Here is a 144179-nt window from a genome sequence, read left to right as displayed (position 1 = left end):
TTTCAACTACACTATTTTAGTCTTGTGTTCTGAAGCTGAAGCACGCTACCATGCAAAAGAGGTGTTTCCAGGTGTTGAGGTGACGGAAAGGTTGTTGCTGTACTAATGCTGCAGCGTGGATGTACTGATCACTGTCTGTAAAAGTTTTCAGACTGCTCTATTAGGACAAACAGTATAACTTTGGTCAAAGTTGTTCAAATCAGAATCTGACTTTTGGACACCTCATATTAGAAATTAGTACATCATCAAAATTTTAATTTTAGGCAGAAATGCATTAAATTTACAGTCTACAGTTTGATTCCTCAAAGTCTTTGGAGAAATTGAGTTTTCATGTAATTTAAATAATGGAAAAGTTCAAGCTTACATCACAGTAAAGAGAAAAAGAAGCACCTTAAAAACTGCTATGGCGAAATGCATACCTACCTAGCTATGAGACTAGCAGAATGTCCTTTGATTTCACTAAAATTCCTATGATTTGATGTAGTCTGAGTACCTTGTAATCCGATATTTAGCTAAATGTTGTTGTAGTTAAGAGATGAGTTGTTTGTCCAAACATTACCTAAATATTTAAGGTTTCATATAAGGTCTATCACAATAATTAAACATCACAAACAAAGGCATAAAGTTAGGATTTTAGAGAATATATATAATCCTATCTATCTGAAACACTCACCTTTTTTCGTGCCAACATCAGACCATAATTTTCAAAGGTAACTTGCTCTGGAGTATTTTACAATCATGTAACACATCTCAGAGTGTGAATGCAAGACCAAAAAAGACTGAGAAAGATGAATTTCCAAACATGTCCCATTAACTGGTCATGATCTAAAACACAAAATAATCTGTAGAAATAGCAGCACTCTCCATTGTCAGTTCCTTTCAAGTCTAAACTTGGCTTCTAAAGTGTGTGTGATGAACGCCTCAGAGCATCTAAATATGGCTTGGAACTGTGTTGAATCCAGCAGTGTTAAATATGCACAGTGAAATCCATCTTACACTGTTGATGTAGATGTAGTCTTCACCAACATCACCCTGTCCACCCAACCTGGCAGAACACAAGTGTGAGCCACATCGCCAAAGCCTCAACCTGGCAGCACAAAAGTGTGATCTTCACTTCAGGGTCTATAAATTATTCAGGTCAGACGGTGATGACTAACCCATCAAATTCCTTGCTTGATAGCAGCACGTGATGCCAGGTGGCCAGCAGCAGAATGGAATTCTGCAGGCCAAACAATCATCACTGGTGTTTCACAGGTTGTAGAATGTTGTTCCTGTGTCAGTGTGAGTTGCTTATGTTATTTAGTTGTAACTCCATCTTCAACTTGCAGTCACCACCTGTGAGGCAATAATAAAGTGAGGACATAAGAATCACAGGCCTCCAGATTCATGAAAAGGAAGTGTTTAATCATAGTTTGAACTGAACATCAAATATTACTTGAACAAAACTTTACTGGATTTATTAGTCCATCCATCCATTATACAGTCATGGAAAAAATTATTTTGACCACCCTTGTTTTCTTCAATTTCTTGTTCATTTTAATGCCTGGTACCACTAAAGATATATTACCTGAAGAATACAATGAACACGACAAAGAAAATAAGCTAATTACATAATACTTTATGTCCTTGACTTAGGTTAAAGGCAGGAGACACCTGGACAGGTCACCAGTCTATCATAGGGCTACACATAGAGACAAACAGTCACACTCACATTCACACCTACGGACAGTTTAGAATCACTAATTAACCTCAGCATGTCTTTGGACTGTAGGAGGAAGCCAGAGAACCCAGAGAAAACATGGGAGAAAGATCCCAGATCGGGACACGAACTGGGGATCTTCTAGCTGCAAGGCAAGAGTGCTAACCATGGAGCCACTGTACAGTACCATTGGTACATGGTAAATGTTTGGACTTGTATCATGCTTTTCTATCTTAGTTGTACTCAACCATTGGGAGCAGTTTTGGGTTCAGTGGCTTGCCCATGCAAAGACACATGTGTAGGGGTGGGAGGTTGAACCACCAACCTTGTAGTTAGTGGACAACCCACTCTCCTACCTTCAACTTTGATGCAGTTTATTTACAATTTTTGCAGAATGTGGAATATCTATAATGCACATTGCCAGGTAGCTGGAATGGTGATGATGCTGTATACATTAGCTATGTCATATATCCTATCATTGTGGTTTTAACAGTGCTTAGGCACAACTTTGTCAGATATGTCAACCAGAAGAAAATGGTTGCCACATGTCCTGGAAACACAACAAATTCACTGTGGCCAACGCTAGTACATCTCAGCCTTCAACACAATCAGAGGTGACTGAATATGCAGCATGTAAGAGAACTAAAATCACACTTCAGACTCTTTGACGAACAGTCTAAGAGTTGCTTATTAACCAAACTAAAAAAAAAATGTGTAGATTGGAGTCCCGTGTGAAATTAAAGTGCTTACAGCTGTCTGATAATAAACCTATTTCCAAAAACATTTTCTTTCACTTCTATCATAGCAACATTAAAAGCTTTTACTTAGCAATTATGTTTCAATCAATCAGTATTTGCAATTACACATTATCAAACATTTATTAGAAGTTACAATATTATATGTGTATGAATACAAATACTGTTATCTCATGGCACAATAGGTCACTACCTATTTCAATAGCATCAACATTTTTACATTGCATTGCCACAATGACTTCACAAGATTTATTAAAGACTACTAAGTACTAATTCTTAAGTATAACAGCAGCAAATGAGTGTGGTCGGATTCATAGGACGACATGCTACATGCTAGCCGACCACACTTCCAGTCTAACAGCAGATCTTTGGGGGGCAGGATAAAAACACTACGGTAGTCTGTGCAACGTACAGTTCACACTGTCTTTTTCAGTTTTTGAACTCATTCCAACAGCATCTTGTTTATGTCTCTGCTGTGACACACAACATGCCCGACTTTTATTCACTGTATTTCATTGCATGTGAATATCCTCCTCATATTTCACTGATATTTTACTCGTCTACTGGGTGTCTTTGGAATATGAATGGCTCTAGCCATCATCCAAAAGACATCACCAGAAAGAATTTGGGGATTACTCATGAAATAAAAATTTAGTGACAAGAGATGATTGCAATGTGTGTTCATGTGTGTGTCTTTGTGTGTGCATATGTGCTTTGAATTTTCTTTCATTTCCTAGTGTGTGTTCATGTTTAAAACTCCATACACGTGTTGCTGAACACGTGATAGCATGCATGTGTCTTAGTGTGTGTGTGTGTGTGTGTGTGTGTGTGTGTGTGTGTGTGTGTCACGTACGCCGCTGGTCACAGGTGAGTGTCATATGTGATGATCATTATTGCCATACACCTGCTCCGCTCCCGCAATTAACTTTGCCGATGCAAATGAGCCTTATTGCATCACCGAGGCCTAGCCTCCTCCCCAGCAGACTAGACGATGTTCATCTGCTGGATCTAATTAAGGTAATGAGAGAGGGAGTGAGAGATGGAAGGATGGATGGAGGAGTAGAGGAGCAAAAGAGAGAGATGGAGAGGCAGTGGGGATGAAAGACATTGAGACATTGACACGAAGAAAAGGTGTGTGTGTGTGTGTGTCTTTCAGGATGTGACAGTGTATGGATATATAGAGCGTAGGGTGTGCTGAATCTGTTTCACTACATACAGTAGTGACATGTCTTATACTACAGGGGAAGTCTTGTGCGGTTTGTGTGCGTGTTGCCTGTGCATAACTGTGTGTGCTTGTTGTGTATAGGACCTCTTTATAGGGTGTGTGTGTGTGTGTGTGTGTGTGTGTGTGTGTGTGTGTGAAATGATGGAGTGTCACAAGAATGGAAGGAATAGAGAAAGGAGGGGAGGAGACAGCAGGTGTTCTGACAAGGACAACAGCAGTCTCTCTCTCTCTCTCTCTCTCTCTCTCTCATACACACACACACATACACACACACACACACACACACACAAACACAGCATATAATAAGATTCGGCACAAAACTACACAAACACACACAAGGAAAACATGCAGGGATCCACATGCAGAAACACACTTTTGCACACAGCTCTACTCTTTCACACTCCTCTACAAACACACACGCTCACACATACATCCTCCATACCGCAGCTTTCAGGTGTGTGTTGTTCACACACACACCTGAATGCTGCACAGTCTCACCATCGCTCTCAAAATACCCTCCTTTCACATACATCCTGCACCTTTAGTCTTCGCCTGCACAGAAACCAGTGATGATAAAGAGACACAGTAATTCTGAAATGCTAAAGGTAACACTTACTTTCAGAAAATCCATTTAATCACCAAGGTACCAAGTAGCTTTTGAAAAAGAAAAGAGCTTTCCCCAAAGTATTGACACTAAGCTGACTGGCCACTGTTTTCTAAATATCATCATAAAATATGCTGCAATAGTCATATTTGCTTTCATCTGAACTAGGGGACTGTGAATTTAGCCCTTTTCCTTATGCTCTGTTTCTCAACATTAACAGTTTGACCACTGTAATTCAACCTTGTGTTTATTACTGCCATTAATAAATGGTTAAGGAACAACTACTCAAAATTAAGTGAAAACAAAATTAAGATTTTACTCCAGAGACGACGGTATAATATATAATAACACACAGTAATCTGACTGTGAGTTACTGTAAGCCCTGAACTGACACATAAAGATCACCAAAACTGCTTTTAATCATCTTAAAATTGCTGCCAGGTTGCACAGCATTTTAACTTCCCATGATGCACTCTTCCCTGCTTTGAAAACACGTCAATTCAATTATTGTGATGTCCTTTAAACAGGTCATCCTAGTGCAAAAGTTAACAGGTTGTAGATGATTCAGAACTCTGCTGTTGAGGTTTTAAATCCAGAAAATGCTTCTAGTTAAATGCCTAAAATGTGGAACAGGTGACCACCAGATACCAAACATCAAAAACACCTGTAGGATTATTTTAAAAATACATAGTTTCCAAAGTAGCTTTATTTTTCTTGAATTATGTATTCTATTGATTCTGTTATGTTTTTGTGCTTTTTTTCTTAATTGTTAATTTCTTACTGCATTTTATTAGTGTAATAATCTGTTTTTATGTGAGGCAATTTGAATTACTTCAACTGCATGAGTTATGCAGTATAAATTTTGAAAGAAATTACTGATTTATTTTAACTGTGGTGGCTTAAGTCTCCTAAACAGCCAACAGCAAAGATAAAACCACCGTTGAAGTTCAATTTAAATTAAATAAAAATTCATATTACTTGCAATAATATCTATCTATCTATCTATCTATCTATCTATCTATCTATCTATCTATCTATCTATCTATCTATCTATCTATCTATCTATCTATCTATCTATCTATCTATCTGTCTATCTATCTATCTATCTATCTATCTATCTAGAAATTCCAGTTAGCAGTCCACCAGCTTAGTGAAGAAGCATTTAGTAATCTGAGTATTTGTGAACTGTGTGCAGTAAATGTATATGTTCAGAGGCACCAGTTTTGTTTAGTTAGCTTTGTGCACTGTTGTATTAGTTTGTGTTACTTGTGGTGGGTGTTGCTTCTGTGTTTTAAGTTTGGCTAGGGAGTTTAGTTGTGTTGTTTGTGTTTAGCTCAGTTACAAACTCTGTTAGCCTTCTTTTTGCTATATTCTGTTCTTTGATTTGGCCACATCCACCAGTCTTGTGTTCTTTGTTATCATTTTTATGTTCAATTAGCTAGTGAGCAATAAATTCCTTTACCTGAACCAAAAAACATCTGGATATTTTGTTGCATCCAGCCAACCCTAGAGGTTGGATCGTAACATGGTCCTCCAGATGTTTGCTAAAAGGATCCAAGTTATCCGATGACTGAACTTCTCCTCAGACAGTGAAGTGGTTTAATGAAGAACGGAGTGAATCAGATTCTGCATGAGTGGCTGCTGTGGAGAGAACAGGTAGCTGAAAGACTCTTGTATTACTGCAGGACAGAGTCACATACATACTGTGTGTGTGTGTGTGTGTGTGTGTGTGTGTGTGTGCGTGTGTGTGTGTGTGTGTGTGTGTGTGTGTGTGTGTGTGTGTGTGTGCGTGTGTGTGAGAAGCAAACAGAGCCTTTTCCCCTAATCTCGTGATAGACAAGACCAACATCTGTAACCATGGTAACTGTACACAACAAAGATGGCGACAGCTGTAACCTCAAAATGCTGAGAAGATATGAAAATTGAAAATGCAGAACATTCATTAGACTAAAATATGCCTGGCGAAATTTAAAATGCCTTTAATTTATGTTGCTGACTAAAACTCACAAAAATAAAATGACTAAAACATATGTTTTTTTTTCTTGACTCAGACCTCATTAACTGCCATATGGATATTTTCTGATAAAAAGTGTCTCAACATTTGATCCTCTAATGCAAACAGTGTTTCAGATCAATTAAATGGACTCTTTTCTTGAATAACTTCCAAAGTGTAGATATTTAAAATCTTTGTATCTGTGCGGACATGTAAATAGAGGGTTTGGGAAACAATTACTTTTATTTGCATTTGCCCTTTGTGGCAATACAGGCTTATTGGTGCAGTAATGCGGGTTTTACAATAACTTCACTCATTATGTTGCTTATATACAGCATATATGTAAATAAATAACTTACCTCTAATTTGCAGCAACAAGAAGTACAAGACCATATGTATTGCATAGCTCATTTATAGACTGACTCTTTTTTTAAGGTTATATAATCTCCCAGAGGTTTAATGCTTTGTTGCATGTTTTTGTACTTGAAAATTCCTCTCTGTTGTAAAGTTAAACAAATGCTAAAGGACAAGGTATTGTAAAACTGAAAAATGTTCTGCCTGTAATTCATATCTTTGTTGTTGTAAACGTTAAGGTACCACAAAGGAAGGTATTTTGTTCATTATATATTTTTAAAATTATTTGTCCAATTAGTCAGTTATCAGAATTTTTTTCTGCCAAATATTGGAATTGGCCTCAAAAAAATCCATATTGGTCAGGCCCTACTAAACAGCACGCTGGCCCTCTCGGTGGGAAATTTGAATACAAAAAAACCTCAAAACGAAACAGCCGACTGACATACGGTAACATGCACACTCTGCAGGAAGGAGTTTTCTTTTCACCAAAGCACTTCCAGCTTAAAGTATAACATTAACACTAAGCATGTGTTAGTATTCTGACATGAACATTTAAAGGTGTTTAACATTTAAGTGCATATATATTCTTTTCTTTCCTGAGTCTGTTTGCGCATGCAAAATGAAATGCAATTAATTTAGATTAAAAATTAATGATATTTAATCTTAATTAATCGAAATTAATCCACAGCAACCCCGTGATTAATCTGATTAAAACATGTACTCGTTTGACAGCACTAGTTTGAATATAACTCTTTCACCACGTTTGATGCTTCTCAACCATTTCCTGTGTTACCAAGGTGACAAGCCCTGCCCCATTCTGTATATGATGAGTTGGCTGAAACAGAGCGACAGCAAAGCAATAAAATAAATGGAAAATATATTTTGTTTAGTGACATATTTGTGATATTTCACAAACAAACCCATTCCCTCAAAATGCAATAGAGATGCAGTTTGGTTGTATAAGAACTTAATTTTGGAGAGACAGGGCATCATGACAATGTGGCTTTTTAGTCCACATTGGTGTGAAATAGTAATATTAATGTCAAACAGACAGAGTGACTGACACTTCTATCCTTTTCTCCTGAGTTACTGGAGTGGATCACTTAAATTTCTACAAATAATGTAGATAAACAGCTGCTGCACAGTGATTCTAATCTGCGTATAGTCCTGATCACCTACTGTTTTCCCTTTCTGTAAAGAAATTAGTCCCCACTGAATGTAATAGACTCTTTTACAAATCTGACAGATTTACTAGTCTATCATTTCAGATCATTCTTCCCTCAGGGCTCCTACAACTGTTCTCATTTTAAATGGTGTTGTGAGGTGTTCGTATGAAACACTACAGCGTATGATCCACCAGGTGGTGTTCTCATCACTCATCTAGTAAACAGGACCAATCTCCAAAAGCTTCTGTGGACACTGAAGACATCACTGAGCAGCTGATGTGTATTCATGTTCAAAGAGTGGTATTTTGCCATTGGTTCTTTGCCCCAGCTGTCCTCTCCCCTGTTTCTCTTTTCTTTCTGTCAACCTCCGCTGGGTTTAATCTGACTAGCCGCTGCGGTGACTGATTGACCAGTGAATGAGCTGTTTATTGGATGCAAGGGAAACAAATTGCGGTTTGACGCGTTCCCCGAGTTGTCTAATGAGAGCCAGGATGAAGTATATCACCCTCTGCTTCTGCTCTCCTCTCTCAGCATGGGCTAAACCCAAAACAAGGTTTGGATCTCTGCCAGGGCAATCTCAGTCATTCAGATGCACCAACCAGAAGCCAAAGACTGTGTGTGTGTGCATACATGTGTGAAAATGGAAACACAGTGCTGTCTAAATCCTGCACATACACTCAGAATTAGCTGCACACTCACAATCACTTCTTAGCACTTTACTACTTAATGCCCACACATACATTGTGCAGCCTTTTATTATTTAAAATATGTACGTCAAACAGCCATCTGTCTCTGATATAATGAATCTGTCTTCCTCATTTCAGCGTTAATATGCAGTTGGAAATATTTTTACCATGTCTGAAGGAGATAAAACACGTAATGCTTGCAATTCCTTGAGTTTTCTCTATCTGCTAGTGAACAGAGATTTTCAGCAATTACAAGCTATCAGCTACAAACAGAAACATTTCTCTATCTGAATGATCTGTAATCATTTAGATGAGTGGCAAAACGTGTTGCACTCCGTTTCCCTCCACACTGCAGGTATTAAACTGTGTGAGTGAGCTAAGGTGCTCAGGTGTTCAGGTGATCATACCACGGACGAAAGTAATCAAATTAATGTCATTCTCATTTTAAAGTGACAGTTGAGTCAAATTGGGAGGCAAGAAAACTGTATTTTACTTAAAGACCAGCAAAAACAACTTTGAAATGTGTAAATGTGCTAGCAAACAGCTGTGAGTTTACACACCCAGTAGACACACAACAAATACAGCACTCATTTGGTGGCCATGTTTCTGGCAACCAGTCAGATTAGCTCTGCTTTGGTCTCCACCAACGCTGGAGAAGAATATCTTTCACTGGCTAGCTGCTAATTGCTGTTAGGTGCTGGATGAGGAGTGAAACAGTGGGCTTCTGAAAGCGGTTTGTTGTGTGTTGCTGCTAGACACTGGGTTGATGATTGCATTAGTTTTGTGATGAGTCCAGCAAGCTGTGACCCTCTACAGGATAAAACAGGTATAGCTGAACAAAAAGATGTTAAAATGATCAGAGGAGCACTGACAGTGTTTGAGACAACAGAGGCCTGAGCACAAACATGTCATAGACCCCCTCACCTTCCTATATAGAAGTGATACACCCAGAGTAGTTGTTTTTGGTGTCTTTGTCAAATTTGCATGTCTTTTTTCTTTTGAAGTTTTTTTTTTTTTGCACTTCTGGTTAGTTTGCATCTCTTTGTGTTGATTTTGCATATGTTTGTAGTCATTTTGCATCTGTTTCTGGACCTTCCAAGTCTCTTTCTGGTCACTTCGTGATTTTTGTCACCAATTTGTGTTTCTTTTTGTTCATTCTGCAACTTTTTTGGGTTGTTTTGTGTCTCTTTCTTGTCATTTGTCTGTTTTTATCATCATTTTGTGTCTTTTTATGGTTGTTTTGCTGCCTGTCCTATGGTGCCTCTTTCTGGTGATTTCATGTTCTCTCTTTTTTGGGGGCAGATTGTTTTGTGTCTCTGTGATTGCTTTACATCTGTTGTGGTCATTTGTTTGCTGTTGTTATGTGTCCTTTTGTGCTCATCTCTTTGTGATTGCTTTACAGTTTTTTTGGAGCGGTGCATTTCATTCCTCACTTCAAACCTATGTCCAATAGTTTGGCCCCTGGACCTGTGCCAATTCAAAAGTCCATTATTATAACAGCAATGCTTGGCAGTTTTGAACAGGAATGGATCCATTCAGTGGCACTGCTGTCTCTGTTTCTACTGTTTGGTCACGGCATCTCAAAAGTTACGTGTTATATTAAAAGTAATTTTTACGCTATGCAAAATCTGACACCCTTAAGGAAGACACTCTGGTTTGGCATGTTTTCCAGCTGACTGGCTTCTGCTGGATGCACCTTTAAGTCCTTCAGGTACAAAGGCAGGCTTAAGAACAATGTTGCTCTACATCACAGCTGCTTGTTTGAGCTTACTTACTTGTTGGTGAAAAAGCAAATCTATCATGACCCTTATGCTTAATGGAATCCTCTCCAACTGCTTCCTACCAGGGAACATTATGTTCTGTTGATTATCTAGAGGAACAAGGACATTATGTTTTTTGTTTTATAGGGGTTGATGCGGTTCTTCAGAAAGGAGACTGAAGATCATGAAGTTATGTTGCTAAAAAGGTTTATTTTCATCATAGCTTTGATATTTTCAAACAGACTCTTTTCAGCATCAGTTACATATACAGTTACATATTCCATGTACACAACATTTTCCCCAAACAGTAACAGAAAAGACATAATGACTTCTTTGCCTATAAAATATAACTCATACTTCAGTAGCATAAAAATATGGTGAACATGTTTAACTATTCAGCAACTACTATACAAACTATATTTTACAGTAAAATTTAAAGAATCAGCTCTTAAACAAAATAATCAACCGTTTGTGCTCTAAATGTACTCTGAATATTTTTATTTTATTTGTAATTTGGGTAAACTGACCCATTATTCATTTTGCACACCTGATTATTTTTTCCTGTGCTCTGTGAGCTTGCTTCAGCCTCATCCCGTCATGGTGACCGTGTCGAGCGTGGCTATTTAACAGTAAAGATTTAGTATTCATGCAGCGTGCTGCAGCATCGCAGCACACTCATAAAAGCTCAGCCTGAGTCCATCACCAAACAAACGGGAGCTGCGTGTTTTTCTGATTTATTAGAGGAGCCCTCCCTTCTTGTTCTCCTTCTCCTCCTCTTAATCTTTCATTATTGTCTTTTCCCGACTCTCTCTCCCCTCCTCTCCTTGTGTGCTACAGTGTGAGGGCATCGCACTTCCACTACCCTGCGTGTGTGCTGCTGTCATTGTGATTGTGTGCGCATCGTGTGGGGCGCAAACATGACAAGCGTGCGCAAGTGTGTCACATAACGTCCTTAATGACAATCTGTCTATGATCTCACATTTCTCCCCTTAGCTTCTCCTGTTGATGAAGCATGATGCTTTCCTTTTGTTGCCCTTAATGGAGGCTTAACGTCTCTACTCTCAGATCAATATGACTTTATGAATTATTTGCTCCGCGGCTGTTTTTTCTTTTTCTTTCAGTATTTTTTTTTTTTTTGAGGGGTTACACTTGCTCATTAGCATGCCATCTTTATTAGCCAGGGCCACCAGTGTTGTCTACTTCTGCTTACATGTGTGTGTGTGCGTGTGCGTGTGTGTGGATTGTGTGCTTTAGATGTTGTGTGTGTAGAAGTCGTGGTGTAATTAATCTGCTGGCCCTCAGCTCTGATTAAGCTCAGATTCTTCCACACAGCTGAACACTCTCCACCTCCCGTCCTTTTGGCTTCTGCTCCTCAACACGCTGCAAAACACACAGTCAAATATGATGATTTATGTTGTTGTGTGGCAGAAAACACAAAGATTGACAAATGAAAAGAAGAGTGGAAGCATGTTGGTGTTGAATTAGATGATTTTTAATTTCATTTGAAAACATTATCTTCCCAAAATTGTCCCTGTTTTGTGTCTGAAAAGCCGCACCAGTGAAAATATTGCTGTAAAAAGTGGTAAGAAATTAAAGGCTAATTCATTTTCTGGAGCATCTTATATAAAATTGTGTTTAAAATTAGCAACAGCAGCTGAAAAGGGAGGGAAACAATTCCCACATGCATACTCAATAAAAAACAACAGAAATATAATTCCGCTATTTCATGGGTGTTGCCCTTTAGGTGATATGAGAAGTCAATAAGCGCCATTGTATAGATCTAATAAAAAGCTGCCTTATGCGAGTGTGTAAGTGTGTGTGTTTAAGTGCACACACTAGAACACACTCCTCTTCTTGCCTTGGCGTAATCTGCAGTAATTGTAGCCTTAATAATCTTGCGAACAGAGGAAAAGGTCAAGTCTGGGAGGTGAATACAGGAGGAATGTGCCAAAAAAAAGAGAAGAAACAACAGGAGAGTGATTGTGAAGGAGAGGAGAGGTAAACAAAGATGACTAGAACGAAAGGAAAATGGAAACAGAGGAGAGAAGTCTGTGTACGTTGCTGCCTTTCACCACTAGTCTCTGCTGTTGCATCAAGGATGAATGATGGTCTCCATCATTGGATTAGACACCACACACTTTTCCTCCCTCTCTTGCCTTTATTTCTGCCTTTCTTGAAAGCCCAAGGTCTCTCAGGCGGTGTTGAATTCCTGTCTAACTACACATACAGCGCTGCTACTGACAGCTGTATTGTTCCTTTGCAGGGGAAACAGCACATTGTTCACAACAGTTGAGCTCCACTAACTAATGGAGAACAAAGGTGACACTCTACTTAAAACATTATGTGGTGTGTTATGCATTATAGAGTATTGCATAATGTTTACAGTGTGCTTGTTATGTTCTCATTGTGGAACCAATAAGGATGGGGTGGAAGGATAAGTAAAGATTCTATTCCCATCACAAATACATGATTAGTTAATGCAGTTAATGTTGTATTGTTACATTTGCAAAATCATACAGAAAATTATTATATCACTTCAGCTTGTTGGACCCTGATCTTTTGCAGTCTTAAATAATATATTCACACCTTTTTGAAAATGATAATTCCTCCTGTTTAGCATGCAGTATATAAGCAGAGTATAAAGAGATAATGAATGCTACATAAACACATACATCTCACACAGAAGGTACGATATTGTATCTGCAAGAAAGAAGGACTTTTTAAATGTTCATTAAAGTATTCGTAAGCAACTGCAGCTCCTCCTGTGAAGCAGAAAACAGATGACACAATATAATACAGCTCTCTTATTCTATACAAATGTGATATATTTCATAATGAAATGTGTATTTAAGACTTCAGACTCCACCTGCAGATGAAGCCCATGAGATAATGGAAAGAATAATCTAAAAAGCCCATCATCATTTTTATGATGTCACAAATGATCCTTAGAGCTCAATATGACTTCATGAATTTTAGACAGACACTTTTAGACATGTGTACTAATAATTTGTTTAATGTTGCCACAAAAAATAACTTAGTATTTTCAATACTTTATGGTTGTAGAGAATTATCTCACTTTGAAAGCTAAATAAATCATTTAAAATCCAGTGAATTTTCTGAATTGAAGTTGCAACAAAACAAGGCGGTTGCTGAGTCTGTGGTGTGTGGCATCAGCTTTGTGATATGTTTTAGCATTTATCAATAAACATAATTACAACTTCAGTATGATATATTATTTATAAAGCGATACAGATGTTACATTTTTGACAGATGCCTTATTAAAGACTTAATGCGTCATTATCTGTGCTATGAACAACATTATAGTATGTTGAAAAGAAAACTATTTTAATTAATGCTTTTAAATGGTAGCTAGAGGGGAATTAGTAAAGTGTTCCCAGTCAGCCCACACTGACTTTTATGATAAGAAGAAAATGTTTTTGCAGCAACGATAAAGAATCCAAAACATAGTGTCAAAAACTAAAAGAATCTGAGGCAAAGATTATACCTGAGACTTCAGTCCTCCACAGTGAGACAATTAAACCTAAATATTACACTGAAACATGTTTAGAATAATAACAAATGAGTTTAAAATATATTTTTGTGTCACAAATCAATGCAAAATGTAACAGGATAATTGCATTCTGTCTTTCTTTGTATTGTGATTCTGACATATGTAAACTACCATCTGGGACTATTATATACAGTTATATTCATGTGCTTCTTAGCATGACTCAAAATTCATCTTAACAGAGAATAGGGAATGTTGCATTAATGCAGACATTTTCACAAAACCTTTTTTTCTGTTTCTCTCTCTCAGATATTGATGATGGGTGCTCTGAGATTCCGCTTTCTTTCCATTGTGTTAAGTTATTTCCCCACAGAGCAGCACATAAATGGGTCATCACAGATTAGCAGCAGGGACAGACTCTTTAAATCTCTAGGTACAGATGCTGACAGGAGTGAATATTCAGAAACACTTTTTAAAAAAAAAAAAAAAAAATACACACAGTGTTCAGTGGGTGCTGCCAAAAGTAATGCTATTTTGTTGTATATTTTGGAAGGACGGGGTAATCTCCCTTTAAGGACTGCTCCACCAGTAAATCCATGTCATTTAGTGAAGCTGGAGTCTGTCATGCAGATGGCATCGTGTTCCTGCTGAACTAACAGCATTTGGATGTCTCTGACGCACGGTGCAATCCATTTCACCCCGATTATTATTTGGAACTCAGATCAGAGAAGAGAAAGAGAAGTTTGGATCACCTGTTCCTGCAGGTTTAACAGTTTAGAGGTTTGGCTGAAGTGCATAGACTGAACTTTGACTCTGGTTTATTCCACCTGTTTGGAGCTGAAGCATGTGCAGTAAGTATCTACTGACAGAGCTGGCAAATACACTTCTGTTGAGAGCTTTTCTAACAAACACAACAGAGACAATCCCACATTTCATATACAAAAACACACTGCTGAAATTAGATACTACAACTGCATTGTGGTTGTTGACCATGTTCCTCTACATTTGTGTTCTTTCTTATTGAAGTAAACATTTTTAAATTGTTGGGAAAAAAAGAGATTAATCTATTCTTATTCCATAATGTACTTTCTAGCACTACTGGTTGGTTAATATGGGGTGATTTAGAAAAATATGGGAATGTTGTGCAGATGCTTCAATCTACTGATGACCTTAGAGCACCGTCACATTAACCTGCTAAAGGGCACCTGGGCAAATATATGATGAGGGCACCTTAATAACCCCACCCAGCTCCACCGCACTATATCTATAGCTATTTACATACAAAAGATCTACTTTGCTCTGATCAAGGTCTCTTAAGTCCTGCAGCCAGAGTTCTTGTCATTAAGGCAATCTATATCTCTGTGGTAATTTGATTAAAAATAACTGTATTTATTAAACTTGTGTTTGATTTCTCTGGATTTTTTGGTAAATGCCATCTGGGGATGGGTGTAACAAAGTAGTTCATGTTATAAATACTGTGATGTGTGGCATCGGTTCATGCTATACACTTGTGCCTGTAAAAATAAAAAAAACTACATAAAAATAAATAATGTGGTTTAAAGTTCTTCAGACTATTTTGACACAGGGCTCCTCCCCTATACGTGACAGGATCAGATCATTAGCAAACAATGCAGGATCCACCTTAGTTGATGTTGTGCTTTGGCGGTGCAAATAAATCAACAAATTTATAACTAATCAACCTAACAAATGCAGTGAAGACAGATGAACCTGGCTGTTGGAGCACCTCAGTATCTGAGCTTTGCCCTCTTTGCCTTTTAACGGCTGAAAAATGCAAAAGCTGAATCCATTTTTTTTGTCCTAAAGTTTTCCTAATGTGCCAAAAAAATCTGAAACTCATTAAATAATCCACAAAATAAAGAAATGTAAAGCAACAATTTAAGAAATACAAGCACATATTTGTACAAATCTTATACAGTAGGGGCTATTTGCATTAACATCACTACTATTTGTTGAACTGCTGCTAGTTCTGCAGCATAAATTACAATAATATCTTTTATAACTAGGAAAATGTGGGAAATTGGATTTCACAGGATTCAATTATAAAGCATGGGGATAGGGACAAGAACTTTCATGTTGCTTTTTAAAAATGTCTTTTTATATATTTAAATTATTCAGTGTTTCTTTCTGCGAGTCGGTTTTTAGGTAGCAAATGTTCACAACTTGATGCCCTCTGCGAACTTTCCATCTGACATGCGCCTGCAAGAACAGACCGAACTGTGAGATGCATATCAGCATCTCAAAACATCTATTTCACACACGCACACACACACACACACACACATTTTTATACCTTATCCAGTCAAAATACAAAAGCATCTTTTCACAGATATCAGTGTCACGTGACTCTTCTTCCAAAAGAGACAGACAGAAACTGATAATTTTTTTTTTTGGAAAGTAAACTTTTGTGGCTTAAAAAGAAGGAAAAGAAAAAGGAAAAGTCTTGCAAGGCAAATATCACACAGCGCTGATTCACTGTGTGACCAAACACTGAGCCCAAGTTGAGACTAATGAAGTCTTTAATTTGGTTATAGTTTATTAATGTCAGAGACACTCCGCCATTAATCATATTATAACGCCCCTGAGTGTGCGTGTGCTTGCACTAATGTGTGTATAGCATGTGTGTGTGTGGATGTGTTTCTCTTCGCGAGTGTGTTTGAGCATATGCCTGTGTGTTTGTATGGGCAAGTGCATATGTGCACGCGTATGTGCGTACATGTGTGTGCGAGACAAGTGTGCGGCTCTCCACCAGCAATAATATCGCATACATTTTAAAGGACCGTCATTATCGCCGTGGGTTACCCTGCAGCCCCCCATCACAAACCCCACAAACCATTTTCATTCCAAACTCATTAATATGCAAACTTATTCAAATGAGATTGTAATTAAGCATCTACTGAGTGGGAACCCTTTTCATGATAATTTATGATAAACTCCTCGCCACCTTTGATTGAGATTGATTTTTGGCGCAGGCAAGCCGACCTGAATACAAAGCTACACCTGAGAGACCTGGAGGGAGAATAACACTTTTAAAACAGCAAACTTATTTCATGGCTGATTGTGCCACAATCATCTTGGAGGAGTAACAAAGATCCATTTGAATAATGCATTCCCACTGTGCTGGTGATGTGCTCAGCCTAAAAGAAAAAAGCAAAAAAAAAAAACTGGGCATATCTGTTCTTGGCATCAAGGTGACAAAGTGATGTGTGTGAATGTGTGTCTGTGTTTTATAATGGAAGGTAAACCAAGCATAACTCAGTTCACCCAGTGTTTTATTGGAAGGATTACAACCTTGCCTGACTAAAAGTGACACTTTGCAGAAGCATTATTAGTTTTATGTTCACATAGATGGTCTGTTGTCTCTATTGTGATCAGCTGATGCTCAAATTTTATTTACCAGGACATCACTATTCATAATTCAATGTATGTAAGACTGTGCATATTGCCTTTAAGTTCAGCACAAAAGTAAAGTGGTGCTGAATCAACCATACTTTTGCCTGTTTTAACTTCATAAAGGTGCACTCCAGCAGTTTATTATTATATTTCCATAAAGTTAAGGCAATCACAGAAGATCAGACAGAACTGATGTGACAGTAGCTGGAATCCTGACTGTCTTATGTCCACATGCCCCATCATTTAATGCTTCCCATTCACTGTTTATGGAAGTGGCTGGGCAATGATTCACATTACCTGCTCCTCATTTTCAGAAAGTTGAAGTGTAGGCTGTTTTGGCAAATCAGGGATGTCTGGCCGAAAGATACCTTTGGAAACTCTGGAAAATCTTTTAATCTAGACAGATTCAGCAACTGCGCGGCTTATTTCTCATGTCAGCATTTCTTACAAATGTTTTAACACGTTTGGTGAATTTTCTTAAAAATACAATTCACAGTTTGCAAAATTCAATGTATGTAAGACTGTGGATATTACATTTATGCACAGTCTTACATAGAGCAGCCAAGTTGAAATCCAGGAGCAGACACTTAGGAGCAAAGCATCTGTCCAATCAGGTGCAGCCAATGTTTATGTGGTTGTAGCAGGATGTAGTCTGTAATGGTTTCCTGTTGGACAGCATCTTTCAGTTATCTATCAGGACACTGCCTAGTGCTACCACCTACCTGTGGACTTGTTCTATCAGTCTTAAAAAACACTAGATCCTACACATCCCATAATACTATTTTTTTCTGTCAAACTCCATGCCAGATGCATGTCTTAGAGTCTCCATGATAAACCCAATGAGATCGCTATTCTGTGTCCTCATCTACAAACAACAACAAAAAAACAGTCTTATATGCTTTACATTATTAGATTTTTGGATGTCTATTTCCTTCTTTTTCAGTCATCTGCTTTCCATTCTTTTCCCTACACTATCCACATTATTTACTCTTTCTGGAATTGTGTAACCCATTATTGCAAATGTAATGTTTAAATAATGCTATATTATCAGATAATTGTGATGAATTTTAAAGGACACAATGTTAATAATTTCTTCACTTTTTCATGTCATAAAATGATAGGTACCGATATGGAAATTAAAGTAGGTTCTTTCTGCTTTCTGTTGATGGCCATTGCGAGGTCTCTTCTTATTCTCACCCGATTGTTGTTTCAAGACTGACCTGAAACATGGTGAACTTGTCCTTCAAGTGTAGCTTAAGTAGAAAAATGTTCACCATATTGCATTTGAACAGTGATATAACATTTACGTTAAAGTAATACCTACTTGAGCGAGAAGCCGGGGCCTGTGACCTTTCTGTGTGCAGTTTGCAAGTGCTCCCTTCGTGGGTTCTCTGGCTTCCTCCCATGGTCCAAAAACATGCTGAGGTTAACTGGTTATTGTCTGTAGCTGTGATTACTTGTCTCTATGTGTAGACCTGTGATAGACTGGTCACCTGTCCAGGATGTCCCCTGCCTTCACTCTAAGTCAGCTGGGAAAGACTCCAGCACTATTCACTATTCCGTGAACGATCAATAAAATGTTGAGCATGCCTTGCTTGGTTGCACTCCTGACCTGTCATGACCTCTTTGGTCTTAGGGACTGTGGACTCATCCACTGAAGACTGCCTGAACTGCTCCAAATGACATGTTCACCATGTCAGTAATTTTACTGATGGTTATCCAATAGTCTTGATGGTTTTGGTCATCGAGGGTTGACTGATCTCTCATTATCAACCTGTCCTATATTGAAACTGAGAATTCTATTCATATAGTGCTTGTTACTCTTTTAACATAATAAACAGGTATACATTTTTGAAATATGATCAATGCTTGTTCAGTGATCATAAGTAGAAACAGTTAAATCACGTGACATCATAATCCACTTTCTGCCTAACTTAAAGTCGCCAGAAATGTGTGCAACCCGAATCAGGATCCAAGGCCACCATTTGGGAAACTGGTTTGGATGCAGATGGCAATCACCATGGTAATTAACACTCTGCAGCTACCTGGGGGGATGAAGAGAAGGAAAGCATTGTTGTTTGAGGAACAACATCAAAGACAAAAGGTAGTCTCCAGCAAATGATAGTTGTGTAATTGCCCTGCAATACCTGCGAGCCATATGACCGTACTCTCAGAGCTAGTTAGGAGCCCCAGGTGAGGGAACAGTGGGGCCAGATCTCTGCATCCCCTGTAGTCTACACAAACTCTCACACACATGCTTAAATTGGATAGCAACTTTGGGATCAACATCAGAGATTCTTTTGCATTTCAAAAGTATATTGTTTATTGGGGTCACAATGATTTAGGGGTGGGACTTGGGATGAAACAAAAGAAAAGCAAAGTGTTGTTTGTGCAACTACAAACTCTAGTTAGCATAGAGAATAAATCAATACATTTTTCTCTGCCAGCAGTGCTCCTTTGTTGTTATTTATTTTGAATTTTTTCTTTCAAAGGCAGGTTTATGTTGGACGCTTAGTGGAGGTAAAGTGGGTGAGTCTTGTTAGTGTGAATGGCTTGCAGGCCAGCAGCTCCTCTCCTGAGTCTGAGGTGTGTGTGAAGCAGCTTCAGGTGTTGACAGAAGCAGTGCAGCCAAGTCAATAGGAATTTTCAAAATCTGCATGTGTGCTATAATTTTGTTTCATGCTTTAAGTTCTTCCACAACTTAAATTTCATTCTCACCTCATATGTCCATAGTGAGCATACTTGTAAAATATTTCCATCAAAGCATCAACAACTTTCATATTTCATCCACAGTACATATCTTGCATTATATGACTGATTTTTTTTAATGTGAGTGTATATTTAGTATTTGTGTATGTGCATGCATGTATATGCACGTATGTATATATGTGTATGTTGTAAATGTGTGTATGTGTATACGTGTGTGTGTGTGTATAGATATATACAAATAGGTACGATCATAATTGCATATATTTGTATTGTATCTTACATGTATAGACAGAAATTGTATATTATATAAAGATTGCATAATATACAGGAAGCTGGAAAGGGGTGGAATTAAACAAGTGTATTTAATTCTTCTCACTCCTTTCGGATATGTAGACCTAGTCCAGAATTGTGATTGTGAAATATTTCTTTTGCTTCAGGATTTTGTCTTGTATGTATGTGTGAGCGTGTGTATGTATTTATATATATATATATATATATATATATATATATATATATATATATATATATATATATATGTGTGTATATATATATATATATATATATATATATATATATATATATATATATATATATATATATATATATATATATATATATATATATATATATATATATATATATATATATATATATATATATAAAAATATAAAAGGTGTTTATTAAACACCTTTAAAGGTTCATGTTATAATCCTCAACTAACACATGCTTGGTCTTAATGTGGTACTTTAAACTAGAAGTGCTTTGGTGAAAAGAAAACTCCTTGCAGAGTGTGCATATTACTGTATGTCGGTCGACTGTTCCGTCTTGTTTTTTTGTATTCAAAATTTCACACCAAGAGAGCCAACCTGCTGTTTAGTAGGGCAAGCCAGAACCTGTCAGCATATGGTGATGAAAACTGTAATTGTACAAAACATATTCCAAAATTAAAACTAAGCCATGAAAGCTAAGAAGATTCACTGTGATCTTTTAATATCGTACAAGAGATTCATCACCACATATTCCAACATACATAGAAGAAAATCTAATGGGTGCCATGTCTGATGAGAAAGGATGATGTGTAGAGTTGGAGGGTACTAAGAGTAAAGTGATGGCTGCTTTGTTAAGTGAAATACTGACCACAGTGCATGAAATGTAGCACAAAGTCACATACGAGAATAAAGAGAGAATGGGGTCATGGTCAAGCCCTGGTTTTATTCAGTCAATGTGGAACAAAGTGAGTCCTGGTGGAAATCAAAGTGTCTCAAAGTTTATTCCATTTTTTTTCGATCCATCTGTCTGTCTGTCTTTTTTTTTCTTTAACTCCTGGTTAACACTGGACCTGGTGCTGCCTTGGCCAAGGCCACCTGAGTGCATGTATCAAGCTGAGAAGCGCTACAGCAATTTGTATCAGGAATGTTGCTTTTTATGGCACACAACAAAGGTAGCTGGACTATTGCTCTGACCTTCCATGCTCCCGATGAGACAATTGATTTTATTCAACTTTCTGTTTTCACTTTTTGTGCATGTGAGCGAGAAAACATAGCTGCTGCAGACTGGTGAGAAATGTTTGACAGAAGAGCCTCCAGTGGTATTGAATCAACAATTGTCCGAAGAAGTACTTGATATTTGGTGTTTAGCTGTTGAAGGCTGTGGCTACTGTCGATAAGACCTTGAACAAATAGACAGAGGCCGTGCAGGCAAAATAGTCTCAAAGCTGATGTTCCTGCATACAAGCTTACAGTTGGGTTTCATTTCTATAATCTCTTAAAACATTTATTTATTTAAGCTTTTGAGAGATGTCATAGAATAAGTGAGAAATCTGACGTGATGGCTCCAGAGCAAATGTGAGAGAATGTTTAGAGTCAATCAAATATGTTCTCTGGGAACCATGAGTTTCTCTGGGAATCGTGAGTGTCTACCTGTCTCTCACTCAATTTCCAGCAGTGCAAAGATGGCTGCCTTTGTGGCTTCACATAATTCTTTTGTTTTAGGCGTCATGTGAGAGCTGACAACTTCTGAGTTGTGCTACGGCTTGAATGTAAGCAGGAAACCACTCCAGGCCTTTACATGTGCAGTGCTGCTGATGACATGAAATGGCCTCTTATATATCCTGGGAATACAATTAAGCTTAAGCATGTCAGATAGGACATAAAGTATTATGTAATCAGCTGCATTTTTTTGGTTGTGTTCATTGTATTCTTAAGGTAATATATCTTTAGTGGTACCAGGCATGAAAATGAACAAGAAATTGAAGAAAACAGCTGTGGTCTAATAATTTTTTCCATGACTGTAAATGCTTGTTTCTCGTAAACTGCCAGATCAGCCCACATACGTCACACTAGCGCAACATCTCAAACATGCAGAAGACCATTTCTGGGCTCTGAACCTTCATGTCACATTGACATTGTTTGCAGGTTGCAAAAGAAAACGCTTTTTGTCCACAAAGGGATTTTTTTTAGTGGCAGCACTGTGGTTAGCAAGTAGGGCAGACTGACCGTTCGTTAAACCTGTGCTTCTCAACCTGGGGAGTGGAGAGTGGACTAGGATGGGGGGGGATGTTAAACAGACCTAACATTGCATGAATAGGAGTCATGTGGTGACACAAACAACAAAGCAAAGCAAAGTGCTCTTGCGCCTTTGATTTCAGAAAGGCGATAACAAAGACACAGTGTAGCCCCTTAGACCTCCATGCACACAACTTTAGCACCAAATATAATCCTGCAGTACCATTGGTGCTGCAGTTCCCCACTGGACTGGGTGGCACTCATCACAGTGTTATGTGATCTGTGTTGACCAGTGTATTGATTAGCTGATCTGTGAGACCGAAACTGGTCTGTTCTGCAGTCCAGTCTGCACTGTTCACCTCTGATGTGATGGATATGATGCATTATGATTTTATTGCAGAACTGATCTAGACTGGTTGTTTTTTTTACAAGCGTCTAAGCTGAATTGAGTGCAATGCAAAATTTCAATTGATCTTCATATATTCCTAAAACTGCTAGTACATATAGAAAAAGATAATAATAAAACATCAAGTTAATTAAGCTAGAAATTATTAGCTGTGTGGAAGCTTCAGCTCAAGTGGTGCTTAAAAATGTTTTATTTGAAAATGTTCCTCAGCACATTCAAATGACTGTTTGCTGTGATTGTCTTGCTAATATACACATGGGGAAAAACTCATAAGTGCTTAAACAGTTGAATTCATAGGGAAGAAGCTGCTGAGTGGACACAGATTAAGAGAAACGAACATTTATAGCATCACCAATGCAAATCCAGACGTGCATCTTTGCATCTTTGGGTGCAGCCTCTTCACTGCACTTTGATGTTTGCATGGAAGAAAGCAAATTACAGTTTAACAGCTACATGTCTCCAATTTCCACTTGCTGGGCCACATCAAGAACTAAATGATGTTTGGTTTGGGGTTTTACATTTCAATTTAGCCTCAGGCCTGGAAGCCATTAGGACCTAATCTGAATCATGGTCAGTGTATGCTCCCTGGAGCAGAAAGTATGGTTTTATTAGCATCAAATCATACACAGTATTGAGAATGCACACACATAGACACACACACACACACACACACACACACGCACGCACACACACACACTCGCACAGACACAGCCCACACCCAATAATGGCGAAACAGCATCTCATTACTGGCCATTAGATTTGTATTACTTTCATTTGGACTGACAATACATCTCATATTCATAAAGGGAACAAAGTCACAACATGAAATAGTGACACAGCTGCATGATGGGAGCTGAGAGTCAAGGCCAGGAACAAATGATTCATAAAATGAAAGAGTTTGAAAATGTCGTTTATGATACGGGGGCAGGATGTCCGTAATTACTGACAAAATGTAACACCCACTAATGTGCTGACAGGTATGACTACTGTAGGTAATTAAGCACATAAATACATCAGAGAATTCACTCCAAATTTTTTTTTTTTTTATTGGAGCCAAAATGTAAATTTATGTGTGTATGAGTGAGTGAGAGAGGAAATAGAAAAGAGGGCAAAGAGAGTAAAACCTCCTCCATCTCCTTGGCATAGCGTCCATACTGAGTACCTCTTACTGATGGACACAGCACATTAACTGGCTCATTATCAGCCTCCCACCATATGGACTCGGGCCGGGGTGGGTCAGAGCTGCGGCCGCCCCGATCCACGCACCCCTTCCTAATTAGGACAATTATGCTATCTCCATCACGAGGGCCAGTTACACAAAATGGTGTCACGCCCTCGCAGAGATTGGTGTCACTGAGCCCAGACTATGAGAGGCGGTGAGAGGAAACTGCAGTGTTGTTCGGCAGGCGCCGCCGAGCCCACAGAGCAATTACCCCGGGCGAGAGGTGGCAGAGTCGGAGGAAGGAAAAAGAGAGGAGGGACTAAGAGAGGTGGAGGTCAAGTGAAAAGAGAGAAGACAACAGAGAAGAAATGGAAGAGAGATGGAGGGAGGTGAGGGTCAACACCCAGGCCACAGTGAGAGGTTACAGTATCAATGAAGTTAACACCGGTGGCTTTTGGATTGATTCGATGTGAAACTGTACAACTGCATCCTACTGGAGAAGGACAAAGATTTAATCCAGTCGCTTCACCTCTGCTAGTCCCACTGAAGTTAACAGCCTCTTTCTGTGGAGAACCTGTTCGAGGAACAGTTCAGCACTTTTTTGAAAATGTGCTTATTCACAGAGCAACACACCTGCTCAATTCAAAATATACCGACCATCAACGTTTTGTGAAAAAAAAAAAAACTGTTCATCTGTCCATTTAGCATTTCTGTGCAGCGAGTTGCCAGCTACAGTCAGCAAGCAAAGGTTAATGAATGTCTAGCAGGCCAAAATAAAACTCCGCCATTTTCTGGTTTGTGTCTCTATGAAAGCTGTGGGGAAAAGACTAAAGAGGGGTCTGTGTCTATGTCAGCAACACTGACTGATCTAGCAAGTAGCCGGTGAGAGTAAATGGGTGTAAGTGTACCAGTAGAGTATTGTTATAGAAGTAGTTATAGAAAATCGGAACCTTTCCTTTCAAAATGAGTAAGACAGGGATTTAATGAAGCTAGAAGACTCACAGGAGACAATAATAGGACATTTTCCACTGCAGAAACTTAGATTTCTTGTGATCTCAGGAACTGCCTCTGTAGAACCTCTTTTAGAGCTGCTTTAGTGAGACAGAAAAAAACACCTGCTGTAGGGTTGAGACTTTTGAGCAGCTCTAAAAAAAACTCAGTCCTAATTGGTTAACCTCAGAGATTACATCAAGCACCATTTTTCTGCTATCTTGATATCCTCATCTTCTCCTTTCAAACATTGTCATCAACAATGTAAAACTCCCTAAATAGGATAATATAACAAATCCTCCATTGGTCTAGTTCCTATGTGCTCATTGAACTAGAGTCACATCCGGTAACGGTGATTCAATCTGTCAGATTCTACACCACAACAGACATAGAAAGACTGAAAGGCCTCCTGCAGTGGAAAGATGCAAAAAATATCAGAAGTTTTAGGCCCCATTCTGCATCTGGATACATTACCTGGATAATGACATATAAATCCTTGGCCTGTGTATTTATGCCTGTTAATAGAATATATTCTCAGTATCTCAATCATGTCTAGATCTCAATACAGATTAGTTAACTGTGGCTGGCTGACTTGGTTAACATTGCTGCTATCTGTAAATTTGTCTGACTTTCCAGGAAGAGATGGAGTTCAATGAGCTTTCAACTTCCTGCATGTTTTTTTAAAGAATGTGGCCACATTGTTCTGATAGCATTTACTCCTGCTAAGATCCCGATAATAATGCAAGACTGACCACCTCCACATGTGGTCTAACTAATCAGACTTCATTCTGATCTGCATGTAGCACTGTCAGCTCACAGCTCCAAGGTGCTGGGTTCAAATCGTGACCATGGGTCTTTCTTTGTGGAGTTTGCATGTTTTCCCTGTTTCTGCATGGGTTTTCACCAGGTTCTCCGGTTTCCTCTCACAGTCCAAAGACATGCTGAGGTTAACTGGTAAATTGCTTGTAGGTGTGAATGTAAGTGTGTTGTGTGTCTCTCTGTGTGGCCCTGTGATAGACTGGTAACCTGTCCAGGGTGAACCCTGCCTTCACCCTAAGTCACCCTACAGACTCTACAGAGGATAAAGTGTTGTATAGAAACTGTATAGATGTATTCTATGTGCTCTTTCACCTGCTTTCTGTGAGGGTTTTCCTTATGCAAAACCAGATTACAGTTTAAAATCGGCTGTGAATTAGATATCAGTTGCTATTATGCTGCAAGTTCCAGCACTTTTGAAACACAATATCTGGTGTGTCTCAGCCTTTTTTTAAGCCACAGAAAACATCCTGCAACAAGTTGTAATGTATAAAACCATGGGAGTACATCTTTCAGTGTTTGCTGTGCAGATTGGACAGTCACTAACAAGAAACATGAAACACTTGTTAAAATAAGAAACAAGTGGCACACAGCTTAAATTCTGTTCTTAAGGACCGCTTGCATGGGCGTATTAGCAAATGCATTAGGACGACACTGAATTGATGATGCACTCATTTGTAAAAAGCTGTTTGGGAAGGACTATGCAATTAAAAGCATTCCTCAGCCAATTTGATATAAGCTGAGCTAATAGCAGGTATTTAGACACACCATAGGCTCTGTGGTGCAATAATTAGGCCATATTCATTATAAGTGTTCTGCCATTGATCTGTAGACAAGCAGCGCATATGACTTCTAGCTGATCTTCAATCCAAAGCAGACCCAGTTTCCCCCCAGTTTTCCCTATGACTACCTGATGTTCAACCAGTGATGTTTTATTTTTCTTCCTTTCAAAGCAGAATCCTTGAGACTTAAATTAGGCCCTAAGGGTGCCGGCAGATCGATAGGCTCACTGCAGGTGCACGCCAACAGGAACAACAAGAGTAGGCATTTTGCCTCTCCTTTCATTGGAAAAAAAACACGCTTGATTGAGAGCGATGAGTGAAGAGAAATGTGTGAGTTCGTGTCCACCACCACCACCACCAGTTTCCAGTGTTGCATTTTGTTCCTGCAGCCTGTGTTCATTAGCTGACTGTGGTATTGACCATGTTGTACAGCAAAACGGAGATCAAGCTGGGTTACAACAGGGACACTTGAATTCCCGAAAACAAACTGTTATTGATTTGTGTAACTAAGTTGAATAAGCAGTATACAAAAGGCTGCATTGAAGGCCCAATACCATGTCAGAATCCAGTAACACCTCTGCTTCCATTTTACTGCATGCTGCTGTTAACACCGGCTGCCCTTATTGACTATTTGGAGTATTTATGCATAAGTGAATCCGCTTTAAGTGTAACAAAGGTGTACTAGGCTGTGTGTGAGACTGGGATTTATGGATAACACCCTGAACAAATGCCATACTGGAACACGCAATATTTTTACAGGGCTAATACACAGTAGGATCTTTTTTAGCCGAAGTTACCTATTACATTAATAACAACACAACTCAGGTGCATAAGGAAAGCTCAGAAATGTATTCCTAGGAGGGAGGAAAGTACTTTGAAATGGTATTTTTGGTACATCATTAGATGCTCTCAATCTAGACTGGTGAATTTATTTTGTGGCAATTATCTGCTCTGTAAAACAGGGCAACCCACAGCTATTCGATTTCATAATTGGGCATTTAAAAGAAAAAAAACATACTGAATCATTAAAATGTTTGACAACGTGCATCATGTTCCAAAGGAAGGACACCATCTAGGTATACAGAGCATTTATTGTATTGAAAAAATAAAATGAAACTGATTAATGGAAGCACACTCACTGCAGCATCTATATAGCTCAGATGATATTCAAATGGTAAAAGGAAGATGTTTTCTGATTTATTTGTGACTATTTGTTTTCATATTTTTTAAAATGAAAATGATTTCACAGGAATAAGTTAAATTATCTTAACTTCTTTTCACAGTGGCCTTTATGCTTTCTGAATTTTGAAGAATAGAATGCTAAATAAATCTCTATACACACCACACGGGGGTCCGTGTATTTATCTGGCAATTGGATATTCCGTTCTGAAACGGGTATTGAAAAACAAAAAACGAGTGGTTATTTGATTTTCGTTTTAAAATACAACAATTAAAATACAAGGCGTTTTTCCTTTTCATGATCAAAAAGGGATGAACGAAATTTTGAAAATGCTTTGATTTTCATTTTATATTTAGAATAACAAAAAAATAAAATCAGTAAGAGACAGAAACGAAAAAAGGTCAGTTTTTTTCATTTTCTGAGACCGGAAGTGGTCATCAGCAAGTGTGGAGCCAAACGACAACAAGATTCTCAGAGGGCGGAGCCAGAGAGCAGTGATTGGTCAGATCATAGATAATATAGAAGACAGCGAGCTAGCGTCTCTAGTCTGCTATATGTATCTATGGTTAGCACGTCTGGTAGCATCTCTGGCTGCTGTTGACCTTGTTTTTGGAGTAAAACACGGTAAGAAGATAAGTACTTCTAACCTGTAGCGTTGTCTTGTTGTACGTTAAGTCAGCGACTTGTGAAGAGTTGTGTTTTGTCGTGTTTGAGCAGTTGGTCCGGACGCGTTAGCTAGCTAAGCGGCTAAGTTAGCTAGCGGGCTAATTAACACAGGTGGCTAACTTACCGCTGAACACCTGTGTTAGTTGCTGCCACAGCTGTCCTCATTATTAGAATGACCTTCTCAACCTGTATTTCTCTGCTGTGTATTTTAGCTTTTAAAAAGTTATTTTACTTTAAGGTTAACTGAAACCCGTTGAGCTGCACTGAAGTTTAACATTCAGCTGGTTTGAATTAAACCGCGCTTAACTTAACATTGCGCAACATTACCTCTCTGAATCTCCATAATTTCATTAAATTCCTTCTCTCTTCCACTGCTCAAGTTCAATCCAGTATATAAAATGACATTAATAGTGAATAAACTAACAACCAGCCATTGTATTTATTTATTACTGCATGTATTTGTAGTAAAACATGAGTTGAAACATCCTACTTTTGCATCTAGAACTGCACAAGCCGTTCATTTTCAGTCACCTGACGAGTTAAACTCCCCTTTTTATGTGAGGTTGAAGCAGAAAGTCTGAGTTAACAAAGAAAGTTCTTTATAATTTGCGATACCTGTTATCTCTGACTGAGGCTTTAGTTTTTGTTGAGCTGATTTACACGTAGAAACTTTGTTCAGGAAAATTTCTCAGTAGCTCAGAGGACAGGCTGCTTTTTACACAACCTTGTAAGAGAATGTCTGTCAATGCTTTCAGCAGAATTTAGAAACACAACACTTCCTAAACAGATATTTTGAGGCTGTGAGGTTGAACGTTTGAGAGTATATCAGTGTGTTTGTTTGTGGTCTTTCTGTTTCTAGGTGGAAGCTGAATTAGTGAGGATGACTCCTGCTCCTGTCATCTCTAAGCTCCTCACACATCTTTACCTGCACATGAGGAAAATCACTCCTGTAGAATGCAGGTATGTTTGTCATTATTATAAAAAGATGTTGCCTGGTGACCTGTCAGAAACCCATTATACAGAGTCAGCCAAAATAATGTTTACACACATCAGGAAAAGAAAAACTTGCATAAATATTTCAATACCAAATTTATTCAGACATCACAAGATTAATGAAAGTTATCTTTGGCCTCTACAATTACAAGAGGTGCTCAAAGTGGTGGCCACTGGCTTCCAGACATTTCTGTTGTGTTGTAGATGTCACTTGTTGATGCTCCATTCATGAGGGTAGCGCCATCTGTTGGGAAAACATCGTACAACAGGACACAGAGTTATCGTGATTTGATCAAACTTAGAAAGAGGAATCTATATGTATAGAAGTACTTATACAAATGAAATATTTATAAAAGTTTTTCTTTTCCTGATGTGTGTACATTATTTTGGCTGACTCTGAACTTAATGAGAACAAAACTGTCATTTAATTGTTGCTTTGAAAGCTTCTTTAGTGAAAACTGGCTGGTGTTCTGCTTTGAAACAAACTGCTGTTGAGGTCTGTGTTTTTAGGTTTAACCCCACAGTTTCTGAATGAACTGATAGTTTGTTTTTTTCCTGATCAATGTGGATGTTATAATTGATGGTAACATTTACTGATCATATAATCAGCATGACAATATAACAGTATAACATTCTGACCACCTGACTAATACTGTGTTGGTCCCTTTATGCTGCTAAAACTCCTCTGACCCAGTGGTTCATCAGAACCTCTGGGGATGTCCTGTGGATTCTGTGGATCCTGTGGGTTGCAGGGTGGGTCCTACCTAGACCAGGCTGATCCTGGACCATCCCACAGATGCTCAATCAGATCTGGATGTGGGGAGTGTGGAACCCAGGTGAACAGCTTTGCTCTGTCGTGTTCCTCGGACCACTCCTGAGCAGTTTCAGTTTGTCCTGCTGAGGGAGGCAGCTGGCATCAAGGACTGCTGTTGCCATGGAGACTAGAGGGTTGTTTGTCCTGCAGTGTTTAGGTGGTGGTACATGTCAAACATCCACATGAACGTCAAGGTTTCCCAGCAGAACGTTGCATTAGAACAAGATGATGGATGTTGTTCTCTTCAGCTGTCAGTGGTCAGAATGTTGTGGCTGATTGGTGGATCTGTCTGCCTTTACTCTGACATCCAGAGTTCTACAAAAGTGTAGTATGTGTGAAGTGCAGAAGAGATTTACTTTATTGTATGCAATTTTTTTTTTTTTTTTTAAGGGAGAGCATTTTTTTATCCACCTGAAGAAGACCTAATCTTTCCCTTCAAAGGATAGTTAATTGTTGCTACAGCTTCCACAGTGGTCCCATCAGAGAAAATCATATCCATATACAGATTTTTATTAATTCCAGGGCTGGTTCAGTAAAGATTAGAATAATAACTACATCAGATAATTCTTGGTCGCAGTTGGAATTTTGCAGACTGAGAGATGGTTGAGAAGGTTTGCAGTTCTTGTTTTAGCAAAATATGTTATAATAGAAGATCTTTATTGTCATTGTACATGAAATTATCTGCAAACCAGCAAAGTGCATCAGTCTGAGGTATCTAAAAATAAATAAAGAAAAATGCTTCTAAAGCCAATAATAAACAGAATATTTTGAGGGAATATTCTAAAAAGGAAAGAAAAGCTCCATTCTCACTCCTCTCAGGATAAACTGTCATTAAAATTGACTTTAAATTTAGCTTCAACACGAGATAAAAACATTTACTTTCATTACTGATATTGTCAAGTTTTAATAAAGTTCATGCTACTTTTATAAAATGATGAAAGTGAATAAATTGTATTTCTGTGATCTGTGTTTGATTTCTGTCTTTTCTCCTGTCATCCAGATGTTCAGAGGGAGATGATGCCACATCTGGTCCAGCTGATGGAAGGTCTTGAAGTTCTCTGACTGGCCTCGACTGAAGATGGTCGTCTCACTGGATTTAAGGTTCAGATGCTCAGTAACAAACTCCACCAATGAGCCAACAGGGAAGCTTTAGGTTTATTAAATGTTGCTATGAAGGTATCACTGTTTTTCTTTGTGAATGCAATGTGCTCCAACTGAAACTTGAATTAGAACTTAGAAGTAAATCCTTCCATCTGAAAGGATCTAGTTGCATTAATAACCTCATAACATTCTAATTTTTATTCCAGTCTTGGTTGGAAATAGAATCTCTGTATTGATTCAGGTAAAAACTGAACTTCACAGCATGTTGGAGCAAAACAACCAGATGAAAACTGTGATGGTGTTGGATTGTCAGACCGTAATGTTGCAGCTCAAAGCAGCTTTTCTATCTCAGTTCATTCTGACATTCAGCTATGAATCAACACAGCAGATGGTGATCCATGCTGTGGAAGTCTCACATCTCCTGATTTAATGGAGCTGCTTTGCACTTTTTACACTGTTTATTCACCAACACTTTATTTAATAAAAGTCCCATCTAGTTTTTATGAGGAATGTGATGTTTTAATTTCTCTGTGAATAACTGCAGTCTAATGCAACAGCTGGAGTTGTAACATCTGTCCTGATATTGATCATGAAGTATTGATCAGAATACTTATGGTTAGCAGTCATCCCTGAAGTTTTACATTAAAATCTTTACTTGTGTTGTGAACTTTGGTAAGAAGCAGAAATGTTAGCGTTGCCATGGATACATGAGTGTTAAATTCTGTCCATGTTTCCATTTTGGGAAATGCAGTCCAGTTCCAGAATGTGGAGGAATTTAGTCTCACAATCACAGACAACAAATATTATCTGAAAGTCGGGTTATTGTTGTTTATCAGCACAATACAAAAAGATTAATGTTAGAAATATTCCAGTTAAGACTCTAGAATATCATGATTTATGTAAATTTACCTCAATAATATGAATGTTCAGGTTAAGATTGTACAGTGATATTTATTATGTAAGTTTAGCTGATTAAAGTTTATGACTGCACTAAAATATTATTTAAATTGACATCATTATTATAATATTTAGGGTCAGACCCTACAGTATTGAGATTAAGAAATCAAATATTCTATAAAATGTAAATACACTGAACTCATTTGGATATATTTAAGTGAGACTCTACAATATTATTTGACACAAATCTATCTAAATCAAAATTTTAATAATTTTCACACCAAACATTTACTGGACTGATTTAAATATTAAAATCACTCCTTTCTAATCCTCTGCTGTACGTTCAAACCTGAGGCCTTAAATAGAAACACACAAGTATCTGATTGAAGGAACTTCTGCAGAGTCCTGGTTCCAGAACATGATGATAGAATTATAGACAAACTTTAACAAAAGCTGCCTGAGAGTTTACAGGTTTTTATGTTAGATTTCTTCAGTAATTTAATGAGAGTTATCAGCAATAATCAAGTGTTCATTTGATGAACTTCATTTCCTAAAACATCCAGAATTGGAGCTCATATCTTTGGCAGCTGTAAAGTTTCTGCTCCTTCAAAGTTCACAACACAATGAATGAATTCCTAAAACACTCTCAATGCTGGAGAGCGTTTGTGATGCTGAAGCAGTGAGCAGTTTTTCTGTTTCTTCTCTGGAGATGCACAATGAGGGACGTCTGCAGAGACTGAGAAAGAGTCTCACCACATCCTGACATGAGGAAAAAGACTTTATTGAAGACTACAATGAGAAAAACTATCAGACAGCAGACGGCTGCATTCAAGGTGAACTCTGAACATTTGATCTGGAACAGGAATTCAATAACGGCAGCATGAGCTTCATTTCAGTCTGTAGCTGCTGAATTCATGGATGAATCATCTGGCACTAGAGAGGAAGACCATCAAACATCCACGTCAGCTGATGGAGGTCCAAGAGTCTCACCAAACAAACAACCTACAGAGTGAAGACCTCCAATCTGATTGGACGGCCTCCTATTCAGCCACATGTGTGAACAAATGCCTCTAAGCTGATTTGTTTTCTAAAATAAATCTAGTTTGAGTCCTAATCTATGCCTGTGTGTTTGCTTCTTTACACCGCTGTTAACAGTTTAGGCTGTTAGATTGTTCCAGATAAGACAAGTACAAGATACTTCAGAGCCGTTCTACCACGAGCCTGACAGGAAGAACTCCAACAGCTACTGAATGTTCCTGTGGTTCCCTCAAGGCTACAGGAGGAGCCCTACGAGGACGAGCCGGTCCACCTGATGGCGGCCAGTCGCTGCGGTTCAAAGCCAACACCGACTACGTGGACTTCTACTGGACCACACGGAGGCCTTCAAACCGGACCAACAAGTTCAGCGACTCCCCGACTCGTGGGTCTGAGGACGCCGCCGAGCCTCGGTCCAGCCGGCCTCCTGTCTGTGGGTGTTTGAGTGCTGAGAGGTTTGTGGATGCATGTGAACGTTCTGTGTTGAAACAGCAGCTTTGGACTCAGTAACGCCGGGAAAAACCAAGAGCTCCTTTATTTGTGACTTCCACTAAAAAAACTGATGAAAATAAGTTTGCCAGGGTTCTGACTGATAACAGATTATTAAATAATGAAAATAATCAGTTTAAATATTCCTTTAAACAATCCTTTTAGGTCTACATTTCCTTTACACTGACTTCTTGGTATATGTACAAGTATTTTGGGTGGAATATACCATTAAGCCTGATGTTCAAGGGTTCTTCTGGGAATATACCATTAAACCAACCTTTTAGGTAAATGTTCCAGGATGTTGGGTAGAATATACCATCAGATCAACCTTTTAGGTCTACATTGGAAGATTTTAGAGTAGAATATTACTCCAAACCATCCTTTAGGTCTACATTTAAGGTGGAATACTCCTTTACACCAAGATTTTTTGGTCTACATTGAAGGATTTTAGGTGGAATATTCCTTTGAACGAACTTTTTAAGTTTATGTTCAAGGATGTTGGGTGGAATATACCATCAGACCAACCTCCAAGGTCTACAGTAGTGAATTTTAGGTGGAATATACCATTAAACTCACCTTTTAGGTCTACATTGGAGGATTTTAGGTGGAATTTTCTTCCAAACCGTCTTTTAGTCTACATTTAAGGATGTTTAGGATGGTATATTCTTCCAAACCAACTTCTCAGGTCTACATTTCAGGTGGAATATTCCTCCATACTAACTTTTTTGGTCTACATTGAAGGATTTTTTCTAAACCACCCTTTCGGGTCTATATTTGAGGTTTTAGGTGGAATATTCCTTTTAACCAGCCCCTCAGGTCTCTTTGAGGATTTTGGATGGAATACTCGGTTAAACCAACATTTTAGGTGCATGTCCAAGGATTTTTGGTGGAATGTTCCTTTAAGGTGGATGTTTGAGGACCTTGTAGGTGGAATACTTCCTGAAACCAACCTTTTAGGTCAACATTCAAAGATTTAAGGTGGAATATTCCTTTAAACCAACCTAAATTTCATGTTTTGATCATTATCAAGTGAGAAACCTCAATCCAGACTCCTCATAATGACGTTTGAGATTTATGCTGCTGTTATTTGTTTAGTCCAGACTAAATGACAGAAATCCACAACTGTAATTTTATTTCAGGACTCGGTTATTAAATGTCAAAACAATCCATGTGACTCTAAAAACTCAACAGCTTTACAAACTCTAAGATTAAACTCTCCACAAGGATCCAAAATAAGTTGGACTTCTACATGAGAGCTTTAATTATTCTTCATCTACTTCCTGAAAAGTTTGGTCAATAAAAAAGACAAAAACTAATATTTTCAGCTGAACTAAAGACAGACTTTGTGATTTTTCTGCTCACATGTTGTGTTGTTGTAAACTTCCTCTTTCAAATAAATATCCTCCTAACCCCCTGGAAACCAGCGTTTGTCCTGTTTTTGTGTTGCTCCTCGGCGACCCTAGACAGCCGGGTCGTAATGTTTTTTGAGCAACACACCATACTATGACGTTTTTACAATGATGGTTCTACTATGGAACCAGTTTGACATGTTCAGGTGTTCTTTGTGTGAAAACTCAGAGATTTCAGGTATCAGAAGGTGGTTTTCAACTTTCTTTGTTAACTTTCTGCCTCAACTTTAAACTAAATTTCCTTCACTAACCCAGCCCTCTGGACTTCCAGTAAGCTGTGTTCCTATTGGCTGTCCAGGTGGCTGCTTGGTGTTATCAGGAACACCTGAGCAGCTCAGTGTCTTCCTGCTTTATTTAGCTGCAGACAAACATTTCCTCTGCTTCTCTTCACCACTGAACCGGGTTTGGCTTCATTGCTTTAGTTTGTTCTTTAGGCGTTGGCTTGCAGCTTCCAGCAGTAAAATCGTCTTTAATGTGTTTCTTGGTGTGTTTTAGGGCTTTGTACTGGATAGTTGTCTTGGTAAATGTGGTTCTTTAGCCACAGTTAGCACATGGTGCTAATGTGTGCAGTGATTAGTGGATTTGGTGCAGCTGAGTTGTGTCTTTATCTTGGCTGTAGTGAGTCTTTAGAGGTTTTTGGTCAGACACATTCTGTATTCTTGTTTGAGAACCAACGTTGGTTGTCCAGAAGGTAAGAGTTCCTGTCCTGATTCTCTGTTCTCAGAGGTTCTCTGGTAGGCTGCAGGAGACTTTAGCGTTTGGGTTGTGCTAGTTTGGTTTTTGTATGGTTTCATTTGGACGACTATCTTGAGGCCCCTCCATGTGGTTTAGTGAGGTTTTCTGGAACAGTTCTACAAAGCAACCTGCAGCAGAAGAGACTTTGAGAGTTTTTAGGAAGTTCTGGAGACCAGACTTTAGAGCAGCAGAAACATTTGTCAGCAGTTTGAGCAGGAGAAGGTGAGCTTCAGAGTAGAAATGAGAAGGAAACCTTCTTGACCCGTGTGGTGAGGTCCTGTACCAAGAGTTTGAGCAGGTTGTGAAGAGTCTGTAGTTCTTTGGTCTGAAAGCACAAGAAGTCGACTCATTAAAGGAGAAAACAGGAGATATTGTTGGTTCTTCTGTCGCTCTGCAGTTTCCAGTTTCCTTAGACTGAATATCAAGTTTATATTTTAAATGATTTCCATGTGAGCCCAAGAAGACTTCAATAAACTCCCTCCATCCCCTGGACACATATTTTATTACCATGTTAAGTCTTTTTTTTTTTTTTGGTATGTTTTTGAGTGTTAATCATAGTTTTTTCTCTTTGCTTGTTTAGTTTTGTCATCTGTGTGAAAGGTGCTAAACAAATAAAGTTGAATTGATAAACTGAATAATTGACTAACTCATGATTGTGACAACAGAAGTATTTTCATTGTGATTTAAGGGTTTGTTTAATTTTTAAGGTTGGGGTTAAAATCTTGACAGAAAAAAAGATTAAAGAAATAAACTACATTAAAAAAGCAATTAAATCAAAGGAAAAACATTTAATACAATAAGACTTTTAAAAACAGAATTAAAAATTAAATATATTTTATATTAAACAGATAAAATATTTAATTAGATGATTGAACAGAAGATACAAAACATGTAATTATGAAATTAAACAAAATTTTTAAACAAAAATATTAAACATTAAAGATGTGATATTTTAGATAATTAAACATTTAAAAAATACAATTAAACAAGAAGAATATTAAACATTTTAAAAAATACAAAACATTTAATTAGATTATTAAACCTTTAAAAAGACAAAACATTTAATAAAAAAATTAAATGTTTAATTAGAAAATTAAATCTTAAAGACAATAAAACTTTAAATAGGAATTAAACGGAAAATACAATGAAGCATTTAAAAAGAAAATTAAACATTAAAAGGTGGTAAAACATTTAAAAAGAAAAACCTTAAAGATTTAATTGAAAAATTGGGAAAGAAATTTTTCAAACAAGCCGATAAAACATTTGAAAAACAACAATTAAACATTAAAAAGACAAAACATTTGGAAATCAAATCAGACATTAGAAAAGAATAAAAGGTGAGAAAAGAGCAAAACTAAACATTTAAGAAGAATCAAACTAAAGACAAAACATTTGAAAAGACACCAGTTAAACTTTAGAAGATCAAATTAAACAGAAGAGACAATAAAACGATCAAAAAGAGCAAAAACAGATAAAGGTCTTAAAGTGTTTTCTAGTCTGAAATGAAAACATCAAGTTGTTTCTTCAAACATTTCCTCTTTCTATGTTCTTGGTTTGATTGTGGACAGATTTACTAAGAACTCATTTCAGAAAACTGCTTTCCAGATAAAGTCTACTAGTAGTTGAAGGCATTGATCAAACTAATGTTACCTTCTGATCTCCACAAACTTTACTGTTCAGTGAAGAGAATCAAAGTTTGTTGAGGATTTCTAAAAAACCCACAGGTGAAGGTCTGAGAAGAACTCAGATGGATGGTCTAAATGTGAAATCAAGACTCATGGTCACAAGTTTTAAGGCTTCTGTTAACCAGAAAGTTCAAACTAACAGAGAAGTACTGAGAAACTTTTAAAATTTCAGTCCTCAGACTGTCTGAAGGTTCAAACTAACAGAGAAGTACTGAGAAACTTCTACGATTTCAGTCCTCAGACTGTCTGAAGGTTCAAACTAACAGAGAACTACTCAGGAACTGAGAAGATTTCAGTCCTTGGACTGTCTGAAAGTTCAATCTAACAGAGAACTACTGTGGGACTTAGAAAATTTCAGCCCTCAGACTGTGTGAAAGCTCAGGTCCTGAGGACTCGGGAGGTGTGGAGGCTTTGGAAAGTCTTGGAACTGAGGGTTCCACCCTCCAGCACAAAGGCTGAAGTCCAACCTCCTGAGAAAAACGGTCGAGTCGAGACTCGAGTTAAAAAAAAACTCGAAAACGACAAAAAATAGATGATAAATGCGCAAAAAAAAGAAGAATTAGTATCTGAGCGAGTAGCTCAGGGGGATAAGAAGAAGACTACCAAGTGGAAGGTCGCAGGTTCAAGACCCGCCACCGGCCTTTTTCTTTCTTTGTCTTTGTCAGGATTTTGAGAAAATTTAAGAAGTGTCTGGTCTTGAACCAGCGACCTGCAGCTCCATAGGCAAATCCTTAACTCACTGAGCTACAGATCAGATAAAAAGAAATAAATTCGTCGTCCCTTTGGCATCGTAGTTCCTGAAGTGACCACATGGGTGGAGCCAAGGCGGAGTCTGGGTGGAGTCAGGGCGGAGAGTAGGCGGGGAGGTGGGTGGCGGCCTCCCCCCTCTACTCCCCCACCTCCCCCCACCACCCACCACACCTTCCCCCGCCCGACGAGTTCTTCGAGTCTCCACGAGTTCTTCGAGTCTCCACAGGTTTTCCCGAGTTTCTGGAGTTTCCACCAGGTCGGAGGCAGAACAAGTTGTCATGAAGAGGTGTTGAAGTCGGCCAGGATGGACTGACTTTTTACAGCGACTAGAAGGAAGACCACTAGAAGAGCAGGTCTTTAACCACCATCCATAAAATCCATGGAGTCGCTCCAGAGAAATGAAGGGAGGTCAACTTTTATCAACCTCCATCCAGATGTTCAACTTGATATCTTTACTTTGACATTTTTAGCACCACAAACCTTTAGTATCACACTTTATTATCATTTATTAGGACTTTAATGGAATCCACCAGCAGATTTAGTTTTTGTTGACAAACTTTATTCTTGTCATCGTGGGACTGCAGTATTTAAAACTGTTCCTTCTATTTGACCTCATGTTTATTAGTTTTAGTGGAGAAAGTTATTTTAGTTGTCGATTAGTCTCTTAAAAACCAAATAATAAATTGGATTAGTCAAGAGGTTTAAATTTCTTACTTTGTCATATTTTAAATATGACAAAAAAATATAAAAATAAAGCGTCTTGAGACAATTTGACCTGTAATTGGCGTTATATAAATAAAATTGAATTAAAATTGTATGTATCTTGTAATGTTGGAGTAATTCAGCCATATATGTTGGAAAACACATTTTCTTTGTCCATTAATCTGTTGATTGTTTTCTCCAGTAATTCATTTCTTGTTTTGGTTTATAAAATGTCAAACCCAAATATATTCAGTTTACTGTCATAAAAACCAAAAAGATTTACATTCATGATGCAGGAATCAGGCAGTTTTTCACTTTTTATCTTAGTTTAGTCAGAAAGATAGTTGATAATGTGTGAATTGTTGCAGCTTGTGAGCCGTAGAAGGTTTTAATCTTTGGGGCCGAGTGTCAAAAAACATTTAGAAACCAACATCAACAAAACACTCAAAGATTTGAACATCATTAAAGGGAAATCCAACTTTTGCATGACAATGTCTAATTAAAGGACATTTATTTCCAACGTAAATGTGTGATATTCATCCTCTGGAGCTTTCTCTTCACATCGTCTTCCACCTGGACTGGTTTGGTCGGGAGCATGTGCAACAAACATTTGAAAAACTGCACTTTAACATCAATGAATGACACTGAAGTTTAATCTCTACATAAATGAGACTGAGTCTGGATGTGCTGCTCTGTCATTAACTCCTAAGTTTAGGGAAAGTTCAAACAAAAGAGGACAGTTCAGATAAGACTTGAGAATGAGCTTATTTTGAACAAACATCTCAGACTTTCTGAGCTTCAGCACCTCTAGCAAGATATTTTAACAACAAGCAACTCAAGAGATCCAGAAGTTGGAGAGAGTTAGCTTTAGCTGAGCCAAAGAACATGTGGGACGCTAACCTAGCAAACATTTCAGACTTTTCTCTGTGAATTCTGAGAAATAATTTCCTATTTAATGACAGAGCTACACATCTTAACTCAGTCTCATTAAAACAGACTCTAATTCAGTGTCATCCATCCATATTAAAGTGCAGTTACCCAAAATGTTTGTTGCATGAGCTCCAACAAAACCTGTCCAGGTAGAAGGCCACTTTGACAAACAGGAAGTGGAAGATTCCAAGCAGATTTATAGAAGGGGGAACCGGACTGTACTAAGTGTGGTCGAGTATAGAGGGGTGTTTTGTGGGTTTTTAAGGCTGATAATGATTATTAGTGAGACATTTGGAGTAGATATTCATTTGCAGTAAATGAAAGTATTTAAAATCTTGGAGTTAAACTTAGAAGAACACAAACTCTAACAGAAAACTTTGTTGATACGTTTTTGTTTTGTTTACAGATGTTAAGTTAAAGGAGTTTTATTCGTGACGTATAACCAATCAAATCACTCCAGAAGACAGAGCGACCACAGGTAGATAAAGGTTCAGAGCCAAAGTAGCGCCATTTTTAAATGTATTTATTACCGTAAATCAGTAAAAAATAAAATACTGATAATCAGTAAATCAGTCAGCCCACAATTACTACAATTCTACAATGTATGTCTCTTTCCTTTGACTTGTTATTTGTACAATATACGATGTATATGATGGCGTTTTTTCATACCAAAGGCTATACTATGATGTTTTCTAAGAGACATACAATGCTACTCTGTTTGTTCTGGTCCTGGGCTGCTGCACTCCTCCTCTGTTGTTTTCTGGATTGTACTCAGCTGCATGCCTTCGTCCACCCGGCCTCCGTTGACTCGTCCCGCCTGCCGTCTCTGGAGCTGAAGCTGGATTGGAACAGACCAAAGTACAGTCCAATCACGATGCCAGCTGCCTCTCAAAAGGCTCCTTCATCTGGTGGAACTTCTTCTGAGGGGAAGCTGAGCTGGCCCGGCAGAACTTTGGAGATGTGTTCCAGTGGTTGGTGGATGTGTGGGGAGATAGAGAGGGACCTTTGAATTGTTCAGAAAGGAAAACAGGAAACCCATTGGTAGTTTTAGTTTAGGGTGCTACTGCGGTGTGTTTTTGGGCTTGAAGAGGTGAACAGGAAGAGTTTTTTTTTTTGTATTGATTATCTTTTACTTTGTTCCTGGTTGGAATGCCCATCAATGTCAACATGAAGTTCACTTTTAGTTCTGTTTATTTATTTATATTTTACTAACACCCATTTGCTTTTAACCCCCTCACATGTTGTGTTGTTGTAAACTTCCTCTTTCAAATAAACACTCGTCTAACCCTCTGGAATCCAGCGTTTGGACTGTTTTGGTGTTGCTCCTCACCTACTTCAGACAGCTGGGACAAAACAACGTTTTGTGGACCAAAGGCTATGCTATGACGTTTTTAGGGTGACATGCTATACAATGACGTTTTTAGAGTGACATGCTATACTGTGACGTTTTTGGGCGACATGCTATACTATGACGTTTTTAGATCAACATGCTATACTATGACGTTTTTAGAGCGACATGCTATACTATGACGTTTTTAGATCGACATGCTATACTATGACGTTTTTAGAGCAACATGCTATACTATGACGTTTTTAGATCGACATGCTATAGCATGACGTTTTTAGAGCGACATGTTATGCTATGACGTTTTTAGAGCGACATGCTATACTCGGACGTTTTTTGGACCAAAGGCCATACTATGACATTTTTAGAGCGACATGCTATACTATGACATTTGTTGGGCGACACTCTATACTATAGGCTTTTTAAATTGACATATTACTATGACGTTGTTTTTTGTTTTAGTTTTCTTTGTTTTTTAGCAACATACAAGAAATTGAACAGTTTTAAAAATTACTATACTTTTACTTGTGCAATGAAATATTATTCTATGGCATTTTTTAGACGTCATATACCCTGATGTTTTCTTGAAAAACATACTATTTTGACAATATACTGCACTATGACATTTTTTGAACCACATATCATACATGACAATTTTAGGCAACATCCTATCATTTTGCACTTTTTGAACCACATAATAATCAGTTGGGTTTTTTTGCCGACATACTATACTATTAACTACAGGCCATACTATGTTATTCTTGAAAAGTATACTATACTTTGACATTTTCTGAACTACATCCTATACTATGGCGTTATACACAGAGTGCTTTGGTTACATGTTGATTTATAATCTAGATTTTTTTTCTGTTTTGTTTTTTGACGGGATTACCACAGACCTGACCGTGAACACCGTTGACACCCACCCAAGGGAGAGCTGACGCTCTCAAGGCTGCTTGGTCGTGGTCTTTCTGGTCCTGCTCCAGAACGCCTTCATCAACTACGTCTTCTTTTGAAGAGGCCCTCAGATGCTGCAATCTCTGACCTTAAGGAGGAACTGCTACTTTCACTCTGTAACGAGACGGCGGTTATTTTAAAGACCCAGCTCCTGTCGGCTTTGAAAGAAAGTTTAATACCCATCAAAACAGAACTACAGACAGTTAAATCTCAGCTGTCGGTCAGTATTTCAAACATCAAGTCCGACCCGGCTGCCCTAAAGCACGCTGTGGGTGAAACGGAAACTTCACTCTCCACATCACCAACGACATCGTCACACTCCAAAGCAGAGCACCTGTCTGCTGAACTTTTAAAAGTGGACTATAAATGTGAAGAATGTGAGCAGCAGCAGACAGTGAGCAGTGAAACAGATGTGATCAGAAAGAAGTCATTTTCTTTTTTCTTTTCTTTCTGGTTGACTTGATGCTGTCAGATGCAGATGTTGGAGCTGATTCTGATCTTTCAGGATAAAAAGCTGCTTTTCCTTCACAGACTTTTCAGGAAATTATTCTCTCAGGTTTTCTCTGCTATTTATATTATTATTATCTGTGATTATTTCATTATTTCTCTATTGTAAAAATAAAGTTTGAGGTATAAAGACTCATTTAGTTATTTTAATCCTGAAATCTTTGCTGTAGCAGAACTAAACTTCCATTTTCCTTCTTGTATTTCTGATACTAGAACTAAACGGATCTTCAACACGGATCATCTGCTTTTAATGAATCAGCAGCAACATCACAACAAATAAGACAATTTTCAACAAATTAATGAAACTGATGTCATTTAAAACTATCAGAGTCTGTTTTAGTGTCAAATTAAAGCTGATTAGTGACAACTAGAACATTAACGTTACTGTTTTAATCACATTTAAGTTTCCTGAACGTTACATTAATGTCAACCAGCCACAGTTTTATGAACTTAATGAACCACATTACAGGAACACAACACACTTCAGCTGTTTACATGAAACTCAACACATTCGCTTGATGCTACGTTAGCTTTAATCAGGCTACCACTGAGCAGCTAGCTCGGTTAGCATCGCTAACATTAAAGCTAATATTTACTATGCTAACTTTCTTCTCTGGTCAACACACACTGAAACAAACTCCACCAACATCTGGAGTGCATGGCACACATTATATCTGACACTAAAGCTACATATGAAGTGCATTAAAAGCGGCATCGATACGAAAATAAACATTTACTTACCAAACTATCAGAGTCCTTTCAGTGTCTGCTGGTAGAATCAGCTGAAGGTAGAAAACTGATTAAAACAAGCCAACGGGCAGGAAAACTGTCTGTGGAAAATGTTCTTCTGCTCCACCGATAAATAAACCAACAGTTATTATATCAGAATTAATCCAAACGAGGAGAGCAGAGTCTCTGCTGCCTCCTCCATAGGACCTGTCAATCATTCCGGACCGGACTGTTAATCAAGTAGTCCCGCCCCCTGGCTTGGCAAAACTTTAACGCTCTATTAAAAAATCAGTATTGATTTATTTTAAGATCGGCCACCTGATCTCTCATTTTCACCATGAAAACTCACGAAAAAAAATGTATGTACAGTCTATGCACTGTACTCTGTTTGGTTCCACACTTGCTGATGACCACTTCCGGTCTCAGAAAATGAAAAAACGGACCTTTTTTCGTTTCTGTCTCTTACTGATTTTACTTTCTTGGTATTCTAAATATAAAACGAAAATCAAAGCATTAAAAAAAAAAAATCGTATATCCCTTTTTGATCATGAAAAGGAAAAACGCCTTGTATTTCCATTTTAATTTTTGTATTTTAGAACGAAAATCAAATAACCACTCGTTTTTTGTTTTTCAATACCCGTTTCAGAACGGAAAATCCAATTACCAGATCCGTACACGGACCCCACGGGGATCACCTGATTGAATAAAATAACTATGAAGGTCAAAAACAGTTTTGCAGAGAGTTGTCATAGTAATGTTGGTGCTCAAAATGATTTTAAACATTTGATCATTGGGAAGCAAATGTGGACACATCCCATCACAAATATTTGCTACTTGCATTCTGCTTTCTGACCTTGCTGGTTTCATACTAAAGATCACAAGTTGTTTCATCATTCATTCTGTGAAATCATCAATAGGATTAATCAATCAGATAAACAGCTCATACAGTGTTAGAGTTGGAAGGCGGCTGCAAATTCCATACACCATGGTCACAAATAAGATAGAACTGTCTTGAGGAAATACAAATCATGTGAATCAATAGATGACTTGTGCCCACCAGAAATATCTACAGTACACAAAGAAGTGAATACACCCCTGTGATATATTATCCGCATTTAAACATTATTTCTGAGTAGAACAGTAGAGTGCACCATCAATTGTGAGGCTTTGAACTTGTTTGTCAGTGTTGCTTTGATTCACAATGGGCCTACGCCATTCAAAAATACATTCACTCAGCCTATACAACAGACAGTGAGAGCTAAAAGGTTATGTTTAAAAGCAAATGTCAAACAGGGATTTCAATATGCTTTTTGTTATAACCTCAAGTAATAATGTATGCACACTTGATAAGAGTTTCAGAACTTTTTAGTAAATGCTCATTCATTTACAGCACATGCAGTCGGGAATCCACAGGTGCGTTCTTCATCATAACAGTCCCGGGTGAGAACACGTAGCCAATACTGAGGTTCCGGGGTACATTCCAAACCGTGACACAATCACTCTCTATCACACTTCTCCCCCCTAAAGTTGAAACATATAACATGGCTCAAATTGCACAAACATATGGCATTTTAGTCTCTGTTTCAAAAGTGCTAAATACAACTTTGTCACTTAGCTACAGTTTGACACTTCACCACAAACACGTATAACCAGAATATATAGCATTTAAACTGACCCTGTTGTATACATTTTTTTAAAACCCTGAACAAACTCTGATTTTTCTTCCTACACATTAATCCCTGCATTCTGTCTGTTTTAGCTGAGCTGCTTTTATCAGTTGCTTACCAGACTGTCTTCATTTTTCTGATCTTAATGATAAAGAATAATATTTCACTTCATTTATCTGGCAGGGACAGCACTGATCAAAATAAAAAGGGATTGTAAATGAGCTGGAGCTAGCCCAAAAAGATGGTATATATTTTGTGTTGTCCTTGACCAGCTGCTAAAAAAGGCAGCTTAAAATTAAAATTAAATTGCATATCATCTAAAATTCGTGGCATGTACACAACATAAATATGATACTGACAAGGCATACAAACTAATGTCCTCAGACTAATACTGTACAGATTTAGCAACAAGATGACATAATCGTAAACAACAAATCATAGAATTTTAAAAAAAGCTGAAAATAATTGTATGTTTAACAAAAGAACAACAACAAGAATTAATTTTGGAAAGTCTTTAGTTTATACAAATTTAAGAAGAAAATGAACGTCAGGTTTTAAGTGACGTTCGTGATTTCAGCTTCATAATCCTGTTTCCAGCTTGTTGATTTGTCAGCTGAGTCCATAATACCGCTTGTTCCCGCCTTCTCTGTCTCCCTATTGGCTATTGGTTGTTGAGAAACTTTTCCTTGCCTGCTATTGGCTGTACGGCGTAGCGGGAGGGACAATTTTCAGGAAGTGAAGCGGTGTTGTTTCTGTTTCACTGTGGAGGATCACCGAGGAAGAAGGGTGGCAATTCAAGAACACTGCGATATTAAATACAAAAGCTTATCGATGTGTTTCTGAACAAAGGACCCGACGACGTACGGCTTCTACTCTGTTCAGAAGTCGTTGTGTATTTTAGCATGTAAGTGATACTTCAGACCGCCTTACTAGCTATGTTAGCTGCTTATTAGCCAGCTCGTTGATACTGGGCCGTTAACTGTCGCAAAACATCTCTCATTTCCATTTATAATCTTTGAGCCACGTCTGTATTGTCTGTGGTGTTGTTTTAGAAGAATGACCCCTGCAGCTCTGGTTAGATGTACTATAGCTCGTTCTATACCTCCAGATTACTGCTGCAACTCTGTTTCTACTGATTATAAGCGGTCACTGATATTTCTGTGCCCTTTGTAATTTTTGTGAAGTCTCACAATCAGAATTTTTACTTCTGGAAATTCTTTTTCATGTGGAGCCATGATATAGACATGCATATAGACACAGTGTATAGATTCAAAACTGACAAAGTTCTGCTGTCCGCAGGTCATTTCATAAGCATGTTCAAACATTATTTTCAAGCATTCTTGCTTGTTTGTCAGTGATCACGGGTGTATTCACTTTTGTTGCATCCACTTTGTGACCTGGGTTTCTGGTATGGAATTAGTTTTTGATTGTTCAGGCTGTCACAATTTAAATCTGAAATTTAAAAGATGACTAAAAATATCGCAATCCAAAGTGGGCAAGAACTGTGCTTTAATTCCTAAAAGCTCATACAATTCAATCACACATCAAATTTTTAAAGCTGACATTTTTTAAAAAATTAAGTTTGTGGATGTTGTCTCTCATTTATACATGAGATAACTCATAATAATAGTAGCACATGGCAGCTTTGTGCCAGGGAGACTGGGTGTTGTTTCAGTTTTGTTTTCATATAAGACAGAATCGAAAGAAGAAATTGCACAATCGCTGTTACTTCATCTATTACATTGTTATCTCCCTAACATTTTATTTCAAGAATACAGCTTTGTTCTGATGTTTGTGACCACTGCCAGGGCACATCATGTAATTTCTCTTTTGCCTTTTGTCTCAGTGTATAGATGGATTTTTATAATATTTTCTCACATTTTCTGAAACATTCTTAGTTTTAATGGCTCCTCCAAGAAAGAATGCATTACCCAAACCACTCCCAGATGGCTTCATACTGACAGACACCGAGAAGAAGAAATGGAAGCTGGGGACAATCATCGGTCAAGGTGGATTTGGACTGATCTATCTTGGTAATGAGCACATTGTGTGTAATGACATGCTGGGACACACACGCCCTGTACATTCACACTTCATCACTTAGCTATGTACATGTAGCAGACTGGTTTTAAGAAGTCCCTGTGTTTTTCTTCCACATAGACAGATTGTTTCTGGGAGACACTCTGATTGATCTGTTTTTTTCTTTGTTGTGAAAGCCGTTTGCCCCGATTGCTAGAAAAATGTCAGTGCTTGTCATGTGCTGCAAAAGTTCCCTACCCCATTAATTAACATTTGTTGTCCAATCAGCTATAGTTCCCCAGATTTACAAATCTATTAGTGCCAAGTACAGTATTTTGTAAATGTCTTTCTAGTCTTGGATACATTTGAAAACTCCAAGTGACTTGACATAGTCCAAAATTTAGGATTTAACATAACATATATATGCTTTGTAGCCTGCATGTTGTCTCATTTTCCCTGTCTGTCTTCTGCCATCTTTAAGCCTCACAGGACATAGACAGACCTGTTGCAATGGACACTGACTTTGTCATAAAAGTGGTGAGTACATTTGTGCAGCAGATGGCCTATCCATCTTCAGAGCTTTTTGAAATTTTAATGTAACGCAGGATGTCCTTACCGCGCTTCTCTGTTGGAAGCAGAAAACAGTTGTTACCATGGGTACAGACAATAATGGATGGGTAAATTGTTTACAGAAAAATGATGTTTCCCCTTTTTTTTAGTTTCAACTTCACAGAACATCACATGACTTACCCACTGTGAGAAATCATGTAAGAAATTTTCACAAATGATGACCAGAAGTAACATTTGACAGTGGAGCTGACTGGAACCTTAGTTGATGTGATTGTTCCTCTAACCTTTGCACTTCAATTTGTAGGCAGTAAAGGGTCCTCAGCTGGAATATATGTATTGCATGCTGACTGGTTGCTAGGTTTTGTTGTCCATTTCTACTTGCCATAACTATTTGTGGTAGTCGTAGATTTTAAATTTAGTTTAGTCAATTTTATATTCAGATTCAAAGTAGTAAATTTTCATCACTTGTCGGGCTGAAACAATTCCTTGAGTTATCTGAGTAATTTGATTACTGAAATTCCTCAAGGAAAAATTCTCTGAATTGAGGCTTCATTTAATCCACTACATACTAGACACCAGGTCACTAACTATAGGACCGCGGTCTGAGTCCGGACCCAGACTTCATCCTATACGGACCTGGACTTATACTCCATAAATTGTAAGGGGATTTTAAATTTGTCGGGACGCTTCTATTTTAACTGGCACAGCTTTTCTAGTGTTCATGGCGTTTAGCAGATCAGAGGACTGAACTACAAAGGCAGTATGAGTGAACTCACTTTAGTTTGCTTTCCTGCTCAACTATTCTTGAATTCAATTTTATTTATATAACGCCAGTTACAGGTCAAATTGTCTCAAGACGATTTACAGAACCCATATGTCTGAACCCCCAGAGCAGCCCTAAGGTGACAGTGGCAAGAAAAATACCCTTTTAACAGGGAAGAAACCTTGAGCAGAACCAGGCTCTTTATGTGGGGGGACCCATCTGCTGCTGGCCGGCTGGTTGAGATGGACAAAAGAGGTAGAGAGGTAGAGATAGAGGGATAGAGAGGTAGAGGTAGAGGGATGGAGGGGTAGAGAGGTAGAGGGGGGAGAAGAGAAGGGTGGGGAACAAGGAACATATAACACACAGTTCAGTACATGCATGATAAGCTGGATGATACATACAAAGTACAAGCTAACATTGAAATTGATTCATAGTTTACTGTTATGGTGTATGGCTCTGGCATTAAATATACTAAATATATAGCTGGTAGTAAAATTCAAGCAGTATGTAGATGAAAATATCAAGTACAGTGAGGGCGATGCAGAGTAGATTGGTGGAAATGAGCAGCTGGAAGCAGTGGGATGGAGGAAGGTCAGCAGCAGCATCCCACAGTGGACATGATGGAGACTAAGCCAGTTGGAGGGACAACAACCACAGATCTGAAGCATCCAGCTCTGGGACAAGGGACACTTGGAGAAAGGACACAGGGAGAAACAGAGTGAATGCAATGCAGTAACGGTATATATATTAAATACAGGGTCACCCAAGTCAGCCCTAACTATAAGCTTTGTCAAAAAGGAAGGTTTTAAGCCTGGTCTTAGAAATAGAGAGGGTGTTCACCTCACGAACCCAAACTGGGAGCTGCTTGCATAGGAGAGGCGCCTGATAACTGAAGGCTCTGCCTCCCATTCTACTTTTAGAAACTGGAGCTGGATGTTAGTGTCACTCATGGAGTGTTCAATGCAGGTTGCCAGTATCGTGAAGTTTGAGAGTACAACACAAACGCTAACCACAGATAAACTGAGCTCTAAATGATCTGAGTAAAAGGACAAAAATTATTATGATGGAAAACTGCCAGGTATACTGTATCCACAATGTTTAATTCTGACAGTACAACTAATATCCACTATTACTTTTGCCACATGTGACAGTCCAGTATATGAAACTCTTTTCTTCATTGTAGCATTTACACTCTTAGTAAAAAGTTGGAAAACAAGACACTGAGAGAAGACAATTTCTCCTTTCACACCCCTTAAATAAAACAGAATTTCCTCTAGTTTGCTGTGTTTCATGCCAGTATTTTTGTCATTTTGCCTCTGAAAGCTTTAAAAAGGAACAGATTGCCCAGGCAGTTGTATTTGGCCAAGTGACATGATGCTCATTGGTTGAGACAGTACTTCTTATCACAGTTCTATATTGTGAATTAGACACAGACAATTACCCTAGTGCAGCTTTAACCAGTGATAATGAAATGGTTAATACTGTGCACTTGTACATGCAGGAGTACCAGACGAATGGCCCCCTGTTCTCAGAGCTCAAGTTCTACCAGAGGGCAGCCAAACCGGAGAGCAGTGAGTAGCACCACCCGTCCACAGTCCCGGCAGCTCGCTGGAGCACAAGTGCATTTGACTGATGAAGTGTCTGCAGACACAGAGGCTTTGCTGCCTGCCGCACTGTAATTAATAATAAGCCAAAGCAAACATGCACCTCAGTGGCAGTTGGACCCCCCCTCTCCGTGCTCGTCTGAGCTCTCTAACGCCTTCGTTTGGAGAGGAAGCCACTCACATGTAATGATGCCCGGGCCTCTGCTGAGCCCCTGACCACCTGCCAGCCTGGTTGAGAGCCAGTCAGGCCAGCCGCCATCAAGCCCTGAGCCAGGCCCACTGCTTTGTCTGGGGTCTTTGTGTGTGTGTGTGTGTGTGTGTGTGTGTGTGTGTGTGTGTGTGTGTGTGTGTGTGTGTGTGTGTGTGTGTGTGTGTGTGTGTGTGTGTGTGTGTGTGTGTGTGTGTGTGTGTGTGTGTGTGTGCGCACGCGTGTATTTGCAGTTGTGTGTTTGTAGTTTCAGTACTTTAAGATTGATATTTGTAAACATGCATTCTTACTCTCACAAGGACAAGTCTGATTTTTAGACAAAACATTTGCTAACTTTTCCTAGACTCCCCAAGAGAGAGAGGAGCTATTGGTCAAGGCTAGACAATTGGGAGAAATAACATTGGAAGTTTTTGTAGTTACCTGCCACCCACCTCAAACTTATGACAGTACAAATAAGTGGTCCATGTTGCCAGAGTTTCTGCTTTGTCGAAACAGCCATTGCGGTTATGAGTTTTCCTGTAGTTAGTGGTCTGACTTCTTTCAGTCCAGGCTTTTCAGGTGTAAACACCCAAATTTAAGTACCTCAGCAGTATAATAATGAAAATGTGCGTAGACACAATCACATAATTTTTTCCTTCTCTGATTTTGTTTCAGTGCAAAAATGGAAGAAAAACAGGAAACTGGACTTTCTTGGCATCCCGACATACTGGGGCTCTGGACTTGCAGAATATAATGACCTCAGGTACTGACATAACTAATATATGTAGCTAACATGCTATTAGACAATTACTTTACAACAGGTCAGTTCCTTTTTTGAATGTTAAAACATCAACATTTGTCTGCATATTACTGCATTTCTGTGGGTTAGCTAGAACCCAATCAGACCTTTCTAATCAATACTACCATATGATGCTTCATTATTCAACTTGAGAATGTTGCTCTGAATAAGATTTTGAAATTGTGCTGTCATAGACAAAAAAGGTTGCTAATACTCTCCGTAGAGTTCACTTCTGTGCTTTAAACCCAGCTTTCATGGTAGTCACCTAACTTTCAAGGCCATTTATTTTGTGTGTATGTTTTGACCATAAACATTAATTAAAACGAGGGATCTTCAATTTATGAACTATCCGCAGTTAAAAAAAAAAAAAAAAACAAGCAAAAAAACCCCATTATAGCATTTATTGCAAGTTTTTTTTTTTTTAAACATGTAAGTTTTGGATACTTAATGTCCGAGTAAAACCTTCTGCTTTGGTTTTTATAGCACTCTTAGGCCAAAAAGCAGTCTGCATATTAGGTATTAGTAGACAGGGTGCTGTGTTGTGTCAGAATGAATAAAGAAAAGGAATTGAGCTTTTTGTCTCCCACTTAGTTATCGTTTCATGGCCATGGACCGACTGGGCATGGATCTTCAGAAAGTCTGTGATCGCAATGGAGGCCGACTGAAGAAGGCCACTGTACTCCAGCTTGGCCAACGACTGGTGAGATAATCTTCACCGAACATGATCTTTTTCTGTCCATTGATTGTTGTATAAAGTAGCTGGATGGAGCTATAGCACCAGCTGCTCAGCCAGCAAATTTGCATTCAAATGCCAGTTTAGCAGATAATGACCCCTCTTTTCCATAAAGTGAACCTTTTTGATATGTGTACTCACTTCTTTTTCATTAGCCTGCTCATCATAATTGTCATTCTTGTTTTGTGTGTTTTTGACTGCCGTACCAGGTGGATGTTCTGGAGTATATTCATGAGAATGAGTACGTCCATGCAGACATTAAAGCTGCCAACCTCATGCATGGTTACAGAGATCCTGAACAGGTTAGTCCACCGCACATCTCTAGTAATTATCCTGCATGTGCACACTAGTGGAGTCTGCTCAGTTGTATAGAATTCACACTTTATGCAAGCAATTAAGGGCTTTCCGTCTGTGTGCTATTTTCATTAATAATGTAAATGATCAGTTATCAGCTGTCCATTTTAATGAGGTTTATGCCTCTAAGAAGGAAGGACAAATCGCTTTTTTCTGAATAGCTTTGTAATTATAGTGTGTGCGTGTGTTCTGTTCTGTGCTGTAGGTCTACCTTGCAGATTATGGGTTGTCCTACAGATACTGTCCTGATGGAGCCCACAAAGAATATAAGGAAAACCCTAAGAGGTGCCATGATGGAACAATCGAGTATACCAGCCTTGATGCCCACAAAGGACTCGGTAAGAATTCCAGTTCATAAGCAGATAAACACTAGAGGAAATGAAAGGCCTGACTGTGGATATCTACATATGTGGTGAGCACATTAATGATCATGTTGTTTGAACTGTATGTATGACAATCAAGTTGATCGACAGAGATGATGTGCTGCAGCAAGCTTTCCAGGCAACAGAGAATTGAAACATTCTGGAGCAGTGGATTTTAAAAAATTCAAGGACGAAGCCAATATGAAGTGTGTGCCATAACAACAGCTTTAATGTGTTTTTTTTAATTGACTCTCCAAGTGTCTGGAATTCTAAGATTCTAATTATTATTGGCCAAGTTAAGAGAAGTGGACAAATGAGATGTCACTAGGTACCTCAACTGTTGTAAGAGGGACTCTCTCATTAGCTTATCAGAGGAGCAATAATGATGTTATCCTTAAGTAAGTCATCCACACTTGCCTATATCCCACATACAGGACAGTTTCAAGATAATGCCCCCCTGCTTTTTTCTGTATACAGTATTGACTACTTATCTGGATTGCTAAATCATGGAATCCCATATTAGTTCAGTGTCACCTTATGTTTCATATAGTAGCTGTTCTGAACCTTATGATGATTGTAAACAGTCCTTCACGACCAGATAGAGTTTGCCAGTTGTCATTTAATTTCCTGTTATTTTCCTCCAGAACATTTGCATTTCCACAGCAGGGCCAAAGCCGCAGGAAGATTAACCAAATTAATCTACTTAAGAATCAAAATACTAACGGTCTCAAATTCCCTCGGAATGCCATCCTATGCAAACATGGATAACAAAACCTGGACTTATTTGTCTGCAGTAAAATCTCTGCGGCTGCTCAATCTTTCTTATTGTCAGCCACAAACTACAAGAAAAAACAACCTGTTTGATGTGGCAGAGTTTTTGAAAATTCTGTGTTTAACAATGCAGCAGAAAACATTCATATTTGACCAAGCAGCAATGGCTCAAGCAGATACTTTTTAAGGATCAAACTATCACCTCTGGACCTAATTTAGACTATTTCTACAACTGAGTTCTACAACAGGTTGAGCAGGGATGCTTAATCTGCACATTCTAGAGGAAGCAACTGTGTAGCAAGGAAACGACTTCAATATATGTAACTTTGATATGCAGAGACGAGTGTTGAGGGGTTAAATCAGTAATTGGAAAGGGACTTTAGAACAATACCCGCATTTATGGTAAGAGTTACTAGCTGCTGTAATCATTCCTCCTTTCCATATGGCCATAAAATTATTCCTTCCCAGACTGCAGTGTCAGATATATGGGACAAAATCCATAGTCCACAAAATTGCATTGTAGTTCAACCAAAGCAAATCTAAAACTTCAGCAATCTGTGTCATTCAGCTCAGCTGGCTAACTCCCAAACCAAGAGTCACTCATGTTTTATTTTAGAGATCATATATTAGTTGCTAATTTCTGGAAACCTTTTCATATTTTCTAATGAAGTAGCTGGTATTTGATTGTAACTTACAAAAATATTTCCAAGAGAGGCCTAAACTTTTTATTAATTGTAAGTGTAATGGGAAAAAAAATATTTTCCACTGTTACATTCCTGTTAAATACAAGTTTTTAAGAAAAGAACAGAAATTATAATCAATCTTTCCAATAAATTCACAAGAAAATATGAAACCTGTACCATACAGTGTTGTTTTATCCCCAAGTTCTCAGTTTTTCCCTCAGTTACCTTGGCAGATATGTCCTTCTAGGTGTGCTGCCAGGAAAAAACACTGACAATTAACTTACACACAAGTACTAGACCAAAGATATTGACTTGATTTGTATATTCCAGATAGCTGATTTTACTACTTACTAAATGTAGAAAGAAGTATTTTACAATATCTTCATTAATCCTACTATAAGCTCTGTTCTTTCAGTTTGCAGTCTTTGTCAATACATGTAAAACAGTCTCTGCCACACCACCCTCTGCCTCCCTTAGCTGATATTGGGAACACATTAACTGGCAAATTGCCTACATGCTCCCTCTCTTCATTGACCATCGATTCTCCATCCACGGCCCCTGCTGAATTCCCCGGCACCATCTCTGTTTAACAATTCCCTAATTAGCCGAAGTCATAACCTGCATCGTGTATTCATCCCCCCATTAATTAAGGGCTTTGATGTTTAGTTAGAGCGAGGACCGAGCCACAGATAACCTCTATGAGCTCCACGCCGACCAATTCCACTACCCACCAGTTCGATATTGTGAGTTAGCACAGCTCAGACTGCCTAATCGCCACGGCACAGTTTCTATCAACATGATCGATAAATGAAAGAGGGGCAAAAAGTGTCCTGTCAGCAATAACTATCAAATAGAAAGCCTGTCAATTTTAATAGTATTTTGGGAGGGGAACGGAGCAGCCGAAGGGCAAACTGTACAAATTCTGATTTGTTTTTAGTCCATTGTACATGAAGCAACATAATGGAAATGTTATAATTAATCATCCATCTTGGGCTCGTATTGAAGCTAGAAGAGTGCTGCAAGCCTGACAGAGACAATGATAATCATTGTCAAAAACACAGGTCCATGGCTATATTACAGTTGTCCTCCAAAGGACTGAATAAACCGTCAGATATGAAGAAAAGATCACAGTGTGTATATTTCTTGATGTTGTCATCTTTAAAACCTGCTTAGGCACACAGATAGAACAGGTAAGTGTTAGAGCACTTTCCACGGCGCATTGAGATTATGACCAAAAACCAGACCCTTATCTGCCCTTCGCTGACCTAATGGCATCCATCTCCACAAAGATGTTGACAGGTTGCCATGGTGAGGTTTGGCGAACACAGCTTGCGAACGGTAGTCCTATGAACCCACAGCTAAACGGTGTAATTACTGCCATTCAGTGGGCGGACAGCGGACAGAAGACCGTCTCCAAACAACAAGACTGTGAAGCAGAAGGGTTAAGAGTGTGACACTGCAGCGCACTTTAGGGAATCTGAATAACAATAGGAGATAATTAACAACACCGTCGCTTCCTCACCTCCCTGTCTAAAGCATGTAGAGAATGTCTGCATTGTGTGTATTTATGTATCGTGTATGTCCAGACTGCCTTTGAGAGTTGTTTATGTGTGTGTGTGTGTGTGTGTGTGTGTGTGTGTGTGTGTGTGTGTGTGTGTGTGTGTGTGTACACATGCAGATTTCCCTGTGCTTTACTGTGCCATTCCTTATATGAGGGCAAAACACATTAAATACAGAAGAGCAGACACACAAACGCTATTATGAGCTGCGATAACGTGCCCAGAGCACGCTCAGAGGGCAGCAACGCTTAATGTAGTTGTTGATCTTTTTAATTGTTAATCCATTATGGCGCTCTGGGAGTTGCAGCATTTTTTCCGGTGTCAGTATCGCATGTATTTTTCATCTTTATTCTCCTTCAACAGGCTCTCAGTAGCAATGAAGCTCTGGGTAATTATTTACAACAATAGGAAGCCTCACAGTAACACCAACTTAATGCTTACTTTACACCCACAAGGGCAAACAGATCTAACTCTTATTATCAGAGTTGTTGAGATGAAGTGGAACAATGACAGTTTCACATTTGGAGCTAATGTATAGCTGACAGTTCATGCTGTTTTCACTGCAGATTTGTGCTTACTCGTTTGGTTGAAGAGTAGCCATGAAAGATCAGTCCAGACTAGACTTACTGGCGAAATTTCTGTGCTTTGGCTCCTCTAAACAAGGAGCTTTCAGCGACCCACAAACCCTTAAGGTACGTGTGGATGCGTTTTTCCCGCATGTAAACGCATTTGTAATGAGGAAAAACACAAAATAAACAGAAGGAAAATGGTAGAAACCTGTAGCAGAAGCAATATAGAGTTCGTACAAAATTTACAAGGTAGGATTCTGCAGGCGTAGGATTTCTGATGCTAACACATTATCTAACATCACAGTTGTCAACCGCTATCCTAAGCATGCAGCCTTTAGCCGCCTCTCCTTTTCTGATCATCCTCATTGATTATTTAGCTTCCCTGCTGGGTCCAAGCAGTTTGGTGTTCTGAGCTAACCCCTGAGTTTATTACTAAATCATGTCCTTTCAGCACTCCTCAGTTGTTCGGACTGTAATTGCTGTTTTCTGACGTCTTGATGTTCAGTGGCCACATTGAAGAAGTAACTTACGGAGGATCAGTTTGAATACTTATATTTCATGAATTTGTCAACGTGTAATCAGATTAATGCCCTTCCATCCCACATAATCTGGTCCTGTGTGCCAGTGACCACGCTTTCTCTTTAGACCAGACTGTCGGCTGTGGAGGATCAATGCCTGCTGTGGCTCAGGGAGGAGATTTCTCCCCTCTGATGGAGCCAGTCGATAGGTAATTTCTCCTGAGACGTGTGGCGGCCGTTACAGTATTGAGCTGCTAAAACTCCCCGAGCTCAACCCCTCTGGACGGACGTGGTCGCTAAGTATTGATAGACCTCACAGATTAATGTAGACCCATGCAGACACACACACACAATTACAAAAGGACACAAACACACTCTTGACTTGTTCTTAAATAAGTCGTAGTACGTGGAAGTCACACTGGCGTCATACATAAAGTTTTTAGTGTCTTCACAAAATAAATGCCTCATTCTGTTGGTTGGATTCCTTTACTGAAGTGTTTTTGGTTATGAATTCTGGAAACCCTTTGTGTCTGTAGACCACAGACACACAGCTGGTTAAAGTCTCCTTAGTATGTGAGGACCAAAGTGTAAAGCACATTTTGGGCACAATAGTTCTTGAAGGTGTTGTTGTGAACTGTGGTCTCCAGCAGGAATGGTATTCTGTATGAGTGCCAGAATTTTAAAATGTTTTAAAATAATTTAAAACAAAAAAGGGAAAAGGATCAAAGCCATTGTTAGAAAACTATAGATATATTCTTTGTTTTTATGCCAGTCTTTCTCCTTCCAATGTCAACTGGTCTCTCAACTCTTCAGTTGAAAGTTAGGGTGTGTCATGTTCATGGATGTATTAAGAGACCTAGATGTGGCGTCACCACCATGTATATAAAAGATGGACAGAGCCACTGTGATATCACCCATTGGTTGGTGATCTACCATTTTTAAGCTATTTGTTGGAAATTTATCATCTTGAGTTTTTGAAACTGGATGTTATGTGTGGGAGGTGGTACTGACTGACTGTGATGTCACTTTTCAGTAGTCTCTTGAGGTAGTAAAACTGAAAAAATAAATTACTTGCAGTCCGAAAACTATTTTTCCGGTAAACCCCAATTCTAAAAGAGTTCTGTCAACTTAGCTGTTGACAGAACACCAACTTCAACTACAAACAGTGTGTATTTTTACTCTTTCTATTATGACTTTTTTTTTTTTTTTTTTTAATCCATGGAGATCGTACTCTTCTCCACATTTGGACAATATCACATATAAAGCAGTGACCTACGTTATTGTAGCTGAAGTTACTGTAAGTTAACATCAGACTGTAACCTCTGATAATAAATGTTCTAACTATATGTTCTAACATTGTGTTTTAAAGTTGTTCTGCAAATCTCAGGTTACATTTCCTGACTTAGTGTTAACAGTGATGTGTAAATAGACAGCCAACTGTGAATCCGCTCGACTTGTAACTGGTGATTTGTCTATATTTCCAGCACTTGTGTAGCAAATACGTAGACTTTTCAACTATGAATATCTTTGTATGCATTGACAAATGTTATTACATGTATACATTTTAATACAGATTAACATATTTTTTACACATTTGAAAACCTAATTATAGTCTGACAACTTTTGCAGATTTCGGTTCACATTGACAAGTCTCAGTTCGCATTGACAAATTATTTTACACATTGACAAATCTCATTGCGGACAAAGCGCTTGAGATACAGACAACTCTCCACAGGCACTGACAAATAGTTTTGCTACGATAATGCCCCCATAGGGGTCAACAGTATACCATTGTTGACTTCTGTAACATGTGGTAGTGATTTGGCCTCAGATATTTTCATGTTTCACGACCAGTCAGTGTGTACAGGGGGAGAAAGGAATTTCTTTTGTCTGTCTGAATGAAGTCAAATATCACAGGTATCCGATTTCATCAAAAAAAAAAAAAAAAAAAAAAATTAAGGAAATTACCAAATAAGTCAATGGCTATACTCTAGACTGCTTTCTGTCATGGTGGATCCCTTAACAGATATAGTGTATCTTCCACTATTGTTATCGTCCTCATACTCCCATCAGACAATTTGTAATCTGACCTTTGTATTTCAGCCGAATCTGTAAATAGACTGTAAATCAAAAGCAGGGATCTACCTTTAGAACTAATTTTCATCCTCATTTGTCTGCCTCTTGACCAAACAGTAAAACACCACTGACAGATGACACAGTGTACAAGCTGAACTAGCATCTGTTCTGCAAGTTTGTAGATTGATTCTACTTTGTGAATCACTTATTTAATTTAGTAATTCAAATGGTGGTTGTGTCCAACCTTGACTGTTCTTGTAAAATATCTGCTGTTTGAAGAAAGAAAACTATAAAGCTGCCTGAGAATCAAGCTACTGCTCACTTTTGTGCTGCAGTTTTTTCATTGCCTTCTAGTTTTTGTGAACTTTTTCTAGCTATATATACACATTATTACCCCCTAGGCAAGAACAAAATGCTGTGGTTTGACCCACAAATGTAGAAGCTTACATGAAGTAAAAGTTGAGATTGAGTTGGATGATGTACAAATAAATAAAGCAGGAAATCAAACTATTACTTTATTGTTATTTTTTAAAGTATTTTTTGGGCTTTATTAGATAGGTACAGTTGAGAGGCAGAGAGGAAAGTAGGAGGAAGACATGCAGTAAAGGGCCATGAGCAGGAATTAAACCCAGGCCACTGAGTTGGGGACAAGCCCCTGTTCATGGGTCACCTGATCAACCAGTTGAGCTAGCCGGGTGCCCATGTTATTCTCATTTTTAACCACATCACCTTTTTGTCTCTTTGTAGCTCCATCTAGACGTAGTGACCTCCAGATTTTGGGTTTCTGTCTTCTTCACTGGTTATGTGGATCGCTCCCCTGGAACAGTGTCCTCAAGAATCCAACACAGGTCCAGGAGGCCAAGACCAGGTAGGTAGTTACTTGTGGTCGCCGGGGGCCCTCAGGGGAGGGTTATGTCCTAACTTTGCACTTTTTGGAACAACCTACACCAGTGGTCCCCAAACTACGGCCCGCGGACCGGATACGGCCCGCCTCCACATTTGGCCCGGCCCCCTGAACAGTACCAGAGACGCATTATGATTTTTTTTTCAGTCTGGCCACGCGATCGAGACCAATACACGCATAGAACGTGACATTCTATTCCACCCTTCTGCAGTCTGTGCCCCTATCTGAAACCCCCCTCAGAAAAAAAATCCTAGACTCTCCCCTGTCTAATAAAACGGAATAATGGCGAAAAGGTTAGGTAAGAGAAAAACTGATTCAGAATGCAGGGTATTTAACCTGCAGTGGACAAACGATTATTTTTTTTGTTCAATGCAAAGAAAAGGCTGTTTGTCTCATCTGTCATGAGGCGGTGGCGGTATTCAAAGAATACAATCTGCGCCGACACTATGAATCCCGTCACAAAGACAAGTATGATCGCTTGCAAGGCCAAATGCGAGCAGACAATCTCTCAAAGCTAAAAAGTGGACTGTTAGCTCAGCAGAATACATTTGTACTCCAAGCTCAGCTGAACCAGTCATCTGTTCGGGCCAGTTTTTGGGTTGCTCAACTGATAGCAAGCAGCGGTAAACCTTTCACTGATGGAGAATTTGTCAAGAAAAGTTTGAATGCTGTCGTGGAGGAGGTGTGTCCCGAGAATAAAGAAGTCTTTAGTGCTGGGAGTCTGTCGGCGAGTACAATCACCAGATGCATTGAAGAAATCGGGGGTAATGTATATGCCCAGCTGCAGCAGAAGACCAAAGAATCTGACTTTGTTTCATTAGCACTGGATGAGAGCACGGACGTGCAGGAAACAGCGCAGCTGCTCATTTTTATTCGTGGAGTTAGCGCAAACTTTGAAATGTGCGAGGAGCTGGCAGCCCTCCAAAGTCTCAAATGGACTACGACGGGGAAGGATATTTGCTGAACTTTTACCTGTTAAGATTGTGCACGGCACTACAGAAAGTTAATGTTCCATGGACTTTTTTTCTGTGAAGAACCCAGAGAGGGTTATTTGGTTATTATTTATTTCACAAATAGTGTTATTTATTTCCTGACTTTTTTCTGTGAAGAACCCAGAGAGGGTTATTTGGTTATTATTTATTTCACAAATAGTGTTATTTATTTCCTGACTTTTTTCTGTGAAGAACCCAGAGAGGGTTATTTGGTTATTATTTATTTCATAAATAGTGTTATTATATATTTCCTCACTTTATTTTTTCTGTGAAGAACCCAGAGAGGGTTATTTGGTTATTATTTATTTCACAAATAGTGTTATTTATTTCCTGACTTTTTTTCTGTGAAGAACCCAGAGAGGGTTATTTGATTTTTATTGATTTCATAAATAGTGTAATTTTATTTCAGAAATAGTGTTATTTATTTCCTGACTTTTTTCTGTGAAGAACCCAGAGAGGGTTATTTGGTTATTATTTATTTCATAAATAGTGTTATTTATTTCATTAATAATGTTATTATTTATTTCCTGACTTTTTTTTCTGTGAAGATCCCGGAAAGGGTTATTAATATTTAGTTATGTGTGGCTTTCTGGAAAACAATAAATGTTTACGTTTAGGCACCCCTGCGATCGTCACACTTTTTCTGTTACAAACTGACCCCGGCCCCCCATCAGAGAAGGGAAAAGGTGTGTGGCCCTCACAGGAAAAAGTTTGGGGACCCCTGACCTACGCTGTTAATTTGTATACATATTTGAGCCCGAGGGTAGTGTTTGGCCTTAGGATACAACAGTTTGGTAGTGTAGCTATTTTTAGTAACTGTTGAGGCTAATCCATGCTTTTTTTGCCTGCAAGAGTAAACATGATAGAAAGTTTGTCATCCACAAAAGCTTGTGAGGGTCCATGTGCAGCCCAAAATTTATTACCACATGGGCTGTCCACACCAAAATAATTAATGTCTGTATAAGATATTGCCACAATATATATGAGTTCTATTTAACACTTGAAGGCTGCCAGCTGTCTGCTGGGAAAAAAGTAAATCCATAGGGTGGACACAATATCCAGGATCTGTACAATCTAATACCAGTTGTGTAATTGTTGGAGTGCAGTAATTGAAATGTAATTGTGCTCTCCACTGCAGCACAGGCATATACAGAAGGTGGACTGTAGCAGTGCCGTATTCATACTGCAAGGCCAGTGTTATATTTTCTGTAAGGGTTTGCGAGGCTGCGTGTGATGAAAATTTGGTTATTTCCCAAATTCGGTGGATGACCGTGTACAGCCCAAAATTCGTGTCTGGCTTGTTGCAACTAAACTTAAAAAGCAGTAATGAGTGTGTGTGTGTGGTGTCTGTAGCTGTCTGTGTGCACATCTACAAGTACAATCAAGGTTTAATACAAATAGTTACGATTTTTAACCTGAGTGAAGTATGAAAGTTCTGTGGGACAGCTTGCTTTGGATTGGATTCAGACTGTCCTCCTGTGTTCTTTTCATCCTCCTATCTGACCCTCAACTCCATCTCTTACATTTCTGTATGTCCCCCCCCCCTCCACAATGTTTTATCTTTCTTTACTTTTCTCTCAGACTGATGGATAATCTGCCAGACTCAGTCCAGCAGCTGTCAGCGAGCAGAGGCAGCACAGGTAAGCCAAGGCCACAGGGCTTCTTCAGGGTACAGGACACCATTTACACTTCTCACATTAAACAGAGAATTTGGAAGTAAGGTAAAACCTTGGAGGAAAGGAGAGAAATTTCTGTGTCTAATCTTCTGCTTTTTTTTTTAAAATAGAGATTCACAGTAAAGGGCATAGCATAGATTAAACTTGGTGCACAAGGCACACAAAGGGTAATGCTTGTAAACCAGTATCCTTGTATGCAGAGACAAAGTATTTTAGATGATGTTTATAGTTATTGTTATGGCAGGAAAAATAGTAGGAACAAATTGAAAGGTTCCTGTAGTAATAGTAATGACAAGTTCAGGGCAAGATGGACTACATCTACAACAAACTTTTAGCAGTGGTGTTGGTGTTTGGAGAAGACATTGTTTATGTGTGTACAATGACATGTAGTAGGAATTTCACAAGAACAGATATGAGCTCTATTGATGCCAAAATTCCCAAAATGGTTTATATGGTACTGTAAGAACTATAAATTCTGTAGGTGCTGAAGATAGTGAAAAGCAACAGGTTCACTGTGACTTGTGGAAAAAACATGACAAGAGTCCTGCATGGAAATATTTAATGTTTGAGTCAGAAGATCAGGAACAAGTTATAAAAAAATGTGAAAAAAATGCTTCAAACTTAACTAAGCTGCATGATCTTTGGAACCCTCAGGTTCCAGTGGATTGTAAAGGCCCTTTATCTTTAAAAATAACTGCCCAAATTACACCATTGATCAGAGCCAGAAACTATTAAAGTTCAGTCAGGAAACGTTATCAAATCTAAGCTTAAAATCTTCATGTACTATCTTTTTATGAACCTCAAAACATTTCTCAAAAATAAACTATTTAGAACATCCATTATCTATCCACCACTTAATCTTCTGTAGGGTCGCGGAGGGGCTGGAGTTTATCCCAGCTGACTTAGGGCTACACAGAACGACACATTCACACCTATGGACAATTTAGAACCATCAGTTAACCTCAGCATGTCTTAGAACAGTAGGAGGAAGCTGGAGAACCCGGTGAAAACATGCAAACTCCACACAGAAAGATCCTTGGCCCAGACTGGGATGTGAACCGGGGATCTTCTAGCTATGAGACGATGGCGCTAACAACCAAGCCGACTGAGCATGGGTTGTTTTTTTTTTTTTTTTTTTTTCTAAGTCTTCTCAATTGCTGTGAAACAAATAATCATATAAATTCACCTTTCACTCTTTCTTAGGGTTTATGGGATTATGACTGTGTCGTACTGCACATTATTTAGAGTCCTCAGTACTTCTAGCCATATTTGTTCTGTTTCCATAGAGGTGCAGAACTTTATATTACACTGGCAACTGAGAAAAATGTGAAAGGAGCAAAAAAACATCCCAAAATTGCTTGGAGTTCAGAGGGTTACAGAGAGGTATCCAAATTTAAGGTTCAAACTAAGACAGTTTCAGCACATTCATTTGACTGATTTATTTTACTTTTGTTCCTTATTTAATTCCAAGAATCATGAAATTCCAATAGCATTAGGACAGACTTATATAGCAAACATACTTGTCCTGCAGTTTTTTTTTTTTTTTTTTTTTTTAATTAAATTAGGGGTAGTGATATGGCAAGAATTCAAGGCACATATCAAGATTTCACTTACTCTACATAGCCCTAGTTCAGTTCAAAGAACAGTACCTCAGTGAATAAAATGCTCAGGACTACACTAGTTAAGGGCGTGTTGATACAGGCATTGGGGGAAATGATGAAATGTGACACGTGTTTGAATGTTTAGCAGTGGAATTCCTTATAGAAATGAATGATGGGGCTAATCTTGGTTTGGGTTGAACATGGCTGAAAGATGTCTGATGTGAACCAAATCTTTAAAACGGATTACAGGGGTCTATAGAGACGAGATTTGCCAGAGCCACCAGAAATAAAACCCTCTGTCTCCTCTTCAGTTACCTGAAGCTCCAGAATAACTTTTTTCCAATTAAACAGCTGTCCCATTGACATGCCTTTCAAAGTTTGTCGTGTTTTATCTTTCCTCTTTATAAGGAGAGGTCACACCTGTGTGATGGCTTAGTGTGTGATGTATGGTTGGGACCGGGTGCTCCTGTGCTGACAAAGCCCGGCTGCCCGCCACAGATAAGGGCCAGGGTATGCATCAACCAAGTGTGTGTGTGTCTGTGTGAGATACAAGTTCTACTGCAGTATGTGTCATACACGTCGTCTGGCCACTATGTGATGCATCCACACTGACTGTGTATGACACTTCCACACATACACATATCCATAGCCGTACGCATGCCTAATCTACTCTGTGCGGGAGATACATGACCAGCCAGTCTATTATCTGGACTGTGAGACCTTCAGGTTCATCCTGCCTTTTCTGCTGCATGACTCAAGTTCCTCAGAAATGATTTCACACAGGGCAGGCAGTATTACTGACAACAATGTCTGCCAGTAAAATCAAACCAAAGTCTGATAGCGGACAACATATTTTATCCATTGATTTCATGGCTCTGGCTTGATCCAGTAGTTTCTACAAATGTTTGATTTTGTTTTTTGTGCTCCTGTCTTCAGATGAGGTGGCTGCATTTCTCCTTTATGTGAAAACTCTGGGATACCAAGATAAGCCCGACTACCAGCATCTCAAAGACCTGTTGGCCAGTGTTGTCACAGGAAGCCTCGACTTCTCCAGCCCTCAAGGACCTGCAGGCGAGTCCGACTCAAAGAATCCTCACACCAGGGAAAAGGTGAGAGCATGACAAAATGAACATCAGTAATGATGTGACATCACTTGTAAAACAAGGGCCGCTTTAAAATGATTTCAAAAGCTAAACCTCTATAGCTGTATTACACATTCACATACAGTTTGCCAAAAGAAAATGAGCCTAAATTAAATGATCACTTTGTTTTTTGGATGAAAATTAATAGTTTCATCAATTAAGCTGTAAAATAGTGAATATATTTTGCAATCAAAAAATACCACTTAGTTGCAGGTCTATAAACTGATAATAAATCAATCTGCTAGTAGTGAATTGTTCAGGAGACAACCTTAAAATGTATTCATAATCATACATGGCAAAGTTTTCCCATGGTTTCCGATGGACATGGGCACTGATGACGCAAACTTGATTCCGTTAACCCTTTGATGCATAACCTGGGTCAAAAGTGACCCAAATCCAATGGAAAATGGGTATCTCCTCATGTGGTCTATGCATCAAAGGGGTACGAACGCGTGGCTTTCTGGTTGCTCTGACGTGTTCTTGTACTCTCTCGTGGTCCAAAAAATAACAAAAATAACAATTATGAACGGATTCATCAATTTATTTACCTTCTGGAGTTCATCAAAATTAACAAAGAACAAAGTCTTTCCAATAAACAGTCTTTCATTTGCAGACATGTCCAGTTCTCTCATATCAAACAAATCAGACATTGCATTATTGCAGCCACGCAGAAATAAAGCGTAATCTTGAAGTGCTGAAACATTCTCAACCTTAACAGCAGGCCAGTTGAGGACTTTGTCCATATAAGCTGCAGTGATTCTGGTTTCATTACCAAAATGCTCCTGTAGGAGGACTTTAGCTGTTTCAAAGCCTCTGCCTGCACTCATGTGTAAACAACTTTGCACAAGCTCTCTTGGACGTCCTTTGGTGTACCTTTCCAGATAGTACATGCAGTCTCCTTTAGCTGCACAGTTATCTTCAACACAGTGTTTAAAGGCTTGTATGAACATCTTGAATTTTAAAGGGTCTCCTTCAAAGACCGGTATCTCTCTTGGTGGAAGCTGACTTGACTTCTGGTGTTGTAGTAGCAGTCCAGATACTTGATTTTGCTTCTGTAAAATCTGAAGTATGCTGTTATCAGCTGTATGTACAACAGTTCCATTCTCTTTTCCACTTCTTTCCACTTTTGACACAGATACATGTAATGTTTTATTTTCTGTCAAATCCTTGAACCTTGCATTGGGATGAACATTTGTTCACCTGCAGCTTCAATCTGAGCCTCAAGGTCCACTTGTTCCATTTGTTTGCGTCGTGATTCTGCTTGTGTCTCCAGTTCATGTCTCTTTTTTAGTGAATCTGCACATGCCAGCAGCGCAGCTCTCTTAGCTTCAGCTTGCACCCGTGCCGTTGTTGTTGAGGATTTGTTGGATCTGTTTGATCTTGCAGATCCTGTGCAGGTTGTTGCTGATCCAACATTTGATATACTGTCCATTGGTGTCATTTTATCCTCAATGCGTTTCACAGCTCCTTCTCGTGCACACTCCAAATATTTTGCTACACTCCAAGAGACTTCATCCACACCCAGAAGTTTTGCCTTGAACCGGATTTCGTGTTTTTCTGTTTCTTCCACAGATAACAGCTTGAGCAGAGCATTATGTGCATCTTTTGCATCGTTAAGCAGCACTTGATATTTGTTAAAGCTGCTTTCTATTTCAGCTTTATTCCCAGGTTCAAACAATAACTCCTGAATTGACCTTTTGAATTCAGCTGCTTTACTCAGTTTAGATTTTCTTGTTTTTTCTAAATCTCCTATTTTACAAAATAGTGCTTTTGTGCTAAATTTTGCTTTTCTTTTTGTGACTGGGAGTTCAGCCTCACTAACAGTCTGAGATTCTGCAGTTACTTCTATTGCCTCAGTCATCTTTTCACACAAATCTGCGTTGTTACCTTGATTATCAGTTTGAACCTTCGAACCACCTTGAGTTTCAGACATTTTTTAACCATTTGTTCATCAACCACACAGTTTTTCATTTTATAAGGTGATTTTTCAGACGTTCACACCAATAAACAACATAAATTATGTCCATAAAAATAAAGTCTCTTCCTTTGAAGTAGTGTCTTGGACTTGAAATAAAGTCTATTTTACTTTGTTTTGACCCAATGCATTGGTATTTCAAATAGACAGTTATGTGCACACTTTTATATAATGGCCATATGTATGTGTGTGGTACCTCCTTTATTAGACCTCGATCCAAACAGAAACCTTTCCTCGTCTGTCCGCCGCCGTTGCGCCGCCGCTGCCCCGGAGTCTCTTGTCTCCGTCCGCATCCAGCCAGGTGTCCAGACGTCCACACCTGGCCAATGGATGGTCCGCTGCCCGGCCCCGTTCTCCGGTGCTCGTCGCTGCGCCCAATGCAGCCACGACTCCTCCTGTCGGGTCTCTCCTGCCGTGAACCGTGGTGAAGATCAGCGTCGTCTGAACCACAGCGTCTGGATTACAGCTGGATCGCAGCGTTGCCGTCCTCGTCGCACAATTTATAGTTTCGATACGATCAAATAGAGATTGTTTTTGACTAACTGATGACGCAAACTTGATTCCGTTAAGAACGCGTGGCTTTCTGGCTCCTCTGACGTGTTCTTGTACTCTCTCGTGGTCCCAAAAATAACAATTACGAACGGATTCATCAATTTATTTACCTTCAGGAGTTCATCAAAATTAACAAAGTCTTTCCAATAAACAGTCTTTCACACCACACCACGTCGTGGTCAAAAACAATTTACCTCTCGTTTTGCACCACACCTGTGGCAATTAGCGTGGCCTTTGAATACACAGGTAACTCATTCACAGCGCCACTTGCTGGTTGCTCATTGAAATGGCTCCAACAGGCACTATGGTGACATGTTTGTGTTCTCGATGGAGGTGGCCACTGGCTAGTTGGTTGACTGCATCAGGTCCAATCCTGTCTTACTCCCTGTCCTCTCACTGAATTGTTTTCTCCATGAATTTGCTTTCACTCCTTGAATTTATTTCCTATACAGCAACAAAAGACTGGGGCCTTTAGAAACTCCTGCAAGTTTAACTGGACTGACTGAAACATTCTTTGTAGAAGACTGCAATTGTACATGTAATGTTTCCATTCAACAAATAGATCTGAACATGCAGTATGTGTGTGTATTCAAATCCCTGCCCACATTACTGGTTCAAGTAGCAGATGTAGTTTGTACTGAATGTAATGATTTGACCCTTCTGGCTGTAGCCCTTCAAGTGTTTTATAATGTAACAGTGTGGGACTGTAGCTGATACAGTGCATTAGTAATAATGCTATACTGTAGTGTGAACACAGGGTCACTGTCTGAGTTTGGAAATGGCAGCGTGTACTGTACAAATAGTACTGTATGTAGCTGTAACTAGAATACTCTAATGTGATTAATGTGCAAGTGTCTCTATGTGCTACTTCTACAGGACGTTTAAATACTTGCGTGCAGTTTGAACCGTTGATTTATGGATGTTTATTTACTGCATAAAGGCAGATGCCATCTTTGAGGGCTACTTCTCATCAAAAATTTTACCATTCAGTCAACCCTGGGCAACTTCAGCCTTGGCCACGAAAATTCCTGTTCAACCTGCTGAGTCTCTTAACCCCAGAGTGCAGAAACATGACAGCAGTGAAGGGGAAGTTAACCTGCCAAAGACATCCCCCATCCCCCACAATGAGCATGTTGACCAGAGGTGGCCAGGTCTGAAGCTGGAGGAGGACCATGATTCTCCTCCAATTCACCAGAATCACTTCTTGACCCTCAGGGGCCCAGTGAGCGCCCTCTCAATGGTCCTATTTGAAGGAGCTGATGACACACACTTTACACAGCACAGGGTGTCTCCAATTATGCTCCTGATTTCCTCTTCTCTCCTTGTGTCATTTAATTTCCATGCTAAAGTGCTGGCCAGTTTGATCCCTAGTTAAACAGAAGTGGCCATTTACTGGCGGTTTAGTGAGGAGAGTAAATGTCAGCCGAGATAAAGGACACTGAATGGGCATGTTCGCCCAATCATTTGCCACGAGTGTTGTATAAATTTATTATTATTTTACGTATGATTATAGTTTTGGAGCGAGGCAAAGTTTTACTTACAGAAGACTGGTCAAAGGCAGGTATAAAAGGCATTTATTTGAAAGTTCACAGGTTTTAGAAGAGAGTTTAAAGTGGCAGCTTAACAGACATTGGAACACGGCAGCACCATGTACAACAGTAGAACACAACTGTCAAAAGGAGCGCTTATGTTTAGAGGACATGGAAGTTTAGACTGCGGTACAACATGAAAACATACAGTGAATTGGAAATGGCCTTGGCAACAAGTAACGATTAATCTGTCAACAGAAAGCGGGACGAGCCAGAGGGCCCAGCAAAGCCAAGCCTTCGCCTGCAGAGGTGGAAGATGGAGCACATGAAGGGATGAAGTCCAAACCAGTGCCAGCTTGCCACATAAGAGGACCACCCCTCCCTAAACCTCAGTCACAACAGGTAAGGAAATGTTCTTACCACATTATACACCCATATGTTATGGAATAATAACACTTTGTCATTATTTATTTATTATGTTTTGGACAACAGCTGGACTTCAACAGTAAATGCTTGTTCTTGTTCTGCTGCTTGTGTAACCTCATGGTAGACTGAGAACAACATGGCATCTTTTTGTGTAGCAGCTCTTTCTCATCTGTACAGACTTCATGTTGTCATGCTGAAATCTGTAACAGTTTGAGTTTTTTTTGCTTCTTTTTACTCACAGTGGACTCATTTTTCACTGCAGTACAAGTCCTGCAGCTCTATAGTAAGAGCACAACCATGTAGAGAGACACGGAGAACACCAATGTTTTTTTTTTTTTTGTTGTTATAATTCTATAAATCCGAAATCATTTATCAAGTAGTTATTTTATGGAGTAACACGTCCAACATTTTTCAAGTGCACACACAGGTGTTGCCAATCCCAGAAAATGAGTGATGGATCTATATAGCACAGCATCGATATGTTACTACTTGCATTTTTAATGTATTACAATGTTTGCCCCACTGTGCAAGCAGTCAGAGTTTGAGGGTCAGATTTTACTGACTTTGGTGTAATTCTATTCTTTAATCTATAACGTTGTTTTCCAGTGCTTGAGTCATTCTGGACATGAGCGCAAGGATGCTGACACAACGTGGTGGCGCTCTTGTGCCTTCTGGTTTAGATTTGTTGTTGTACTTTCGTTACATTACATTGCATTATGGGCATAGGAATATACTATACAAACATAGTGATATGAAATTAGAAAGCCATAATGTCAACTTCACATGGGTCATCATATAAATATACTTAATAATCCAGTCAAACTCTTATGAATCAGTATAAAACACTTCTTTTATTTGTTTGCTGATGAAAGGAAGAAGTTTTGCCTGCTGTCAGAAGATCACAGAGGCTACGGGTTGCACCTGTTCACTCTTACAAGGAGGACGACTGTGAGGAGGACGACTGTGAGGAGGACAACAGTGAGGATGAAGAGGAGGAGGTCAGACCCAAACCCATTCCTGCATGCTATCTGAGAGGACCTCCAAAAAGCCCCAGTGGTCAACCCAAACAGGTGTGATGGCAGGAAGCTAGCAGCCAGACTCCTTTTGTTTGGCTGTGTTTGTTTTGCCGTGTTAAACCTTAGTTTGTTTTATGTAAGTAAACATTACACTAATGGCTCCAAAACCAATATTTTATTGACAGTTAATCTTCATGAATGTGCCATACAATCTTAATACATCCCACTGTGACTCCAGGTTTCAAGAAGGTTGCAAAGAGATAGGAAAGTATGCAGTTGCCACTTTAAGCCTTTCATCTCATACAGTGCACATTGTAAAAGAGCATACACTTGAATTACCCTCTTTAACAGAAAACTGAATCCACATGGACCGGCAGGAAAAGGGACGACCAGACTGTGACCTCTGAGAGATGGGAACGAGTCCATATGCAAAGGAGAAAACCTGAATGGGCAAACTGTGACATTAAGAGGCAAACAAACATGGAGTATACAGAAAGATGGGATGAAGGGCCACTCCATGACAGGAAAGGCCACAGCCATCAGCAGCAGAGGTGCAGCCAGCACTGGTATAAGCACAGAGACAGTACAGGACAGGACGCTGGTTCCACACAGACACAAGGACTGATGTCCTGCTTTATCGTTTTGGGTGCCTTCCTTTTGGTGGTTGCCGTTTTAGAGTTTGCCAAAGTGCATTTAAACCCATTTGAATAGAAAAAATGACTTCTGAGCAGGTAAGGGATCTGCCAGTTTAAATAGCATCTTTCTAAGCTGCTTCCAAAAATGGAGATGGAGCTGCTGGGGACACAAAGCCTCTTCTCAGGACTTCTGGGCTGCCATTTTCACAGTAATAGGCTGAAATAGAAAGAGAAACCTCAGTTTATTCTGCCTGTTAAATGTTCTGCAAAGTTAAATGGGGTTTGAAGGATTGCTTTTTAAAAAAAATATTGAAGTGGGCTCTCATTTTTCACTAAAAATCACATGCACAAATAAAACTGTCTTTGACTCTGAATCGATGATGTGCTGTATTCACACACATCCAGTGTCACATACTTACTCCTTTGTCAGACAAGGAGTAGCGTCGGTGAAAGTGTCTGAATGCAGCGTATTGTAGCGACCGCACTCAGCGGCCTTTCAGAGGAGAGAAGGCAACGTGATGTATAGAGCTGTGCTAATTAAGTATGCTGAATATCTATTGAGTGTGAGGGAAGGCCTTTCTGAAGCGCTGTGACGGCAGCTGTCAGTCACACTGTGAGGTGCAGACATACCTTGCTGCAGTAAGGACACTCTCCAAAAACAATGCTGAAGCTCTGTCTGCTGGTGGGGAGCGCCCGCAGCCACTGAAGGGAAAAAAGAAAGAAACTACTCCATCAAATCATTACCTTGGATCTGATGTGTCACTGATAAAAACGTTTGTTTCAATGTACACTTCTTGCAGCACTCTGTAAAGGCATATTCAAGATTATCCAATAACTTGAAGCATTTTGAGGGCTTTTAAGTAGAACTTTAGAATGTCTCCTGCCACTTTTTTCTTCTTTAAAGAGAGATCTGAGTGTTCGGAATCTCTCTGAATACAGAGAATACGAACATGCTCAGGCAGATGGAGCTCATTTGCTGTGTGTTGTGAAGCAGCAGCAGTCCACCTCAACAATCCCTCTCTTCACCTGAGTGGCGAGCAGAAAGTAGTGCGTCTGTGCTCCAACTCAGCCAGGGATCACACTCCACTGTCACTTATCTGAGCAGCCCAGCTGTTACAACGCTAAAACATTAATGGCCAAGAGACCTGAGACTGTCTTATCCTGAGCAGCAAACAGTTCCAGCACCTTTGATTAAAAAGCCGTTGGTTCCTAAATGAAACTTAAATTTTAGTTGCCGTCATTTTAAAGTATGATACTTATTTATATAGGTTTGTAACAACATTGGACTCTGTGAATGTAACATGATAAAGCTTTTTACTGTGATTATCTGAGTGAAAACACACATTGTAATGCACTTGTAAAAACTATCTTTATGTCAAATAAATGTTTTGCACAAACCAATTAAAACTGTATCAAGTTCTTTGATGGAAAACTAGGTTGCTTTCAACCAAAACACCATTAAAACCCGACTAACATGCCAGCTGGTTAAGACTAATGTGTGAATTAATATTTATTTAAGTCCCAACATGACACTTTTAGGAGGGATATGAATATACAAAGAAATACTTGTTCAAGAGTTAATCTAGTAAATCTGATGAATTTAATGAAGTGGAATTTTCTGCTACCCTCACCACAGTCATTTTGTCAGCTACTGGCATTTTGTAGTTATGAGGCATGTGAGGTAGTTTGTGGTAAATCTCAACTTTTAAATTTTGTTAATATTTTGATGAAATATTACATTGTGCTTGTCGACTCACATTTCATAGCACCTTAACGATACCCCAAACTAAAGCACAGGTCTGGACCATAGAATGATAGCTATGTACCAGCAATGGACAATTCATCATTAACAATAAGACAACTGTTTTGCAGAAAGTTTGATTATTTCACCTAAAGGTATTCTATCCAAACTTCATGAAAACACAACATGAAAATACAAAGTTGAGCTTCATGAGCAGATTTCATGTGTGTTCCCTCCCTGGTTTATGACAGCCAATCATGTCCCGTAACAATGGAGAACCTTTGTCCTTTGTGCCCCGTAGCTGCTCTGCTGACTGCCTTGTTGCCCCCATCTGTGCCTGCAGACCTCCCCAAGTGGAGGCTGCAGCTCGCATGGACCAGTGGTTGCCATTGTTACATGGACTTTGTGGTCTAAAAACGGCCGTAACTCTGTTTCTCCAAACATCTCCACCTAAGCAACGCTCTCCCAGCGGCCTGCCGACAGACCTGATGTGGTGCTAATGCTGGTGTAGGTTTCCCATCTGGTGATGCTCGGTGCAGGTCAGCTACTCGGAACCCTAACCTCAGTGCAGTGTGGCGGCTTCACCCTGTTCACCCTCTGTAAACCTCCAATTTTAATTCCTGATAGATTCAGTTACTAAATACAACCTGCCATGACAGTACTAACCAACACCTGGAAACATACCTTGACATGTAAAATCAGTGGAGTTTGCCTTTCATAAGGAGACGCTGCAGGTAGTAGTTGTTTAGTAACCACTTGCAGCTTTAAAAACTACTTTGTATGTAGTATAGTGGTGCGTCCACTTGCATTATAACTAAGATAAGTTTGAATGACAGACTCTTGGTGTAATGACCTGCTTTCTCATAAAAATTTAATAAGGACAAATTGCTGCATCTTTCTTTTGAAATCAACTAAATGTGGAGTTTGCTTAGCCTACACCAGTAGTTTGGAACCTTCACATCACATCAGATTCTCCTCAGACAGTTAACAACCAGATTTAACTAAAAGTCCAGTGCTGACCCTTTACAGCACTGAGATATCTAATTGTAACATGAGTTAATACTGACGGACAGGTAAGGTTTGAAAAAGCCATGTTGACTACTTTCTCAATAATGCGCATGTATTATGCAAAGCTGATCTGAGAACATCTGTCTATTCCTGTCTTCATGTTTCATTATTCAGCACTGAAGTGGGTCTCTGAAGTGGAGGGAAGCCTGCTGACGTAGAAGTGAAACTCTGTGTGTGTGTGTGTGTGTGTGTGTGTGTGTGTGTGTGTGTGTGTGTGTGTGTGTGTGTGTGTGTGTCCGTACCTCATAGAGACAGGCCTGGTGGAAGGGCTGGCCACAGTGAGGGTCATTACACACCTGATCAGGGATAGCAGCTTCAAGACGATAGGAGTAACAGATGCCACACTCAACATTGAAATCCTACACACACGCATAGAGAGAGAGAAAACCATGACTGCAGATATTCAGTGGGCTTTCTTGCATGCTTTTTTTCCACACATATTGTGTTCACAGATGCTGAAAATGTAGGCAGAGCTTGGGTAACCACTTAGCGCTAAACCGGCCTCATGTAAAAGCTCCAGTACCAGACATCACCCTGTAGCAGCGGGAGTTTCCTGAGTCTCTTTCGTCCCACCATCACACCTTCAACACACACTTCCTCTCTGCTCTCGTTTGCATTTTGGCGTAATGAGAAGCTCCCGATTTTATTTTTTCTGGAGCTATCCATTAAGAGAGAGGATGGCAGGCAGAAAAAATAAAAAAAAATCAACATCTGGTCAACTCAACTTTTTTGCACTCCTCTGAATGTTAATGAAGCTGAGGCATTAATCACCGCGGCGACAGCGGATAAACACAACGCCCTTTCAACCCATCCGCAGGGAGGGGAGGGGAAAGAAAGAGTGTTTAAAAAAAGAGAGATAAATGGTTTTGCGTGATTAAAGCAGTTTGATAGTGCAGAGAATTCTGCCATCTTTGTTATTCTAATGATCTTATTTGTAAACAACCCAATTAAAGGGGAATTTGTGCCCACCTCTTAGAAAAAACAAAACACAGAGAAAGAAAAATATGGAAATAGACAGAAAAATAGGCAGCAATGTACGTCCGCCCCCTTATAACTTGAAGCTCAAACAGACACACAAACAGCAAGATGAATGCAGAGATGTAAACACACTCGCACAGCTCCTAGAGGTAATCGTGATGGGAACGGACATGTTTGAAATGGAAAGGGGGCAACTGTGTGACATACAGATTTTTCGTGGGTGGCAGGTGACGGGAATTCGATCTCCAAAACATCCCGGAGGTTGTGCAAGACGCTGGAGTCCGGGTTCCTGCCAGCAGACCACAGACAGCTCCTTCACACACTAATTAACCACATGCAAATGAGCCTGCAAAGACACTGAGGGATGATTAGGAGACTTTCACCACTGGTACATAAAAAGGAAGTGGTGGGAGAATTTCCTGAGATGTGTCATGCAGGGAGGCAAATGTTAAAACCTGTGGTGAAATTAAAAATCTGTACTTCGGTTCAAAATGAAGAGTAATTATTTTTTTTATTTTTTTATTTTTTTTTTTTTTAAATTTTCCCCCTGAGTGATAATCAGGTGGTTCCCTGCCCTTAGAATAGTTGAAATAGTATGCAGGTTTAGACACTGATGATGCTGTTGGATGTCAGATGAAAAGAAAACTACAAGTATGAATAAAACAAAACCAACAAGAATTTGTTTGTTTCATATTAAGTGGCTTGAAGTCGGAGAAAAAAATGCTGAATGGAATTTCTTGTCCTGTGATTTTGTATGAAAATGCATGCGAAAAAAGGCAATATAATGTGACCATGAACACAGTTAGCTACACTGAGCCTCACTTTTTAAGCTATTTGTTTGCATTTTGGAAAGGAAGGATGCAGAATGATTTACTCAAGAAAACTTAAAAACCAGGTCGTTCTCAAGCAACCTAAAGTGTTCCAGTTCCTGCCTCAATATATGTATATGGTGACTTACCACGTTGGCTGTGACTTAAGCCATGTTTGTAGCCTTCACTGTATGTCTTACTCAGCTACCCTGCTATATACAGAATGATGCTATTTGTTCCTTTTTTAGCAACCTTTGTGAAAAAAAAATAGTGTCCAACATGGATAATAGGACTTTAAATTAAACTTCTGAACCTCAAAAACTTTTGAATGGGTTTGCAAGACATGTGATCTTAAAAAAACACCAAATTAAACCATTCATCAGCCATGATTAGTAAAAAATAGAATTCTCACTTGCTACATGCCCTTATGTCTGTAAAATTAACCAAATCTAATCTTAAAATCAAATTTTTTCATCAAAAACAACTGATGACTCATTAAAAACTTTTTCAAATATAAACTGGATTCTGCACTGCTGGCAGTGTTTGAACAGAGCAGATAGGAGACAAAGCTGGAGATAAATTAAAAATTAAAGTATTAAAATATCCATATTATGTAGAGTCACTATTTTTTCCACCTGTGGGTAATTGGAAAAACATTCTACATGTTGATCCCAGGTGTTTTCAATTTTTGTAAAATAATTAATCAGAATAATAATTGAGTTTATTTGTTCGGCCGTCGATATTGGTTTGCATATAAAATAAAAAGCTTGTCTGGTTGGAAATGCATCACGCTATTGTCCTTTCGTATTTTTATTATTCAAACAGATGTCTAATAAGCACACAGCTTTTTTAAAATTATTCCTTTGCATCTGTTTTAATGAAGTGTCAACCCACCCTGGAGTCAATGTTGACTCTGGAAATCCTGACTGTGACTCTTTAGCTTCTAAATGCTTTACTATGGTCGCCAGCTGTTTACTGATTGGGTAGCAGGTAGTGTGCAGTGGGTCCATCTACGCTTTTCTAGCTGAAAACAGCTGCTTGTTGCTGCTGGAAACGAGGCTGATGAGAATGAATCAAACTGCTAACTTTGCGGGCCCGTGAACCAAAACAACAACCAGAAAGACACTAAAGCGCTTAATAGAAAGTGTGAAGTCAGATGATAATTTTCTGTGGTTTTGTAACTAAAAGTGACTCCTTTCACATTACACATGGTCTTGGCAAGTGCAGCTTTAAATGTGTACATTCTCACAAGGCCACAGACTGGGTGGGAAATTCAGGATTGAGTAGATGGAGTAACACATTGCTGGTTTTGTTTTTTTCATTTGATTTGCTGACAATAACCTAAAATCACATAAAATAATCAAACTGACATATCATGCATGAAATCTACCAAATTCTTAACAAGTGTAAATCATAACCCTCAGTTACAAAGTTTGAATTGCACTGTGACAGTGTTTTAAAAAATAAACTGGAAAACAGTAGATGGCGATCATAAAATGAAGATGTTAATGGGCTATAAAAAAAAAAAAAAAACATGATTCTTTTGCACGCTCACCTGGTCCAAACCCCACACTGAAACAGAGAATCTTACCACAAGTGCATGTTGGCATTCAGCTTATTCCTCAGCGGAGTCACGACTGCAACAACAAAACAGATTATTAGGCACTGGATGTAAATTCTAATAATAATAACAACAGCCTTAATTTTGAGTTGATGTCGGTTTTCACACACTTCCAGCATCTGCAGATTTGCCCTTATTGTAGATAAGTCCTTGGAAAATTGCACTGGCTGTAAAAAAAAAAAACAAAATGCATTCTGCATACCCTAAAACAGCATCTCCTATTTGACAACAGCCCAGTTCACCACAGACGGCGGCGTCACCGCTGTCAGATATGAACCATCATTGCTTCCTCTGTTCCACAGGGAAGCTTCGTCTCCGTGCAGCACTCATCACTTTCACTATTTGTTATTCCTACATGCAAAAAGCAATATTTCTGTGCGACCCCCCGTATTTGAGGGTCGCCGCCTGCCTCCCGTCTTGGTGGCTGAAGTGTGCATGTGTTTAATATCTTTTGAGTTGCATTGCTAGGCAACAGGCTAGGAGTTGCGTGACCTTGGGTTTACAGAAACAATGGCCGACAATTGATGGGGACTTAAATAGAAAGCTGAAGCCCAAGCTCACAGACTGGCTCCAGTGTCAGAGGGCTGCGAATGAAAACATGCCATTCTAGAAGCAAGTCCTCCGACATGACGACACACAACAGTCAACACAACCAGCCTGGCTGAAGATGAGACACGTGGAGATTAGAAGAAGAAGTGCCATTCCTTTTTCATCCTGACGGCTTTTCACTGATCTGATCTGGGTAATGGTGGCTCAGGTGAGAATTGCACTTTATTGCCTGGGCTGCTCCTTGGCTGGCAGAGTGTTGTGTGAAAACAGGTAGGATACATACACAACTGCAGTGATACAGGCTCTGTACAGTCAATTTGTGATGAAACAAGTAATCAGGAAATGATCACTATGTTTCAAATGAATTGCTGTTAGTGACACTAACCTTGTCCACTTCTCTGAGAGATTTTATAGACTATATGCTCCTTTAAACACATGCTAAAGACAGTCCCCTGTTCTAAACCTGCACCAAAATGTAATGTGTTCTGTTTTGAGAAATGCTCCACCTCTCTCTATTGGATAAGTAGTTTTGCATAATCTTGCTGGCAAACAGGAGTCAACCAAAATGGGTTTACAAGGCTGGTTCCTACACTGAATGTACCGAATACTGATATGAAGAAAGAATGAAAATCGTGGTATTAAATTTAGAAGAACACATTTCACTGAAATGCCTTTGTTCATTCATGTTTGGAACTTTTACAGTGATTTTCCAGTTTTGACAACATTTACCACATAGATTTGCTAATTTTCTTTGTGAAATTACTGATTTTCAAAGTTCTATAGTTGTCTCCCCTTTCTGACAGATTGTACAGACTGGATTTCTCATGATAATCTCTTGAAACAGTGTCACTGCTTTTGTTAATAGCCCCAAATGCAAGTGGACTTTTTTGTAACCAGGGTTTTTGCCACTTCTGCATAGATCCTAGCCTAGATTTTAGTGCAGCTTGTTGGGGATGTACACAGCCTGAAAAACACAATAAAACAAACAAACAAAAAAACCAACCTCCTCTGCTTGTTGAAAAATAAGTACATGACTTATACATTGATTTACAAATGCTTTTGTTAATCTTCAAAAAAAAGAAAGAACTGAGCATTCATCAAAGCTAAGGCAACAAAGAACAGTGTCCCTCAAACGGGCAGATGTTTTGTTTGCTATATTTATGCGCTTTGAGATGTAAATGTGATAAAATCTCAGTTCTGTGCAAGTGTTAATAATACAAAAAGGCAGGCTTATTCATTATTTTGATAGAAATGTGGAAGGCACAAATTTGCATGTGTTACTTTTTAGGTTACAATAAATAAAAGCATTTAATTTTTATTTTGTTTGTTTTTTGGAGGGGGAGGGGGGTCTGGTTATGACTCCAGAGTAGATTCTATAAGCCCTGCTGCTGAAACCAAACCAGACCCTGCTTGACAGCTGACCTGCTGATCTTTGAGGGAAAGGATCCATCAGAGACTCCAAGAATAGAAAGTCTACAATGGTTGGTACATTACATGACGCTGATGGAGACGCAGTCACCTATTTTATGAGGAAGCAGATAAATGCTGACCAGACACTCTGTATGGATCAGCTATTTATTCTTTTGATCACTACCACCTGCCTTACTAGGTACCCTAAAAGTAGCTTAAATTTGCTCCCAGCCCTCACAGCTACCCAATAACTGTATTATAATGAGAAGAGGATTTCCCATGCTATAATACGGTGTGTCAGTTTTGAGGGTGTAATAGTGCAGATACACTTCTTATGCTCTTGCACTGCCTGAAAACACACTTTGAAGTGTTGCCATGTCTCTGGGGTCCTACCCACCATGCTCTGCTCCCAGCAGACAGCACTCTGGCAGCATCTTTGGGTGTCTGGGATCCACCTCCACTTTGATGGATACGTTGTTTCCTATACACACAGACAGGAGTACACTTGTTACTCTCTTCTCATATGGACTGATGAGTGTCAGTGTAGGTGTGATATTCAGTTGGATGATCAACATTAACCTGTGAAGTCCAAAGAGACACTGTACAATGCATATACTATGCAGTGCCTCACTTGTCTTGAGTTAGCATACACGTGTTAAACTGTACCAATGGCAATTCGCCGCATAGTATCGGACCGGCTTGGTTTCTCTGGCTCCAGAATCCAAGTTTTGGTGTCAATTTCATCTAGAACATCCCAGAACTCTGCCAGGGACTGCAGACATAGCAGGAACTGGCTGTGGATCTGCTCCAGAGTACTCTAGAAGACCAGACCAGAAGAGCCACAGAGGTGAGTTACAGCACAAGAGTAACGTTAAGTGTCCAAAGTCAGTTAAGTTACAAACAACCACTGTGTCATTTCAATGACTGCAAGTTGGTAACCGTCTAGAATTTGACATTGAGTCATTTGAAGAAATAGTGAAATATAAAGGTGTGTACTGAAGGGATAGTTCTGCATTTTAGGAAAAACAATTACATTCTTTCTGAGTTACATGAGAAGATTAATGACATTCTCATGTTTGTGTCAGTACAGAGCTGGAGTGATTATTTTAACTTGGCATGAAGACTAGAAGCTGGAGAAACAGCTTGCCTGGTTCAGTTCAAAATGACAACTTTCTAACTTGTTCTTTGCATATCTTGAATGAGTAATCAAACTTTGGCTTTATACACTTATACACATGTACAGACTCATCACAGTGAAGTATATTTTTGCCTGTACAGATACCAGTACCTGACCTGATATAGCACATAAGCTAGATATGGTTGCTTTTCAAACTTAGGGACATGAAAACATGCTTCCCTTTCCTTTCCCCCTCTGCTCTTACTTACTAATCTGCAAGTGTAAATACAATCCTTTGCATGTCATCCTTATTCTTTGTCTATGCATAATTAAAACATTCATTCTCCAAGCTGCTTCTACAGTTGTGGTGGTAACAGGGAGCACAAAGATCCTAGTCCTCCGTGTCAACAGAAACTTCTTCCAGCTCTTTCTAGGAGGATCCCCAGCCATTTCTAGGCTAGCTGGGAGATTTGAGGGGTGATCACAAAGTTTCAATGCTGTTCATGGCACCAGAAGAGCTGAGTTTGCCGGTCAGTCTTTGTCCAGACACTTACCCAGGATTATTAAAAAAAAATAATGTATTTTCCTCATAATGACACCATTTTTTAGACCCAGAAACTATGAAAACAGAATGAATCTATGGATTTTCACTTTTTGAAGGTATTTGAACTGCTTATGCTTGTGTTGTGTGCCATACAGTGGAAAAAACAACTTTAAATAATGAAAATCACCTTTTTCTATATTATTCCATTTTAAAAAATTATAAATTTTAAATTATAAACATGTATATGTCTATTCATTGATTCATCTGTCAACCAAAGTTTATTAAATTGAAAAACTTTACTTATTGTGTCAAATATTGCTATTTGACAAAAATGCGATTAATTGCGTATAATTAATTACAAAGCCTGCAATTAATTTGACTAATGTTTTAATCGCATCCCACCAATAAAAAAACTAAAAACTTTCTCAGGGAAATTGAGGTTACCACTTACTGGCATTTTCAACATGATCTTCCACTTTCCAATATGCCACAGAGAAAGCTATTAATCTATTAATGCAGACAATAACCAGCATGCTGATCAACAATGACACTAATCATTAGTTCAAGTGAAGGATAAATAAAGCTAATAGATGTTTGAGCTCTGTCCAGCAGCAGCATGAAAAGGTAAGTTTAGGATTAGGCTTATGGTCAAGTGTGCACTCAGCCCTATCAAAGTGAATGAGTGACGGTGGCCAGGAGAATATTTAAATTTCACTATTAGTCGGTTAGAATACCACACTGAAAAGCTGCAAATGCAGAGGTTGCCTACTGCCACGTTTCATTTGAGGAAACTGGATTGAAGTGAAAGCGCGGATAGCAAATGACCAGTGGGTAAAAACTGTAATAACTTAAGGTGCACACACATGTCCACATACATACACACACAGAGAAGAGAAAGGGAGGCTGATAAAGGTGTAGGAGAGGAATACAGATGGAATGAGAGGGAAAAAATTAGGGGAAAAAATGAACCAAAAATTATGGGTCATTGTGCCAGCACAGTGCACACAATTAAGCATCGTCCAGGTGCTGAGAGCCTCAGCAATTACAGCCCAATTAATGCCAGAGGTATGATTATGGTTACAGCTCAGGATAACTACGCTAGGCCCAGTTCAGAAAGAAGAAAAAAAGGAATAAGGGCTGGTAATTGAATTCCTGCTGCATCTGAGAGAAGAACATGAGTGAGAGCGGAAGACTGTAGGAAAGTATGAAAGAGACTGAATCTGAGCTGAGATTTGCTAATTGGCCATCTCAATCAGTCCTCTTTATCTATTTATGATATCTCTGACTGACCTCAATTTAGCTCCTGAAAGCAACCGGGCTGAAAGAATTCACTTCTCTTTGCTTGGAAGCTGTTAAATTTCACAGTTTTTTACCCTTTTTCAGTAACTTCTTCTTTCACTGAGCAGCTATTATTATTCAATGTCTATTGTAAAAATGTTATTCCTGAGAGTCGTCTCATCCCGTCTTTTTAAAATTGCAAAAGAATACATATAATGTGGCTGCTGATGGTTGCGAGCGTTGTGACTGTGCTTACATATGTGTTAGAACCTAAAGTAAATATGTGTCATAAGGAACTATATGTCCACCATAATCTGTATGGAAAACATGAAGTGCAAAACACAATCAGGTAAAGTGATTGTTAATCGTTAGTTTATGGTTTACATCATGCCAGCGAGACCGGCTTTCTGTATTTTTTTGTGATAAAAACGGAGGCCAACAAAGTAAAAAATGCTTTCAGTGTCTTACACAACATGAGGAACACCCATGTTTAATTGTTGACTGTAACTGATAATGTAATTTGCATGTGAAATTCAGATTTTACAACTTTTTTTACACGGAGGAACCAAAAATCTATGACCTCCCACAGATGAAGCAAATAACATGAATTAGTGTTATTTAATATATAATAATCAATGTTATTTAAGAATGATATATATATATATATATATATATATATATATATATATATATATATATATATATATATATATATATATATTTGAATTGCCAGTTATTTTGCACATACTCATAGAGTTAGGGTTAATGTAATTTTGTTTTCTCTGTATTAGTTCATTGATATCATAAATGCGACACACTATATATTTTTTTTATACATAGCATAAAGGTGTTTTCATTGCTATGGAAAACGGGTCCGAATGGCTGTTTGACTGTTAAAGGTTGTCGACCCCTGGTCTGGGAGATATAAAACACTGGTTCATTAGCACAAACAACCCCAACTGGAATCCCCCAGACTTAAAGAACATTGTATTAGATGGTAACTGAATGGTCAGTTATTAAAGTCAACTGTAGTCAAACTGTTTTAGGATTGATTTGCAGAAGAATTAGCACTTAAAGATTGCCCCCTTCAGAGTGGGTTACAGTCCAAATTAACCTACACTGATCTGACAGTAGAAAATCTACGTGTATAAGGCCAGGTAAAGAATTCCAACAACATTGCACTGAGAAAGCGTAAACATCTGAAGCAAGAAAAACTGGGGGTGTTTTTCTTTTAATGGGGTAGTCAAACCTGTGTATATTGATGGAACCATGAACTCTGCAGTGTACTGGTTAAGAATGGATGCAAACTTAAAATTAAAAAAAAAAAAAAAAACAGACAAAAAAATTTCACAACAGAAGTAGATTTTTCAGTATACAATGATCCAATGCAGAACACCCATCTGCTCAAAACTGTTTTATCCAAGAGAAAATTAAGGTATCAGAATGGCCCTACAAGAGTCCTGACCTAAATCTCATAGAGCACCCATGGAGAAAATATTTAGCTCACCTACGCTGTCAACTGAAAGCTTTGCTGTTGTAACATAGACAAAACTTTGACCACAGCTATTGTTTGGGATGAAGTGGTATAGCTAATGGACGGATGGATCAGTATCCATTCTCTTATCATTTAAAACTTACACTACTTCTTTGCTTGACAAGTGTGCTTGTGCTATCTTTCTTTCAAATAAATTGCATTTGCTCTGTGTCTTGTATCATATCTAATGCTGTGAAATTTATACCTATTCAAGTATGGCTTACCTGTCTAAATACTTTTTGGAATACTTTTCGCAAAAATATGGACAAGTTCCCAACTTCACAAATGTACACATAGTAGGTAGTCTGCACCAAGCAGGAGCACAACCTTTACATTTATGACATACTGCACTGGGAAACCAAAATACAGTAGAAATATTGCAGAGGCATGCTATGATATGTATTCAACAGGGGCTTTGGTGTCCACTGTTCAGTCAGTCGCACACACGTCTCACATTTTTTTTTACTTTGAAACTTCCTTCATCCCTTAATACATGTACTTTACAGCTGCTTGCAAGCACAAAGGACGCACGCACGCACACACGCACGCACACACACACACACACACACACACACACACTGAGGTTTATTTCGCTTCCCATTCTAGTTCCACACAAATGCACATAGTGGCACGTCTTGGCCCTGCAACAGAGCAGGCAATAATTACTCATTCAAATGAACATGTCAGGACTGCCGACAGACAGGCCCTTCCCCCCGCCACGCACACACACACACACACACACACACACACACTTGGCACAGATGCAGGCTCATACACACACACACACACACATATATATATACACACACGCACACTTCATGTTGCAGTGTGGGAGAGATCCATCAACGACCCAGCAGGCAGACAGGCTCCATACGGTAGCGCTGTTCTAAGCTGGTCCTCACTGTACGCCTGCCATGTATCAGCTCGGCAACACACACACATACACACAGATACGCCCGCACATTAGCATCTCTATCCTCAAATTCTCTTTCTCACCATCCTCTCTGATTTTTGCCTACATCGTCACTCAGCACACACATATTTGTGACATATGCATTCCACAGCTCCTTCCTCTCCAAACAAATCCTCTCTCCCAAGGTCCAAAATTGAAATGGATCTTTACAAAGGTAGACATTAGGAACACACAAGGGAAAAAACAGTTCAGTGAAATGCTCAAATATAGAGCAGTATTTATTCATTTATTTTTTTTTTAAATGATGGACAAAATAACTGTAACTGTTAAAAAAAAACTAAGACATCTATGAGTGTGTGAGACTGAGTAAGTGGGACTCAGACTCAGAGGTAGTGACAGAGATGAAAAGCAGCGCCGGAGTGAAAGAAGCAAAATGGCAAATAACAATAAAGAAAAAGCACAGAGACATAAAGAGCCCACAGTTGGTTTATATCAAATATCAAAGCATTTCCATGCCAATTATAGTGGACTAAATTTGAGGGGCTGAAGGAAAATGTCTTAATCGAGCAGGTGGAGACGTGTTTTGTCAAATTATGCAATGGGTGGCAGAGGATGAGTCGAGTTTATTTTTGCAGCCCTTAATTGGAGTTTGAATTTTGAAGGGCCTAAAAACAATAAGATACAAAACTCTGAGGTTTAAGAATGAAAACATTTTTTAAAAAAAACTAATGGAATAGGCGGATTCTTGAGACATAGTAGGTGGAAATTTGTTATGCCCTTTGCAGTACTTTGGTTCCTGCTCATAGTAATACTACTACAAGTCCACGCCTTGCCCACTGTCACTCACAGATGGGGATGAAAGAATGTAAAAACAGTTTACAGATTTTTTTGAAATCATAATTACTAAATGCAGCTGATATCTATAGCAGAAATGTTGTTCAACCTTTGTGCCAAGCATGAATCCAGCTGAACAGAGCTAGAATGGGACAGCAGTAGATACTATTAAAGACTGAAACAAACATTACTATCGACCGTCATGAAACTGAATAGGATTCTAAGCAGGGTTAGACAATAATGCAGCAGTTTAGTTATGGAAAGCGTGACAAAAACTCAGGGGTCACTAACTGGTGGAACACAGTCTGGATCCGGACCCAGACGACGTTTTATATGGACCCGGACCTGTAGTCAGTAAATTGTAACGGAATTTTAAATTTGACAGGTCGCTTCTATTTTACTGGTGCAGCTGTTCCAGTGTTTATGGCGTTGGTTATCAGCTCAGGAAACACACAGACCATTTATGTACAAGTTCAACCATCCCACGTGACGCTACTCAGCCAATGAAGTCTCTGACTTGCAGGTGAGAAACATCGCAGCTCAGCAAACAGTTGAGAGGCGAGAGACAGATGAGAGGAGGACAGACACATGCTGACCATGTTTGGCTCAACATACAGCAGGCAGCTTTCTTAACTAATCAAAACTTAACATCGTTCCAGACTCATCAATGAACACCAAATGTGTCTGAGACATAGACTGTATAATATAGATTATATTATAATCTATACAGTCTATAGATTATCAGGGCCATTCTCAAACCATAGACTGTACAATAATATTAGACAGTCTATGGTTTGAGAATGGCCCTGACACCATTCAGGCCACAATTCCAAATAGTGTCAGGGCAAGCTACAGCTGAGTTCTCCCATTAAGCAGCAGGAGATACAAGGGGAGTGACATAAGACAGAGAAAAAAGGATTTAAAAAAAAAAAAAAAAGATTTAGGTATTGTTAAAGATATATATATACTTAAGTTGGTTCAGGGTGTTCAGTGATTATTTTTCCAAATTCTGCATGGACGAGACTTTCTCAGCACTTTTCACACAGTGATCTGCTCCTATGGGAAACCTTTTTATTTGGAAGGTGCTCACAGGAGGAAGTACAGAATTTTCCTGCTCTTGAAAGATGAATTTGTGTTGTCTGTTCTGCAAAAACATGCCTTTGAACACAAAATGTGGAAATTTCAACAACTTATTTGGTGATATATTGAGGTGCTTCTATATATTTGGGTGCTTTCTTTGTCCAGAGTGAATGTATTCTTTGCTGTCCCAATCAACAGAGCACTGATCTGCTTTATTGTCTGTACAGTGGGATTTGAGCCTTGTGGGGAACGTGAAGCAATGTGAGAGTATGTCAGAACTATTTCCTGTGTTTCTCTGTGCTTATTTTGTATTTTCATTCTATTTCACGTCTGAATAAACAGTGTACAGAGCACATACCTGTGCAGTCCATGTTAAAGCCAAAGGGACTGGTAGGTCAGCTGAGCATTCAGGAGCCTCCGCAGGGTGCTGTGGATGCAGTAGATGAGTTAAGTTTGTAGCATAAATTAAGGCTCAGTTTAAATGTAAAAGCTACCAAATCCTCAGCAACCCTGGTTTAATAAATCTGGAAGAGAATGCCAGATATTGCAATTTTGAGTTGCTGTGATAATACATAAATTAAATAAAGAAGGCCCTGCCATTTAAATAGTATCTTCTAGCAGATCCTTTTCACATGTAGGCAAGAAGATTGCTAAAATCCTGAAATAAGCAATAAGCTGTACTACAGATATGTGTGTATATATCCAATTTTGAAAAAATTTGGTGCAGAGCCCTCCAATTTCTTAAATCTCCAATTTACCCTTCATCTCCAAAATCTTGGAAAAAGCAGTTGCCTCCCAACTCTGGTCTCACCTATCCCACAATAACTAGGGCTGGTCTGAATAGCAATGTCTGGGCTCCAGATATTTGGGCACAATTAATGACGAATATCCAAATATTTGGCTCGTCGGGGGAGGGAGGGTTGTAGTGACAGAATATTATTTTTCTATGTTTCTTTATTTATCCGAATATATATATATATATATATATATGTATATATATATATATGTATATATATATATACACACACACACACACACACACACACACATAAAGTAAAAGGCATTTAAACATTTACTTAGTGAATTACATTATATTAACGACACACACACACACACATATACATACATACATACATACATACATACATATATACATACATATATACATACATACATACATACATACATACATACATACATACATACATACATACATACATACATATATACATATATACATACATACATACATACATACATATATACATACATACATACATACATATATATATATACCAGTGGTGGACTCGATTAAAAAAATTTATCTAATTAATTACAGGCTTTGTAATTAATTAATCACAATTAATTGCAGTTTTGTCAAATAGCAATATTTGACACAATAAGTGAAGTTTTTCTTCCGTTTCACCCTCCACCCAGGTTCAGAGTCTGTGTGTCATCCTCAGCAGCACTCTATCTTTTTAATGTCACATTAATGACATCAACCAGTCAGCCTATTTCCACCTACGAAACATCAGTTGTCGCCACGCCTTCCTCACTGCCCGTCACTTCCTGTCTGGAATATTGTAACTCACTCCTCTTTGGCCTCCCTCACAAATCCTTCCATTAACTTCAACTGGTTCAGAATTCAGCTGCCCGTATCATCACTTGGATTCCCTCCATTTAACCACATCACTCCCGTCCTTCAACAGCTCCACTGGCTCACAGTTCAGTTCCGCATCCAATTCAAGGTTCCAAAATTCCTGGCTCTAAAAAGTTCTGGCTCTATAGGTTCCAATTGTACACAGGAAAAACTAAAAATTCAATACACTGCTTTTCTACGGCTCAGAATTTTTTTCCCATTATTTTTCATGGTCAAAACGAGAGATCAGGTGGCTGATCTCAAAATAAATCAATACTGAATTTTATATACAGCGTTAAAGTTTTGCGAGGCCAGAGGGCATGGTGACTTCATTGACAGTGTGGACTGGAATGATTGACAGGTCAGGCAGCCTAGACGCTCACTCACCATAAACTCTGTTCTCCTCATTTGGATTTATTTCTGATGTAATAACTGTTTGTTTAGCAGCAGAACATTTTCCACAGACAGTTTTTCTGCCCAGTTTTCCACCTTAGTAATAATAATAATTTCCTGCCTTAAAATGACTCAGATGTAACTTTACACCTCTGCTGCCTTTAAAATGTGTGAATCTGACTTCCCCGACAACCTCTTCACCCCATCTCCTCACTCACTGCAGTTCCAGCACACCAGCTCACTTATGATTCCGCTCAGGTACTGTAAAGCTACTCGACGCTACACAATGGCGGACAAAAGTTGTAAAATTGGAGTAATTCAGCCTTACATGACATAACCATAAACTGGTCCTGAAGAGGAATAATGATGCAGCTATGTCATGTTGCAATAGACAGGACTGGCTCTTTAGGTTTGCTATGTATGAATCCTCTGCATTCTAAATTTATGGTTTAGAGACTGCCATAAGTACACTGCCATTTCAAGCTGGAAATACTCAGCCATGGTGCAGAGTTCGCTCATGATATGTCTTCAAGCATATAAAAACTTCACATGAACATGGTAACAAGGTAAATTAAAAAAAAAAAAAAAAGGTTTTCACAAAAGGGGGTCTTTATAAAGACATCAACAGGGTACTGTTGCTGTCTTAATGAAATTAAGATAGTTTAATAACCATGATAAGGCGCAATATTGGGCGTCTCGACATGCCATAGCAGTTTGCATGTGCTGTAGGAGGACAATGTTCTGCATTTAAAAAGTTTGAAAGATTGGGTCTTTTTATAGCCACTGCAGAATCTAAATCAAAGAGTAAACTATAAGAAAATATTTTATGCTGTATTTCTAAATTTAACAAGTGAGTAATTATAATAAAAGTAATTCCCCTCCTCACCAATGTTTTTGGCCTCTTACTAGTAATCAGCCCCTATGCATTTTAAACCATCTTTTATTTATGAATTTATAGTAGACTCTGGGATTATTGCTAGCTGGCTTTAATATGTTGCTAAAGTCTTATTAAGTCTTCCATAAGAAGTTTTGGTCAGTGCATGAGCCAGACTTACTCTCACTGTTCACCTTCGTCATCGCACTACTCTGTCCTTTCCTTGTTCTCGTCCTCTCTCACTCCCCTGCCTTCCAAACCTCCATGTGTCCGTGCCAGTGCTGCCTCCTCCCTAGCTGTGCATGGTGAGGGATGACCTGGCGCTGGATCTGGCGGAAGCAGCTGGAGCACAGGGAGGAATCTGAGCTATTTTTACAAGGTGCCAGAGGGGCGAGGAGGGCCAGGTGGGCACAGAGTGGGGTCCCACCACCCTCCCTTTTCCCCAGTGGATGTCATCTGAGCTTAGGTAAGCATCACCTCACTATGCCACCCACCATGCCCAAAAGGTGCAACCCCACTCTGAGAGACTTCCACATCTGCCAGCTACTAGATGCTTCATTTTTATATAAATTTGAAGTCAAAGGCAGGGCTGAGAAACACAATATAACCTTTACATAGCAACAGGTTTTTGTTTTTAGTTTATAATTTAACTTCAACAGCTTTCTTTCTCCTTTTTTGTTTACAATTTCAAGTCAAAATAATACTAACTGCCAGTGATATTGACTGACTATGACTAAAAAATATGAGGACCCTAAATTCTTTGCAAGACTTATTTGGGTTTTAGGCAACTTTGTCTTTTTTTCATTTTAGCATTGTTCTCTCCAATTTAATTGCAAAGATCTAAAAACCTAAGTCAGATGGGGAGAGAAATTTGAGGAGGCAATTATTCTTTAAATGTCCTCTCCAGTCCTGTATTGAGAGTAAAAAAAACCACTCTGCTTTAAATAAACTGTCTCATCATTTTTTTCCCCACAAAAAAGGGCGATTTATTACACTTACTGCAAAAGTTTAGCTGCTCAAAATCAGACCTGTTCTTCACTACTAAGTCCATTCTCATTGTGTGTGTGTGTGTGTGTGTGTGTGTGTGTGTGTGTGTGTGTGTGTGTGTGTGTGTGTGAGAGACACGTTAAATGCTGCATTTAACGCTTCCTTGGGCAGCTCACTGGCTTTGGATGTAAAAACAGCAAAACAGCAAGATATGTTGAGCCTAAAGTTAGACTTCTTAGTGACACAATCTGCATGTGTTGCGTTGCCATGGGAACCAGCATGGATTCAGTTAGTGATGCAGAAAATGCATAAGTATGTTTTTATACTTGGTGCTGTTTTGCATGGCTGTTACTGCAGCTAAAACAACATTTATTGGAAAACTGCTTAGATGAATGTAATTAATCCCAGACAATATTCACCCAGTAATAATAATTTCACTTTGATTTGGTCAGAAAAAAGAGATTTCAACATATTTATCATTATGCAACAGTGTTACACCTAAAGATGCTTGTTGAGTTATCAAGCTTAAATATGTGAAGTGTTTCAGAGCTTAAATGAGCAGCTGACATGTTGGAAATATGCAGCTGCACTGAGAGTGCATTGAGCAGGGAAATCTATATATTAACTAACAATTCTCTGTCAGCGCTTCTCTCTTGCATTATTTGCAGAAACAGTGTTGCTTTTTACCACAATACTTTTTTTGTCTCCATTGTAACAATCTGCTCCTTTTTAACTGAGGTAGTCGGCAAACGAATGGTGCATTTCGCGCCAAAGAAGAGTCGATATGTCGGATGCCCTGTGTTATGTGAGCACTCACAGAGGCCAGTGAAGAAAGTCTGGTTAACAAAGAAAGCTGATAACCACTGATGTGATCCACATTATCTGTGGTTCAGGTTTTAGATTTTGTGGAGCCAGCTTATAAAGAGACAGTCTGGCTATGTCAAATTTGCTTTATAGTACTATCCTCTGAAAAAAAAAAAAGAACCAAATTTATTTTTAAGAAGAAGAGGACAAAGGTAGGACTACACAGCAAGTTTTCTTTACATTATTTTGCTAAAGCAGTCAGGTGAATCTTGAGTTTATTGAAGGGAGTTACAAGCGACATGAGAAGTACTTTAAATTATCAGAATTTTATATTATTTAAGCCTATTCAAATAGAGCCTTACTGTTATAGAGTCTATCAAAGATGCCTCTATATTTCAATAGTAAAATCAACCAAAATCACTGTGTTCCAGTGACAAAATGTCATTAAACACAAACTGTCACCTCTTATCTTTCAATATCTCTGACATGCAAACATTTCAAACGCCCTGTAATACCCCATCATCCCACCAACACTACGATTCCATTTTCTTTTACCTACACTAGGTAGAGGGTTTCTCTCGACAGTGGTGAGCAATGACAGCAGCTATGCAGATGAGTGTGGGTGTATCGGTTTTCTCTATGCATAGAGGAAGGTTTTCCATCATGCTGAGGTCTATGTGGCGATGTTTTATCTGTGCTACATCTCAGTCACAGCGGGTTATCATGTCTCTCCACACCCTCTCCAGTTTGACCTAGATTTAGGGGCACAGATGTAAATCACTGATTTTCTATCAGCAACTTGAACATCCTCATATGCGTTTGGTGAAGTCGGCTAGTTTGGATTCGTATTGGCTGTAGGTCAACATCAAGATGTAGAGTATTCCATTTGATGATGAATAATTTTCAGTGTGAAATTTATCCAGTCCTTACAGTAAACTGTGTGTTCCTGTGTGTGCAGGATTGTGCAGTGTGTCATACCTTCGACTTCAGTTTAATAGTTAGAATGTGCTGCCTTGCAGACGAGTCCTCCGCTTTCAGTCTCAGCGTTCGGAACTGTGTGTCTATGAAGAGCAGCCTGAAGATGGACACACACAACACTATGAATACAATAAATCAACATCTATTCATAGAGAAGAGTATGCACAACACTGTAAACTGGCAGCAGCAATCATCCATCATTAATCACAGCTGCAGAGTGCAATATTAAGACATCAACTCTACCTTGACATTTATCACTCTAGGTACCAATGCAGTGACATTACATCAGCCTACAACACGCCCAAATCCAGCAGGATGAACTACAGGCTGCTCTCCTTTGATTCATCACCATCAAATGCCTTCTTAAATATTTTTTTAAAAGCATTTTTGCCCCTATTAGATAAGTTGAGTAGAAAAAGACACAGGAAACATGGGGACAGAAACCAAGGTCAAACCAGAGATTCAACAGCTAACGGAGTGCTTTACTGGAAAATATAACACATTCAATCAAGTTGAGGCTGAGAGTATTATATGGATGAGTCATCATGAAAACACCTTGAATCTTAAACTTAATAATAAACATGTAAGCAAACACACTGACTCTATGAGCACTGTGTTAGTAATACAACTAATCTGAAGGACTAAAATTCTAGTGGAAATGCTGGAATGTGTGGTCATAAAACACAAAATACTAGCTGTCAGGAGCAACAATAACACTGACTCCTTGATCAGATTGTGACAGTTCAAGAGCCAGATATGTTTTTAGGGACTGGTGGAGATCAAATCCAAGCTACAAAAGGAAAGCTCACCAAAAAACACCATACTTTATGAACTGTAATGTTGCACTGTGTCTGCTGGATGTGCAAATTGGCCAGTTTTTGCTTATCAGCCATATCAACTTTAAAAGGCCATGATGTATCAAACATGCATGTCACATTCAGTTTGTAGTGGAGTTTTTGATATCAAGCCTCAATAGACTGACATTTGCTGCCCAGCATGTTCAAAGGTTAATTAACCCCTTGTGCCATCTCAAGTCACACAACTGACAGTCTGACATATATTCGAACTGTATTACTTAGTGATGCAAATTGTAAACAGTTTTCTTCCCTGATTGGGTATGTAAATAATATAAAATTATTTTTCTTTGAGTCCTACAAGTTGTAAACTGGAGAAACATTAGCAGCTACATTGCTGTTTTCTGCTGACACTAAGCTGCTGACCCGCATTAAGATATACCTTATTGCTCCTTAAAAGGAAACAGCAGCATGTTAACATAGACAACCAAGACAACAGAGAAAGAGGAGTGAGGGGAGGCGGGACTGAGCTGATGGAGGTCACCAGAGCTGGTGGGGGAGGGAAGAGGGGCAAGCTTGACAGGATGGAGGTAGAAGTTGGGTTGAAGGAGGAGGGTGGGAGGAGATGGCCAACCTGGTGTCTCCAGTCTCAGCGTGTGCAGTAGGAGGAATGGAAACAACAATGGAGACGATCAAAGCGAACTCCTGTGGCAGATAGTATGGTCCCAGACTAACTGCTAACAGTTCAATGTCCCTGCAACATAACTGTTCTTTGATGGTAACTTGTGCAGGGTTACACCATCTGTCATTCACAAGCAGAGCAAGTCCTCCATCTCTCCTCTTACCGCACACTGTGGCGTCCCAGTCCGCTCGTATAGTCCAGAAGCCGTTGACTCTGGTGTTACTCTTGGTAATAGTCTTTCAGCCATGTTTCCGTGTAAAAATATGAGGCTGCTTTCCTGGTAGAGTCTTTGACTCCTGATGAGTGTCTCAAACTCTTTCATCTTATTTGTCATGGAGCAAATATTTTCCATAAATAACAGACAGAAGAGCCAGTTTATAAGCCTCTCTCCAAACTCTCTCCCCCTTCCTCCTGTTCCTTTTTACTCCAGCTCATCTCCCTCTACGTCTCTTCCATAGTAATTCCTCCTGAAAATCACGTCTCATCCCAGCAGTTTTGGAGAGCTCAGCAAGATCAAGAAGCTCCTGTCGGGAGAAAACAATAGCCGGCTGGCTTCTTTGCTCCGCACAGACAACTCCACTGAGCAGCGGTAGCAACGGACCTTTCCACTCCATTCTCGCTTCCCACTCCTCCAAGACAATCAAAAAAGTGAAATAAAAAAACACTTAAATTGCCAACGGTTGTAAAACTGTTTGGCATCAAGGAAAAAAAAAAAAACACACTAAACTGAAAAACACAGGATTTAAAAGCTGCCATAACAGGCTGCCGCATCACTGGCGCCTTCTTGTTATAGATTAGCACTGGAAGATCCTACTTCACCATTAGCATGCACCGGGTGCTAAACTGGATACATGCCAAACAGCTCAGAGGAATTCTTACAACTGCATGCTGCTGTTTATTAACATAACTGCTGTAGTTAGCGGACCACACAGGTAGCATGAACATCCATCATGTACATCCAAGTATTTAGTAAGCCAGGCCGCAGAAAAGTGGTCTACAGGCGGTTTCATGACCCCAATCTTGCACACCATACTATCCATTTAGACTGACAATGTCCTACAGTTACAATATGGGCATAATTTCTCAATACCAGAGCAAAATGTGACATAAATGTTTTAGTGATTTTGTCAAGACTGCTTTCAACAATGCCTGGAGCTCGATTAAAAACACTTAGACAGAACATGACTGAATAAGTGACTGCTGACAGGAACAAACTTCGTTCAACACTACTCTGCCACTGTATACATAGAAATAATGTAATACTAACGCCAGAGTTGCTTTGGCAGAAAAAGCAGTGGCATTTAACTTATCAGAAAATGATGTGTCTCTGGATGACCTGAGGCTGAGTTCACTTTTTCAAGCTTCAGTCAACTTGTAAATCAGACCCTCTCCTTTCAGAGCTAATTATAACCTATTGAGGCTAAGGACTCAACAGTGATGTGGCTGGAGCATTCACCAACACTGCTGTCAGATTTACTGCTCCTTCTGCTGCTCCAGCACACTGTGAAGGAGTCAGTTCCTCCCCCTCACCAGTCCATCTCCAGTCTACTGAGACCCGAAGACAAAAGACTGATCTGAGAGAAAGGATTTCAACAGCCCTCCTCCAGATTTACAGTACATTACGATGGACGCTCTGTGCTGAGGCTGACATGGCTGTATATCTGCTGAGGATTTATGGAGTGTGTTAGAGAGGAGTGATGTGAGCAGAGAATGACACACACACTTAGGGAAGTGATGGAATGATGGGAGACGGTGTCTGATGGGCCCAACTCATAAAAGTGTCTGTTCACTCACACACTTGTAATCAAATGCCGGGGAAGGGCAACAGTGCTTTAATGTCATACGCACACTAACATCTATACATTCAAGCATGCAACGTCATGATCGTGCCAATTCAACACACACATATCCTTCCTTGTAATCACCAATGTCAGCTCTACCTGTACACAGCAGGCTAAGGTAATCTTGTAGCAGTATAGAACTTCTTGAACAGACTGCACTAAGGATACTTTAAAACCAGAGGTGCACATTCACAAAGAGTACAGACTCATAAAATACCGCTGCTGCTAACAGCAATAAATGCACAAATCTCTCAACCAAGACCAGTTAATAGACCTATGCAAGTGAAGAAAGTGACAAGCATCCAAATGAACAAATCAATGAGTAAGAAGTGGAATCGTTGAACTAAAATGCCCATGATTTGCAGAAGGCACGAATAAAAGAAAGCTGGTTCACTCAAAAGGAAAATATGCTTCTCTTTGATCCTATTTCAGCCATGACACCTAAGTAAATCACTGAATACGCCATTTTACTGAATTTCTGCAGTACTGGTCTGTTAGATCTAATGTGCAAACTCATCGTACAGCATTTGCAGGTTTTACCAAGCAAAATGTTAGTCATTAGAACATATTTTTAAAGCTGTCATGGAATAAATATTTTACCTCCAACTGTTCAACAAGTATGACTATGCATTAGTAGTAACAGTGGTTGTATTATTAAGATAAGCTATGTGAACATGACCATGTGTCTACATATGCTGGGAATGCTGATAGAGTTGGGTTCACTGGCACTTTATTCAGTCCAAATCAAGCATGAATTTGCATTTTCAATCCAAATCCTCCTCTATACCTTGTTGAATCAAATGCCCTTTTCTGGCTGATCACACAGAAACACTAGCTGTGCATGGAAGTTTAACTGAGGCATTAACTTGAAACTGCACAAGAAGGTTAAAACATTTCTGGTCTTGGAGGGCCCTGAAAACACTCATCGTTGAAGTGTGGTGATACTAATGAATTGTTACACAATGTGAAACTTTCTGCTTCAGGTTTTCACATCAAAAGAGGCATTGTTGCTCAAAAATGGCTTTGGAATTATTTGTAATATCACAAAATTAACTCATTTGCACATGTGTTAAACTGAGATTTAAGATAAGATCAGAGAAATGTTCCCTTTTCAGCAACTGAATGTGAAAACAACATTGTGGTGTCGACCTCTGCTGACAAGCAAGCTACAAAAAAAATGTATTACACATCCAAAAATGATACAAGTGCAATGCATGACAGAGTGCACATTAACGTTGTACTGGTCTGGCTGAGTATTGGATCCAACACTCAGCATTACCCGAAAATATTAATAGTTTTAACAATTTCTAGTAAGAAAGAATAATTTAAAATTAACTACCACGCAAAGTCAAACCTACAGAATTATCTGATTGGCTAACAGTCTATTAACACTGATAGGTGAAAAGCTCTCTTTTAATTGAACATATGTAACACATAAATAAACAGAGGCCTTGTGATTCAATTTCGAGTTGGAGTTTGTGAGATTTTCCTTTTTTACTTCAAATGTATATCGGTTCCAAAGATCAATTATTGGTCTCCTTGATATCTAGTTATCAGAATCTATCTTGAAAACAGGCATCACTGGAATGAGGATGTTAACCCTGCAGTGCAGAACGCATGCATGTAACTTATGCCTCGCCACTGATCACTTTCTTTTTTACGCTGTAAATCTTCCTCCAAATGGAAAGCTTTGCTTTTGACCTGGAAATTCAGAAACTTTTGTTGGATTGTTCCTATGCTCTTATGTCAAAAGTTCCACTATACTCTTAGTTGCTTTGTTACCCGTCTCTGTATCCACAGTTGCTCCCCTTCTTAGTTCTGGTAAAACAGTCATTGACGTAAAGCATTGCTATCAGTGCACCAGAGTGAAAATGTCACCAAAGACCTTTGATTCAATACTCCTATATACTGCAAAATAGAGAGACTGACCTGCTGATAACCTTCATCAGCAGTGTATGAAATCATTTGGTGAGGCCTTGAATGGAATACATGTTCATTTATATGGAAGAGTCCTGTACTATAGCTTTAAAAAGTTGAGAGGGAAGTAAGGCTGGCATGGTAGTCAATTTCCAAGTGGATATATTGGATTGTAAAACAATACATGTGCAAAATGGAAAGAATAATGATGGCAGACAAAATATCCAGTTATATATCATTAAGCAGATATAATCTAGTTCTCTGCAGCAGAAGAAGACAAATCAGACTAGTACTCAATATCAACCAACTTTTAAGGTAAGATAGGATCAACTTTGTTCCTCGCCGAGCAAATTCTTTTGACAGAGTACAATAAACAAAGGTTTGTGAAGTATACACAATTACACAGAGGTTAGTAGTTAAATAGAAATGTTTTAACAAGACTACAAAGTACAAAATGCAAATTGTATAGTGTGTGTCTAAATGCTTGTGTAAAGTGTCTAAGTGTGTAAAGTGTCTAAGTGGATGCCAAGGAATAGTGTCAAAAAAATAAAAAGAAATAAATTAAATTGCACAAGTACTTCTTCAGCTGAGAAGTGAGGGGAGAAGTAGATCATGTCTGAACCAATGTGTACATGAATAGTGAACATGCACTGCTTTCACTGACACTTATGGTTAAAATCAATTACTGGACGTTACTCTTAAAGACACACAGAGTCCAAAACAGAGTTGGACAATCATCTATATGAAGGGTGATCAAAAAGTTCCAAAACTGTTCATGGTTCCACGTGCACAGAGTGCACCACAATCAGGTTACATGCAACATGTAAACTGTAAACTAAATAACAAGAAACACATAAACAGAATGTGCACTGAAAACAACTGAAAGTAAATTACTCCTCTAATCCTTTGATGTAAATGCAATCACAAATGATACTGGGGGTTATGCAGTTCCAGTAAGTAATGAGAATGTCCTAGTTAGCACAGGTTTGGTTTTTGACAAAGAGTATTGGTAGTGAAAAAGGTACTGGTGCATGCTAACACACAAATTTCCATCTCCTCTCCTCTGGGGTCTCAGGGCCAGGATAGTACGGACTAGATACCGCCCCTACTTGGCCATGATGGAAACAGCGTGACAGTCAGATGCCCTGCTGGGAAGACTGATGAGAGGATCCCATTTGCAACTCCACAGCCAAGTGAGCCGCTTCCAGACAGCACAAGCCATGCACACTTCAGTGTGCACATGTCTCAGAATTTTTTTTTGTGTGCTGACAAAGTGATTCATGAATGATGAGATCAACGCATATGTGGTTCTTGTGCATGCTGCATAAAAATACACATGCAAAATAATGGCATACACAATATACCATAGTGGGAATAGCGGACGACGTGATCTAAATAATGTCTGTGCAAATCAAGAGCACAAAAAAAACACGTTAATTTAATAAAGCATAGAGACCTATATAACCATTAGCCTGGTTTACAGTTTAACTGTGCTAACCAGGACATTCTCATTACTTACTGTAACTGCAGAACTCCGAATACCATTTGTGATCGCATTTATATCAAAGGATTAGAGGAGTAATTTATTAGCTGGCCTAATAAACAAAGATGACGAAAAAGAATCCATGTTGGAAATTCTGCAATCCTTCAGCTTTGGGCCTGACTGGCCCACAAGAGCCCTGCTGTCTGAGAGCTGTTATAACTGGCCTCAGAAGTGCACCAACCCAGTGTGACAGAGTGATAACACTGGGATAAGAAGAGACGACTCTCTGCACGTTCACCAAGAGGCTGTGAACATGGAGTGCCAGCTGTGCCCATAATGAGCCCCGGAGCTTCCAGGGCCACATTTTGGGGCCACCTAGTGATGGCAGCTGACCTCCTTGACCTCATTTTCCATTAATTAACACATGGTTTGCCATCTCTAGCCAATTAAGATGACCACACTCTCAAATGCAGAAATGAAGACATGCGGGGAGCGAGAAGAGAGAAAGACTCACTTACCTGGCCCAATCAGCAGACAGAATTACAGCTGAAAACCCCTGGTGGCTATTAGCATGGCCCATACCAATTAAGACGCTAAGCGAATCTCGAGTGCTTTGGAGATTGAGGCCCACTGTGTATAATGCCTCCTAACCGTAACACGACACTGAAAATGATGTTGGTCCCATTTCCAGCATAAAGCATACCTTCACCCCCCTTCTCCTATTAAAACCTGAGAGTCTTCAATTAGAGCCATTTGCATTTTGCTAATATCATAATTGTAGCCGTGGTCATTAATAGGAAAGTGGAAAATGAGTGTCGTAGTCAAGGCTTAATCCGAGCTGGGGGAGAATAGATATCTTCCGACTAACCACCCCCACCCCCTCCTTGCTCTCTCCTGACAAGTGGAGACAACGGTATTAGCTGGGCCTGTCACCACACGTGGGCTGAGCATTATTAAATGTGACCTGGATTTAACTATAACTCAATAACTAAAAATAAGGAAGTCATTAAGAGCCATTTGTTAATGTGAGCTGTGTTGTTGCAGGCTCTCCAATCAGTTTAGACAAAAAAAAAAACCAAAAAGAAAAATACAGGGACTGCTCCATATAGCAGTGTAAAGCTGTGGAGGCTGCTATCCATATATAAACCTCAGTAAGTTAATCTTATCTCTGGGGAAAATGCATATACCTGAAGTTTTTATATTGTATCTTTTGTGCCATTAAACTCCAAGGAAGCAGGATAAGCTATAACGCTTCTACAGAGCAAAGGGAAATCAGAGTTGATATCTGGATCACTGTGAAAGAAGCTCTATCAGCAAGCAATTCCACAGGCAAATTACTTCCACAGTATCCTGGGACCATGTAAGTGGGGAACAGAACCATTTTACCATGTTGTTCATTAAGAAAAATAATTGTTTGATTATCACCTGATTTTCTCTGTAAGCCAATTTAAACAACTATTTACACTGAGTGGGGATTGATTCTGCAGTATTCCAGCTTATTACTCCAACACTGATCCTAGCTACAGCTCATCTTTAAGGCCTCTTGAAAAACACATGATAAGTCTCATGGACTTTATTCTGATAAACTTTGTAGAATTTATCAAGTGAAAATATAAGCCTGCTTTGTGTTTTATCAGCACCTGTCCAAGTCCTGCTGTGTGCTTTTGGAGTCACAATAAAATAAAATAAGCAGGCAGATAACATTAAGTTAGTTTACAATTTTTCACACAACAACTCAGTCATGTGATCTCTCTCTCATCCTGTGCTTCAGCTGAGAAGTGAGGGGAGAAGTAGATCATGTCTGAACCAATGTGTGCATGAATAGTGAACATGCACTGCTGTCACTGACACTTGTGGTTAAAATCAATTACTGGACCTTACTCTTAAAGACACACAGAGTCCAAAACAGAGTTGGACAATCATCTATATGAAGGGTGATCAAAAAGTTCAAAAACTGTTCATGGTTCCACGTGCACAGAGTGCACCACAATCAGGTTACATGCAGCATGTATGAGTAGTAACTGTCACATGTCAGGAGACCTTGTGGCACTGTACTATCAACATCAAGTGTGTCACCCGCATTACACTTTTTGTGACCACTGGCAGGTCCATATGTGACATTTCTTCATGGAGCAGAGAGCAAACATCATTTCTGAGTCAGTCAGCAGCCAGAATGATTCACCTTCAAGTTGAGGACCATCACAGGTGAGAAGAGGTGGGTCTGAAGCTACCACTAACAAGCCAAATACCATTTTTTTCACAGTGGAAGAGGTGCAGTTTCCCAAACTGGACAAGAAACATCAGGTTTGGAGTGCACATTTCAACATTAACATTCAAAACAAAAACCATGAACTGTGGCATGGATATTTGTTACTCCACAGCAGACCTGTACCCCAGATTTGTGTCTCTGAGACTTCTTCCTCTTCCTCAAGATGAAATTCAAATTGAAGGTTCACTAATTTGACAAAGTTTAGGGGATTCAGTGCTACATTGCAGATGGTTCTTGACAGGTTTATGTGACAGGATTTCCAGGGAACATTACAAGCGTTGCAGAAATGTTGTATTGCTGCACCAGGAGGCTACTGTCATGGGGATGGTGACCATATTTAAATCAGGTAGTTTCTGATTTGAACAGTCACAGTCTGAACTTTTTGATCTCCTCTCCTATTTTCAGATCATCAGTCAGCCACATACCGTATTTTCGCGACCATAAGGTAATTGTTTAGTGAATCAGTGCATTCTGCAGGAGTTCCCAAGTGCTCATGTACGCATTACTGCCACAGAGGAACCTTTCTGACCAATGAAAATAAATCTCTCGGTAACAGACAAGGGTCTGTAGGATCTGTCAATCAGCTGAAAATTTCCGCTGTCACAGACGATGAGCTCAAACAATGTGTGTGAAGGCTGTCAAAGTATTTCCACTAACATGGTATATTTCTTCTCTATGTGAATTCTTGATTGGAAGTAAATTAAATGACCACTCAATCTCTGAGAAACATCACAATCCCTAGTTCCTTGTTTATGGATTGCAAATAAAGGTGAATAAACCCTTAATGAGGTCACCTGCAGCTTTCCTGAAATTCAAAATGATACTGTCTCATGCTTTGCATAGTGATATAGCACACTGATTTCTATATTTCAGAAATGCACTAAGCTACATCCAACATAGGTATACCACCTGTCAAAGTGACTTGTACAGCTAGCAAACGTGGTGGTAACAGCCAGCTTTCCCACATTTCACAGCTTAACGGTTAATGCTCCTTTAAAAACTGGTTCCAGAGATGTGCTAGTGCTCCTAGTGGCCCACTTACTTGTCCCACCCAAGGGTCTCCATCTCAGAGATGAGCTGAGAGTAATACTGCGGAGGCGGAATGGAGCGGCACTCAGGGTGGCTCTTCAGACCCACTTCCTGCAACGACACGCAAAACACTTCTTATTTTAAGCCCAGATTTCTATGCACATTATTGCACAATTTCACCACTGTAAACCACAATCTCTCTAATAAAAGTAAACAAAGTAAACACAGCTAAACTGAATCTGGGCCAGTAAGTCGTATGTATTTGTTTTGTGGCATACTCGTAGGCGTTTTCATTAATCTAACAAAATATACATGTACTTGTGTGTCTCACAATCAAGGCTATTGATAGTGCCCAGAGGTTCCCATTTACTTCCTATTCATAAAGCAACAATGTCAGAATGACCGTGCTAACCACTGTGTCATTCTCCTCCTTACCAAGACAGTCTTTAGCTCCAGAATGAAACTGACAAGATCAGCCGACTGCTGCAGCCTCTGCGAGAAGTCAAACAAGTGAGAAAAGACATCCTTGAATGGAAGGATAATGAAGTGACAGTGTCTATTTTTTTCCTCTAGCCAGCCATTCAAATCAAACACAGTGTTTGTGATTAATGGGGGCTGCCACCAGCTTTAATAATTAATGATAGCTTAAAGGCTGTGAAAATAATGAACTTTGCAGCCCGGGGTGAAATATCAATCTCATCCAAATAACCCTGAGGGGCCACATAACAAATAGGGACATTTTCCAGGCGATGTTAATTAAACAGTGAAAAATATTTTTCTCTGCTTCTGAGTGAGGCGAGCCTGATGGGTGACAGAGAGTGCAGGAATGATGCCAAGCACGATGCAGCCAACACAATGGAGCCAAAATGACTTGACAAAATATATATTAAACACACAGCAAACAAAATGATCTCAATCAGAGATGGCAGACACAACCTTTTACTAAATAATATGAAGCGACAGGAACTGTATTACAACACGTTTACCTGCTTCACTATATGCTCATATCCACGCAACAGGTGCCTTAACTGCCAACAGCAGTGCAGCCTGCAAGGACAATAGCAAAGATTGTTACAGCAAAAAAGAATTGAATATATAACATTTTCAGTGGCTTTGAAGGCACCACAATTAGACACACTCTTCATTCCACTAATATCACACTTGCATGAAATGCTAGCGTAATTTGTAAAAAGAAGGAGAGGAGATAATTTGTACTTGGCCCTCTTGAGTTGACGATCTGGTGGTAGCACTATCCTCATTCTTAAGTCTCTGTCCTGCAAAAATATAGCATGAATGGAAATTAAACGACAACAGCAGTAGTATCAGTAGCAGTATGAGTAGTAGTAGTAGTAGTACAGCAAACAAGAAGTGAACTGGCTCAAGCGTCAAATGTGCTAAGTTTGGCAGGCTGCCGTGTTCAATAACTTGCAATGCTATTTGCTGAACTGAATGAAAACTATAATTTGCTGTAGAACCTGTAACAAAATATAATCAAGTGTATACCCATTTAGGCCATTTGAACCATGTTTTTATGTAATAAGCATGTGAAACAATAGTTAAATATAACTGTAATAGTAAATACACTTAATAAAGGTCTCTGTGAGCTGCCCAAGATAGTTTTGATGACATTGTTTATAAGTCCCACTCAATCATTTTGCCTACTCAGAGGGCAATTTGCAACGCCACATTGACACTGTATGAGATTTTCATGCAAACATTACATACCATTCCTGAACTAGAGGGGAGAATCAGGCGATTTTGATACACTTTTGAGACGATGAAACCCAATGAGCAAGGTAAAGAATGTTATTTATGGTAATGAATTCTCTGAATTCTTTCAGTTAATCTCAAAACCAGCTTGGTTTGTTGTATTGTCTACATAGTGTACAATAAACCCAACAAGTGGACTGAAGATCACCTACTCTGCTAATCTTTTTCTTCACGATGTGGTATAATAATTTAGAATAATTGGATGAACTTCACCACCTTCTTTAAGATTCCTTTAGGAATTCTACAATATACAATCATATAATGTAAAGTTTGTTTTGCATATTGAAACACCTACGTGTATGGTAGAACATACTTTCTGAAATTGAAAATGATCAAGTGTTTAATATGGCATGGCAGTCAAAATTAGTAACATGGCCTGACAGAGGCTTCAACTGCTGATGTAACACGTTCTGCTACCAACAGTACTGGGAGCACAGGTGGTAGTGGCTACAAATATTAATAATAAAAGTTGGCAGGGTTTTTAAAAGTGGCCGAATTCCCCAGCGGTTTCTGAGCATTCATTAAATGTGTGAAATTAAAACCTATCACACAATTACACGTGTCCAAAGCGAGGAATCTTTAAATTCATAGTTTTCTCAACGCAGTTTGAACATTCACCCTTGTGACGAGTACGAACACCCCACTAATACAATAACGAAGTTACCTGAACAGTGATAAATCCGTCATAGACAGTTTTATCCTTGTTGAGAGGTAAAAACAGCGGGTTGTCTTTTACCAGTGAGTTCTCCATTAAACTTTGTTACGTTCTCCGTCCAACTTCCGGCTTCTAAATCAGGACGCTGCTTCCTAGCTAACGTTAGCAAACCTGTCAGGATAAACTAGCGGTGAATCTAAGTAACTCAGTCTCCTGAACTAAACAGTGAAGCTCCAGCTAACGCCGGAAAAGACAGAATCCACCGAAATGTCAGCTGGTTTCAGCTAAGATTAATGAGTGTAAGAATAAGGAGCAACATGGAGAGTGAAACATTCGCATCCCGCCATCTAAACCAAAACAGTCTACGTCACGCTGCTGCCTTCAGTGACTTACGGAAACTATCGGAACCCCTAACTCCATACGTGTTGGTGTTACATTTAAATACAATGACGTAAATGACGATGAAATTGTGCTCAGTATTCATCCATTCATTTTCTATACACCGCTTAATCCTCATTAGGATCGCGGGGGGCTGGAGTCTATCCCAGCTGACTTAGGGTGAAGACAGGGGAACCGTGGACAGGTCACCAGTCTATCGCAGGGCTACACAGAGAGAGACAAACAATCACACTCCCATTCACACCTACAGACAATTTAAAATTACCAATTAATCTTAGCATATCTTTAGACTGCGGGAGGAAGCCGGAGTTAAAACCCAAGCGTGTATAGACAGATCACGCACACTCCACACAGAAAGATCCCAAACCCAGACCGGGACTCGAACCGGAGATGTTCCAGGCGGTAGTGCTAATCACGGAGCTACTGTGCAGTCCGTGCTGAGTATCTGTTGTTAAATTGTTAGCTGCGACCCCCACATAATTGTAACGTGCAATTTAATTTTGTCCTGTTTGAAACTTGACGAACTTTGTATAGCTAAAATGAAAGCTGGATTACCTATAACATGGCAAGTTACTAAAAAATATTTTCAGTGCAGTTGTCAGTGTGAAATATTTGAATAAAGCTTCCCATTTCTTCTGCTTTTATAAGGCTTACATAATTCTTTTCTGTTTGTTTTTTGTGCATTGCACACGTTATTACTGAACGGATTGATGCACTGAGCTTAGGATAAAAATCACCAGCTCATAACAAAGAATGCAGATTCATGCAAATATCAAGAAGTCATAAAATCTATTACATTGAGGTGCATCCACTGCATGGAGGCTAAGAAATACTGAGGAAATCAGTTGCAGAATATCAGTGATGATGCAATGATGCAAAATATTTCTGCTGTTTATACCGATGGAGATGGGAATGCCTCATCACCTGCCCTTTATTTGGATTTAGTATGTGTCAGATATACTATCAAATCAACTGTTTTCTAAAGGAAACTGGGAGAGTGCTGGTGGAAAACTATTAACTGTCTATAAAAATGGACATAGCCTCCAGGTCTGAAAAGTGAACCATCTCAAAATGATATAAAGTTCAATTCAGTCAGCAACTCCTCTAGTTGCAACACATGCTGACTTGCTTACTTCAGTTCAATGTGTACAAAAGTTAATCAGTTATTACTGTTAAATCTCTTCTCCAGTCATTGAGGAGACTCCTAATATCTCTATGTATCAAAGTTACATATTCAGATGCTTTCCCTCGACAAATGCATTCCTGCCTAAAAACGGCTTATATCTAACTCTGCCTCTATATGCAGATCTATGAAGCACTCCTCAAGCACACCAGCTCACCTACAACACTACTTTATGTTAAACAATGGTAAGTTCTATTATTGTCACTCTGCTGAAGCGTCCGGACGCAGACACTTTGGAAAGCTATGTGTTTTTTACCCCAAAAACATGACAGAAAAGCGAAAGAGAAAACATTATTTTCACGATGACTGGGAGGAAGAGTTCTTTTTCATGACAGTGAAAGATAAATGTATGTGTCCTATTTGCGGGGCGACTGTTGCGTCCGCAAAGCGGCACAATGTGGAGAGACGCTACTTTACCTGCCACGAAGCTTCCATGCTAACTAGCCACCTGCTAGCGCACATAGACTGTATGCTCACTACGGACAGAAAAAAACCGGGACTTAAAGTCAGCTTTGGCATCTACTACATGGCGAAAAGTTTCTTCGTCGAGAAAAATGCACCATTAGAAAGGCTTGTTTTAGTGGCGACAGACGGGGCTCCTCCATGACGGGTCGCCATGCAGGCTTCATTGTACGATGCAGAGGTGATCCAGACTTCCCAGCATTCCTACATTACCACTGCATCATTCACCAGCAGGACATATGTATGTACAAAAGTGGCCGGATTTGATCATGTGATGACTTGTGTCGTGAAGATCATAAATGGCTCCAAAGCCAAACAACCAGGACATTGAAGGTGCTGCTGGAGGAGCTGTCAGCTGATCATGGTGACCTGTTACTACACACAGAAACCCCATGGATCAGCAGGGGAACAGTTTTTCAGCGTTTTTTTAATCACTGTTGAACGAAATCAAAGAATTGATGCAATTCAAAGGGGAAGACACCTCGCTGCTTGAAGACACTGAGTGGATTTTTGCCCTTGCATTTTTAACAGACATTACTGGGAAACTGAACCATCTGAACTGTGAGCTGCAAGGTAAAGGTAAGACATGATAAGCTCTGCAATGCCAGGCTTCCCACTAACACACATTTACAGACAGAGAAAGAGGTAACATGTTGTCATTCAAAACACCGTGCCATTACACAAAAATGTGAAAAATAATTTGTTGAAAACATGTAATGATTTGTTGTTATGATCTGTTAAAAATGTTGCAGTGCTGGTGAAAAATGCTGGTGATTAGTACTAATGTGATAGGATTCATTTCAAAATGTGAAAGAGTTGATTTTTTTTCCTTACATAACTGATAATTTGTACAAACATGGGACAGAGTTAATGAATTGTTCAAAAATGTTACAAAGGTAGTGGTTTGCACAATTGAAGCATGATTTGATGACAGTTAATGATTTCCTAAAAATGTTAGAAGTGATAATTTGCACAGAAATGTAACTGGTGTGATTTTGAACAAAATGCTGCAAATATGCTGATTCATACAAAACTGCCAAGAAAGATATTTACCAAAGTTTCATAGATGGGATACCTCTGACCTTTAAATATTGGAACAGATTTCCATATAGATGTGTGTGTGTGTGTGTGTGTGTGTGTGTGTGTGTGTGTGTGTGTGTGTGTGTGTGTGTGTGTGTGTGTGTGTTTCCTACCGTCATTGTTGTGGAAATCGTTGTTAATAATTATTGTAAGGAATAATTAACACAAATGTGATCAGACAGTCTTTTTACATATTATTTTCATTATTATTATTATTGTTTAAAGATGATGGCGCAAGTTTGCTATTGAGGAAGCTTGTATCAAACAAGGTGCCCTTCGTACAACTCAGTACCCTTGAAGTTGTTCTCAGGTTCAAAAAGGTTGGTGACCCCTGATGTATAGTATAGTATGGGGGTATTTAACTAAAACTCAAAGCCATGGGAACCTGACATGTATGTAGATGGTGGTGCAGAAATCACATAAATATGTTTTTATATTTGATCCGTTTACTGTTCTGGTACTGCAGCTGATAGAACACAAATAAGTAAACTGATTAGTTTATCAGTATTTATTACAGAGAAAATTCAATCAGTAACATTAGTTTCACTTTGATTTGGCCACAAATTAAAGTGACTTCCTTCTTTATGAGACAGTGTCAGACCTACATGTACGTCAATACAATATCATGTTTGAACATAGGAATTGTGCAGCTGTCTGTTCGAAATAATCAGCTGCACTGATCGATAAAATAAATACATTAACACACGTTTAACAGTTTTCTACCAGCGTTCTCGTCGTAGATTATTTCCAGTCGCAGCGCTTTTAACCATCATAAATTTTTATATTCCTCATTGTTCTCCATTAAAACAACCTGTTGACTGAAGCAGCTGCACATGATCATTTCATTTTGTGTGGAAAACAAGTCAAATGATCGATAAATCCTCCTGTTTGTGTCAACGAGTTTGAAGTAGAAAGTCTGAGTTAAAGAAAGTTGAAAACCTCCTTCATGATATCTGTTCTCTGTGATGGAGGTTTTACTTTTTGTTGAGGTGACTTATACAAAGAAAGCCTGACTATGTCAATCTGCCTTCATAGTTTAGTCCTCTGGCCTGCTAAACGCCGTAAACACTAGAAAAGCTGCACTGGTTTAAATAGAAGTGTCCTGTCAAATTTAAAATCTCCTTATAATTTGCTGATTATAGACCCGGGTCCAGTTCAGTTCAGGTCAGTTAGTGACCTGGGGTCTAGTATGTAGTGGAATAAACGAAGCCTAGATTCAAAGAATTTTGCCTCTGGGAATTTTAGTAATCGAATTACTCAAATAACTCAAGGAATCTTTTCAGCCCTAATGTAAAGTTTTATTCAGTGATCTGCAGCTTCTCTGCACTCACACACTGCAGCCCTTGATCAGTAAGTTTCCTGCACTGCCAAATATATTTCCATTTAAGCAGTAAATTTAGAAGCTGCTTGGCCTGTTGGAATACTGTTAATATAAAGCATCTTACATTCAACTGATTTATAAACTGAACTCATCTAAAAATTTAAATGACAATTAGACAAGAAATTATGGCTAACGTTTCAGCAAACAGTTCTTCTTTACACACCTGAGAGAGCACAGTCCCAATTAGTTGGTTAAATGTTTCGCAGTTAGTTCCTAACTTTGTCTTTCTGGTGTTTGGTGTTGGGTACACGGAGTACAATCAGAGCTTTCTTGTTGCAATTTACACCTAACCTACACCTACTTGACCTATGGATCTCTGTATTCACACCTAATATCAAAATGCATTATCAAGATGTTATGTCGACTGTATTTACACATTGTTCTAATCTTAATATGCAAATTGTTATGCAGAGCAGGCTTAGTAGTCAGTATGGAGCGTATAGTGAAGCAATCACGGGTCCAATACCAGTCTTCATGCTTATGGACTCCTGGACTTTCAGATGTGTTCCAGTTAAGTGCATTAGGGGTTAGGACTGTCCCACTATCAAATCGTCAAATATCCAACTGCTCTGATGCAGACTCTTCAATGCTAATTTGTGTAATTTCTGTGAGTCAGAAATAGTTCAATATGATCAATTTGTCTCAGCGGTCACAAACTCCCTGCAGCCCAAAAAGTTTTTTCCCTATACACCGTATTGTAAAAGATATGTCTGTAAAACTTTTGACACTGCATCAACTGCAAACAAGCTTGTTTTTTTTTACTGTCTGTTTTTAAGTTTTTAATTTTAACTCTCTATTATAAAGTTTTTATTCCATGGAGGTTTCATATTATATTGGGGGTGGGGGGGTGGTACCAGGTTTAAATTTGGTATTTGTGGTGCATACAGCTGCCTGCTGTGATAGGAATGAGGGGGATAAGAGCCTGTACTGTACATGAGACTGTACTGAAATGGGAAAGTTGTGGATCCTAAAGTCTAAAAATATCAAAGACAGTAAATGCAGAGACAGTGATCATTTTCTGTGGGTTCATCAACATGAGTAATATCAACAAAATGAGTTAGTGCAGCTTTGAGTTTTGCTTTTAGGGTTTGACATGCATTTGACTTGACCCCTATTTAATCTCAGTCTTGATTTGATCTTGAAATGCTCAGACTGAATAAAGCCTCACTGTTACTAGTAATTATGGTCTAGTCTTGACTATAGACAATCTTTGCATGCAAAACAACACAATTAATGTTATATGGTGCTTTTAAAGAGGGGAAAAAGTCAAATGGACACTCTGATTCTGGCTTATTGTCAGCTGCTAACTTAAATCCATTGATGTCCTCCCTTAAACAGTGTGCATAAAATTGCCTCAACATATGGCAAATGGAACTCTGGAGATATAGCAAATTCCTATTCTAATCCAATGAAAACATGATTACTACAAAAGCACTCTCCAACAATGCACACTTGTCCTTCGGTTTCCTTTTGAGCCCATTTTCATTCGTAGAGCTGTGAGCAGAGAATAGGAATGTGTGATTATACTGTATAGAGCTGGTGAGGGGAGTGTGTCAAAGTGTGCATGCCACACAATGTGCCGGGAGAGATTGATGTTTTTGTCATCCACCTGCTTCAAAGCTGTAAAAGCCGGCTGATGCAAATAGAGAAACCTAGCCAGGCAGGCTCACAAACAAAAGAGGGAGAACCTCACTGCTCCTCTTTGCACATCTGTTTTGGAGGAATATCTGAGGTTTCTGTTGTGACGCACACTGGGCTCAAATGAACACTGAATCTGAGTCTTGTGTCTGGGAGTGGGTAAGTGTTGAATGCCCTTTTTTGTTCTCTTTTGGAAATGGGAACAATTTAAGGCTTTTTTGTTGATTTTTTTTTTTTTTTTTTTTTTAATATGATGCATCGGCACAATTGCAGTGGGAGAAGGAAGCAGCAGCAGCAGCTCTCTTCCCTCCCTCTTTCTCTCTGTTTTTCTCTTTGGCTCGCTCTCTCCTTCTTGTCACAGAGAGTAAATCTGCAGGCGTGCAGCACGGCCGGCTTTAATGGCATTCCAGTTGCAAAAAGGGCGTCAAAATGTAGCATCAGAGGATAGCAGAGGGGCAGATGCATATAGGCGGTGAGCTCTCTGTTGTCTTCTGTCTCTGTCTGCTTCTCCTTCCCTCTCTCTCTCTCTCTTTCTCTCCGTCTGTCTGACCGCTCTCCCTTCCGCTGCCTCCAGCGCCGGGCTCCGTCTGGGAGAGGAATGATCTATGGTGCTTTGTTTATCACTGGCCATGGTCACTTCTCTGGAACGCAATTGGCTGGAACTACACCGTGTGGGTCCTGCACCCTGCGTGTCTCTTTCTCTCCCTCTCTCTCTCTTTCACTCTCTCTCTCTCTTTGAAGCAAGACATGAGCAGGGGTGCCTTGTCCGACGTGCCTTTTTATCTCTCGTTCTTTTTTTTTTTTTTCTTCTCTTCATGGCGTTTTGCATGTATCTGAATGATAATGGGACATATTGTTCCCTGGACCGCTGATTGATTGAATGGCTTGACAGCAAAATGTGTTGACGACATTCAGGAATTTGTGCATGCCCAGTTTTAGATTATCTCGTGTTTTGTCCTTTTTGAGCACCATTTTGAATATGTACTGAGTCTTTTTTTTAAATGTTTTATCTGAATAGCATATTGCATGATTTCTAAGCACAGTGGGAGGGTTTGCAGCTTTCATTTTCACTCCTGTCTGAAGACATTTCCATGTCAGATTTTGGTGTTCTCCGTAGACAAAGCATTCTTATATTTTATTATTTGTAATATGTCAGCACATTTCTATAAAGAATTAACACACATACTTGCAACAAAACATGTATTCTCAGTTCTATCAAAGTCTTAGATGTTGGTCACTAAAAAGTCTATTTTCTTATTTTCCTACAGTAAAATTCATAGTCTTTTTGCTTCATCAGAATTTTGCTTATTCAATTTTAGGACCAATTTAAACGTCAGTTTTAAAGCACCTGTGATGCATTTATTCATGTGCATATTTTACTGGATTTTGAAACCATTAAACGTGCTTATAACCCGGCAGCAGATGCACTGACTTGACAACATTTTTCTGCATATATGCTGATTCTCCCTTTATGTAGTACAACTGGTGCATAAAATGAGTGAAGTAGCCACCAACTATCACTTTTCTCTCTGAAGTGTCTTTCAGGAGTGTGTGTGTGTGTGTGTGTGTGTGTGTCTGTGTGTGTGTGTGTGTGTGTGTGTGTGTGTGTGTGTGTGTGTGTGTGTGTGTGTGTGTGTGTGTGTGTGTGTGTGTGTGTGTGTGTGTGTGTGCGTGTGTGTTTCCAGATAAGTGGCAGCGTGGCGTGTGAAGTCTTAGCCCGTGGATTACAGGCCTCACAGATAGGCTTGTATCCAGACTGCTGTCTGACATGAGTTGATGGGATTACAGGAGGCGGGTGTTTGTCCTGCCCCCCCACCACTGCTCAATGGGTGGAGGAGACACTAGGTATAATTTGGGGTCACCTTATGTGTTTTTGTCTGTGTGAACAAATGTGTGTGTGCTTACTTTTTTATATTTAGGCTGTGAACAACAGATATTTTATGCAACTGTATGGGCAAAATCTAATTATTCTTGACTTCATATACTGTTGGTGCAAAAAGTACATGAAATAATGGGCAAAAATAGCACATTTTTACTTTATTTATTATAGAATTTTTTCTTATGTTAAATACAGTCACATTTTTTTCTATACGTTTTACAGACTCATGCCAAAGCTACAGAAAATGAATTTGTAGCTATACTGACATTAATCGCATCAGTCATAATGTAAACGGCAAATATTTGTTTTCAACCTCTCGAAGGTGAAGATTTGCTGCTTCTTGTGTGTAATATTATGTTGAATTAAATATCTTTGGGTTTTAAATGATTAGACAAGACGGATCACATCAAACAAATCAAAATAGACCTTATTAATCTCAACAGAAATTGAGGTATGCACCATCCCATTACACTACAATACAATAAGGCACACGTGAGGATAAAGTCACTCACAGGAGAGATGTGACATATTCACATTTACAAACTAATTCCAGTCAAAAAAAGCAACAGAAGATTGGTCGCAGCCCTAAGTTGCAGATGATTTTTCTTGTCAGACATTAGATATGAGAATGATAAGACTTTGCACACTAATTATTATTATCGAAGATTTAGGGAAAGGCCATTGACACCTCTATGTATGTCTCTTCGTCTAATTTGTGTGTATTGTTGTGCTAATTTGGCTTCCCTGTGAGGGAAAGCACTGTCTGTAGAGGCCTACACCAAGATCAATACAAGCGGTAGAGTTTGCTGAGAAAAAGTGCATTGTGTATGTGTGTGTGCGCACGTGTGTGTGCGTGTGTGTATGTGTGTGTGCCTGTATTTGCGTGTGCTCCCCCTCCAATTACTTCTGACCCCCCTCTTTGCATTCAGCGCATCATTTAAATCATGAAACACCACATCCGTCTTTGCTAGACTTCGGTGTACTTTCGATGAATCAGTGATAACTCTATCTATTGATACCATCCAGATAATTTCATGATCTAAGCCGGGCAGACACCAAACGCAAAGACACAGATGCAAAGCAAGTCCACTTGAGCTGATTAGTGTGTGAAGTGTGCTTGTTAGGCACACTGTGAAGTGTGCTTGTTATATATCCTGCCCTCACGCTTGATTACTGCTGCCGCTTTACTACCGACGGCTGTGTACAGAGACACTGCTGGGATCTGATGTGTCCAATGACTAATGGAAATCGGAAAATATTGGCAGCTCCTGTTTTGAAAACAAGATATTTAAAGGAACATTAGATGAAATTAGATGAATTCACAGCAATCTGCATCTTTGATGTTGGACATTAATGTGACTCTCTGACTTGCCTTAACAATCTAAATTATATTAAATTAAATTGTCCCCCACTAATTTTATATATTACCCAAAAGAATCTGCTATCTCGTTTAATTTCATCCTCTTTTTTAATATCTTTTCTCTTTTCCCTACTCTCTTTTGTGCTTGGCAAAGCTTAAGTAGTGCCAATCGAATGTTAGTCCATATGCTGTATTATTGGACATGCTCCTCCCTAATACATGCATTTCAACAAGAATCCCTCCGTAATTGTGCAAGTGAATCTAAAACTGGTTTGAAATACAATGTGAAAATTTTGGGGGAGGGTGAAATAGCCTGCTGTGATTCTCCATCTGTCCTGTGCAGTATTGGAATGGACCATCCTTCTTTACCATGCCGGCCCAGAATAAAGCTTCACTATAAAGGATCAATTCTTTTATTATTGAAGTCGGTCTCCGTAGTGCAGGCTAATACATTCTACATTGATCCCCACCCCCCCCACCACCCCCTCCTCCCCTCCACCCAACCCGCTCCCCAAAAACCTTTATTGCCATTCCTTCCAGTGAGGCTCGCATTTAAAAAGAAATGTTCGGCCGAATAAAGATTTTACAAAGTGACTGGAGGACAAATAAGCCCATAAACTGGGGTATTCACGTTTTAGTGAGAAGGAAAGACAGGGGAGAATAAGGAGTCGGAGTTGCCAGCAGGCGTTTTGAATATCATTACCAGCTTTGCAGGGAGAAATTGAAATCATAAGCATAAGGAAAGTACCTGGTAATTAAAACTGTCTCGCTGCGCCAAAGCTTTGATACCTGCTCAAGAAAGTATATGCGAGTGTGTTTCTTGCCTGGATGTAGATATTGTGGCTGCACAAATTTCAGTGAGGTTTGACATAAAGCAGAGGATGTGAAAGTGTTTTTTGCACTTTCTTTTCCTCTGTCAGGAGGATGTCTGTTGATGAAATGCTGTGTATGTGTGTATGTGTGTATGTATGTGTGTGTGTGTGTGTGAGTGTGTGTCATGGCTGTGGTTGTGGCTCTATCGCTTATTCATATGGACATTAATGTGACTAGACCTGTTTGGTCCGTAGGTGATGTTTGCCATGAGTGCTTGGACTGAGTAGGAGTAACGCGTTTAAATGTATTAATCATTCCACCACTTTGTGAAATTACATGCATCAGCATTGTTTTGATCCATATTGGAATCCTAGTCATAGAGAAAAAGAACACATGCTTCCATCATGTTTTAACTGAACGTGTCTTCGGATTGTGGTCTGTGCAGGAGCCACAAACAGCTTGACGTGTCTGTATCAAAATCAAACCCTGAAGCATGCGTGCCAGACCCTTATTGAACAAATTTGGGCCAGTGAAGCCAGCAGTTGAGGACATTAATGATCTGGACCCACTGGGGTCTGGTGCTCCGCGCCTACAGGCTATCCGCTCGATCCTCAATCAATAGCTTTTTATTAAAATTGTTTGTGAGGCAACACAAATCCATATTGTTTTGCCTCAGACAGGGGCGCCCATGTGAAATATGTCGGACATATTTATATATTTTTTTCCAGATGAATGCATAAAATGATTGGTTGACATGCATGAGAAAAAAAACAGAGGGCCAGTGGTTTGGCATTATTGGAATATCCATTTCAACATTGATTTTCATAAGAGATGCATTTGTGATTATCTTATTTTCTCTTCCCTCAACAGGGTTGAATTACATATCATATTATCCCTGGTATTAAGGCAAAATTAATAACACAAGTAATTATAATACTTATGTCTAATGATATGCTGCGAGGGCCTTATTGATTCAGTTGAGATGCATCTAGGGGAAATGGCTTGGAGCTTTGCCTGACGACAGGCGCTGCCAGTGTGCTTTGCTCAGTGTGGAGTGGCAAAATGAGATCAACAGCAGAACGCAAGTCTCAATCCACCATCCACATCCAGCTTCACTTCATATTTAAAATCCAATGCGTGGCCCGTGATGGAGCTCTGCTATCTGTTCACACATTTTTCTCATACTCTCCGATGCTAGTTAGTCTGGGCACTGTTTGGATGTGAACTTTAGAACACTATGTCCCTCTGCGTTGCAATATTTTATTTCGTTCTTCGTCCTGAATCATTTGAAGGTGAACAAAACAAGACAGCCATCATTTTTTGTGTTTTTTTTGCAACACTGCAGTGACAAAATTCACAAAAATTAAATGTAACAATAAATTCAACAGGAATTTTTTTAGCACTTTGGTGGAAAAAAATATTACACGTATGAGTTCAGTTGGGGACTTCTGCTATTGCTGAAAGGCCACATATGAATCTCAGACTGACGCTTGTTCTTAATCTCCTGCATGTGTACGTATATAGATATATAGAAATCAAAACTGATATGGTTGGCATTCTCACAGTGTTAGTTTTGGCTCCCTGACTTGGGAGACTTTTAAATAGGAATTTTGTTTTCCACCTGGAACGATGAAATGACTTGAAATGATCTGAGACAATTACTTTAAGTGAATTCAAGTTGATTGTGAAAAGTCTGGATAATGGCATTCATGGTCTTGCCTAAGATTTAATACTTTAAAAAATAATTTTTTTAGACCACCTCTGAAATAATTCTACTCATAATTCATACTCCTCTGTAGCATTTGGCACTTATCTTAACCTGCTTTTTGTCTGTTTTATACTGTTGTCTTTGACAGGTCTTTCTTTATGAAGATATATTAGTCACAATTTTACCTAGTTGAGTAGAGAAAAAGAAAAAAGAAGAAACTGAGAAAATAAGCCATGTCAAAATGAGAACAGTGCGTTGATTTCCCAGTGTGGCAGAAAACAAGCTAACCAGTGAAACAATACACACCATCCCGTTAGTACTAATTCTGTTCAAAATATACAAGCTTGTAGATGATTCATAGTTGAGATAGGAAATGTGGAGTTGGTAGGTGTGAGAATCTGTAGCGCATGGTAATCACGAGGGGGAAACAAATCATTTTCACTATACTTTGCAGCTTACAATTTTCTTTGGTTCATTTTTATTTTTATTACGATAAAAAATTGATGCTGTCTTGTCTTAAGGTAAATTCCTTAAGTATCACTCCCAGCAGTCCTACAAAAAGCAAAAAGTTTGCAGTATTTTTTGTCATCGCTGGACAGGCAGAGTTGAGGTGAAAGGACAGTGGGCTGCAGTTGCAAATGTTCACCAAAAGAGGGCAACATGATGTCAGAATTCTCCCCCCCACCCCTCCACCTCCAACACCACCACCATTACTATCCACCTTCTTCCATAGCCCAGTGCAAGGCAGTGAACAGGGAAGACGTGGGATGGGGGGCATGTGCGTGTCTGTGTGTGTGTGAGTGTGTGTGTGTGTGTGTTGGATGGTGGAGGGGTTGTAGGTGCTGGGTTAAACGTGTAAGTAACAATAATTTACATTTACGTCTGGAATGGCTTCCCCCGCGCCGTCACTCAGCAGTTCAAAGCTCTCCTCCACTCTGCTGGCAACAAAGACAGCCGTCTTGTCATGCAGACGCCAGATAGCTCAGCAGACTGGATGAAGTTCTTCACAGTCAAGGTGTCATTATGGAAGACCTTGCCTCTGTGCGGCGGCCTGCTTCAAAATACAAAAGGGGACGGTGCTGATGGTGGTGGTGTGTTATAGGGGGAAATTAAATATGCCACTCTCTCTTCTTTTCACTCTTCGTCCTCGCTCCAGACCCTAAACATGGTGTGGGGCCTCAGCCAAGGATGTACACGTGCAGGACGACCTCATGATGCTGAGCTGATTTAGACATTTGTATTTTGATTTGTCAGATTTGCATTCTGTCTCTCACTTAGCAACCATTTCCCATCCTATTCCTTCCCCCTTTCATGAGGTAAAGCGCAGTGGCCGACGTTTATTGAAAATGGCACAAAAGAGCGGTAATAGATCACACGCTAACTGACACCTTTTGCCATCCCTTGTTTTTGGGCTGTAAAAATCCCACAGCCCATTTGTTCTATGATGTGACAGCATTGATGATAGGATGACAGATGTCTTGAAAGACCACCCCTCAGTGCCAACAACCACTACCCACCCAACCTCTTCCTAACCCACACACAAGCGCTGGGATAGTTTGCCCCCGTTTGGCTGGGAGTCGACCGCAGAACACAGCTGCATTGCTCCAATATGGCGGAGCGTCCCCCCCTCCTGGAAGCCTTCCCTCCTCTCTTCCCCTCTAGAGAAGAGAGTGATAGGCCTCTTTGGCACAGCGCTGCCTCTTTGTTCCCTGCCAGGTCGGCTGCAGGAGGCAGGGTCAGCTGTAATTCATGTTCAGGCCAGTAGAGGACGACGTGTCCTGCATGGCAGCAGAGGCACAAGGCCCGCAGGAGCTGGGACTTACTCTTTTTATTAAAACCAGCTGCTATATCTAACACTAATGTTTGTTAGCAGTTATTAATAGGAGCAAGGTCTGATTGCATGTTTTATAATTGGTTTTACATGCAGTCACACTGTAGAGGTAATACATAACACTGAAGTACTGCCTGTAGAATTCAATTACATCTGACATGATGCAGAGATCTAGATGTGAAATGAACAAATAATCGATCAGTCAATGAAATGAAAATTTATGTATGACTCTTGTGATAGTTTATTAATTGTTTATAAGGGAAGGTTGCATGTTGATCCACTGGAACAGCAGGAAAAAGCAGCACTTGTCCCTGCCTCAGTACTACCACTCTAGAGTCCTTGAGCAAGGCCTTTCACCCTAACTGCTCCAGGCTGTGGCTGGACTGGGAATCTTTAAAGTGTGAGTGTAGTCAGAGCGATCCTGCAAAGACGAGCTTGCCTCTAAAATACTGTGTTTACATATAACATGAAAAATTTGTTATTAGTGTCCAGGTTTGTGTACAGATCAACATCTCGGCCACAGAACAAAAAGTTCAGAAATCAGGATAAGGTGTCTACATGTTAAAGTATGCTGATGGCAAGTTAGGATTCCTCATAGCAAGACATTATAAATATCATAATCAGTGAACCGGTGAAAATTTAAATATTCTTTAGGAATTGCTGCTCTTCACTGTTTTACATGATTAAAATTAATTATATGTGGATTTCTGACACTTGGTTAAATAAAACAAGTCATTTGAAGATGTCACCTTGGTCTCAGAGGAAGTGGGGGCAGGGCATTTTTTTCAGTATTTTATCTACATTGTTTTAAAGTTAAGAAAAAACTGTTAATTTACTTAGTTTACTTGGGACTTCATTTACTTAGTTGCAGCCCGACAACGATCATTTTTGTTTTGTGGGTGCATGTCAGTGAAGGCCACAGAGCACATGGCTTATACATTCCACTTTTATCTGTCATTGTGATTCTCTGATATTTCAATTTGTTGCTCAGGGAAAAAAAAGAAGAAGGAAAATGGGCTTATATGCGAACCTGTGCCAGGTCTCAACCTGGCAATCCTTTGACCTCCCAGACTGTCTCAGACATCTCTCTGCATCTCCGCATCTCTCTGTTCCATCTTCATGTTTTGCTGTTATATTCCTAATCCCACGCACACAGGCAACAGCAGGTGCGTTTAGGCACACTCTATGTAAAACAAACTCGTTCTTATCGTACGAATGCTTGAAACAAACAAACTCATTAGAAATACACATCCAGCTCCCTTTTTGTTCTTTGTGATATTTTATCTAGGCTAATGTGGTATGGATATTCAGACTTCTGCTGAAGTCGTCATTTTGCTTCACTACCATACAACGCTGTGTGTCTGCATATTTATTATTATTGCCTTTTTTCCTTCTTGCCAGGTTTTTGTAGAACATTTAGCTAATTGATTATCACATGCCTTGGCCTTATCAGCAAACCGTTATTTTGTAAATGAATATTCAGGAGAGATTTCTCCTCTCTTTGCCTTTGTAGTACATTATTTGTGGACAAAATATGCAAACATTGAGAAAGGCAGCTTGCTTTTCTGCCTCACTGCCTAATTACATTTTGCGCTTGCACCTATACAGAGACACGCCGTGTATTTATAGCGGAGGAGAATGAATTCACACACTCCCCCGGCTGCAATCGTATGCCAGGCATCTGCTTATGAAGTGGCTCTTTCTCCGGGATGGTTGTGCTACTGCCCCCTTCTCCTCCCCCCATCTTTCTACAAGACGAAAAGAGAGATCGAGCTTGGGAAAAAGAGAAAGAAAAGAGAAAAAGGCGCTTAATCGCTCCTGTCTGTTTCATACACACACACACACACACACACACACACACACACACACACACACACACACACACACAGCCCTCCTCCCTTAGCACCAGAAACCCCCTTAAAAATCCACCGCCTGGCTCATCTTCTGTGTGATCAATTTGACTTGTTTATGTTTATGCGCCATCGTTGTTGTCGCCGTCGCCATCTTTGTGAGGAGCCCTTGTCGGGGGAGAAGAAATGGATGGGTGGCACTGACGGTGAGGAAGAGAGAGGAAGGAAGGATGGACTGACAGGTGGAGAAGGTGGGAACAGAGGGATCAAAGAGTGAGGGATGGAGTGACAGAGCGGATTTGACAGACAGAAAGCAAGAGGGAGGATGGAGAGTGGGGCTGTTTATCTGCGACATCCCTTGTCATCATATACAGTATGTAGATGCCTTTTGAAGTTTGCGGCGTGTTCGTGCGCTTGGTAATGCACCGTGCACTCGTGCACTAGATTGGCTGAAAAAAAACCAGAGCACCTTACTGCGCCCAGTTAGGCTGCGGCGGCTAATCGTGCTTGGCAGAACATACTCTGCTTTAATTTTAGCCATAATGACGATGAGAGGGACGAAATGATACTTTAAAGAGCAGAGTAGAGCAGAGGCAAAAAAGAGGGGAATGAAAAGAGTGAAAAAAAGGACAGAGAGAAGAGAGAGAGAGAGAAGCTGTGAAGGTGATTAGTTGTACTGGCGGATCTTGGCGGTGGAGGAGGTTGGAACACTAATCCTTGCTTTGGTTGGAGACATTTTCGCGCAGTAGGTCCCTTCTTTCCGCCCCCTCTCAATTTTAAGCCCCGTGTCAAGCTCAAGCCCTTCTTTTCCAGCGCTCACTTGCTCTCATTTCCTCTGCCTTCTGGCAAGCCCTGCTATTTATAAGAAAAATCATTTTTCTTTTTCTCTCCCTCTCTCTCTCTCTCTTTCTCCTTTAATTCTTTCCTGGCGTGTTTGATTTTCTGCCCTGCTTAGAGAAGGTGCCCAGATGAGTGGCAGCCAGCCAGGGCTCGTCTCTTCTCCGCTCTTCCTCCCTCTCCTCCCGTTCCTCCTCTTCCTCTATCTTTCCTCACATGTGGCTTTTAACAGGGGCCGCCGTAAACACACATACACATGCGAAATTTACATTGAAAAACAGTAGCCAGCAGCTGCTCTTGTATATTGATGACTAGCTCACGTTCGAAGCGTTTCTGCCGTTTTGCATAACCAGTGTAGCGATGTGAATTGGCCCTCTGCCCAGACAATAAGCCATAGATTTTACAGTATGACATCATTTATCCAGTGCATTATTTGATTGTTTTGGCTGCTTTCTAATTTGATGGATCTCACTGTTGTCTCTTAAAATCATCAGCATCACTTCTTCTGCTTAATCTGTTCTGCTAAAAAGGAGGAAAATATATGTATTTAGCACACCACTCCTGCCACTGCCACTTTTTCAAGCTTTATTACGGCTGCAACTGCCTTAAATGCACATATTGAGCTGCGTTAATCAGGACAAAATAGCATATATTGTGGCTTTGGTCTGCCTTGCTGCATATAAAGAAAACTGCACTTTTCACATTTACATTCATGCCAAACACTCCAGGGCCTGTCAATGCTTGGGGCCAGATATCATCCAAACTGCCATTGATTTGTTTGTCCTTTGGCCCTTTTCCATGGTTTGGGAAATGAATCATGGCTTTTTTTGTTGTTGTTGTTCGTCTTGGCATCATCTGTTTAATCCATACACTCCTCGTTTTCCATAAATAACAGGGAAGAACTCGGCTTGGACCGGCTTGTAACGCTGAGTGCTTTTGTTCTCAAAAGGATGACAGCAGCGCTCGAAGTGCTTCTCACACACACACACACACACACACACACACACACACACACACACACACACACACACACACACCCTTAACCACTCGTTTAGAGGTAGATTAAATTTAGAGGGAGCACCGAAAAGATATGTGTCTGTTTCTGAGAGGCTACAAGTTCAAATTTCACGATGTATGCTTGGCAATAACGGAGGAACACATGAGCATTTGAATCATGGAAGTAACTCATCAGCTGTTGAATAACACAGTTTAAAAGGTTCAAGTTACCCAGTATGTCTTATTGTATTTCTAACCTTTCTGCCCCTCTCCATTTCCTTCTCCTTTTCTCTATCTTTCTCTTGCAACAGTGGGCAAAATTAATTTCCCTGACCTTTGCATGGCCCAAACAGCATGGGGTCAAATTCCAACGTTCATCATGCTACCATTTTATTTCATTATAAAATATGTGCAACTGGATAATGAGAGCTCGGGGATTTTAAGTATAGATTTTTATTTCATGATACTGGAGATAAAACAGAGAAAGTAATTAAAGAAGAATAAACATCCACCTGGTCAGATGGGCAGTTTTCGAAAGGGACTTTTAAAAATGGCTTAAGTGGTTGTTTTTTTAAAAATGCGTGTGTGTAGCGGGGATGAGAGATACACCATCAGATGAACATATGGAGCTCATGCAATGTGGAGATTGTCCTTAAACAATCTCCAGATCTTTGTCTATCTGTGTACGTGCTTCAATGTAAGTGCACACATATGCATATCATTTAAAAATCTCATTACTGGCAGGCTTTGAGGCAGGAAGATTTTCAGTATTGCTTTGTAATATTTTTTTTAAATTTCAACCTAGCTGCTATCTATCAGCCTCAAACTTTAATTGCTCCTTGTATTTTCAGTGGAGGGGGTTGGGGCCTTGTATGCATTTCTAGAGGTTGGTTTATACGCTAATGCGTACCAAGGCAATTGTGCCAGGTGTGTGCCTTGGATGTAAGCACTGTGTAAGCACGATAATTGTGCCACTTAGCAAGTCCAAGCTGTGTGGATTTACCTCCAAATAACCTTCCCCAGCCATGGAATCTGTGGCCAACAGCTGCCACATAGCAGTGTCAAGACTCAGAGCTCTGTATTTAATGTACTGGAGGTGGGGAAGATCAAATCTTGCAATGTTTAAGCTTATAGATAAAAGAAGATATTAGACCTTTGGTTGACTGTGTACATTGTGTTCTTTGAGGCAGAGCTGCTCTAAAAGAAGAATAATCCAATTGAATTGATAAATTGCAGTGGAGCCAGCTAGAAAGGAAGCTGATTTATAAGACAGTGGCATTTATTTAGCTAACTAGTTAGCTTTTCATTGCTAGTCTTTGTTGTTCTTCCACAACATTAGCAGTTAAATTGTGGAGCTCAAACTGCAAAGTAAGCTAACGAACACGACACAACATGACCTGACTATGAAGACGATAATATTAATATTCTATTAACTTTAATAGCTAGCTGACCATTTCTATTAAGCTAAATAGTTAGCTTATCATTGCTAGTTATAGTTATTCCTCCGATAGCTATTGTGGAGCCAGAGTTAAAAAGGTAGCCAATACATAACTTCTTCCTCTTTTGTTATTGTTCAGCAGGTTAAGCTGTTTTTATTTTTATTTGATAGTCTCATGCTAGTGTTAGAACATCACTTTAAGACATCCAGGCTACAGCTAACCTGGCATATTATGGCTATTTTTGTATAGTGGTAGTTAAAATGTGGAAAATCGATATAGATAGCCCTGGATGGCAGAAACATTCTGGACAGCCAGTTAATCAAGCTTGTCTTAAACTTGGAATGATGACCAGGGCAACTAGTTAATGTGATACTGTAGCGTTTTTTCACTTGAACACCAAAAAAAATTGTCTGTTTATATACGTTTGTCTTACTTGTGGAAATATTTACACAGTTTTGTTTAGCATTTTTATCAGTTGACAACATTTTACTCACCTTTAGATGTAGGAATGTGGAAATTATTTAGGTGAGGTCTGAAGGGGGTCAGGAAATATGAAATGCTCGACTTTAAGAGAAGATGTAAACCAGTTAACACTTTTTCTATGCTATGTGGGTGTAAAAATGGAAATGAACACACAAAATGCTTGTAAATATACGTCATTGCACTAAAACGCTGTAATATAATATGATAATGCCATCATGGTATGGCATTCAGATGCCCGCTTATATTACTGAATCTGATGGAAATATCTGTAAAATCCAAAAATAAATCTGTCAGTGGCACAAAATGTATTGTATATTAGGACTAAATTTTAAAAAATCAACAACAAAAAAACCCCCCAAACAAACAGGAGTTGTTGTTCAGCTCTGCAACTTCACAGTACAAAACAATCTGTGATGGCTGTAGCAAAACACCTCATTGAACTTATACCACACATATGTTAAAGCAGAATTCATTTTTATTTCACTGAGCAATTTAGATTGGATGATTTTAAATTTTAAAAAAAAAATATATAGACATTACATTTAGGTTGACATGCATGATCATACAAGTTATAAAATCAATCCTTAAACTGGGATGGATGCTCAGCAATAATTTCATCTTTGTATTTATTTTCATAAATATTTGGCTAATCTGTGAGTTTGTTTAAGACCTTTATGATTATCTGACTGCTTGTGATTTTTGCTCTTGTACTTTCTAAACAACGTTGACGTGTTCCCAGATGTCAGTACTTAACTTAGTAAGTAAAATGCTATTATAACTCATTGGAATAACAGCTAAAACTAAGTGAGGACAACACAAAAAGAATATAAACAACTTGATTTGAATTATTCTTTGTATTACAAAACTGGATATCAATTTAAAAATGTGATTAAGTAATTTTGGACTTTAAATCGTGTTTGCATAAACAGTCTGATTTACAAATATAACTGTCACACTGAAACTCACATTAGTTGCCATGTATAGACAATTACATTAATTCTGTTGTTCAGACTCAAATCCACACACTGACACATCAGAGCTAACAAAGAAGTTAGTCAAAGGCTATGTTCACAATGCAAGCCTTAGTGTACAATTCTGATTTATTGCTCAGATCCATTTTTTTTGTTTGGCTGATCCCATTTTTTAAAAAAATCTAGGCAATATCAGAGCACGGTGTGGTCAGGGTCCTGAACTAACCTGCAAAATAACACGTCGTGCATCGTGCTTTTGTGTGGAAAAAAACATTGATGTGACTGAAGTCAGATTTCACAGTTTAATTTTTAAGCTGATGTACAGTGGAGGCCCTGATGTTCCCACCAGTGCAGAACTGTGACAAATGTGGATCTGGGTGATACATGGGTTCTGATCTGACTGTTCAGACTGTCACAAAATCTGATGTGTGATGCAGAATATGCATACGGAAGTGAACGGAGTCAGAATTAAAAGAACCGATTCCATGTGTTTTGTGCTGTTCACTCAGTCGTGAAAAAATTAGTGCTGTCAAACGATTAAAATGTTAAATCAGATTAATCACAGTGTTGCTGCGGATTAATTTCGATTATTCACAATTAAATATCATTCTTTTTAATCTAAATTAATCACATTTCATTTTGCATGCGCAAACAGACTCAAGAAAGAAGAGAATATATATGCACTTAAGGTGTTTTTTTAAAACACATTTAAAGGTTCATGTTAGAATCCCTGATTAATGCATGCTTCATGTTAATGTGGTACTTTAAGCTGGAAGTGCTTTGGTGAAAAGAAAACTCCTTCCTGCAGAGTGTGCGTATTACTGGATGTCGGTTGACTGTTTCATCTTGGGGGTTTTTTTGTATTCAAATTTCCTACCGAGAGGGCCAACATGCTGTTTGGTAGGGTTAGGGTTAGGAATTTTTTGAGGCCAATTCCAATAATTGGCAGAAAAAAATTCTGATTACTGATTAATCGGCCGATTAATTTAAAAACTATATAATGAATAAAATAACTTCTTTTTTGGTCCCTTAATGCTTACAGCAACAAAGATATGAATTACAGGCAGAACATTTTACTGTTTTACAATACTTTGTCCTTTAGTATTTATTTAACTTTGTTTAATCAGCTCTCTGATGCCCTTTAACATTAAATCACATTTTCTCCACTCCATTATTTTCTTTGCCATGAAGTCAGGACTCATATGAACCAAAATAAAAACCAGAGACGCCTTTCTCAGATGTAAAACACATCATCTTTGACAGAGTTGCATTTTAAATATATAATGGTCACAAATAGTCCAACACTAATATTCCTCCATAACAACACAGTGAGTTGCTGTTACAGTCTGGGTCACATTATAGTATTTTCTGACAAAGTAAAACGAAGAGTGACATCATGACAGTTGCTGAAGACAGACAGTAATGTTAAGCATTTTAACATTAACTTTTTCTCTTAACCAAATCGGGAGACATGTTGATTCATTGTTAATTTCACAACATCGTTTTAAACTTACTGTCGGCTCCGCCCACTCCGGTAATATTGCCTGGCTGCAGCTTACTCCTGTACTTACTGAGAAGACAGCGGTGAGGACAGAGGACTGGATGGAGTCAGATATATGACTCAATGTACTGGACAAACGGGGCAATGACATCATTCTGCACGACTACAACACTTAACAGCATTTACTGTTTTATGAGAAATTAAGAATATAGGGTAACCCTAACCCTAACCCTGCGCTGCAGATGCGTTAATTGCATTAAATTTTTAAATCAGATTAATGATGATGATGGATTAATCTGTGTTAATGCATTAATTTTGGCATCCCTAGAAAAAATATTAATATTATTAATATTATATTTAAATATTCATATGCGAAAACATCTGATGTGGGCCACTTTTGCCCAGCAGTCTGAATAGAGCCAGAATATCAGTGTGGGCAGTCAGTAATGGATTGTATAGGTGTTGGATGCTGTTTGATTGATGTTCCCCACTTCACAAGCCAGAAACCGCAAACTGTCTCTTTCCTCGAGTAACTTCACACATTTTTTTTTTTTTAAATTAGAGAAGCAAATCTCTCCTTATCCTCTCACCTTAGCATGTATGTAATGTCGCAAAGTGAATAATGTGTTCAGCTTGCCTGAAAAGGAGTCATCCGATCCAGGAATCTCCCCCACCACCAGCCCTTTTTCTGAGTGACCACTGGGCTCTTAAAGGCACCATCTGGCAGTGTCTTTGCCAGCCACCAAACTCCATCAAGTCGGGGGGCCCCGAAGAGCGCTGGGCGATAAATGGAGTAAAACTTTTAGAGGTGTGTATGAAAGGAGGTGAAGGGAGATGGAGGCAAAAAGAGGGGGAAGAGGAGGAGAGTAAGGAGAGGATGGGTGTAGGGAGTCAGTCTTCATCTTTTAATGGCAGCAAGTGTGTAAGAAGAGGACATGGAAGAAGGAAGGTGGAGGGAGAAAGAGGGAGCATTTACTTCTGATAGATATTGATAGCGATTGTAATGAATGTGGTGAGGGCATGGCACCCTAAAGCGCTGCAGTGGTAATGCAGGGTGACAGTGTATTTGTACTAATAACCCCTTAAAAGTGGTGATAAAATACTCCACTCCCCTACTGGAGCCCCTGATGGATGTGCTGGGAGTAATTAAACTCCATTAGGCTGCGGGTCCACTTACCATGCGTCTGTGTGTGTGTAGGTGTGTGTGTGTGTGTGTGTGTGTGCGTGCGTGTGTGTGTGTGTGTGTGTGTGTGTATTTGAATGTCTTAAAACACCACTGCCCTCAGGGATCAGGCTATTCCAGGTATAAGGGCAAGTGTACAGCCATTGTCTCTCTCTCTGTGTGTGTGTGTGTGTGTGTGTGTGTGTGTGTGTGTGTGTGTGAGAAAGCCAGAGAACTCCATGTTAGTGTGTAGCAAAGCATATGTTGCTTTAGAAAAGCCTGCAGAATGACACATACTTTACATCATTTGGATCTGGGATGCTAAGTACACACCAGCTCTTCACTCCAGTGTATTCCCAAAGGTTGGGAGTGCACAGTAGGTGCAGTGTCAGTGTCACTGTCATCCAACACGTTGCTGTGTTTTGCTGTTGACAGGGAAGCGCACTCTGCTGCGCTGCTGCTTTTTTTTTTTTTTATACCACAGGAGATGTTTTGACTCAACATTGAGCCAGGGGAGAAGCCTGCGGCAAGACCACCGTACCAGGCTCGCTGGGAATAGCAGCGGACCTGCATCTACCGTCATGTTGTCACTTGGCACTGAACCACACACAAACACTCACAAGTACAAAAAACTAAGTGTTTGCATGTGCACACACATCAGTGTAGTTGAATAAAATGTAATCCGCAGTATCTGTGACCTCCAGTTCATGCAGCATAGAGCAATGATCATTACAAATTAATGCTGTCGAAGTTACTACAATAATAACGCGTTAATGCAGTCCCACTTTATTGCAGCTTTTAAAAAGAGCCCTGTTAATGCAAGTTAGAGTCTTTTCTGTGACTGATCAGAAATAGTGCATGTATGGTTGAATTCCTGATCTGTCACCCAAAAATGATGTTCCTCTAAGGTAAACTGCATTTTCAGTTACATTGGGGAACATGTACTTTTGGTTTACATTTGTGAAATACCTCAAATACATTTTGCTTGTATAAGTGTCACTCAAAGTCTGGTATTTCCCTCAGCTTAACCATCCATCTTGTTGTTGAGCTGTCCTTCCAGAGTTTGAGCTTCTTTCAATGACAAGTCTTTCCTAGTAATGATAAAGGTCCACGCAACATAATTTGGATTCTGTGGCTCAACAACTTGAGAGTCACTAGTCATTGAGACATGAGTTGTGTGAGACAGAGACAGCAAAACTAGCTGAAGAGTTGAAGCAGTAGGACTGGTGGCTACAGGAGCATGAGGGAACTATAGCTGTCTCAGGGTTACTGCCTATTATATCGCTAATTGACATGATGTCGCTGAATTGCATATGAATAGAACATTACTTCAGATATTTTACATGTTGTCTACACATATTAAGCTTTAACTTTACCATTTTAGTGTTAATATAACATGGCAAATGGAGAGATGAAGGTAAAGATCAGGGGGAGGGGATTGTTCATTGTGACTGCATAGTAATGGCACGCCAACTGTAAAAAAAAAATCCATCCTGATAACATGAAAAGCCACTTTTTCACACAGCTTTTGGTGATAGCAGACTGCAAACAACAGTAGAAACTGCATTCACTTGCTTACTAAGAGACATCATGCTTTATGAATGCATTGGAACATTAAATTAAAATAAGCACAATTTGTATGAAGCATATTGTGTGTTTTTAACACAACCTCGATGCACTTAGTAATCTCTCATTGTGGTAAATTTTAAAAGGATGGAACAGCTTTATAATTCTGATTGCGATAAACTACAGAAAATCACGAAAATACATTTTTTAATCAGTTGACAGGCCCACTTGAAATATGAACAACACACTGAAAATACAGCTAAGTATGATTCATAAACTGCTCACACACCTTAAAGCACACAAACGCATCTATCTCTAGTGCATGTGATTGTGGAAGGCTCGCATCACGGCTGGCACCCAGGCAGGGCCGACTCTTCGCTGCGTCTCTGCTTTTAATGACCCTCCTGGGAACCCTTACCTGATGGGCCAGCTCCGAGCCAGCGTGTCCAGGTGCTACAACATAAGCATTTCATTAAAAATTGAAGCCAACGTTTTGTAGCAAAGCTCTCAGTCGGCGCCGAGTAAAAAGGAGAGAAAAAGAAGAGAAAGGACGACGAATTAAATAAAGAAAAAAAAGAAAGACATTCTGGCATGGGTCCAAAACTAGATGTATGTGAGCTTCTTCTTTTTGTCTGTCTAATTCCTCCCTCCCTCCCCCCTCCTCCTCTCTCTCTCCCTTTCTCTCCTCCTCTCTCTAATCACACTCTGACTTTACTTGACCTTTCTGTGGCTAATTAGTCGGCTTGTGGAAAAGGATTGTGGGTAGTGTATCTCCAGTGAAGATGATGATGATGCCGATGCTCTGGTCTGTGTACAACTTGCTAATGTGCTCTTGATTAATTCAGGGAGTCCTTTATTTTTTTACTCTTCCTCCTGAAAAGGACACAAACTAAGAAAACACAACTATGCGTTGTGATGACCTCGCCGTTGCATATGAGTGAAAGACGAGTGGTGGCTCCAATATGTCGTCATAAAATACTGCATCTCTAAACACACTGAGAGTTTTCTTAAGTCAAAACAATTTTTTGCTTAATCTCTGCAGAAGCATTCTTTGATGGTGATGCTTTTTTGAATAATTTCAGTCATTTTGTGTCACTTCAGTAGCTATAAACACTTCTTTAGTAAAACTGAATGTACGATGGTGCTTCGTGTATGATGGGACATAGAAATAATTAAACTAATGCCAGTTATTTGTCTCATGGGGGAAATCACAGTTGATTGCGTTAGTTGTAATGAGTGGGTGGAATAGCACTGGAAAATATAATTTTTTATTACTTTACTGATGTCAAATGTGTTTTTGTATTTGTGCGTGCATGCAGCCCGAAAACGCTTAAGTGTTTTGTTTTCTGTGTGTGTTTGTGTGTTAACAGCTGGCTATGACTCAAGTCCTGAGCTGATGTCTGTTCTTGGCGTGTTGACGTGTGCCTTCAGGTGCATAGTGTTCTCCATTTCATGCATAAAAGAGTTAGCTCGCGCACACACTCATACACATATGGTACACACACAGACAGACACACACTCGCATGGACGAGGTAAACGCATGCAAAACATCCACCCACATACAAAGACACACCGGGAGAAAGAAGAGGTAAAAGCAGGTGTGTGTATGTATGTCGGATGCTCAAAGTGAATCCTGCGTGATTGACTGTGTGTGTGTGATGTGTCAGTGTCTGCTGCCTCATTATTATAACTTACATATGCTGTTTTTGAGTTCAATAATTGATCTTCCTTTAGTTGGGAAAAGGAGCATTTAGAATGCTTGAATTCCACAGGAACAAGCTCATACAGCATCGTTGTAATTAGTGTGGTCTTTAATGGTGCTAATGTATGAATGCGTTAGTAGCTGCATGCATAATAATGGATTACTATCATATGCATGTTTGTTGGTAGCAACAAATGTAATACATTTCAATGCATTCTAATACACAGTATGAGGAAGTAGCTGCAGATATAATGCACTACAGCATACTGGTTTTAGCAACCTGAAAATTTAGATTCAATAGGACAACATTTGACCACCTTCAGACCAATCAAATAATAAATAAATGTATAATTCATACAGAAAGGCTTTGAAACTTAGACATAGTCATTTTGGAGCAAAAACATACAGAAATAACTGAATAACTCAACACAATAAATACTTTAATATATTTGGTGTCCGGTCAGATTTGTTAAAAAAAAAAAAAAAAAATGTAGTGATGGGACTTTTGTGGAAACAATTAAAAATGCAGTATTGGTAATTGTTTTTTTTTTTTTTTTAATCAAATGCAAAACTAGTCCTGTTTTATTCCCTCAATAATCCCACTGGCCTTGTGGTTTGTTTTGAGAATATACAGAATAAATTTTTTTTCAAATTACTAAAACTGTCTTTTAGTTTCATGTCATGCAAACATCCCATTCTTTGTATATGTTATTATCAATTTTATATATGTGACAAGTTGAAATTGTGCATAAGTTAGTTTTCTTGTAATCCATTATTCCATCTTTATCCTTTTTACAAACTTTTTATATGAATATACTTAAATGTCATGTTGTGATGACAGATTTGCAATACCTGAAGCTCTGGTTTGCAACTTTTCAGCTTCTGTTTGTGTAAAATTGTTGTGTGACTTTTAACCACTGACTGCATGTTTAATATGATTCAAATTGTGTTTTGGTTTTCTAATTGTTTTATTAAAATGTTGCATCAGTATTTGTACTTCGCTAGAGTTGTCATACAGATTAAAAACATGTCCTTTTGTGCAACAGAAAAATGTTCAGCTGAGATTTAGCCTGCAACCCTTTGGAGGGACCTGTGTATTTGTGTCTTTTAGGTCAGATAAGTCAGTGACATGTTTTTAACTGAGCTTCAGATCTTATTGCGATTGTTGTTTTAATTAGCTGTACCCCCGCATCACAAGCACTGATCACTCACCAAGCAAGCGTCTTTGCATGCTACACCTCTCGTTCCGTAACCGGTACACTCTGTTCCATCGAATCACAATTCATCTTTTTGCTGCACTCAGACGCCTCAAACAACAAAAGGCATTTTCAGTTTTTCACCCCACCGCTCAAGGAAATACCTGCTACACTCTATAAAACATACATCAATTAAGTGCTGATGTGAGGAGAAAGGACAATCTATAGTTTGGAGGATTTATTCAATTTGCATCCGTAATTGCGTGCAATTTACAAACTCATTATTTTACAATTTAGTGCATTTAACAGCAGCTGGAGGGCAGATAGTAGTGGGCTATAGGGGGCTAACACAAGCCCCAGATGGACCCCCAAACATGATGCAAAGCATTAAAGTGATGATATTCATCTGTCTGACTTCAAAAAGTCAGATTTCACAAAAGAAGAAATGCATAACAATAATAACAGTAGAAAGAAAGTTGATACCGGGAAGCTTCTGGTAATGCGGATTATTGTATTTTACAGCCTGATACGGATAATGTGCAAGATATCAGCTCTGAATAATTCATGATACATGTGAAATCATACAGTATTGATTGGTTTTAATTGAGTTTTGATCGAAATATTTGTTTTAATGTTTAATGATGAGCTCTCACTGAGTGTCCGGTAAAAAGCAGTGCGGCTCATGGCACAAACCACACAGTCCAGATGAAATTTAAGGCACTTGTTAACTTTCCAGCAGAATCCTGTGAAACCGCTTTAGTCACTGATACTTTGAAGGTGACATAGCCACACAACCTAGCAGCCTTTGTACTTTTATTACACTTGGCATGTCCACAAGAGCCCATGAAAGAGTTTTTCTCTTTTTTTGTAACAAAGGTGGGCGGCTCGCTGATTTTCAGGCCCTTCTGGATTTCGGGTTTGATCTGCGGGCGTGATGGCCTCGTTAAGCTCTAATAAAGTCCAAGGATTTGCAGTGTATGATGCTGTATTTAAAATTGGATTGTGTGTGCCTCGGTGTGTCGCATTGCGCTCGTGTGTCTGTGATGGCCTCTCCCTTCCTCTTCTCTCATAACTGATTGTTTACTGAGTGCTTTCCACCTTTTTTTTTTTTTTTTTTCCCTGAGCCTGTAAGTATAAAATTTTAATTAGGAACACTGACAGGTCTGGCGCATGATCCACAGCCTTGCATCCATCACAGAAAAAAGGGAGCGAGAAAGACAGAAAGAGAGAGCGAGAGACACTTTCTTTCCCATCTCTCTACTTCCACGTCTGCCCCCCACCCCCTCCTCCATCTCCCCTCTCCTGACGCGAGCGCCGGACTTGAGCAGCAGGTGCCATATTACTGTGTACAGAAAAGCAATTAGGCAGCATATTGGATGAATGAGGAGTGCATTAATATTAGCAAGTGCATTTGTCAGTGGCGTTTGATGCGAGTCCTTTTCTTTTCTTTCTGCAACATTAAGATTGTGGCGCTCATAAATTCACTGCTTAAACCACCATCTGCTGCGCTGTCAGCCCACACCGAGGAGAGAGGAGAGAAGAGGGGAGCCATTTATTCCCTTCTGTCTCTCTCACTGGGGAAAGAGAGTGAAAGACAGATAGATAAGAAGAAAATGCATTCATTCCCTCCCTTTCTTTGCCTTTCTTTTTTTTTTTTTTTTGCTCCACAGGGAATGTGGAATGTGTATTAGGATTTATGGAGATGCTTGGCGCACACCAAGCGACAGTGCTCTTAAATCTGGCTCTTTTCCTATTGTCTAGAGTGCTACCTTCTGCTTACTGACACATGCATAGACGCATTGCTCCTCATTGTGCTCAACAAGGAGATAAATTCTTACGTGTGTGCCAATTCAAACAAGCATAGAGGATAACTTACAATAAACAGGTGGTTTTGCTATCATAACTCAACACAGTGTATGGCTGGAGGTTGAGCTTCCCTGTGACCGCTGTCCTCTATTTTCTCTCTTTCGCTACTTGTATTGTCAACTTCACACAACAATTGCCCTGTGATATTCACTGTTTTTATTACTGTCAATAAAATACAAAAAGACCAAAAACAACAATAAACTGATAAAACATACTGTGTATATTCACAGTCATCTCTGCCATAGAGCTCTATTGTTGATCATACACCAGTAAAAACATATCAGTGAGCCACAATGAATGCACGCTGTAGTTTAGTTTCACCTGCATGTACTCTTTTGTTGGTGTAATTGCTTAACAAGTAATGCCTTAAATTGTGTATAAAGCCGCACAAGAAAATAGTCTCTAACAAAAACATTTTAATCTTCTATCTGAGCCACAGTAACTAAAACCCACAATGCCCAGCTGTTTGAGGAAAAGACTGACGTGTTTTAAAATGAAGCCATGTAGTGGTGACCCATTTTAAAGATGTACGTGGGCTTGATACTGAGGGTCATACGGAGTAGGAAAGTCTTCAAGAACTGAAAGATGGCCTAACATGGCTTATGATGACAATTAGAAAAATATTAAAAATTTTTCCCTCTTTATCCTTTAAGCACCGATCTGGAATTTCATCCCCATATTCATTCATATTCATCTTGAACATAAGTTGACATACTGTTGTTTGTGCTACCACTAAACCTTTCTGGTTTTACATTAGTAATTTTCTCCGTCAGCTGAGGTGGTGGTGGGTGATGTTGGGGTGGATACATTACCATGCGCTGGTGCATCATTGCATAAACCTATTATCAGATGCATTGTGTGGAAGTATTTTTAGAGGCGAGGGAGGGAAGGCATCTCTGTGCTCCTTGCTGGCTGTGCCAGTGCTGGCAATGCTCAGCGTAGCCTGCTCTGGGCCAGTCGACTAAGTGTCACGGTACCTCAGGGTAGGGTGTGTGGGGAGCTGTTGTGCATGGAGGGGGTGTTGACAATGACCCCCGTCCCACCCCATTCCCCTATTAAGAAAGAAAAAGAAAAAAAAATGAAAGAAAGAAAGAAAAAACAAAGTGACTGGAAGATTATTGTCACACCGCTGTCACCGTGACAGTGCCCTGCGGGCAGTACGGGGGCGGGATTGGCGGGGGTCGGATGGTTGGATGGGGAGGTGGGGGGCAGTTGAACACCACTCCTTTCATTCTCTCTCTCTCCCTCTCTCTCTCTCTCTCTCTAACCCCCTTCTTTCCAACCCCTTGCTTTCCTTGGTGATTAGCTCGCCCTGCGGTGAGCACTAAGCGGCCTAATCTGCAACTGTGAGGTGGTGGGTGTAGAGAAGCAGAGAAGCAGAAAGACAGACACACAGAAAGTAACAATACACAACGTAGGGTAAGAACACGCACACACACACACACACACACAGACACACACAGACACAAACAATAATTATTAGAGTGGTTTGTTTTTGCTTTGGAATGATCTGCAGAGCTACATTTCTCTGTTGTTTTACATTATCATAGAAATTGCTGCTGTGTATTGCTGTATAATAAATGCTTCCAAATCATCTCGACTAATGCTTTGCATATTCTTTGCAATGCAGTTTCTGATAATCAGTCATTGAAGTTTATGTTCGGTTTATTAAGATCCAGGTCTTTTAACATAAACCTAATTTTAACAGCTGAGCTTTCATACATATCCACATCAGTATGGAGATTGCTCATTTGTCATCAGATGCCATTAGAGTACTAAAAAGGTTAGCAAGTGAGTTGAAATACTTTTTTCCTGGTGAAGAATAGAACTCGTGTTAACCATCATCCCTCTTAGTAATGCTAACATTGTACCTACAAAGTTAATTGCTGATATCTGGGAAAAGGATTACTGCCAAAAAGAAGTCAGGACAAAAAGCGTAAGCTGTCAGGACATCAGACTGGTTTTAAACAAGCGCCCACTTCAATCCATCTCACTTGTACTACTTCTACTTACTTACTTCTACTAACTCACTATTACCCTGAACTCTGTTGCCACACCACAGTTTACGCACTGACTTTCTGGCTCAACTCTGACCTACCACTAGTTCTGCACACAGCTGTGCAATGAGCATGAATGATGCAACCTGTTAAGAGGCCCCAGAGCAAAAATGTACTATTGGAGCCTCACTTATCGCTCTTTGTGCTATGTTTATCTAGCCTTTCACCATTAAGTTCATAAAGTCTAATGCAACCATTACTCATATGCTGGAATAATACTCTAATTATTATGGTAATTTATCCCTACTCTGTTATCGGTATGCATCATGTGAGCATGATTTCATATCATGATAAGATAATTGAGTCAAAATTAAATTTCAAGACAGGGTCACTAAAGCTAACTAATTATGTATGACCTGTCTTAGCTGATAATGTGCATTAGTGGTGTGGTAAACTCCATTACAAATCTGCAATTAATGAAATTGCCAAAAACAGTGAACGCAGTTGTACCGGGGCTTTAGGAACTGGGTCCCAGGGCAAAGAAGCTGTAGCAGTCACCCACATTTTTCACTACGTAGTCTTGCTTACAGCCTTTCAGATTGTCTGACCTCTTAGTTAGTGCCCTGTTTATTGAAGTAATGTTACAGATCTCAGCAATTTCTTCAGCTTTCATGATGACACCATATCTAATAGAAGTATTAGCTACGTATGCAAAAACAAGCCCAAAATAAGCAACTAGCATTTTCTTACAAACTTTCCGGGTGCGCAGGGAAGACAGAAAGACCTTTTTCCTTTGTCTAAAAGCAAAAGTTAGTCTTTTAGGACCTTGAAAGATAGTTTGGCAAAATACATTCAAACACATATCTGAAGCTAATAATTTCTGGCCACAAATCAAGTGGATATCTTCCAAAGTTACATTCATTTTGGCATGAAATTCTGTCTGCTGTAGCTGAGCACTGTCTGCGAAAACACAAAGAGGGGATTTTATTGCTAAACTGTGATTTCTGAAGCCTCACAATATTTTTATTTGATCTTATTTACTCTCTTTTAAACCAGGTAAATCCCAATGAGGCTGGCAAGTATTTTCCCATCGGTGATCTGGCCAGGTTGGCAGCATTAGGTGACAGAGTGTGGAGGTTGAAAGAAAACAGAAGTTATAGTACAACTGCAAGCATTTGAAATGCTTAAATGATCTCTAAGTTAAATCAATTAATATATAAATGAATCTTTTAAAAAATCATTTAATCATTTTTCGTAGAGTTTACAATAACTGCTGTCTCTGGCACCCATTTGTTCATTTTCATTTCTGTCTGCACACAACCCAAAGTCTCTAGAACGGAAAACAACTCTGTCAATATGATGAGGTCAGACAGCAGATATTCATTTTGTGATATGAGATTATAACTGGAAGATGAGCTCTGTTTCTAAGCTTGAAACATATGAGTGAGATTTGTCTGGAACAGCTTTAAAGATACACATATACCAATGACTCAAGCAATGCATTGAGAACGCTGGCCAACTGACAGAGCACAGTGATGAGTATGGCACCGGCCAGTTCTGAATCAGATTTGACAAATGATGCATCATTTGAAAGCATGAAGCTTTACAATTCAAACTGTGTAAACCAAATTAAATCATTTTACTGAATGACAGTGCACACTGTAGTTTACTGTACTCTCTTATTCTGTCTTCATGTTGAACAAACAAGGTGGTTCCAAGTTTTTATTTGTTTTGATGGATGTTAAGGGTTTTGAAGTTGTTTTTAAATCTGTTTAAAGATGGTGACAAATCGTATTGCACTGCGTTAAACTGTCCAACATTGCAAGAACATGCTGTGGTTAAAATGGTTTCATAAGAACTTTTGCACACAGGTTTCCTTCCATTGCTATAATTGGTACCACATTTGTCAGTGATCCTTTGATGGCCTGTATTAACAAGAGGAATGATTACAGAAAGCCAAGGGTGTTTCATTGTTCATATGAGCACCTTATTGTTTCAAGCTATCCTTTAAATGAGCCCTCCTTGAGCACTTTAATCAGACCCAACATGGCTCCCTGCCATGTAGCTCCTTCGAATCAACTCATCTGGATGCCATCATGGGCATATGGACACCATATTGTGTCTGACAGTGGCGACTGGTGGCATGTGGTTTCACCATGGTAAAGTGGTAGCTCTTGAAGTGTTGTGAATTCAACACTTCGTAGACTGTTTGTCTGCAAGAGTCCCTACGGGCTTTGCACCACTCACACCCTCTTATTTACACAGATTGTGTAGTCAGCCTTAAACAGCCACACATGCAGATGTACTGTACTTGCTGCTAATATATACACACATGCAGGAACGCATGCATTCTTTTATTAAAGCTAAATCAGCCGTGCAAGAGCCTTACATCTGCCTTAAATCATAACTGATCAGTCTCCCCAATCAACCATTCCGGCCCCGTCCAGTACACTCCATTTCCTGAACCCGGCTCCTCGTCTCTCTCCTCGCTATCAGTCAAAGTCCCTCTCTTTTTCGTTTTTTTTTTTTTAACAATCCTTCCCCAAACACAGCTACTGCCAGGTTTGTCAGCCGGCATAGATTTAGCTGCCTTGTCAGTAGCGCTGCTGTCCTAATCGTTATCACAGCCTCAACTCTGGCCTCGAGGAATGATCAGACAGAGAATGAGAGAGGGTGAGAGAGAAGCACATTTTGTGCCAGAATTGCATTTTTTTTCTTTCAAATAAGCAAATGTGTAACGTGGCAAAGGCTCAGTGCAGACCTACCCGCAAGATGTTTATGACTAGAAAGCTTTGGCCTCCCCTTGGCCCTTTGAAAGAGAAAGGGTTAGGGAGGTGGGAGGGAGTAGAGGGTTAGCGAGGCGAGGCAGACTTGGCACAACACTTCGTCTAGTGTTCTGAATTAGCGAGGGTCCCTTTTGCCCCCACTCCCACCCCTCTGTACCTTCCCTCCTTTATTTTCTTTGTCTTCTTCTCTTGAATGTATTTTTTTTTAACTTCCTCCTAATAGTTTGCAGCTTGTCATGAAGTGGGTTAATTTGTAAAAGCTCTGCTGTGCTGGTCTGTGATTTTAAGGATCACATCAGGAGCATAAGCTTCTTTTTGGGTACCATGTATGATTATTCTGTGACCATGTTCACAAGTTTACAACAGAATTGTGCCACCTTACTTTCTGTACAGGACACCCTCATCTCTAAAAATACAAAGATGCTGAAAACATCTGAACCAGGCCTTTGCCGGCCAGACATTTACACATTGCTGTAGTTTTTTCCATTTTTAAAGCATGGAATACCAATCAGCCTGTTTGTCTACAATGATTGTTATTGGATGGATGGATTATACAATCTGATACATTGAATTTATAGTTAGACAACAGCATTCTTGCCGACATCACTAGCTTACAGTGGTGTACAGTGGTGTTCCCACAGCCTGAAGGTGGCTTCAAGCTGTGAGAAACAATGTTCATGTATGTTTATTGCATGCTGTGCTGTGCCAGATGTTTCTGAAAAGATTCAATATCGTTTTGATTCATGTCAAATTTTGAGATGATTGTGTGATGTGTTCTAGCATCGAAATAGAAAAAGACATCATAAGTTCACGCTATACATCTTTGCAAGACTTACAGTTTGAAGACATGACTTTTGCTGCCCAATTTTGCAAGTTTGTTTATAGACTTTATATAAAAGATGGCGTCCCAACCAGGACATGACCATTTGGTTTGTGGGCTACCGATTTGAAGATTCCAGATAGGTATTTAGTGTGTTTGTCTTTTGTATCTGGATGTAATCAAGTTCAATTGATGGATTTGATTGACACTATGCACTGTGATATCTGTCAGCTCCAATGTAGCCCCACCCTAAAACTCCATGCTGTGTTGACTTAGACTTTATATAGAGATTTAGTCCATTATTTTGTCAGAAAAATGTTTGCTGATCTAACAGATCAAGTGAGAAGTAGGCTAATTTTTTTCACTGAACCTCTTTTTTTGCAAGAGTCTAAGGCTCTTCCGCATTGTCTTCAAACCTGGAATGTATATTCATCTCTTATATACAGTCTATGGGTTCTTTTCATCCGTCACAATTCTTTGTTCACTTGTTTGTTGGCCAGTGTATTCTATATAACTTCATGCTGTATTCTTCTTGGTTTATTTGTAGACGTGTGTTGTAGCTGGGGTCACATTGTAAGAACATGGCCATCTTTGATTGCCAGTAAACAGTCGTCAGTAGATGTCATTCGTGGCAGCAGTCCCACTTTGGCTGCGTTTGGCTGGCAGAGGACCAAACTGATCATCCGTGCATGGACATACAATGCTTCGTCCGTTCACCAGTTTGTAATTTAGGCTAAGCTGCTTGCTCTTAAGAATCTGGTCATCATTTTACAAGGTTGCAGTGTGTTTTATTTTCATACACATTCATAACTTCAACATTTTTGACAAATCTTCATTCTTGTGTGAATTGAAGAGAAGAGCAGCGGTTGGTATACAAACCAAACTCCCAGTAACAGAGATAGCAGTGCAGTTGGCTGGAGAGAATATGGGTTATATTTTAATAATAGGTCCAGGAAGCAGTGAGTAGTATGTGGGTTAAATTATACTGTAAGCAGGGACTGCTGGACTGTATGTGGGTCATATTATACACTTTAAATGGGGACTGGTGCACATTATGTGGCCTGTCTCACAGTTAAATCAAGTAAAAAAAAGTCACACTTTATCATTCCTCAGAGATTCAGCCTTTGTTGGTGATGCTTTTTGTGTAAATTTTTAAACCATCATACACGTATACTTAGACAAAAATTCTCACAGTCCACCACACAACAAAGTCATGGTAAAAAATAAAACGTGTCTCGCATATTTGTAATCTTTCTCAGGCATACATGCACTCACACACAGAAGCAGCTCATCCGCACTCCAGTGGCCTGTAAGCCCTCAGATATATAATTTTCTTCAAATGCACCTTTTGGACTAGTTTGTGCCCTTTTTCAATCTGAGCTGCCTGTCGTGTCCCGTCTTTCACAAATCACACAGCGGCAGGGCTGCGATCAGAGAGGGACAATTTGTCGGCTGCATGCATGAGTAAGCAACAGATTCACCATCCATTACTCTGACCGGACAGAGGAAGGCAGAAAGAAAGGGGATGGTGCATGTGTATATGCATGTGTTTGTGTGTCTTGCACTCCTATCCTTTTGAGAACCAGTTTCGATTTTAGACCTTCAGAGGGAGGATGTTTTTGTAAAGTGAGGACATTTTGACTGTTTGTCATTGAGACGAGTATTGTAGTTTCGTGTTTGAGTTGTGGTTTCAGGGTGAAAGGAGTTCAGCAAGATTTGGAGGGAATTGGCCCAACGGTGAGCTTATGTGTTCTGCAAAATAAAGAAATATACATACATATCAGAATAATCCTTCACAGACCACAGTCCTCTGTGTTGACTGTTGTTTGTAGCATAAATAGAGTGTATTCTAATGAAAAAACATTGAGTCCACTATGAACTGATTTTCCAGCCATACAACTGTGCTCTATGTTGTAATGATATTCGCTGCAGGATTGCTGGTTGCTTCTACTACTTCACATGAAAAGTGTTTCACCCACAAACTACTTGAAGAGTTTTATTGTGTTAATCGCTGGGCGTACCAACAGATTAATAATTTCATTTTTTTAAAAAATGTTCTGCATCTAGAGTCGACCCTTTCAATACGGTGAGATAGAAAAAAGATTCAATTAAATTCAATTTATCTATTATCTATACACTGCTTAATCCTCACTAGGGCCGCGGGGGCTGGAGTCTATCCCAGCTGACTTAGGGCGAAGGCAGGGAACACCCTGGACAGGTCTATCACAGGACTACATATACAGACAAATCATCACACTCACACGTACGGACAATTTAGAATAATCAATGATCAATTTTTGGACTGTAGGAGGAAGCCGGAGTACCCGGAGAAAACCCACGTATGCACAGAGAGAACATGCAAACTCTATGCAGAAAGATCCTGGGAAGGCTGGGATGTGAACCAGGGATGTTCTAGCTGGAAGGCGAAAGTGCTAACCACCAATCCACTGTGCAGCCCTCCGATTCGATTCGATTCGATTTGATTTGATTTGATTTACATAGCACCAGTTACAATTCAGATTGTCTCAAGATGCTTTACAGGACAGATATGGCCTGAAAAAAACATGCAGATACAAGAGGGTTGAAGTTGCGGATACAACAGGTGTTAGAATATTTGAATTTTTAACATGTTGTCAAGCAAAGCCTCACTACCTAATGCCACCATGATTCTTTAGCATATACTGTGAGACGACTCCCTACTGGCTCTTTATCAGAAACCAATAGCTGGCTCCATACTGAGGCTTTCTTTTAGCCAGCTTTAGTTTGGAACATTTCATCAATCACATATCTATCTGGTACATGGTGATTTTGCCAGCACAGTTTGCAGTACTACACTCCACTTGCTCAAACCAGCACTTATCTTCGTATCATATGTCATGTAAATGTAACCAGTCTTTATGCCACGCCAGGCTGCTAGTTTTGGCTGTGTTTAATGCACTGTCTGGCCACAACAAAAGCCGCCACCTGGATTTAACTAAGCAAATAGGTAAGAGCCTTCCATTGGATAAATACTGCAGGGATGAATACATTTAACCCTGGCTGATGCAGTGAGGAGCTTCTCATTTCTTAAACAAACATGTCAGAAGACATATTGGTCATGGAAAGAATGTTAATTTGTCTCAGAAGGCTAAAATTATTGGCCTGCATCAAGTAAAAGAAAACAACTAAGGAGATTTATGAAATTACTAAAATAAGGTTAAGCACTGTCCAACGCATTATTTAAACCTGGAAGGATAGTGGTGAACCATCATCTTTGAGGAACAAATGTGATCGGTTGTTGTCTTATGACTCCAGATTCACCCTGTTCCAAAGCGATGGGTGCATCAGGGTCAGAAGAGAGCTGGATGAAGTGATGCACTCATCATGGCTAGTGCCTACAAGCCTGTAGGGATTATCTGAATCAGAATCTGATAAAAAAAAAAACTTTATTTATCCCTGAGGGGAAATTAGGTAGGCAAAGAGCGGCACATCATGGTTATGATCTGGGGTTGGTCAGGTTCAGCAACATTATGTTCCCAAAGAAGGAGGTCAGCTGACTACCTGAATATACTGAATGACCAGGTCCAGTTTTTCTTCCATGTGGCATGTTCTGAGAAGACAATCCCAGGATTCAAGGAGCTCACATTGAGAATGAGTGGTTCAAGGATCATGAGACATCTTTTTCACACATGGATTGGCCTCCACAGAGTCCAGACCTTAGTCCCATTTAGAATCTTTGGGATGTGCTGGTCTGACTCTCTCATCATCATTATAAGGTCTTGATGAAAAATGAATGCCTCTGGACAGAAATAAGTGCTGTGACATTGCAGAAGCTTATCAAAACGATGCCACAGCGAATGAATGCTATACTCAAAGCTAAAGGCAGTCCAACAAAATATTAGCATGTGTGACCTTTTTTTTGACTGGACAGTGTATTACTCATCATTTAGCTTCAGAGACACTGCAGCTACAGAATTAAAATGAATGCAGGTGATCTGTAACCCCAGGCCTACAGACTACAGACCTCCTTAATTTATTGTTACAATAGGAAAACAATTCTCAAATAGCATGACTTTTTTTTGTTTTTGTCTTTTTTTGTGTGTGTGTGTAGATGCTACCAGTGCACAGCACTCTGCCTTACATTTTCTTACTTCTGAGATATTGGTAGGCGGTGCCAGATGCAACAACTTAAAATCTAGTATCTGAGCAATTTTAGGCGAGTGAAGATCTGGACCTAACTGACAAATTCAGTTGGCTCTGTGCTTTAGAAGAAGATTTCAGATGAAATAACGTGAACAGATTGGCAACATGGTGCTGGGAAGACAGAGGAAGAGAGAAGAGATGAAATAAAAACAAGAGAGAGGCAGAAGGTCACAACTTTTGGTGCTTTGACATCTCCCTGGCAGGTTCTGAAGAAAAAAGCACCCCACATACATAGAAGGCTTCTTGTGAAGAGGATGCATGTGTATGCATGAGATTGTGTATGAGTGTGTGGCTAAAAGGACTTCTCCTATGTGTGCGCGGTAAAGTTTTACTATATTTTGACTGAACTTGTGAGACTGTACGA

The 144179-nt window shown here is 39.4% G+C and overlaps 2 protein-coding genes and 1 long non-coding RNA gene across 6 annotated transcripts; 2 read left to right on the top strand and 1 right to left on the bottom strand.

Annotated features, from left to right (window-relative positions):
- The first annotated feature begins 28043 nt into the window (after positions 1 to 28043).
- On the top strand, positions 28044 to 35125 carry LOC129350881 (uncharacterized). Of its 2 annotated transcripts, XR_008604456.1 has the most exons (4): positions 28044 to 28334; positions 29236 to 29336; positions 30064 to 30205; positions 31184 to 35125. It is a non-coding gene; the product is annotated as an uncharacterized LOC129350881 (long non-coding RNA). The 2 variants fall into 2 exon arrangements; XR_008604455.1 differs by lacking the exon at positions 30064 to 30205 and having other exon boundaries at positions 28193 to 28334.
- A 10741-nt stretch (positions 35126 to 45866) lies between these two features.
- vrk2 (VRK serine/threonine kinase 2) lies at positions 45867 to 72543 on the top strand. The gene is made up of 14 exons (XM_023277249.3): positions 45867 to 46025; positions 47020 to 47154; positions 47622 to 47677; positions 49975 to 50044; positions 50940 to 51027; positions 51655 to 51763; positions 52006 to 52098; positions 52356 to 52488; positions 59436 to 59556; positions 62166 to 62224; positions 64798 to 64970; positions 69318 to 69461; positions 70358 to 70555; positions 70853 to 72543. Exons 2-14 carry the CDS (start codon positions 47025 to 47027, stop codon positions 71210 to 71212), a joined length of 1734 nt encoding a protein of 577 aa, XP_023133017.2. The 5' UTR covers positions 45867 to 46025; positions 47020 to 47024; the 3' UTR covers positions 71213 to 72543.
- fancl (FA complementation group L) lies at positions 70662 to 105104 on the bottom strand. Of its 3 annotated transcripts, XM_023277253.2 has the most exons (14): positions 104737 to 105102; positions 103518 to 103576; positions 103289 to 103349; positions 102738 to 102794; positions 102316 to 102413; positions 92288 to 92384; positions 86971 to 87039; positions 79979 to 80129; positions 79710 to 79793; positions 77324 to 77369; positions 75131 to 75212; positions 74188 to 74304; positions 71767 to 71838; positions 70662 to 71353 (listed from the first exon to the last, which is right to left on the bottom strand). In XM_023277253.2, the coding sequence occupies exons 1-14, from the start codon at positions 104821 to 104823 to the stop codon at positions 71318 to 71320; spliced, it is 1116 nt and encodes a 371-aa protein (XP_023133021.1). In that variant the 5' UTR covers positions 104824 to 105102; the 3' UTR covers positions 70662 to 71317. The 3 variants fall into 3 exon arrangements, with proteins under 3 accessions (XP_023133021.1, XP_023133024.1, XP_023133023.1); XM_023277256.2 differs by lacking the exon at positions 75131 to 75212 and having other exon boundaries at positions 104737 to 105103; XM_023277255.3 differs by lacking the exon at positions 75131 to 75212 and having other exon boundaries at positions 70662 to 71838; positions 104737 to 105104.
- Between the last annotated feature and the right edge of the window lie 39075 nt (positions 105105 to 144179).

This window comes from Amphiprion ocellaris, chromosome 16 (genome assembly GCF_022539595.1).
Source record: "Amphiprion ocellaris isolate individual 3 ecotype Okinawa chromosome 16, ASM2253959v1, whole genome shotgun sequence".
NCBI lineage: Eukaryota > Metazoa > Chordata > Actinopteri > Pomacentridae > Amphiprion > Amphiprion ocellaris.
This window is presented reverse-complemented; position numbering and strand designations above follow the sequence as displayed.

What these genes read in the sequence shown, in the direction of transcription:
- fancl (XM_023277253.2), bottom strand. Translation starts at nt 104,823, where the DNA reads ATGGAGAACTCACTGGTAAAAGACAACCCGCTGTTTTTACCTCTCAAC. An exon ending in CTTTAACATGGACTGCACAG is followed by an intron (nt 80,130 to 86,970) that starts GTATGTGCTCTG and finishes CTGGTCTTCTAG; the next exon opens with AGTACTCTGGAGCAGATCCA. An exon ending in TATGCGGCGAATTGCCATTG is followed by an intron (nt 79,794 to 79,978) that starts GTACAGTTTAAC and finishes CTGTGTGTATAG; the next exon opens with GAAACAACGTATCCATCAAA.
- vrk2 (XM_023277249.3), top strand. Translation starts at nt 47,025, where the DNA reads ATGGCTCCTCCAAGAAAGAATGCATTACCCAAACCACTCCCAGATGGC. An exon ending in GCAGAATATAATGACCTCAG is followed by an intron (nt 51,028 to 51,654) that starts GTACTGACATAA and finishes TCTCCCACTTAG; the next exon opens with TTATCGTTTCATGGCCATGG. An exon ending in GTTACAGAGATCCTGAACAG is followed by an intron (nt 52,099 to 52,355) that starts GTTAGTCCACCG and finishes TCTGTGCTGTAG; the next exon opens with GTCTACCTTGCAGATTATGG.